The sequence below is a fragment of the Callorhinchus milii genome, unplaced genomic scaffold (assembly GCF_018977255.1).
Source record: "Callorhinchus milii isolate IMCB2004 unplaced genomic scaffold, IMCB_Cmil_1.0 Scaffold8, whole genome shotgun sequence".
NCBI classification, from domain to species: Eukaryota; Metazoa; Chordata; class Chondrichthyes; order Chimaeriformes; family Callorhinchidae; genus Callorhinchus; species Callorhinchus milii.
The window spans coordinates 7,698,258-7,837,423 of NW_024704749.1; the positions used below are offsets into that span (position 1 = coordinate 7,698,258).

General features: G+C 46.7%; 10 protein-coding genes across 16 annotated transcripts in view; 7 read left to right on the forward strand and 3 right to left on the reverse strand.

Moving 5' to 3' along the window:
• setd1ba (SET domain containing 1B, histone lysine methyltransferase a) overlaps positions 1-9,206 on the forward strand; it is a 21,444-nt gene extending 12,238 nt beyond the window's left edge. The window contains exons 8-20 of the mRNA XM_042337357.1: positions 1-788; positions 1,912-2,097; positions 2,510-2,597; positions 3,072-3,301; positions 3,653-3,731; positions 4,055-4,414; positions 4,564-5,009; positions 5,342-6,104; positions 6,757-6,923; positions 7,456-7,593; positions 8,107-8,226; positions 8,452-8,589; positions 8,899-9,206. The exon at positions 1-788 is cut by the window's left edge and continues 76 nt beyond it. Of these exons, the coding sequence (XP_042193291.1) occupies positions 1-788; positions 1,912-2,097; positions 2,510-2,597; positions 3,072-3,301; positions 3,653-3,731; positions 4,055-4,414; positions 4,564-5,009; positions 5,342-6,104; positions 6,757-6,923; positions 7,456-7,593; positions 8,107-8,226; positions 8,452-8,589; positions 8,899-9,072 (3,677 nt within the window). The 3' untranslated portion in view covers positions 9,073-9,206. The remainder of the gene's footprint in view (positions 789-1,911; positions 2,098-2,509; positions 2,598-3,071; positions 3,302-3,652; positions 3,732-4,054; positions 4,415-4,563; positions 5,010-5,341; positions 6,105-6,756; positions 6,924-7,455; positions 7,594-8,106; positions 8,227-8,451; positions 8,590-8,898) is intronic.
• A 4,398-nt stretch (positions 9,207-13,604) lies between these two features.
• Positions 13,605-19,085, forward strand: LOC103184302 (C-factor). Its single transcript, XM_007902227.2, has 7 exons — positions 13,605-13,664; positions 14,071-14,237; positions 14,756-14,807; positions 15,263-15,450; positions 15,917-16,078; positions 17,520-17,630; positions 18,742-19,085. Exons 2-7 carry the CDS (start codon positions 14,091-14,093, stop codon positions 18,850-18,852), a joined length of 771 nt encoding a protein of 256 aa, XP_007900418.2. The 5' UTR covers positions 13,605-13,664; positions 14,071-14,090; the 3' UTR covers positions 18,853-19,085.
• Positions 19,086-20,325: 1,240 nt separating this feature from the next.
• On the forward strand, positions 20,326-25,284 carry psmd9 (proteasome 26S subunit, non-ATPase 9). Its single transcript, XM_007902226.2, has 6 exons — positions 20,326-20,518; positions 21,944-22,046; positions 22,700-22,896; positions 23,119-23,220; positions 23,749-23,837; positions 24,174-25,284. The coding sequence occupies exons 1-6, from the start codon at positions 20,411-20,413 to the stop codon at positions 24,193-24,195; spliced, it is 621 nt and encodes a 206-aa protein (XP_007900417.1). The 5' UTR covers positions 20,326-20,410; the 3' UTR covers positions 24,196-25,284.
• Positions 25,285-27,930: 2,646 nt separating this feature from the next.
• Positions 27,931-45,920, forward strand: cfap251 (cilia and flagella associated protein 251). Its single transcript, XM_042337523.1, has 22 exons — positions 27,931-27,964; positions 28,733-28,797; positions 31,827-32,719; positions 33,215-33,355; positions 33,831-33,940; positions 34,409-34,517; positions 34,917-34,997; positions 35,227-35,304; positions 35,583-35,627; positions 36,656-36,873; positions 37,345-37,539; positions 38,110-38,360; positions 38,578-38,729; positions 38,846-39,019; positions 39,626-39,810; positions 40,241-40,352; positions 40,648-40,811; positions 42,119-42,209; positions 42,845-42,988; positions 43,472-43,700; positions 44,798-44,899; positions 45,628-45,920. Exons 2-22 carry the CDS (start codon positions 28,743-28,745, stop codon positions 45,786-45,788), a joined length of 3,690 nt encoding a protein of 1,229 aa, XP_042193457.1. The 5' UTR covers positions 27,931-27,964; positions 28,733-28,742; the 3' UTR covers positions 45,789-45,920.
• Positions 45,921-48,764: 2,844 nt separating this feature from the next.
• Positions 48,765-59,649, forward strand: bcl7a (BAF chromatin remodeling complex subunit BCL7A). Of its 2 annotated transcripts, none has more exons than XM_007902224.2 (6): positions 48,765-48,918; positions 51,078-51,159; positions 51,513-51,609; positions 52,110-52,277; positions 54,838-54,962; positions 55,706-59,649. In XM_007902224.2, the coding sequence occupies exons 1-6, from the start codon at positions 48,827-48,829 to the stop codon at positions 55,778-55,780; spliced, it is 639 nt and encodes a 212-aa protein (XP_007900415.2). In that variant the 5' UTR covers positions 48,765-48,826; the 3' UTR covers positions 55,781-59,649. The 2 variants fall into 2 exon arrangements, with proteins under 2 accessions (XP_007900415.2, XP_042193495.1); XM_042337561.1 differs by having other exon boundaries at positions 48,812-48,907.
• Positions 59,650-61,484: 1,835 nt separating this feature from the next.
• On the forward strand, positions 61,485-93,850 carry LOC103184297 (MLX interacting protein). 2 transcript variants are annotated; one of them, XM_042337534.1, is made up of 17 exons: positions 61,485-61,924; positions 76,307-76,413; positions 77,530-77,615; positions 78,047-78,136; positions 78,390-78,431; positions 79,464-79,686; positions 80,166-80,255; positions 80,655-80,761; positions 82,288-82,789; positions 84,258-84,358; positions 87,511-87,730; positions 88,302-88,417; positions 88,986-89,102; positions 89,632-89,759; positions 90,661-90,784; positions 92,026-92,155; positions 93,605-93,850. In XM_042337534.1, the coding sequence occupies exons 1-17, from the start codon at positions 61,602-61,604 to the stop codon at positions 93,724-93,726; spliced, it is 2,628 nt and encodes an 875-aa protein (XP_042193468.1). In that variant the 5' UTR covers positions 61,485-61,601; the 3' UTR covers positions 93,727-93,850. The 2 variants fall into 2 exon arrangements, with proteins under 2 accessions (XP_042193468.1, XP_042193469.1); XM_042337535.1 differs by lacking the exon at positions 61,485-61,924 and adding an exon at positions 73,997-74,140.
• An 8,844-nt stretch (positions 93,851-102,694) lies between these two features.
• On the forward strand, positions 102,695-115,655 carry LOC103184295 (leucine-rich repeat-containing protein 43). 4 transcript variants are annotated; one of them, XR_006085270.1, is made up of 15 exons: positions 102,695-102,980; positions 104,216-104,489; positions 107,407-107,679; positions 108,163-108,273; positions 108,511-108,650; positions 109,235-109,473; positions 110,382-110,563; positions 111,144-111,315; positions 112,343-112,387; positions 112,648-112,787; positions 113,195-113,284; positions 113,594-113,803; positions 114,287-114,386; positions 114,579-114,767; positions 115,421-115,443. XR_006085270.1 is itself a non-coding variant. In XM_007902221.2 (15 exons), the coding sequence occupies exons 2-15, from the start codon at positions 104,391-104,393 to the stop codon at positions 115,567-115,569; spliced, it is 2,001 nt and encodes a 666-aa protein (XP_007900412.2). In that variant the 5' UTR covers positions 102,695-102,980; positions 104,216-104,390; the 3' UTR covers positions 115,570-115,655. The 4 variants fall into 4 exon arrangements, 3 of the variants coding, with proteins under 3 accessions (XP_007900412.2, XP_007900409.2, XP_042193582.1); XM_007902221.2 differs by having other exon boundaries at positions 114,717-114,767; positions 115,421-115,655; XM_007902218.2 differs by lacking the exon at positions 115,421-115,443 and having other exon boundaries at positions 114,579-114,781.
• Positions 115,656-116,052: 397 nt separating this feature from the next.
• Positions 116,053-120,244, reverse strand: LOC103184296 (diablo homolog, mitochondrial). The gene is made up of 6 exons (XM_042337649.1): positions 120,176-120,244; positions 119,411-119,519; positions 118,183-118,311; positions 117,554-117,664; positions 117,228-117,324; positions 116,053-116,793 (listed from the first exon to the last, which is right to left on the reverse strand). Exons 1-6 carry the CDS (start codon positions 120,223-120,225, stop codon positions 116,567-116,569), a joined length of 723 nt encoding a protein of 240 aa, XP_042193583.1. The 5' UTR covers positions 120,226-120,244; the 3' UTR covers positions 116,053-116,566.
• A 6,388-nt stretch (positions 120,245-126,632) lies between these two features.
• Positions 126,633-135,930, reverse strand: vps33a (VPS33A core subunit of CORVET and HOPS complexes). Its single transcript, XM_042337667.1, has 13 exons — positions 135,804-135,930; positions 134,820-134,885; positions 134,406-134,533; positions 133,864-134,053; positions 133,654-133,773; positions 132,617-132,791; positions 131,589-131,782; positions 130,425-130,551; positions 129,965-130,032; positions 129,516-129,653; positions 128,783-128,920; positions 128,146-128,314; positions 126,633-127,691 (listed from the first exon to the last, which is right to left on the reverse strand). Exons 1-13 carry the CDS (start codon positions 135,903-135,905, stop codon positions 127,498-127,500), a joined length of 1,809 nt encoding a protein of 602 aa, XP_042193601.1. The 5' UTR covers positions 135,906-135,930; the 3' UTR covers positions 126,633-127,497.
• Positions 135,931-137,425: 1,495 nt separating this feature from the next.
• clip1a (CAP-GLY domain containing linker protein 1a) overlaps positions 137,426-139,166 on the reverse strand; it is a 53,531-nt gene continuing 51,790 nt past the window's right edge. For both annotated transcript variants that reach the window (XM_042337800.1, XM_042337799.1), the window contains one exon: positions 137,426-138,666. In XM_042337800.1, coding sequence (XP_042193734.1) covers positions 138,438-138,666 — 229 coding nt within the window. In that variant the 3' untranslated portion in view covers positions 137,426-138,437. The remainder of the gene's footprint in view (positions 138,667-139,166) is intronic.

Consider the following 139,166-nt stretch of genomic DNA (forward strand, 5'->3'; position numbering starts at 1 on the left):
GCTCCAAAGCCATCGTGGTCAGCGCATCCAACTCCGCGGTCATCCCTCCAGCGATCTCCATCCCACCTCCGGGATTCCCCCCGCTCCCCCCTCAACCCCCGGGCTTCCCTCTGCCCCCTCCCCTCCCCCCTCCGCCCACAGTCACCGTCCCACCCCCACCTCTCCCGGCCCGGCCTGACCTGTGCCCACCAGGCGTGCCCCCTCCTCCGCCCCCTCCCCCACCCCCTCCCCCACCCCCACCTCCCATGCTCCCCCATCTCCCTCCCTTCCCTCCGGGCATGTACCCCATGATCTCCATGGACCTGATGAACTGCATCGGCACCCAGTGGGGGAGCATGCAGATGTCCTTCCAGATGCAGACGCAGATGTTGAGCCGTATGATGCAGGCACAAGGGCCATCCCACTACCCGCCCTTCTTGGCCACTGGAGTCAGTGCCGGGGCAGGGGTGGGGGTGGCGGCCGGGGTAGGCGTGGCGGCCGGGGTGGGCGTGGGGGCGGGGGTGCAGTTCAGTAGTGTGCAGCCCTACCGGCCTTACGTGGTGGGCGCCAACCTCACCCACGGCCAGCAGTGGACGCCGCTGCCCAAGTTCGACCCCACCGTGCCACCGCCGGGCTACGCCGAGCCCAAGAAGGAGGACCCCCACAAGACGACCATCGAGGGCGTGCTGCTGGCTGTCATGAAGGAGCTGAAGAGTATCATGAAGCGGGACCTCATCCGCAAGATGGTGGAGATGGTGGCGTTCAGGACCTTCGACGAGTGGTGGGAGCGGAAGGAACGCAAAGCCAAGGTCAGCCAGGTCAGGTCACCGACAGCTTGCGTTTTACACAGCGCCCACTTTGTGCGCACGCGCACAGACAGACGCGTGCGCGCGCGCACACACACACACACATACGCACACACAGAGGCGCTCACACACATAGTCACATGTACACACACACAGTTGCACGTACACACACACAGACGCACATACATACAAACAGACAACAACAACTTGTATTTATACAGCACCCCTGACACCGGTCAGCATCTCAGATGCAGAGCCGGTGGGGCTGGGGGGGGGGGGGAGGGAGAGAGGAGGTGACCATAACCACCCTCAAAGAGGAAGGTTGGAGTTGAGACAATCTAATGGCAGGACAGGCTCGAGGGGCCTGGGTTCTGGAACCGATTCGAACCCGAGCGTTCTGCTCTTAAACCAGGCACGACTCCCGAGAGCCGGCCGGCCGGCCAGGCGGGGAGAGTAGGTCTGCGTCCATCCGCCACCCCCCGCCCCATACATACGCACACACACACACACATCACATGCATGCACACCCACATACATGCACGCACACTCCTCATACATGCACACACACACACACACACACACACTTCACGTACATGCACGCACACATTCCGCATACATGCACACACACCACATACGTGCACACACACGCACACACACCCCACACACCACATACATGCACACACACGCACACATTCCACATACATGCACACACACACACAGACACATTTCACATACATACACACACATCACACACACGCACCACATACACACACACTCACACACCACATACACCACACACACATCACACGCACACACACACGCGCCACGTGTTGCCGTTTTCATATGAAACTTCACATTATTGATCTGCAACAAAGAAAGATGAGCCCTCACTATCGCCACCCAGTGGCAAAGCCGGGTATCATGTCCATCAGTGAATCCAGATGGAGTCACAGTATCTGTGTGTGTGTGTGTCACCCACAAAACACACAGTCACTACACTTTACAGTGCAGCCTGTGAAGCACTTTGAGACGCTGTGACGTACATGTTAAGGCGCTGTATCGAATTGCAAAGATTGTTATGTATTACTATTTAAAGGTCTCTCTCTCTCTCTCTCTCCCTCCGCAGACCTCGCAAACTCCCATCAAATCAACGGACCTGATCAAGGACGACGAGAGGCCTAAAGCCAAGGAGACCTCGGCTCAGGCTTCCACGTGTTTGCTGGAAAACTGGCATAAAGGGGAGGGGCTGGGGTACGAGGGCATGGGCCTGGGTATGGGCCTGAGGGGAGCCATCCGTCTGCCCTCTTTTAAGGTAGGAGATCGCTCGCTCTCAGTGCTTATGAATACACTCTCTCTTTCTCTCTCTCTTCTCTTGCCTGGGGAGTCAGCAGTGACTGGATTTAAATCCGTCACATTGTGGGGGGAGGTACACTGAGCTCACAGTAATAGCTGAGGCTCCAGCAATCGAGCGCTGGGGAGGAGGGTTCTCTCTCCCCACCCCCCCAATGGTCAAGCGCCGAGTCCTTCAAACCAGACGTTATTAAACCGAGGTCCGCGTCAGTGTCCTGTTAAGGTGGAAGTTAAAGACCCACTGTGTCGCTGTTGGAAAAGAGAAGGGAGTTTCTCTCTCTCTCTCTCTCTCTCCTGGGGAGACCTGCCTTATCTGATTCTCCCTTTCCCCCTCCCCCCCAACCCCCACCACTCTCTCTGCGGTGGGTTCACAGGTGAAGAGGAAGGAGCCCCCAGACCCGGCCTGCGCTGGAGATCAGAAGCGGATCCGACCGTCCACTCCTCTGGACGACGATGACGAAGGTTCGTTTGCATTTTGCTTAACAGCGGGTCTGGTCTGTGCGCTGCTCGGGCAGACAGGAAAGCTCTCCCACAGTGCTATTGGGAAAAGAGAATTGGGATCTCTCTCTCTCCCTTTCTCTATTACGACTGTTTGTGGGACTCTCCTGTACGCAGTTGGCTGCCACGTTTCACCCACAGCATACGCAGTCGATCCACGTTGCGATCTGTGTTCTGTGAAGCGCTTTGAGACGTCTCAACGATGCGATGAGGCTTTTATATCAAATGCAAGGATTATTATTATTATCGAGTCCTTCCTTTTGACCGCGTCGCCATTCACCCTCCGTTGTGTAAATGCAATATGTTGTTATTGTTGTTCTGAGTCACCAACTCTGGCGATGTTGGGCTTGGCCGTTGGAATCGGTTGTGTTTGGTTTTGCCGTGAGGTTGGCTTTGCCGGCCTCTCGGATCTGACTTCTCCCCTGTGGCCTGGCTCAGAGTCGGAGCGAGACCGGGACATGTCGGACGTGGCCAGTCACTCCTCGGAGATGTCCAAGAGAGACCTGGAGTCTGTGAGCGAGCGGCGCAAACCGGCCAAAGCCCTGAAACTGGACAGCGAGGGGGAGGAGGAGGAGGAGACATCCGGCAAGGAGGAGGAAGAGGAAGAGTCCTTCTCGGAGAAAGACGAAGATGAGGACGAGATCTCAGCCAAAGCCTCATCCGAAAAGGTTCAACTTCATTGTCATCTGCTCCCACCCCGGCCTCGCGCCCTCTCCTCCCTCCCCTTCCCAGCCTTGCTCTCCCCAGTGAGAACTCAGCCACTCTTCTCCCCCCGCGACCCCCCCCACACACACACGCACACACACACTCCATCTACAAACCTCCTCAGCATCACTCGCTGCTTTGAAAATCTGTCAAAAGATTTTTGTCTTTGACTGCACCGCATCTCTCCACCCCTCCCCCTCCACCCCCCCATCGAGATTTTCTGATGCTGCCCTGACCAGCGCGTGCGAGAGAGAGAGAGAGACCCTCACGTGCTCTCTCGCTCAGACCCCTCCTCATTGTGCTGGTGCTTCTAGGAGGAGGACGAGGACGATGACGATGATGAAGATGCGGACGCCGAGACCAGTGAGAAGGAGGAGCTGGACTCTGACGAAGGTGAGGCCTTGATCATGTCCCCTGCGCCGCCCCCCCCCCCCCTCCCCCCCCGCCCCTCTGACTCGCAGTGTTTACCTACAGAGCACGCACAGTAACTACACTTCACAGCCAGTGTCATCAAGCGCTTTGAGACGTCTCAACGACGTGATAAGGCGCTATATCAAGGATTATTCTTATTATTGTGGTCGTTGAGGATCTGGGGTTCAGTGTGAGCTCACAATCCTCACAATCCGGCGCACTAAAGCGATTCAGTTAAACGTAACCGACCATTAAACCATCTGGCAACGCCGTGTAACCGCGGCGACACTGTGTGTGCTGCGCAGACGAAGTGACCAGCGCCGCCTCGTCCAAAGCTGAGATCGAGTCGTCGGACGACAGCGACGAGTCCTCGGAATACGAGTCCAGCTCCGAGGAAGAGGAGGAGGAGGAGGAGGATGAGGAAGAACAGGAAGGGGAGGAGGCGGGGGAGAGGGAAGAGGAAGAAGAAGAGGAGGAGAGGGAGAGTCTGCTGTCGGCTGCGGCGGAGGTAGAGCCGGGGCTGGAGGCCGGGGATGCGCAGACGGAGCCGGTGACTGTGTTGGTGATGGATGTCCTGGAGGGGCCGGTGCCGGGGGAAGAGGAGGAGGAGGAGGAGGCGACTACGACGGTGGAGATGGATTTAAAGCGGCCGCCGTCACCACCAGGTAACCGAGGGACGGGCCTTGGGGCAGGAGGTTGGGCCTGGAGCTGGGGAGAGGGGTCTGGGGTGGGGGGGGGTGTGAGGGAGGGTCTGTGAGGGTGTGTGAGGGGCTGTGGTTGGTCTCTGATCTCTGTTCCCGTTTACCTGCCTTAGCCCTGGAGCCAGAGCCGGCGCCGGAAGCCGAGGTCCCGGAGTTGGCAGTGAGCGAGGAAGGGCCCGTCCGGCCGCCCACTCCCATTGGATCGCCGGCCGGAGCGCCGGAGAGCGAGAGCGACATTCCCGGAAAGCAGGATCCAGAGCTGGTGGTTCCCGAGCCGGAGCGAGAGCCGGAGCCAGAACCAGAACCGGCCACGGGGGGTAGAGAGACGCTGACCTCACCGGGAGGCCAGGAGCCGAAGGTGGATGTACCACGGACACCGGGGAGGGAGCTCGTCACACACCCCCTCACCGCGGAGCCCCCCCGGCTCCCCCCCACCCCAACCGAGCGCCCGACCCTGGGCAAGAGCGTGTCTGAGGAGGGCCCACCCCGGACTCCCGGGCGGGACTTCACCCCTGACCCCATGCGGGGGGTCGCGGGGTCGCACGGGCAGGCTGAGCCTGTGCCCCCCACCCCCGGCGCCGAAGCCCCCTCAGCGGCCACAGCCTAACCCCCGGGGGATCCCCCAGCCCTTTCAGCTACCCCTCCCACTCCCCCGGCCTGGCCCCCATTCCACGCACCCCCGGCCGGGACTTCAGCTTCTGCGGAGTTTTCCCGGAGCCCGGAGCGGCGGCGGCTCCACTCTCGGTGTGTAAGAAATCCTCACTGGACTCGGAGTGGGAGCGAGCGTCACCGGTCCTCAGTCTGAACAACCTCATCCCTCCGTCCCTCCCTCTCTCCCTCTCTCTCCCTCTCACTCTCTCTCCCCTGAGCCTGTCCCTCGGCTCCTCTAAGCTTCCCGCTGACTCCCTTCCTGTCCCGCCTGCTCCCGTTCCCATCTGCGTTCCCGTCCCCGTCCCGGTCCCGGCCCCCTCAGCCAAGCTGGCAACCGCGCTGAGCCGGCCGGAGCCTGAGCCGGAGGAGCCGCGGAGCGAGGCCGAGGTGTCCGAACCTTCGGCTCTTTTCCCGACGATCCCTCCCGGTGGCGTTCCTGAACAAAGGTTCGAGCGGGGGGAGGAAGAGGAGCAGGCCGAGGTGAAGGTGTGCGCACGCCCGGAGAGGCCAGGACTTGCTGACACCGACCACAGAGACTTGTCGGAGCCGCGAGAAGCTGCTCCGGCCGGAGCGAAAGACCCGGCGGCCGTCACCCTGGACTTTCGGGAAGAATCGGCGGAGCGGCGGGCAGAGAGCGTTCCCGCCTGGGAGAGCAGGACCGGCGACGACAGAAGCAGGCTGCCGTTACTGCCCGTCAAGTGTGAGGCCGAGAGCGTGGAGGCCCGGAAGGAGCGAGGACGTCCCAGGGACCCGTTGGGCCGGAAGCAGCGGAAGCGGCACGAGCTGGAGTGGTACGAAAGGCTCCCTTCCCCCGAGCCCCCTCCCCCGCGCTCCCTGTTCCGCTCCCGCTCGGAGTTCGAGGAGATGACCATCCTGTACGACATCTGGAACGAGGGGATGGATGAGGAAGATGTCAAGTTCATGAAGCTGACCTACGACAAGCTGCTACAGCAGGACAACTGCATGGACTGTCTCAACGACACCCTCTGGGTCCATCATCCCTATATCCTTTACTCGCGTTCGTTGGAAACACTACTTGCCTGAGCGAGCAGCAAATGTATGGAACCAGAAAGTTTCGATTCTTTCAAAAGTTAATGAGATGGATTTCTCTTAGGAAATAATATCTGGGGATACAGTATATAGCCGGTGGATGGTGGAAGGAGAACTTGATGGTCCTCAGTCTTCTTTCGTCTAGGCTTTCCTGTGTTCTTTTTTTCTCGTGCTGTTTGGAGAATCTAGAACCATGGGTCACAGTCTTAAGATTAAGGGACAGCCCCTTCGAACAGAGTTGAGGAAACACTTCTTCACTCAGAGGGTAGTGAATTTATGGAATTCTCGACCCCAGAGGCTGTAGCTGCTCAGTCCTTGAACATATTCAAGACTGAGATTGATAGATTTCTAAAGGATAGAGGGATTAAGGGATATGGGGATAAGGCGGGCAGATGGAATTGGGTTAGAAGATCAGCCATGATCTTATTGAATGGTGGGGCACAGGCTCGAGGGGCTGAATGGTTCCTAATTCCTATGTTCATATGTCTATTCTGTGAAGCGCACTGAGGGGTGCGAGCGCTAAGCGGACTGGCCCGCTGCGCTCCTCCCCTTCTTGCCCCCCCCACCCCCCCCCCACCCCGAGGATTTTCCTTAACACCTCTCACGCACCAACGTGCCCAAGGTGAAGAGGAAGAAGAAGGAGGACGGGCTGAGGGAGCACGTGACGGGCTGTGCGCGCAGCGAGGGCTACTACAAGATCAGCAAGAAAGACAAAGCCAAATACCTCAACATCAGCGGCACCCCCGTGGATGAGCCCCCAACAGACACACAGGTAAGGGGAGGCGGCGGGCTTCCCATTCCTCACACCCCACCACCCCCCCACCAAGAATAGCTCAGAGAGAGCCGGACTTTCAGCCCTGGGATCTCTGAATGCTCCGTGTGCAAACTGTCAATACACAGAGGCCACAAAGAATTTAATTTTGCCGTTGACAATCCATGTTTACACATGGTTTACACATGGCGAATTCTACCTGTGTTTACACTTGATTTACACAATCTCCTCCTCTCTTTATTTTAAAGATAATTATCTGTGTGTGTGTGTGTGTGTGTGTGTGTGTGTGGTGGGGGGTGTGTGGGGGGAGGTCAGTGAGAATTAAATTGATGTGAAACACAGTGTGGATAGAGCACTCTAGTGGTGCCCTTGGTGTTGATTAAGATATGTGTGGCCAGGCGCATGATTAGGGGGGGGAGTGGGGGGGGGGGCAGGGAGGATGGACATTGCCGTGGTGTTTGTGGGGTGCAGTGGGGGGGGGGGCGGAGAGATTGCTGTGTTGGGGTCTGATGTCCAGCCTATCTCTCCCCAGGGAATGAGCATTCCAGCCCAACCTCACGCCTCCACCCGGGCGGGCTCCGAGAGGCGATCAGAGCAGCGACGCCTCCTGTCCTCCTTCATGGGGGGGCTGCCCGCCGACAGCGACCTCCTCAAGTTCAACCAGCTCAAGGTGTGCAGCCTGACTGCACCCTCACCTCAACTCCGCGCTCGCTCTTCATTGCCTCACTCCTTCAACCTCTCGCTCTTCATTACTTCACTCCTAATCCTCACTCCTGGATCTCCACGCTCGTTCGTTGGCTCCTGCGTTCTCTCGCTCCACACTGTATCGCTTGCTCCTTCACTTCCACGCTCTCTCACTCGCTCCTCACTTCTGTGCTCGCTCCTGCACTTACAGACACCAGAAAGTATTTATTGACACATGAGGGAAGTGAGAGTGGAGGGGAGGGGGATTGCAGCGGAGTTGGAGGCTGCAGGGGGTGGGAGTGGGCACTGTGCCTGAGACACTGGGACTTGCTAGAAGATAGATCTCCACTCTGTAACGGGCGGGTGGCATAAGTGTTGCTGACTGTGGTTGGAGCCTTGGGAACATTTGGTGGCAACCTGGGGCAAGGGGGGAGGGGATGGGGGGGGGGGAGGATTGCCCCAGTGCTGGGGTCTGACTGTTTGCTGACGCCGCCCACAGTTCCGAAGGAAGAAGCTGAGGTTCTCGAAGAGCCACATCCACGAGTGGGGGCTGTTTGCCATGGAGCCCATCGCTGCCGACGAGATGGTCATCGAGTACGTGGGGCAGAACATCCGACAGGTACAAACACACAGAGCCAACTCAACACTCCCCTATACCCCCCCACCCATACACACACAGAGCCAGCTTGATACTCCTCTCCCCCCCCACCCACCCCACCCCCAACATCCGCACAGAGCCAACACAACACTCCCCTACCTCCCCTCCAATACACGCACAGTGCCAACTCAACCCTCCCCTCTTCCCCCCCCCCCCACTCCCTCACACTCTCCCCTCTCCCCCCAGGTGATTGCTGACATGCGGGAGAAACGATACGAGGACGAGGGGATCGGCAGCAGCTACATGTTCCGGGTGGATCACGACTCCATCATCGATGCCACCAAATGCGGCAACTTCGCCCGGTTTATTAACCACAGCTGTAACGTGAGTAGCTCATTCCTCTCTTCTCCCCCTCCCTCCTCTTACTCTCCTCTCTTTCTTTCTCTCTTCTTTCTCTTCCCCCCTCTCTTCCCCCCCACACCCCCGTCCTCTTTCCCTCTCTCTCCTCCCTCTCAATCCTTCCATCCTCCCCCTCTCTCCTCCCTCCCTCTATCTCTCTCTCTCGCTCTCTGTCTCCCTCCTAATCCCAGTCTCAAATCCTGGCTGCAAACAAACAACGCACAAAATCTTTTAATCTTCTAACTCTTCGATTTCCTCTCCTTCCCCACCCCACCCCCCTCCCCCCAAAAACAGCCGAACTGCTACGCCAAAGTCATCACGGTGGAGTCGCAGAAGAAGATCGTGATTTACTCCAAACAGCAGATCAACGTGAACGAGGAGATCACGTACGACTACAAGTTCCCCATCGAAGACGTGAAGATCCCGTGTCTGTGCGGAGCTGAGCATTGCCGCGGGACCCTCAACTGAGGGGGGAGAGGAGGGGCGGGGGGCACGGGCAGGCAGTTTCGGTCAGACCCAGATCCCCAGTGCCTTGGGCTGACAAACTGAGCCAATGTTGGCAGAGTTCCCCCCCCACTCCCGCACCCCCCATTCTGGAGAGACAAGAGAGGGGGGGGGGGCACCCCAAAACACACAGACAGGGGATGGGGTGGCTGTCTGTGTGTGTTTGTCTGTATATGTGCGGGGAAGGGGAAAGAGAGGATGGGGTCAGGACTGCACTTGAAGGTCTGACTGTTCCCCAGTAAAACTGGTGTGAAACTCTCTTGTCTTTCTTGCCCTCCCATCCGTCACATCACGTCATGAAAGAAACTTAAAAGTTCTTCCAAGTCCTGTAGGCCACCAGCCCCCCACACCCTCTCAAACCTTCCTCCCCCCCCCACCACCGAGTCACACCTTCCTCCTTTCACCCCCTTGTGTCAATCGTTCCCTGCCCTGGAGTGTGGGAGGGGGTACAGGGGAGGAGGGAGACCGACCGACCTACATTTTGACCCATTCATAAATGCTGCTACTTTTCCCCTTCCTCCCGAGCGAGTTCCTCTCCTTTATTTTTAACGTGAGATGGAGTTAAACAAAAATGTGAAGAGGCGGGCGGGCGGCCAGTCAGAATACAGTACTTGAAGCCGGGGGACAGGGCAGGTCTTGGTGGCCCCCTTGGGCGGTGCCGAAGCCCCTCCCGTGGGGTGGAGAGGGACGGGGCAGACAGGGGGCAGGGCCCCGGGAGGGGAGGGAGGATTTGCATTTAGTACACGTTTTTGGTGCTTTTTTAAAATGCTTTATTTTCCTGGTTTCCTCTCTCCCCCCCCCCCCCCCGCCCCCCCCCACCACCACCACCCGCCCTCTCTCTTTTTATAAAAATATTTTTTTTCTCTCTTCCTCAAACTGCCGGGCGCCTGACTTTAGCTTTGTGCACTATATTCCCTTTTTATTACACAATTCCACGTTGACAGATTGATCATGAGCTCTGTATAAAAATGTCAGCCCCTCTCTCCCCACCTCTCTGTCCCCCCCTCTCTCCCCCCCCTCCCGATCCAATCAAATATCCACACCCGGGATGGGTAGGAGAGATGTGTATCTGTGTATAATTGTACAGAAATAATTTCTATCTGCATCTGGGCTGAGAGTGACGGAAGTGTACGTGTGTGTGTGTGTGTGTGCATGTGCCTGTGTGTGCACAGGCATTTGTGTGCCTGTGTGTGTGTGCACGCATGTGTGTGTGTATCTGTGTGCACGCATGTGTGCGCGTGTATCTGGGTGCGCACGCGTGCGCGTGTATCTGGGTGCGCACGCGTGCGCGTGTATCTGGGTGCGCACGCGTGCGCGTGTATCTGGGTGCGCACGCGTGCGCGTGCATCTGGGTGCACTTGCATGTCTGTGCGTACGTGCCTGTGTGTGTCTGTGTGCATATGCCTGTCAGCGTACATGCGTGTGTGTGTCCGAATGCGAGAGCCTGTGCAGAGGAAAGAATTCAAAAGTTTTTGTTTAAAAAAAATTGTAACTTCTGAGAAGAATAATTTCAGAACATCTCTCTCCTCTCCCTTCCCGCTCTGTCCCTCTCCCTCTCCCCCCCCCCCTCCACACCCCACTCCCCCCCCCACCCCTACTCCCTGCCATTCATTATTTTTTTCAGGGATCATGTCAAAAAAAAAAGTGTCAACGTTTAAAATAAAAAGAGAGAGGTTTAAAAACAATATGTAAGGGGGAGAGGGAAACGAGACAAAATAAATCAAAGTGCAAACCTCCCCACAATACTTTTACAGAAAAGCAATCCACCCACCGTGTAAATAGCACCTCCAGAACTTTCTCCTCTCTGAAAATTGTTTCTTGTGGAAACATTTTTTTTTCCGAAAAACAAACAAACAGGGAGGGAGGGAGGGAGGGAGTGGGGAAAAGAAAAAGAACGAGAAAGTTTTTGTTCACTGTTTTTTTTTTCCCCGCTCCTCCTCTCCCCCCCTTCTCTCTCTCTCTCTCTCTCCCCCCTCCCTTCCCCGAAAACCGGTTCCTTTGTATTTTTCGGAAGCTTGTAAATAATTTATTATAAAGAGAAGTCACTTTTCTAATTCAGGGCTGTCAAAAAATAAAAAAGGGGATCGGCTCTTAACTAGCGGAGATAAACAGTCCGAATGGAGGAAAGGATGTTTAACAATGGGCTGCCAGTGATTTTTTTTTTTTCTCAGCTTGTGTCAAGCTTAGTATCCTGTAAATTCTGTACAAAATATTACCTCTTATCGATTTAGAAGAAGCATTAAAAAAAAATACAGTCCGGAAAAAAATGCTTTGAAAAAAAAACAATGGTCAGGCTCTCTCTTTTTTTTCTCTCTCTCATTCTCTCTCGCTCTCTCTTCTCTCTCGTCCCTTGACGACTGACTGTGCAAATTGTATTTATTTGGAAGAGAGAAGAAGAGTTTGTACAAAAAAGGGCGAAGCCTGCGGTTGAAATTCAGTCGAAGCGTTGTGTGTGTTTATAGTTGTCCGTATTGATCTCCGCCGCCCGACCCACCACCCGGTGCTTTTTGACTTAAAATTTAAGGTGACGCAGAATAACAACAGCAAATTGCGCCTTTCGCCTTTCGCGTCGCGAGCTATTGCTGAGGGCACTCTCAATCCACGACTGTTTGTGGGACACTGCTGTGCTCAATTAGCTGCCGCGATTCGCCCACAAGATACACAGTCACTCCACATTACAGTATATTCCGTGAAGCGCTTTCAGACGTGAAAAGGCGCTGTATCAAATGCAAGGATTATAATTATTATTTTATCTATCTCGGTGGGTACGGTGGAGGGAGAAAGTGAGTGCGATCTGAGAGCCATGTAAACTGCATTCTGGACACACGAACACACACACCCCTCCTTTATATCCACTGTAATATATATTTTTTCTCAAAAAACAAAAAAACACTGTAAGGGAGACTCAGAACCTAATAAAGGGTTATTATTTAAAAAAAACTTGCTCATTTTGGCTTGTTTTTTTTAAAAAATCCTCATTTACTACACTTTGCTATTTCCGTTCTAACCCTTCCGTTCCCGGTGATTCCCGGCTAAATTACACAACCAGCTCAATCCACTGCTGAGGGAGAAGAAGACCCTCCACTCCCCTCTGCGCCCCCCACCCCCCCCCCCTTCGCCCCCCGAGTGAGCGATCGGTCAGATTTGTCATCTGATGATCGATTTCACATGGATTATTTTCATACAAATCTATATAGTGAAAAATCAGCATCATTTCTTATCCAAACATTGAGTGTAAAATATATATTTATTCACAAATCCTAGGTTTTTTTGGGGGGTGGGGGGGGTGTGTGGGGTGTTTGTTTCTCTTTGCTTACTTGCTTCTCCAACTCTTGCTCAAAGCTATGTCCCCCACCCCTTGAATTAAATTCCTTCTCGTCACTTGCTGCCTGGTAGTGAAAGGGTGAACCCTTGGCGGATACGGGCGGGTTGTTTCTTTTGCGGGAGAGGGTGGGAAGGGGTTGCAGGTTGCGGTGTCCTTGAGGGGTGCTCGTATGTGAGTGAGTGTGTGCGTGCGCGAGCAAGAAAAAAGGCAAGAGAGCGACTTACAGATTTGGAGACGCTCTCGGCTTTGGCAGTGCGGGGGTTAATTATTTTTGTGTCCTCGCGCCTCCCAGACTGATGTGCGGAGAATTTCCTCTGGAGCGTGCAAACAGGAACCACCCGCCGGGGAGTCTCTCTGAAATCGCCGTTGAAAAGTGGAATGTGTTCCGTAGTTGTGTTTCACTTGTAAATTTATCTGTTCATATTTTTTTTGGTGGGGGGGTGGGGGGGGGGGGGGAGGAAGGGGTCAATTCATTTACGATGTAACGTTGTACCATAGAACCTTTTTTATATAAACGATCCATAAATATACTGACCTTTTCTGATAAACTGCATCTTGTTGTTTATTTTGGGGTGAATATATATACATATACACTACACCTCGAAACACTGAACCACTCTCCCTCTGTCCCTCCGCCTTGACCCTCGCCTTCTCCATCTTCAGGTCACGCCTGAAGACCTTCCTCTTCGACTGTGCTTACGGTCGGTCACCTCCCAGCGGCTTGGCATTGTGTTCCGCCACTGGCGAGCGCTCTGGGACACTTCCCTGCGTGAAGGACCCTCAGCTCCGTGGAATTTGTATCCGTGTCTTCTGCTCTTGTTCTGACCACATTTCCCCGAATCTAATTTCCGATCTTATGTTGATAGCTGAACTTTCAGCCACTGTCTCTCTCTCTTCCGCGCCCCCAGCCTCCCCCCACTCCGCTCCCTGAAATACCCTCCCCAGAATCCCTCTATCTCGCACTCTTCCTCGCTCCCTCCCTCGTCCAACAAGAGAGAGAGACTCCTTTCCCTTGTCCACCAGCACGGTGTTTAATCCGGGTATAATTGGCTGATACATTTTGCCCACAAAACATACAGTCACTACACTTTACACTGTATCCTGTGAAGCGCTTTGAGACGTCTTGACGACGTGATAAGGCGCTGCGTCAAATGCAAGGATTATTATTGCTCCATGGGATGTGAATGCAGCATCTGGGGTTGGCTGCAGTGACTGGGTTCCACTTGTCAGTGTGAGTCTGTCAGTGTCACTGAGTCTCGGTCTGTCTGTGTGACCAGAGGAGCCTGGAGCTCTCTGTCTCCCTCCTCTCTGTTCTTTCTCCTTCTCTCTAGCCCCTGTCTCCCGCTCCTCCTCTGCTCCTCCTCCTTCACTCTCCATCTTTCCATCTCACCCCCGCTCCCTCTGCAATTCTCTGTAATTCTCTGCAATTCCTCCCTCCCTTCTTCCTTCTCTCTGCTCTTCCTCTCCCTCTTCCTTCCTTCCTCTCTCTCTCCATCTCTGCTCTTCCTCCTTCCCTCGTTCCACCTCTCCCTCGCTTTTCCTCTTTCACCTCTCTCTTTGCTCTTCCTCCCTCCCTCTCGTTCTCTGCTCCTCCCTCTCTCCCTCCCCTCACTCCCTCTTCCCCTCCCCGTTCCCAGGCAGAAGTCAGTGGGATAGGATGGCTAACATCCTGCTTGGAGCTGCCCTGGTGACTGGAGCGAACCGTGGGATCGGACTGGAGCTGATCCGCCAGCTGGTGGACAGTGAGCGATCACCGCGGGTCCTGTTCGTTGGCTGCAGAGAGCCTGAGGGTCCCAGAGTCAGAGTGAGCGTGTGTCACTGTGTGTGTCTGTGTGCGTGTGTCTGCCTACACAGTGTGTGAATGTGAGAAGGTCTGAGTTCTCAGTGTGTGGATATGTGTCCGTTTTGTCAGTCACTGTGCGTATCAAGTCTATGTATGCGTACGGGAGGATCTGAGCTCTGTGTGTGTGTGTGTATTAGTGTGTGTGAGAGAAAGAGTGTGAGGGTCTGAGCTTTGTGTGTGTGTCTCCCTGTCCTCCCTACCCTCCACCCCTCTTGATCCCAAACCCCAGCTTGGGTGCTAATTCCTGACTGTCCAGTGTCTTGGGATATCCTCCCAACGTGAAAGGCGCAGCGCAAATGTAATTTGTTGTTGTGTTGAGGGGCATAGGTTAGCTCCCGCGATCGCCCCCACCCCCCCCAGAACTCACTCCATTTCCAATGTATCTCCCCCTGGGAAACCCATCGAGACGTTTCTCTGTGTGAAAGGTTTGGGTTGTGTGTGTCCAGTCGGCTGACCATATCCATCTCAATGTCACCTAGGATCTCAAGAACATTGCAGAAAAGCACCCCAACGTGATAGTGGTGAAGCTGGGTGAGTGTTGAATGTCCGTATTCAATTAGTTGTTATTTTAATTTACATCTTTAATCGTCTTTGTCAAATGGCCAAATTTTCTTGGTAGGGATTATTATCCTCAGAAAGCGATCTGCCAATCGACTAACAACCGGGTTCCAACTTATCGCGAGGTAAAACTGAGGCACGTGTGTGGCGTAAGGAAACTCGCCTGAGGTTTCACCCAGCCGGGAATCGAACCCGGGTCCTCTCACTTGTAAAAAAAAAAACACGATTGTTTGTGAGACACTGCTGTGCACAATTGGCTGCCGTGTTTCACCCACGAAATACACACTCAATCCACTTTACAGTATACCCTGTGAAGCGCTTTGAGACATCTCGACGACGTGACAAAGCACTATATCAAATGTGTCCGTTTATTATTATAAAATGCTTTATTGTAATCACGTTTTTTTGGGGGGGGTTTTAAAAAAAAGACGTGACCGACTCTCAGAGTATCGCAGAGTGTGTGGAGCAGGTGGAGAAGGTGCTGGAGAAGGGTGGGCTGAACCTGTTGATTAATGATGCGGGGATAGCCACCTGCGACACACTGGAAACCCTGACTGCCGAAATCATGGAGCAGACGTTCACAACCAATATAGTGGCACCAATAATGATGGCCAAGGTAAGTGAGTCAGGGACATTGGCCAGCACAGAGCGAGAGCCCCTTTGTCCCCTTACAACAACAACAACAACAACAAGATTCCATTTATTGAGCGCCTTTCACGTCGGGAGGACGTCCCAAGGCGCTGTACAGTTGGGTCGGGACCCGAGCATTGGGGGGAAATGGTCAGGGTGAGGGGAGGGAAGGGAGGGAGCGAGGAGGGGTAGAGAGTCGAGAGGAGAGTTGAAGCACCCTTAGTCGTCTTCGGGTATTAATCAGTGCACGTTGACACTCTGCACCCCCCCCCCACCACCCAAAACACACACACACACACACAATAGGTCTATTTCCCTCACCCCCATACACACACACAATCAGTCAGTGTTATACTCACAAACGCACACTCCACCCCATCCCCCCACCACCCACCCACACATTAATCTCATTGTGTGAAGTGTCTTTGAGACGTGATTTTACTTATTTCCAGGCTTTCGTGCCAACTCTGAAGCGAGCGGCTGCGCTGAGCAACTTCAAGGGTCTGAGTTGCAGCAAAGCAGCTGTGATCAACATGTCCTCCATCTTGGGCTCCCTGGAGTTGAACATAGACGTGAAGGGCCCCGATGATGCGTACTCCTACAAGACCAGCAAGGTGAGTGCTTCCCAGCCTAGGGGGATGCATATTACTGTGGCCCAACAACAACAGCAACTTGCATTTATCTAGCGCCCTTCATGCAGGGCAGCATCCCAGTGGCGGAGCACGATGCTGAGCCGGTGGGAGTGGAGGGAGTGGACCATAAATACGATCGAAGAAGAAGGTCTCAGGCGGGACCTGAAGCTGGGGAAAGAGGGAGTAAGGCGGGAGCAAGGCAGAGGGATAGAGGGAGAGGGTTCCAGAGTTTCAGGAGTGGTGGCTGAAGGAGCAGTATTATATCACATCCACATGTATTACTCTAGGGGTCTAGAAGGCAAATGCGATTTCTGTACAAAATGACATAATAATAATAATCCTTGCATTTGATACAGCGCCTTATCACGTCTCAAAGTACTCCACAGAATATACTGTAGAGTGAATTGACTGTGTATTTTGTGGGTGAAACGCGGACCAAATTGCGCACAACAGTGTCCCACAAACAGTTGTGGATCGAGTAACCAAATTATTAGTATTTTTTTGAAGGGATTATTACCCAAGAAAAGCGATCCACCGATCGATCCTACTTATTGCTAAGTAAACAGAGGTGTATGGTGTAAGGAAACTTGCCGAACGTTTTGCCCTGCTTGGGAATCGAACCCAGATCCTCTCGCTTGTGAGGCGAGTGCTCTAACCACTACCCTGCGGGATGGTTGTCCGGGACACCAGGAGAGTGTATCTCCCTCTTGTTTCCTCAGCTGTAGAGGCAGACGGGACCTCAGTTTAACCCCTCATGAAGTAGCCACGTTCCCTGCAGGTCAGTGTCCCGACGAGGGGGCTCTTCTCCTCCACAGGCAAGAGCAGGAATGTTTGGATTGTTTTCACTCAGTTTGATGAGGAAATTGCTGGGGCTACCAATGCTATCGTTTAGAAGAACATTGAACTGGCTGTGTGGTGTAAGTATTCTATTCTGTATCTGTTTTGAACCAACAAAGCAGGGGGTTTAAAAAAATATTACATGTGCTAAGCTGACTACAGGACTCCATAGGATATAGCCCGAAAACTGAGGCAAGTTTCCTTACTCCACACACACACACACCCAGCAGTACTGTATATAGGAACCCAGTTGTTGGTCGATTGGCGATCGCTTTCCAGGAGGAATAAACCTTCCAAAAAAAATCAATCCACAACTGTTTATGACTCATTCTGTGCGCAACTGATTGCCATTTTTTGCCCAAAAATACAGTGTTTGTAAAATATTCTGTGAAGCGCTTTGAGAAGTCTCAACGACGTGGTAAGGCGCTATATCAAATGCAAGGATTATAATTAGTAATATTAGTAGTAGCATTGATTGCCTCCATGGAGGAACAAGGTGCAGTTGCTGGCTTGTATGTACTGAGCTCCATCACTGTGTGTATCACTCTTGTGTAGTGACTGGCTGTTGTGTCTTATATCTCTGCAGGCTGCTGTGAACATGTTCACCCAGTGTCTGGCTAAACAACTGAACCCTGACGGAATCCTTTATGCTGCGCTTCACCCCAGCTGGGTCCAAACGGATATGGGTGGGAATGAGGTAAAAAGGACGGGAAATACATAAAGAACATAAGAGTTGCTGGACAAAAGAAGACCACCAACAATTTGCATTTACACAGCACTCCTCATCCAGGGTAGTGTCCCAGAGGGCTTGACAGTAGCAGAGCACGAACCCAAGCCATGGTGAGTGGGGTGAGGGGACCATAAATATGATTGAAGAGGAAGATCTTCAGGCATGACCTGAGGTTAGGAAGGAGGGGACAAATCTGGGTCCATCCAGTTCGTCTTCCACCATCCTGGCAGTCACACGCACATGCCAAGTCCCAAACTATATACTGTATCCCATGAGAGCATAATGGGATGTGGACCGAGTGTATAACTTACTCTGTGGGTGTCATTCTGCCCGAGGGTCTTTGGGCTGGTGTAAGATTATATTTGTGATGCTTACTGTTTTTAAGGTTTTTAATTAGTCTTTATATATATTTAGAACGTAACCTACCCATAATCCTTTAATAAGGTTGGTTTGATTTAATGACTAGCTTAGCAGGGGTTAAAAATAGTTTTACTGGACTGGTTGAGGTCAGCTTCTGATTACATTTCTTATTTTTAATGGAATATGTTCACTCCTCTGAGATAATGAGCAATCGGGCTAAAGACACCAGAAGGCTGTCTAGAAGTTGTCCATATCTCTCTCTCTCTGCAAAGTAGCCTGCAAAGGTTAGGGGCAATCTCTGTAATATGAGCATGATCACCCAGCGTGAGAGAGAGTTAGGCACACATAAAAGAAAGATGTAACTTTGGAATAGTTGGAATTATTGTAGGAGGAACAGTTGTGAGGCAGTTGGTGCTCAGCGCCTCCCCCGATGGAATCGGGCAATATCGGTTTTGTTGAATCTTATTGCTTTAATGTAATTTAACGATATAATAATTGTATGTGTTAAACCATTAACCTTTGAATTGTATATGATATTAGAAGATCTGTAATTCATACCACCTGTATTGGGTAAAGTCTCTTTCCGGCGAACCTAACATTGAGTTTCTGCCTCCGTGCCAAATAACTCGCATAGTTTGCTGCCATAATCTGCCACCACATGTTCCACACATTCAGTGACCCCTGTTTTACCAACTTGTTGATTGTTTCCTTTCATCAGGCACCGTTATCCGTAGAGGATAGTATCTGTGGCCTCATTCAAGTGATGACAAGTCTTTCGGATAAAAGCGAGCATTTCCTGGACTGGAAAGGAGACCACTTGCCCTGGTGAATGTCATGTAACTGTGGAAGGCAGGTGTTTGTGAAGCACTTATCGTCCACCACCTTGGGACGTCCTCCCGATGTGAAAGGTGCTATAAAAATGTAATTTTTGTTGATGTTCAGGCCCTGGTGCATTCAGACAGAGCACGACCACCCTAATGTTGTCTTGAAATTCCAGGAGGGAAAATAAAAGTTCCAGTGCTGTGAAAATAAAAATAAAACTATAACATTCACCTGACCGTGCGATGGTTTGACTTTGTTCATTGCCCCTCGGTGCAGAGAGGAAGAGAGAGAAAAAAACAAGTTGGATTGAAAAAAAAGTAACTTCTAATCTGCAGATCTCAGATGAGGTTGGGTTGGGCTGAAGTTGACGAATATTGGGAACTAAGGGCATGACACGACTTGATATGAGAAGGGAGTTTCTCCTGCTAACTGGCCAACAATTCCCCAGGTGTGCTGACTGTGTGCTGACTGAAAATTGGCTGCCACGTTTCACCCACAAAACATACAGTCGCTACACCTTACAGTGAACCTTGTGAAGCTCTTTGTCCCTCTGATGTGAAAGGCACTGCCGCGTGAAATACGACGATTGTTACTAGTGGCCAAAGCTTTGTTATTAACAACGGCAAATTGCATTTATGTGGAGCCCTCAAGCGTGGAGTGGCGCCATGGAGCGCTTGACAGTGACCCCGAGCGAGCAGCTCGAAAGAGGTGTCCGGGCACGAAGGGATTTGTAGACGAGCGAGAGGACCTCGAAAGCGGATCCATGCCGTGACCGGGAGCCAGCGGAGCCTGGCGGAGAGGACCGGCCCCGACCGACCGACCGACCGGCCGGCGAGCGGACCGTGACCGCCGGTGACAGCCCGCGGCGCGGTCTGCAGCGCCGAGCGAGGCTGAAAAGGGGGCGGGAAAGGGGGCGCGAGGTGGATGCAAGCCGCAGTCTGTGGAGTCCTGTAGCTCAGTGGTTAGAGCACTCGCTGTGCAAGTGAGAGACCTGAGTTCAATTCCAGGCAGAGGGCGAAACCTTGGGCAAGTTTCCTTACTCCACACACAGAGCCTAATAATAATCCCTCCAAAACCAACAACAATAATAAATTGATCATTTTCAACCCACGACTGTTTGTGGGACATTGCTGTGCGCAATCGGCCGCCGCGTTCGCCCACAAATATACAGTCAATTCACTTTACAGTGTGTTCTGTGAAGCGCTTTGGGACGTCCTCCACGACGTGAAAAGCGCTATATCAAATGCGAGGAATATTATTATTATTATTATTAGTTGCCGGCGACAACTTAACCTTTGCCAAATAAAAAAAAGGACAAACAAACAAACAAACAAACAAACAAATAAACAAACAAACAAATAAACAAATGATCATTGCATTCCAGTGCCTTCAGGTGGATGGGTGACTAACCACGTGATCTCTCGCCAGTATTTCGAGCTGCTGCGGCGACGGCGGCGGTGGTGGTGGTAGTGGCGTCGCGGTCGCGTTTTGAGCGGCGGTGGCCCGGAGCGGGAGAGGTTTGTCCGCCGCGGCCCGCGGTAGGGAGGCCCCCGGGAGCGGGAGCAATGGCGGCGGAGAAGGAGCCGCTGACGGCCGCCGCGGTGCAGCGACTGGTGGAGCGGAAAGACGCGGTGGAGGCGCAGATCAGAGCTTATTACGAGGTGTTGGAGACGGTGAGGAGACGGCGCTGAGCTTCATACACCCCGTTACCCTCCCCCTCCCCCCACGGTGACCCCCCCCCCACCCCCATCACCCCTCCCCCCACACAGTGCCCCCCCCCACCCCGCACCCCTCCCCCACACAGTGCCCCCCCCCACCCCCCCCCCCCCACACAGTGCCCCCCCCCCCCACCCCTCCCCCACCAGCCCCCCCCCACCCTGCACCCCTCCCCCCACACAGTGCCCCCCCCACCCTGCACCCCTCCCCCCACACAGTGCCCCCCCACCCTGGCACCCCTCCCCCCACACAGTGCCCCCCCCCACCCTGCACCCCTCCCCCCACACCCCCTCTCACACCCCCACACAGTGCCCCCCCCACCCTGCACCCCTCCCCCACACAGTGACCCCCCCACCCTGCACCCCTCCCCACCCTGCACCCCCTCTCACACCCCCTCTCACACACCCCCACACAGTGACCTCCCCCACCCTGCACCCCCCCACTTCCCCCACTCACACCCCCTCCACAGTGACCCCCTGCACCCCCCCACACCCCCTCTCACCCCCCCACAGTGACCCCTCCCACCCTGCACCCCCCACTCTCCCTCTCACCCCCCCTCACAATGACCCCCACACTGCACTCCCCCCCACACATACACACTGCCCCCACCACACACACATACATACACACTGCATCCCCCCCCCCACATACATACCGCCACCTCCCCCCCCCGCCCCCCACCCAGTGACAGGGTATTTTTTGTAAAAAGGAAATGTCACTGGGTGGGGACTGAACTCAAAGGGACACTTTTATTCTCCCCTTATCCTCCTTCACAGAATATACTGTAAAGTGAATTGATTGTATGTTTCGCCCCCCAAAAATACACAGTCACTCCACTTTGCAGTATCTTCTGTGAAGCGCTTTGAGACGTGTCAATAGGACATGTATATAATTCACAGCCCAGACGTCCTGCAATGTGCTGACACGCTTTCCACAGCCCGTTTGCATCAACACCACAACTTACGTTGACATAATGTGACGTCGGGAGGCTGTCACAGAGCGTTTAAAAAAAAAGGTTAGCCGTCGACTGAAAGTTTCGTAAGTGGGAGGGGTTTCAGGAGGCAGAAGGTAGTGGAAATCGGGCACTCTCTCCTTAGAAGGCCGTGGATGTTGGATGCATTCACATTGTCCAGACTGAGGTGGATAGATTTTTGTTAGGTCGGGGTATCAAGGATATGGAACAAAGGAACGTAATTGGAGTTGAGGTACAGATCAGCCATGATCTTATAGAATGGCGGAACAGGATTAAGGGGCTGAGTGGCTATTCCAGGTCCTATGGGAGTGTGTGTAATTGGGGGTGGGTGAGGGGTGGTTTGTTGACAGTGAGTTCCCCAGAGCGGGGGACTAGTTAAGTTGTTGTTGATTATGCGACTTGGTTACAGCAAAAGGACGCTGGGATGGAGCAGCCTTTGGTTGATGTGGAGGGATACCCGCGGACTGACATCGATATTTACCAGGTCCGAACGGCGCGACACAACATCATCTGTGAGTCGTATTGTAGAGTGTTGGGAATACGATAATAATAATAATAATCCTTGCATACAGCGCCTTGTCGCATTGCTGAGACGTCTCAAAACGCTTCACAGGACATACTGTAAAGTGGATTAACTGTGTATTTTGTGGATGAAACGCAACAGCCAGTTGTGCACAGCGACGTCCCACAAACAGCCATGGAGTTAGCACCCACTTCTTTATTTGGGGTATCGTTGGCCAGGACATTGGGAGAGAGAAATTCCCTTCTCTTTTCCAATAGTGTCTCGGGATCTCGTAACATTGACCTGAACAGACACAGACAGGACCTCGGTCTGATGTCTCATCTTAAGGATGGCACTTCTGACCATGCCACGCCCCCCACCCCCCCCGCGCTGCATTGGAGCGTCAGCTTACACTGTGTGATTCCAAATCCTAATGGACATGGGGTTTTGAAAGCACAACCTTCTGTCTAAGAGGCAAGAGTAGTGCCGCCAGAGCCAGGCTGACACACGTCTTGGAGGAATGTGTGATCCGTGATGGCTTTCCTCCCCTGATATGTCCCCCCCCCTCAATAAGTTCTTCCTCACATGTGTTCCTCCTCATGTGTTCCTCCCAACATGTTGCCCCTACAACCCATTCCCTCTCGTGTGTTCCCTCTCTGGAAGGCCTGCAGAACGACCACAAGGAGCTGATGACCAGGATCGAGGAGGCGCTACATGGGCTCCACGCACGAGAGCGACAGAAGCGACTGCTGGACGCGACCGATTCACAGATGGAGGCCGTGATGCCGGACGCCAGCCCCCCACTGCGGGCCTTCGCCAAAGTGGACATGGTGGCCCCAGGCTCCCCGGCCAGTGTCGCCGTAGGTATTCCGGGAAAACTGCGTCACAGACGATAGTCTGGCAACAATCAAACCCCCAGCTCCCCTCCCACCCCTAAACTCTTTTCATCCTAACCCCCCTCCTTCCAAACCCTCCCACCCCAACATCCCCTCCCCCGACCCCTCTCCCCCTGCAATACGACCAGGGTGAAGAGACGGGGAGTTTTATTTAACACGTTGAGGAATCCTCATCTCGTTTTCCAGGGTTTGCTACCCGGTGATGAGATTGTTGAATTTGGCACCGTCAACACACAGAACTTCCAAAACCTGCAGAATATCGCCAGTGTCGTGCAGCACAGTGAAACAGTGAGTACGCACAAGCAATGCCGATAACAGCTATTGACAGGGAACTAGGCAAACAGGTTACAGGAAGAATATATATCAGACAATTTCGACATGCAATCCTAGAGAACTCTGAGCATTTGGGGCCCAGGAATCGTTAAGAGTTTCTGTGCCGGTTATCTGATGTGTGCTTGACAGACAGTCAGAAGCTGTTTTGGAGTTTCATAGCATAGGTTAAAGCACTCACCTCGCAACAGAGAGGACCTGGGTTCGTTTCCCGGATGGGGTAAAATCTTAGGAAAATTTCTAGGGGTAATAATCCCCCCCCCCAATAAAATTTGGTCACTCAGTCCACGATGGTTTGTCGGACACTGCTGTGTGCAGTTGGCTGCCGTGTTTCGCCCACAAAATACACAACTAATCCACTTTACAGTATATCCTGTGAATCGCTTTGAAACGTCTCAACCACGTGATAAGGCGCTATATCAAATGCAAGGATTATTATTAATATTATTATCTCGTCTCTTGTTTTATCTGCTATGTTGCTCACAGAGACCGCTGAGTATCACAGTGCTTCGAACAGGAAAGAAGTTGCACCTCGGCCTTACACCTCATCGATGGAGTGGAAGAGGATTGTTGGGGTATGTTCTGATGCATTCAATGTGTGCGTGTTGCATTTAGCTGCAGGCATGTTAATCTGCATTAATGTCGGTTTATTTGTGGGGAAAACCTGTTGCATCAAATGTGGGTTTTTTACAGTAGTTGCGATTATGTTCCACTGCATTCACTGTTAATAATTGAATTGACTGTTTGTTGAAACCACAGAGAAAATGCCAGAGGCAAGCGAACATCAGTCAGGTCCACAACGGGCCCACTGTCTCGTTTGCAGTTTGCAGCATTTCTGTTCTGTTAACACAGAGCTGTTTCATCAATCTACATTTGCAAATATGTTTTCTTTGTAATTTGTCTTTGTCCAGGTGCAATATCATTCCTTTATAGAAGTAGATCTCGAAAACTGTTTCTCGACCACTCGCTCAATCAATCACTCGCTCGATCAATCAGCCACTCGCTTGCTCAGCCGGAGGAAGTTCTCATCTGGCTGCAGATTACTCTCGAGCTGGAGGCACAATAAGGAGCAGCGTTTTCCCCACCAGAGGAACATGGAGTCCTATTTCTACCAACTTCTACCACAGGAGTTGCAGACGTCACAATTAGGATCCGAAATCTCAGTCGTGAAATTGGAAACACAGCGCAGAAGTTTGAACTTGTTTTTTTCCTATTTTAGCTCTTAAAAAAAAAACAACTGTGTCCAGGTTTTTTTTAAAAAAGAATTTTTAGAACTTTCCAAAATTATGCACAATGGTCTTAAGACTTAACACAGTGAGCAATTGTAGGCCTTTCTATTAAAACTTAAGGCAGTTTTTTGGGGGATTTTGTTTTATTGAATCTATTTTTTTAGCACTGAGGATTTTTTTGGTGCAGTTTCTTACTTGTCTTCTTCCTGAACTATTATTTTGTTCCCTTTTCACAGTCTTCCTGCCCCGTGTTTCAGCTCTCGGGGTGTCGAGTGGCAGCCTGCCTCTCTGTGGTGGTGATTTGGCGGGTGAGTGAGTGGGGGAGAGAGAGGAAGTGAGTGAGTTTATCCAATTTGTTGAAAATGGTTGGCGTAAAAGAATGGGTTTGAACTCAGGCTATTCTGGATATACTTTCAATATAATTCAGTGTATCCAAGTCATTGCTGATTTACTGGGAAAGGATGAATTACACAGAGTTCACAAAGTCTACAGTCGTGCGTGAAACACACTCACTTTCTGTAGAATGGTGGAACACTTTTTCTCTCGTAGCACCTGGTACTTCTGTTGCAAAGACCCAGAAGGTTTAACAGATTTACAATCCACACGGATTTCCTTTTGCTCTGTGCCACACTGACTGTTTTGACGTGACTCGTTTGTTGCAGTGCTGAAGTGTGACTGACTTTTTTTCCTTCCAATCTTACACTCTGAAGATAGCCGGGAACGAGATGTGTGTGCATCTGATGTTAAAACTGTTTGGGCTTGAAAAATAAAACAGGAAATTGTGTAACTGCAACGCTGTGTGTGCTCTGCTAGGTCAGCCTAATTGCACATTGCACACGTAATTTGATGAGGATTGAGATGTGATGGTATTGATGATAGAATTTATACTGTGGGGTTGCATCTCGGAGCGCTTAACTGTGCTGGAGCTCGACGCTGAGCCGGAGGGAGGACAGTGGAAGGTGTCCGTAAGCACGCTCGAAGAGGAAGGTCTTCAGGTGCGATCTGAAGATGGGCAAGGAGGAGGCAAGATTGAGGGATGGAGGACATTGCTCCAACCCCATCCTTCGGGTGACAGTCAAAGCATATATAAAGGTGTACTGCAGGCCAAGGCAACACACAGCAGTGGTTACATCAAACAGGCAGCTCAACGATTCAATATAAGAAAGCGACTGCTGCCTGTACTCTTTAACGGGAATGAGCTGCCTGTATTCCCAATAGGGAACATTTCATTTATCATTTCGCTGGGGAGGTTGAGTTCAGACCCGCTGGAGAGAAGATGTTGACGGGAGCCAAGGAGTCTATCTTGCTGACCTTCAGCTGCAGGAAATTTGCGCTCATCCAGGCTTTGATGTCCGTCAAACAAGCAGAGTAATTGAATTGACTGTTTGTTCCTCTGTGTTGTTGAAACCGCAGAGAGAATGCAAGAGGCAAGTGAACATCAGTCAGTTTCACTTCTGATCCACTGGCTCTGCACTTCAGTCAAACCGTCTTATGGGAAGCTTAAGCTTTAGTTTGTAGTGTTTCTGTTCTGTTAACACAGAGCCGTTTCATCAGTCTACATTCACAAATCTGGTGTTTTTTTGTAACTTATCTTTGTCCAGGTACAATATTATTCCTTCATAGAAGTGGATCTCAAAAACTGCTCTCGACCACTTGCTCAATAAATCAATCATTTGCTCAATCAATTAATCACTCAAATCAATCAGCCACTCACTTGCTCAGCTGGAGGAAGTTCTCATCTGGCTGCAGATTACTCTCGAGCTAATAATAATAATAATTATCCTTGCATTTGATATAGCACCTTATATTGAGAGTTTCAAAGCGCTTCACAGAATATATTGTAAAGTGGATTGACTGTGTATTCTGGGCATAATGAGGCAGCCAGTTTGCACACAGCGGTGTCCAACAACCAGTTGTGGAGTATGTGACCAATTTTATTTGGGGGATTGTTGGCCAGGAGGCTCGGTTGATAGTACTCTTAAGTCAGAAGTTTGTGGTTTCAAGACCCTGATCAAGGTTTTGAACTCAGTCTGACGTCATTGAGATGTCTCAAAGCGCTTCACAGAATATATTGTAAGGTGAATTGACTGTGTATTTTGTGGGCAAAACGCGATAGTTAATTGTGCATAAACTGTTGTGGATTGAGTGACCAATTTTTTTTGGTACTGAGAGAGACACAAATGTACCCATGTAACCCCCAGATAGTTACTAGAGTTGGAGGCACAATAAGGAGCAATGTTTTCCCCACGAGAGGAACGCCTATATCTGTCCATTTCTACCACAGGAATTGCAGATGTCACAATCAGGATCTGAAATCTCAGTTGTGAAATTGAAGACAGAGCGCACAAAATTTTAATTCCTCTCTAACTCCTCTTTTTTCCTTATTTTTAGCTCTTAAAAACGAAGAGGCATCCTGTTTTTTTAAAAAAAATATTTCAAGGACTTTCAAAAATGTATGCCCAACCTTATCAACGTTCTCAAGACTTAACAGCGTGAGCAATTGCAGGCCTATCTATTTAAACCTAAAGCAGTTTTTGTGGTGGTGGTTCGGAGGTGGGGGCAGAGAGGGCGGGTTGGTGGGGGAGGAGAGAGAGAGAGAGAGGGGGAAACAGAAAAGGGAGGGGATGAGAGAGTTCATTCAATCTGTTGAAATTGGTGGGTGTCAAAAGGATGGATTTGAACTCAGGCTATTCTGGGACGGGCTTTCAATCTCGTGCAATGTACCCCTTGCATTAAGTACGGGCGAAAACCTTGGGCAAGTTTCCTTACTCCCAACGCAGCCTAATAATAATCCCTCCAAAACAAAAACAATAATAAATTGGTCATTCTCAATCCACTGCTGTGTGTGTAGGGGGGGGACGCCGCTGTGCGCAATTGGCTGCCGCGCGTCGCCCACAACTAGACGGTCAATTCACTTTACGGCGTATCCTGCGAAGCGCTTTGAGACGTCGAGGAGACGCGAAGATCCCCATATCAAATGCAACGATTATTATTATTATTATTATTACTATTGTTATTACCCAAGTCGCCGGCTGGTTTACTGGGGGGGAAAAAAAAGATGAATTACACAAGAGTTCACAAAGGCGACAGTCGTGCGTGAAACGCACTCACTTTCTGCAGAATGGTGAAACGCCATTTTTTTTTCCCCCCCAAACAAAGGTCAGACACTGCAGATTCTCCCCCCAAACCCCCACCTCTCCCCCCAACCCCTCCCCACCAACTCTCCCCCCCCCCCCCCACTGTGCTGGTCATGGACAGCCACTTGAGGAGGTCTGCGCATGCGCCGGGGAGAGGGTGCGAGCCAGCCAATCAGCGGCGGCGGCAGATGGGACCCGCCCACGTCTCCTTGGCAACGCGCTTCGGCGTGACGCCGTCTCTTAGCAACGCAGCCCGGACCCAGAGCGGCGGCGGTCAGTGAGGGTTGGGGGGGGGGGGGGGGGGTGTGGGGCCTGGGATTGGGGCTGGAGCTCAAGGTTGGGGGAAGGGGGGGGTTTGGTCGAGGGTTGGTTGAGGACTGAGGGTTGGGGGTAGTGGGGGGGCCTGGGATTGGGGCTGAGGAATGGGGGTTGGGGAGCTGAGGGTTGGGGGTGGGGGGGGAGGTCTGGGGTTGGGGTTGCAGATTGGGGGGTGGGGTCTGAGGTTGGGGTTGGGGTTGCGGATGGGGGGGTGGGATTGGGGTCAGTGTTTGGGGTTGGGATTGCGGATGTGGGGGGTGGGGTCTGAGGTTGGGGTTGCAAATGGGGGGGTGGGATTGGGGTCAGTGTTTGGGATTGGGGTTGCGGATGTGGGGGTGGGATTGGGGTCAGTGTTTGGGATTGGGGTTGCGGATGTGGGGGTGGGATTGGGGTTGGGGTTGCGGATGTGGGGGGGTGGGGTCTGAGGTTGGGGTTGCAGATGGGGGGGTGGGATTGGGGTCAGTGTTTGGGATTGAGGTTGGGGGCTGAGGCCCAGGGTTGGGTTGGGTTGGGGGCTGGGAGTCCAGCATCGCCGGGCTCACCGACAGGGCATGGAAGGGCTGACCAGTCACTGGGGGCAGGGAATCCTCCCACTCAGCTCCTGTGAACCCCGCAAGCCAAAGCCCTAACGGGTAGGGTGGTCCAGGCTGGACAAGCAGCGGGAAAGCTTGTCAGACGGACACTACTCAATAGGTCACTGGTGGAGCTTCAGTCATTTTTTTTTATATATTAAAAAAGGGGATATTCATTGAAACTAATTTAGTAAAATAATTTTGTTTTGTTCAGTTATTAAAGCATGGCTGATAAAGCAAGAGATGGAGACACGGAAGATTCATCGAAGAAAAGTGAAGGTTTGTTTCCATTCTCTACCTCTCTCGTTGCCAACATGTGCTCAAATACATTCAAAACTCCATAGCCTTCATTCCTACCCTAGTATTAATAATTCGACAGGCCGTGGTAAGAGTATAGTGTTTATTCCACTAATATCAAATATATCTAAGATAAACGGTAAAGTTCAACAATCTGTATTCAAACCATATGATCATATAACAACAACAACAAAATTACATTTTTAGAGCACCTTTTACGTCGGGAGGACGGTCCAAGGCACTGTACAGTCAGGGGTGAGGACCTGAGCATGGGGGAGGGATGGGTGTGGGTGAGGGAAGGCAGAGAGGTGGGAGGGCGACCGAAGGCACGTTCGAATGTGTTTGAGCATTTGTTGGCAAAGATCGAAGCTCGGCCACCGTTGGTAGAGTGGGTCGGGCTGGAGACATGGAGCAGGCCGGAGCCCGCTGAACGGAGGGAGTGGGCAGGTTGGTAAGGAGTCAGCAGATCAGTTCCTCCAGGTCTGGCCTCCTCCTCGTCCCCCGAGTCTTCCGCTCCACCCTTGGCAGCCGTGCCTTCAACCACTATGCCCTGAGGCTCTGGAACTCCCTTCCTCACTCCCTTCCTATTTTCAGGTCTCTGCTGAAGACCTTTCTTTTCGACCGTGCTTTTGGTCACCTTCCTCTCCCTCCCCCGGCTCGGCCCCGGGATCTGTTACTGTGAAGCGCTCTGAGACACCGTCTGACATGGAGGGCGCTATATAAATCCAAGTTGTTGTTGTTGTCAGAAAGGTAGGAGAGGGAAGACCATGGATGGCATTGAAAGTGAGGATGAGGGTAGAAGTGATGGGGTCACGGAGCCTGGTGTGCGAGAATACACAAGCTGCAGAGTTTTGGATGATCTGCAGTTTGTGAAGGGAAGAGTTGGGAAGGCCGATGAGGAGGGAATTTCCATAATCAAGCCTTGAGGTGATGAATACATGGGTAAGGGTTTTGAGGGGTGAGCCAGTGGCGGGGTCTGGCAATGTTGCAGAGGTGGTGGTAGGCACTGCTGGTCACGGAGTGGATGTGGGGGAGAAAGCACAGTTCAGGGACAAGCAAGACACCTAGGTTCCCGACTGGCTTAGTGAGGTTGAATGTGCAGCCGTGGATGCTGATGCTGCCAGCAGCAACACAATAGTCCGCACCATACAACGACACAGATATACAAATCAAATAATTGAGGAACAACAGCGTGCACTCAGGAATTGCTCAGTACTCCAGACAAAACAATAAGCCCGAGAACACATCTCAACATACACAGCAGAGATCAGCCCCGGAAATCCCTCAGGCACAACTGATTCTGTAATACAAAACTGAATAGGAACTGTTGCCCGGTAAACGCTCGGACACAACCAATCCTATAAAAACAATACTTCATCACAGAACTATCACAGAGAGTGGCTGCTGTAAACTCAACAGAAACGATCAGCTTTTAGCCCAGTACCTCACTCGTGCTGCCTAACCTGACTTCTGCGTTTCAAACGGACCAACCACTACTACTGTCATTACTTCTCTGCCTAGCAAACAGAACCGAAAGCATATTACCCACTATTCCTCCTCTTTCACTTTTAATGATCACTTTCTTACTGGAGGTCTCCAATCCGCAGTCCTTCTGTCCATCTTGCGGGTGTCCATCCCACACTCCTTCCATCTCGCCCCCTCCCTCGCCACCTTCAAGACCCACCTCAAGACCCTCCTCTTCAACCGTGCTTTCGATCTCCCTGCTTCTCCACCAGCCCTCTCCTCTCCCCCACCCCGACCCTCAGATCGGTCTGTCCAGCGCCTTGGGACATCGTCCTGACGTGAAAGGGGCGATATAAATGTAATTTTGTTGTTGTAGGTAAATTTTCTCCCCCTGTACATATGCATAGATAAAGTAGAGCCGATATCGATTCCACTGGGAAGTGTGCTGACCCTCTACACAACTCCAACTATTCCAAAGTTACATCTTTCTTTTATGTGTTTCTAACTCCATTTCCCCTTGTCACAGAGATTGCCCCCGCCCTTCGCAGGCTGCTTTGCACAGAGAGAAATATGGACAACTTCTGGACAGCCTTCCACAGCCTGCTTGTTTCTCAGCCGAGATAAGCAGATGTCTGAGGCTCCAGCCTTTTCTTTCTGTGGTCCAATGTTTTTACATCTATGTTCAAGGACCCAATTGTTCATTATCTCAGAGGAGTGAACATCTTCCCAGGAAAATATAAAATGTAATCAGAAGCTAACCTCAGCCCATCCAGCAAAGCTACTTTGAATCATTTAACTATCAAACATTCTGGAACATTTGGTTGCTGTTTGAAATATACCAATGTATCTCGAGGTGATAGTCAATATATTTCAACACTCACCAGGCCCCACACAGCTATCAGACCCATTCTCACAAGGCTCTGTTGACTCACTGTGCCTTAGCAGATCAATTTCACAGCCTACTTCACCTTGCAATCTCCTCCAATATTGCTCTCTTTCTCACTGCCTCTTTTTGGTCATCTGGGTGTCTGCCACACGTGGAAACCCATCACTGTGCTTAAGAGTATCCAAACCAAACTGAGAATTCCATGCATCCCATCTACACATGGAAATCCCAGAGATAGATTGTTGGGATAGAATGCGCACTCTCTCCCTGGAGGGACACATCCTGCTTATCTAATTCTGGAAAGTATTAAGTGCAGATTGGCACGAACCAAGGCTTGAGGAGCCCAGAGTGTGTGTTGGGGTAACAGCTGGAGTCTAACCCGCTAAAACCTCGCTATAAGCCATTTATAGCACCGTCTGGCAAGCTTGTTGAGCTAGGACCATCCTACCCTAAGGCTTTGGGTCGCAGCGTTAACAGGAACTGAGTGGGAGGGTGATTCCCTGCCCACAGTGACTGGTCTGCCCTTCCAAATCCTGTTGATGGACTGGGCTGTCATCAGCAGTGCCCTGAGAATCGTTACCAAGAGTTTATTATAAATGCAAGTTGCCTTTGAAGCCTTGTCAAGTCTCTGAAATCTGTACGTTATATTTCCCCCCACTAGATGGGGAGTCAGGAGGTCGGGAATCCACTGATGGGACAGAGAGGACCCTGTCCCCGCCGGGGTCTGACTTCCTGAAGGCAAATCTGTCCGACAGCGACCGGCGCTCGAGCGAAGACAACAGAGACGAAACCATCGACATAGGCAGAGGGAGAAGCAGGGAAACGAAAAAGAAGCGAGTCAAGGTGCAGTTCAATACCGAGGATGAGGTGCAGCACTTTGAAGTTCAGGGAAAGCCGAAGGTCCGTCTGGAAATTTACTCTGATTCCAAAGAGGCCAGGAGCCAAGATGACAAGAGTTACAGGAGCCAGGATGAGTCCTTATCTGGGGAGTCTGAGGGGACGGTATCCCCGACTTCCTCAAACAAGGGACGGGAGCAGAAGTCGCCGAAGAAAGAGAAGAAAAAGAAACAGTACACTAAGGTGCAATTCAATCAGGACAAGCAAAGTAGAGACAAGATGCATTCCAATGAGGGCAAAAGTGTGGAGGCCAGACTGGTCATCACGCCATGCCCTCTGGAACTGGCTGTGGTCATCGTTAGAGAGCTGCCGGTGCCCGGCTCCATGGAGTACGTCAACGTGGTGGACACCAGCGCGGAGGCTGTCCAGGTACCTGAAACCCTCTTCTTGGGAAGCTTCCCCACCCCCCAGATCTCTGAGAAGGAGTTTTCCATCACGAGCCAAGAGCTGGCGGTGGCTGGGGACGCCCAGGTCACTGCTCGCAGCGAGAGCGAGGAGGAGGAGGAGGTGGTCAAGGAAGCGATAGAGGGCAAGAGAGAGGAGCCGGCCAGTGTGGTGGAACAGCCTCCGGAAGAGCATACCTCCAAGGTGTCCACTGCTATCTGTGACACCATATTTGAGGATAAATACAAGAACTACATGAAACCAAACTCTTTGGTAAGGCTTGTTTTAAAATGTATATCATAATAATAATCCTTGCATTGGAAACAGCGCTTTGAGACTTCTCAATGCCGTGATAAGGTGCTATATCAAATCAACGATTATTATTATTATTATTATATAGCACCTTATCACGTTGTTGAGACGTCTCAAAGTGGTTTGCAGAATATATTGTAAAGTGGAGTGACTGTGTGTCCTGTGGGCGAAACGCAGCAGCCAATTGCGTTCAGCAGTCTACTTACTGCTAGGCGCTCCTTCTGGTGAGGGAAAGTCCTGGAAGAGATCCAGGAGTTGGGAGGGTTCCCGAAATCATGCATTTTTGAATTTCTTAACTGGGAAATACCACAAATTGAGCCTCCCCCATCCTTCCCCACTTGTGGTTTTTGTAATAATTCTGACCAGAACAAGCTGTTATGATGTTGAGTGGACAGAGGCATGATATACAATCAGCAGATAGGAAGCAGAATACTATTTAATTCTTCCATTCCACAGAATTTAGCCTGGGCGTTTGGGATAAACCGAGACATCCCGGTGTATGCTCTGCATCTCGACGTACGCAGAGTCATTCTCTACGTCTCGTCACACACCGCGGTGCTGGCTAACTTTTTCCTTGGTCGCCAGTATCTCTTGCAGGTGAGGAACTTACTTGTGTTTATTGCTATTGTCTCATAGCGCGCATTCCATTCCATTCCAACAATCCATCTCTGGAATTTCCATCTGGAGGTATGGGATGAATTTCCAACTCTTGACTCTTGCTAACCTGCACCTAATACTTTCCGGAATTAGGTAAGCAGGATGTGTCCCTCCAGGGAGAGAGAGAGAGTGTGAATTCCAATCCAACAATCTATCTGGATTTTCCACGCATCAGTGCGATGGATGGAATTTTCAGCTTGGTTTGGAGACTCTCAAACATGGTAATGGGTTTCCGCACGTGTCAGACACACAGCTGACCAAAAAAAAAGTGCCATTGTCTCTAAGGCTGAGAACACTGTGTGGCTTATCATCACCATTCCACCCCCTTGCTAAAATCTCAAATGCCTCAATGTAGATTCTTTGTAATTTAAAAAAAAATGATTACCTATAGCAAAATGTTATTATTCGCTTCCAGGGTCACTGCAGTCCCATATCATGTATTGCTTTGAGTGGGAATAAGAGATGGTTGGCAACAGCAGACATGGGCCCAGAGAGCTTGGTGATAGTCTGGGACATTTTCTCAGGGTAAGCTTGAGTGAATAATAATAATAACCATCCTTGTATTTGATACAGCACTGAGACTTCTCAAAGCGCTTTACAGAATATATTGTAACATGGATTGACTGTATATTTTGTGAGCGAAACATGGCAGCCAATTGCCCACAGCAGTGTCCCACAAATAGTCGTGGATTGAGTGACAATTTTTCTTTTTTGGGGCGGAATTATTACCCCCGGAATGCGATCCACCAATCGACTAACAACCGGGTTCCTACTTACTACTAGATTAAACAGAGTTGTGTTGAGTGAGGAAATTTGCCTATAGTTTCGCCCAGCCTGAGAACTGAACCCAGGTCCTCTCACTTGTGAGCCAATTGCTCTAACCATTACGCTATCTATTCCCCGTTGGAGTACAGGCAGTAGTCGCTTTCTTATATTGAAACGTTGAGCTGACTGTTTGTGTAACCACTGGTTGTGTGTTGCCTTGACCTACAGAATACCCGTACAGACACTCTTTAACTGTCACCCGAAGGATGGGGTTGGAGCCATGGCTATCAGCCACAACGCTAAATACCTGGGAACGATCAGCGCAGGAAAAAATCAGGTGCACTGCGGAGAACTACGCTTCTCAACGGAGAACTATGCTTCTCAACGACCTAATTTCTGTCTGTTGTTGTTGTCGTTGTTGTTATAGGAATAATTGCATTAACAAGAACTTGATCTTGTTTGATGACTCTTTGAGTATTGAATCCTTATGCAGTGTATATTCTGTTTATATGCTTGCACCCTCCCTACCCTCATTCAAGATTCGACTCAACAACTAGTTCTATGACTGTGCTTTCGGTCATCTATACCCCCACCCCCACCCCATGTCGGCTCCCACCCCCAGTCGGCTGCCAAGCCAGGATTGCTAAGCGCATTTGAATGTCCTCTCGACAAGAAAGATGCTGTATAAATGTAAATCTATATTGTATTGTGTCAATGCTGTGATCTCTCTTTTCAGCGAGTCTGTATCTGGGATTGGACCTCAGAAACCAAAGGACCACTGTGTTGTGTGGACCTCAGCCCCGCTTTCTCTCCTCAGGTACATTTTAGATATATTTTACAAACTTGCCTTTCCGAAACCTTGTTTTATCTGAAAGTACAGAATGAGCAATGTGTTAGATAGCTACTTACTTGGGGTGGGGGGAGAGAGAGGGAGAGGCAAAGGGGGAGTTGGGGGTGGGTGTTGACTCTCTACCCCTATCAAGGGTTCAAAACTAAGCAAGCAGTTATTGTATATGTTTGACCGTTTTCACTGTATTTTCTTCCAGCATTTTTTCCTGTTCAATCCCAAAGATGAGACTGAGTTGTTGAGCAACAGTAAGCATGAGATCGTGTTCTACACCTGGGTGAGTGGCATTGAGTGTCAGTGAAGTAAAACTCCTTATCATTGACCTTGGGTTCTCTTTACGTCGGGTTCATTTAACTTTACTCGATGAACAATGTTACAAGAGAAAATAATTGCAAGCGAGCTGTAATTACCCAAACCTGTTCAGGTCTTGCCTTGCGGCTCAAGATTGCACTTTTGAACCCTTAACAATTGTAAAATTGAATGAATCGTGTATTAATGCTGCTGAAATTCTGCTGTGATAATGTTTTGACACCTGTCTGTATTCATTGCCTCTAGAAAGGGAACCAGTTGGATTTTTCTGCCCCAGTTCTCACAGACCAAGTGAGTATTCGGTGATATTTTATCACTCGGAGTATAATACAGTACAGTGAAGCAAAGGATAATGTGCAAACGTACAAATTCCTACACGAAAATTATAAAGTTAGTTGGGAGATGGGGGGATTTGGTCACTCAAACCATGACTGTGTGTGGGACACTGCTATGCGCAATTAGTTGCTGTGTTTCACCCACAATATAACTTGCTAAATATTAAATAAACTTTACATTGATTTCCAGTACAGAAACAGGCCATTTGGCCGAGCTTGTCCATCCTGGTGTTTGTACTCCATGTGCTCTACTTTTCATCCACTCGTTGCTCCCTCCCTTCTATTCCTTTCTTCCTCATAGAAACAGGAGGAGGCCATTCAGCACCTGTTCAGTCTGTTCCGCCATTTTATAAGATCATGGCGGATCTGTATCTAAAGTCCAGTTACCTGTCCTTGCCCTGTATCCCTTAATGCCATGACCTAACAAACTATAAGATTATATTTGTGGTGTTTAATGTTTTTTAAGGCTTTTAATTAATCGTTCTATACGCTTAGAATGTAACCTACCCATAATCCTTTAATAAGGTTTGTTTGATTTAATGACTATCTTAGCAGGGATTAAAAGTAGCTTTGCTGGACTTTGCTGGAAGTTGTCCATATCTCTCCCTCTGCAAAGCAGCCTGTGAAGGTTGGGGGCAATCTCCACATGCCTCCTTATTCCACATGCCTCTGTTTATCTAGCAGTAAGTAGGAACCTGGTTGTTAATCCATTGGTGGATCACTTTTCCGGGGGTAATAATTCCTTAAAAATATAATAATACATTGGTCACTCAATCCATGACTGTTTGTGGGACACTGCTGTGTGCAATTGGCTCCCGTTTCGCCTACAAAATATAGTCAATTCACTTTACAGTATATTCTGTGAAGCGTTTTGAGATGTCTCGAAGATGTGATAAGGCGCTATATCAAATGCAAGGATTGTTATTATTAATAATAACTTGTTTTTAATGATTGAATTTGACCGTCAAGCTTTTGTTTCTGCAGACATTTAACAAGACAGTGGGACTCTTCAGTCAATCGGTTTTCCATCATAATCCTTCACAAGCACTGACTGCCACATCCGCAGGCAACCTGGTGATCTGGGACACAAAGAGCCCGCCCGAAATCTCACTCAACGCTGAGATTAAATCGTACAAGAAGAAAGCTCTCAAACTAGTGCACCTGCAAAATGATGGTATCACAGTGGTCACTTTTTCGGATAGGTAAGGGAGAGAAAAGTTATTGCCAGTAATAATATTAATAATAATCCTTGCATTTTATATAGTACCCTATCACATCATTAAAACGTTTCAAAGCACTTCACAGAATATAATGTGAAGTGGATTGACTGTGTATGTTGTAGGCGAAATGCGGCAGCCAATTGCTCACAGATTGTCCCACAAACAGTTATGGTTTGAGTGAACAATGTTTTTTTGCCTGACACCCAAATTCCTACTTCCTGCTAGGTAAACAGAAGTGTGTGAAGTAAGGAAACTTGGCTAAGGTTTCGCCCTGCCTGGGAATCGAACTGGGGTCCTCTCGTTTGCGAGGCGAGTGCCCTAACCACAACACCACCGGACTAGTGTATTGGGTAGAGCAGTCTAGCACCCGTGTAAATGAACGAGCTTGAAACAGAATTAGAAATATCAGTTGTCTAACACCGTCTTCATCTTCATGTGTCATTGCGTTTTCAGGTATGTCGTGACCGGCGATGTTAAAGGTGTCATTAAGTTTTACAGTGAGGACCTTAACATAATGAATTGGTACAGTAACTTCAACCTGGGACCCATCAATTCCATTTCCTTCTCTAAGAGGCCAGCAGCTCCAGCCAGTGAGAAGACTTCTTATCCATCGGAATCCACCATCAAAGCTCAGCAGTTTGTGGTCAGGTCAGTAATCTTAAGCAAATGAAGCAGAGTATTACAAATTAGAACCCTTTTATTCTCCTTGGGGTGGGGGGGAGGTAAGTATGGTCACCTCAGAACTGAAACTGGCTCCAAGGTGATATGTCTGGCAATGGAAAGCGCGGAATCAGACCAGCCCTCTGTGGTGGTCTCGGTAGTCCTGTTCCTGAGCCATCCATGCCTGCATTATACAAGCACAGTCCAGCCTGGCTCATCGGCAGGACTTGGAAGGGCAGACCAGGCACTGAGGGCAGGGAATCCTGCAAGCCAAAGCCCTAACGGGTAGGGTAGTCCAAGCAAGAAAGCTTATTAATGTAAAGTTTAATTGTTTCATGTTTGTAATTTATTTTGTTGGTCATTGCGAAACCAGCAAAAGTCTTTACAGCAACAACTTGCACTTATATAGCGCCCTCCACACAGGGTAGCGTCTCAGACTGCTTAACGGTGGTGGAGTCTGACTTTAAAGTACTATTGCTGTCTTACATCACACCTTGCAATTTTCACCCCAAACTGCACTTTTAATTGACATTCTCTATGTGTATTTGTGCCACGTAGAAACTTTATTGTGGCCACCACTGATGCTACGGTAGTCCATGTGACTGGAGATGGCTGCAAGCTTGAAATATTACTGCAGGAGCATAATTTCCCCCTGCATGCCATCTGCTGTCACCCCACGTACCCCATCCTCTGTATGGGGAGCTACAGCGGCCTCCTCAAGCTCTGGAACTACGAAGAGAAGAAATACATCTCCAGCAGGATCTTTGGAATGGGGAACTACATCAACTGTGTGGCCTTTGACAACACAGGTAGCCATTTCATTTCATTTAACCAATTATGTTTATTCACCAAAAAGCCTATTTTGTGTGATAAACCATCGTGCTTTTCATGGTGGAAACTTTCCAGGGTTTTGATGGCAATCAGTAGTCAAGCATTAATTATAATAATAATAATCATCCTTGAATGTGCTTACCATACCAAAATGCCTCAGAGTGCTTCACAGAGTTTGACATTGTCCGTTTGTAGGTACGCTGCTGGGTATTGGTGTGACTGACGGAAGCGTTCACATCCTAAACGCCTTCTCTTTGACTGATGAGTGCAAAGAGCCTTTCCAATATGCCAAAGATGCCATCACGCAGATCACCTTCTCTCATGATTCTCAGTATCTGGCAACTGTGGTGAGATATTCCAGTATTTTAATGACAGCCCAGACCAACAGAAAGCAACTTGCTTTGCACCAAGACAAGATTGTGGTTTGTCCTATTGTTAATGTTCATTTCCCTGCTCTGTTCAGGATAGTAAAACCACCGTGACTGTGTTTGTCCTACGCCGAACCTCGGCTGATAAAGTCTGGAAGTATTTGGGCAAGCACACTTCACACTTCAAACCCATCCAAACCCTCACGTTTGGGATTCACCTGGACACCAAAGAACCCAGGCTGTTGTCTCTTGGGGAAGACCGGGTTCTGGTAAGTATAGGTTATTCTGACCAGGTTCTGTATGTCACTAATCCATTCCTTTTCTGTAGCTCAGAACGATGTGGGCAGAATTGTCTCAAAGCCCTTCACAGGATAATATTAATAATAATAATAATAATCCTTGCATTTGATATAGTGCTTTTCACGTCTTCTTGACATCTCAAAGCGCTTCACAGAATACACTGTAAAGTGGATTGGCTGTGTATTTTGTGGGCGAAACTCGGCAGCCAATTACGCACAGCAGCGTCCCACAAACAATCGTAGATTGAGTGACCAAATTGTTATTGTTTTTTTCTTGAGGGATTATTATAAGGCGTGTAGAGTAAGGAAACTTGCCCAAGGTTTCACCCTGCCGGGAATCGAACCCAGGTCTCTCGCTTGCAAGGCTAGTGCTCTAACCACTGAGCTACAGGACTCTGAGCTGCTAGGATATACCGTAAAGTGGATTGTGGGTGAAACACGGCAGCTAGTTGCACACACCATTATCCCACAAACAGCCATGAAATGAGTGACCAATTTTATTTTGGGGATATATTGGCCAGGACACTGGGAAAAACTCACATCTGTTTTCTTTTTTGTTTTGTTTGTGTCCCTCAGGTAGAGTATGACCTGGCCAATAGCACCAAGTATGACCTACGGATATTGAACAGTGAAAGGATTGAGCAGAGTGCGGTACCAATGTGCATGGCTTGGTATCCGCCCATCACTACAGAAAGCTTCATCGTAGTGGCCAATGACCAGTATAAACTGAAGCTTTACAACGCCACCACAAAGATGTGCAGGTTCGTGGAACCTCTTTCGGTCGGTTTGTCAATTCCGTGTCTTTGATCGTAAAAGAGATCAATCGATTCACAGGAATAAAAACAGAAATTGCTGGGCAGGCCAGGCAGCATCTATGGAGAGAGGATGGTGAGTTAATGTTTCAGATAGATACCTTCCATCAGTTCTCACAAAAGATCATTTAAGTGCTCTGAGACGCTACCCTGCGTGGGGGGGCGCTATTTAAATGTAAGTTGTTGTTGTAGGTGTTCCGAGCGATTTCTGTTTTTATTTCAGATTTCCAGTATCTGCAGTATTTTGCCTTTTAATCTATTTGCAGGTCCTGGCTCGGCTCAGTTGGTAGCATTCTTGCCTTTTGGTCAGGAGGTTTTGGATTCAAGCACTGCATCCTGATTTTCAGCTCCAGTAATGTAATTTTTTTTATATTGCCAGGAAAACTGTGTTGGGCCCAAATTTTGGGTCTCCTATTAAGAAGATGGTGATTTTGCCAAACTCAGACATTGAACCTACAGTTGGTTATTTAGCATACATCATAGATGACAAGGTACACAGTCATTATATATATATAAAATGATGCAGTAATCTGCAGATGTTTGTGACTTCAACTTTTGCTATTTTTTGTTACAAGGGAGAATAAGGTGGAATAATGGGATTTCTGTTTGTTTCCTATTGTGTTTATTAAAAAGAAGTTTCCTTAATAATTTAGTGCATTCACTTCCCCGCGTTAAGGGCGCTGTATCATTGCAAGTTGTGGTGGTGATGATGATGTGTGTTTGTTTGTTGTATAAATGGACTTCATAGTCAGCACTAAACATGCTGTCTCACCTCCTGCTATGTAGGTGGGTCTGCAAACTCTGCCGCTGGACGGAAACCCCCACAAGTCCTGCGCGGTTATCTGCCACGGCAAAAACGTCTCCAACATTGCCTGCTCCTACGACGGACACTACGTTTTCACCGCTGGAGGAGATGATTGCACCGTTCACATGTGGGAAATCAACCTGCAGTAAGTGCAGCGCTGGCTACAAGCGGGATGAGTGTTGGGTTGGAAACCCAGGCCCTCGGAGCGCTGTTGATTGGGGTAGGAAAGGCGCCCTCGATGAAACCATCAGGCTGGCAGGGAAGTCGGCTAGCAGAGTAAATTGTATTTTCAGTAAGGAAACGCCTGCATTTCATGGAGCTGACACACCATTACTGCGGGTCCGAGCCTGACAACAAGATTGAGATATTTAGACACTAAATCAAGTGCAAGTGTTATTATTACCTCATAAGAACATAAGAATTGCTAGACCAAAGAAAACCAAGGTCCATCCAGTTTACCTTCCACCATCCTGGCAGTGGCATGCACTTGGCATGTCCCAACTATACACAATATCCTACGATATTATTTCCTAAAAGAAACATATCTTTGTTTCTACATTCCACTGTCTTGGTCATCCCAACCAGAAAACCACCTCAATATTTCCATACTTATGCCACATCAAAAAATCTCCCTCCAAGATCAATTCACAGCAAAAGGTGATTTTTGGTTAACGGTTAAAGGTTTGTGGAGTTGCAGACTTGATTCGCAGGTTATTCATTTACATCCTAATGGAAGCCAGCGATTGTGTGCAGAAGCACACTTTGTTAAGTGTAGCTGTTCTCACTGTTACATTCAGCAAATGTGCAGATAGATCAGTGTGATGTGTCACACTCCTCAGCTTGTATTTGTCACCCTCAGTTTGTTGCATTGGCCAGGCTGCACTTTGCTCTTGCAGGTGTTTTCAAACGGAATATGCTTCCCCCCTACCCCAGGCAGCAAAAAAGCAGTGCATAGCCTTTACAGCGTTAAACTGTTCTAATTTAATCGTCACTGACATTACACACAGTGCAGTTGGTAATTGTAAGGAAACCTGCTAGTAGCCTGGCTTTACAGCAGCCGTTTGCTCTTATTCCCCTTTTAAACTCTGGGGCTGCAGCTAAAATAGTCCAATGTCACCTTGCCAGCTTGTAATGGCCGTAGCATAGTGGTTAGCACGCTCGCCTCGCAAACAAGAGGACCTGGGTTTGATTCCCAGGCAGGACAAAAGCTTAGGTAAGTTTCCTTACTCCACACGCCTCTGTTTACCAGTTAGTAGGAACACGGTTGTTAATTGATTGGCGAATCGCTTTCCGGGGGTAATAATCCCACCCCAAAAATTGGTAGTCTTGGTAGCTGAATGCTTGTCAGTGACGTATTTGCGTATTAATTAATACATCACAGGTAACAAGACCCCCTCTTAAATACAGTAGCTTTTAAAGTCACCATGTGGTCTGTGCTCTGTTCCTCTAAAGGGCCCACGAAGCACTCACTGCCCTGGGAGGCGAGGCGTTGATCCCGTTCTATGGTTTGCTGAGAGGGGGAAGAGAAGGACCACTTTTCAAGGTGATGCCCGTGTTCTGATTTACTTTTTTGACCAATAACATAATTATCTATTTGCTATACACATCTTTTTGTCGTTTCCAATGTTCTATGTCTTGAGCTTCAACTCAATTTGTTATATTAAATACTGCAATTAAATCCTGTGCTCCCAACCTGTTTGGCAACATCCTGCCACAGAGGAGATGGGGAATTCATCCATCTATTTATTGTGCAGAGGTGTCATTTCTGAGTTGTATAAGACAAAATGTCCCAGGAGAAATTCCAGGTGCTCTTAACTACATCATTAATAATGAAAAGGATTACTTTCTAAAATTAAAATCCTCCAGGTTAATTAATTAATCCTTTGCTGTTTCGGGGCAAAATGGCAGCTGTTTTTGTTGATGAAAACAGTCACTACACTGTTTTTTTTCATTTAAGTAATTTCTTCATTCAAGTAATTTCTTCATAAAGTGGGCTGTTTTGGATGTTAGACGATGATCTAAAAATACAAGCTCTTTCTTATTGCAGGTTGGATCTGAGAGTGTTTTAGAAACTCTGCCTTTCTCAATGTAAATTTTTCTCTGTTGCTCTCAGATTATCTTTTGCTTGATTGAGTAACCTTTGTTCTTTTATTCCATCCTCTTGCTGTGCCCACAAAGGAATTGGAAGATTATTTTTACTATTCCCAGCTGCGTCACCAGAGTATCAACACAATTGAGACCAGACAGGTGTCTACTCATATAGCACTGGAGGAAATTCCCTTTGTAATGAATGCAGTTGGCTTCTACCCTACGCAGAAGGAGGTACCTGATTTGTAATCAGAATAACAGTTCTAATTAACGCAGAAAGCCAATTGCCACAAGCACATTTATCATAAACGGCTTGCACATCATATCTCGGCAACCGAGACTCAAAGAAGCTCTGATAAACAATGTGTTTGAGTCTGTGGTTACAAAAAAAAGCTTAATATTTGCACTAATTGGCCCTAAATCAACATCCTGAGAGCTGATAGCAGTCTGTGACATGCAAACATTGCACAGATCCACTACAGATTGTACTCACACTTAGTTTGTAAAAATGCAGACTTATCACTGTGCATGATGAGAATTATATATATGTGTGTGCTATGTATGTATTATGTTTCTATATTATAATATGCATGTCATTTACAATATAATATATGATGTATCTATATATATATATAGGATATCCCTATAGGATACATTTGGAGTTGGTTTGCAATCTGTTTATTGCATTATTGGGTAACTAATTGTTTTTGACTCTAGATTGAAGATATGCTAAATGAAATGAAATTCAGTAAATATGTGGAAACTGGCCAGTTTGTCACCCAAATTGACATCGGTGAATTTGTTAAACTCCTGGTTAATCACCGGCCAATATTTGGCTACTCCGTCGCTGAACTCCAGAAATGCTTCGACATTCTCGGGTATAAAAACGAAAATGGAGAGAGTGCAATTGAACAGGGTCACTTACTGCAGCTATTGCAAACAAGAGGTGAGTCAAAGACAACAGCACTGACAACGTTTTACTTTAAACCCAGAGATGAAGTTGAAGGACGTGAGAAAATACAGAAACGAACGTGCCTGGGACGCAATTAGACTGAGCTTAATTCAGCAGAACAGACCGGTTACCCAACATGGAGATCGAAGTGTGCGTGTTTCACCACAGAAAACATTCTGTGTAATAATTAATAAAATTGCCACTCGCAAGACACATTATAGAGCAGACAAGTGTCATAAGATCAGAGCTTCGAGATATTCAGCCCATGTGAGATGTTGTAGCTGAATTGTAAGGTAAAGTATGGATAGATACAAACAAATTATCAGTAACACATGGGCTGAATATCTCAAAGCTCTGATTGGCAGATGTTATCTGGTGTAAAATAGTCTGTTTTAGGACAGTAATGTTCCGCATCCAGTATTTCCATTAAAGGGAAGGATTTCTCTCGCAGGATTGGGGAGGTAAGGTGAAGAGTGCGTGCACGCTGTGCGAGTTGCTGCGGTGATCCATTAGACGGCGCTGTGCTCACAGACCAGTGTGTAGGCTGCCGGGGATCAGGTTTCTCTGCATCAGTGACACTGGAAGCAGAGAGTATGAGCCACACACCCATTTGGAGAGGAGATGCACGTTTACTTGTTGAGTGTAAAGTAAACAGATGTTTTTCTTGTTTGGGACAATAATAATAATACTTGGATTTGATATAGCCTTATCACGTTGTCGAGACGCCTCAAACCTACATAAAATTATATGTATTATTTATATATTATATACAATTAGTGAACCAAAGCTGCAACTGTGCCCAGCTATGGAAATTGGTAGGAATATCTTAATTATTCATTATTCAACGTTTGACAATTATTGTAATCCTTAAATTCATAATCCTCACCAACAATAATTATTAGCTAATTGAGCTAAATTACAAAAGGTGGAAGGTGCCAATCCATGGAACCTTTACAATGGGATTGTGGTATTGGGGGGAGGGGGAGGGGAATGATGTTGAGGGGACCTTGTTTTTCTCTTAGCAATTACAACGTGAACCCCCAGAACTCGGCTTTCTCTATAAAGCTGACCTCTCTTGTCCTCTCCTCCAGGTGAATGTATGACGGAGGAAGAGGTGAACGAGTATCTCGCCACACTCCTGGGCTTGAATTCAGAGGGAGGAACATCTGAACTGATCACCTTTATTCCCACAGGTGCTGTAAATCCCATGTTTTATGTTATTTACGAAACTCCCAAACCCAGAGGAGAAGTCGGATGAATTCAATCTATTTAAACAAATTGTGTTAGGATTTTTTTTTGGAGGGGATATTGATTATAAGGTTTGTTACTTGATAAAAACCTGTATGCTGAGGTTGTGCTGGTGGAACCATTTCAGATAGCGATGATATATTTTAACCCTGGTCACCGAACAGAGCTATTATATATCCTGACGTAAGGAAGAGACAAAAAAAAAGGTCCTTTGTTGTTAGAAATCGGGATATAAAGGCCCCGATGCCTTCATTTAATTGTGTGACCCAGTTTCATTGCTTGATTGGAGTCTATTGATTGGGGGGGGGGGGGGAAACAAACAGGAACACAAGGAAGGAGCAGGGAATTCCACTGCAAAAGAAACTGAGAAATACGGTGAGGAATGGGTGGGTGATTGTTAGCAGAAAAATTGGGTGAGAGAATGCGAGGAAAGATGCTCTCAGGCCACCCTGGAAAACGTTTGCCTTAGTATTAAGGATTGATGTAGGGAGTTGTCTAATATAACTGAAATGTTTTTTTTCTGGGCCGGGGAGACATTTGCTCCACACATCAAAGGAAAAAGGGTGAAAATGTGATATGATCAAACCGTATGAAATGTTGCATATTTCATTCCAGAGTGTTCTGTTTGATTCTAACCCCCTCTCCCCCGTTGCCTCTTGTTTGGGATATACAGATACAGTAACAATGTTGGAAGAGCAACTTCCAGGTGAGATTACGACTGAATTATTTATGCAGGGAATCCTGGATTTCCCCCTCCTTCTAACTGAAGAAAAATGCATTCCACAGACGCCACCTGAGCCAGAACTGGAATCAACAACATCACCGTCACCATAACCACTGTAAAGGATAAATGGTCCCATGCAGCTTCTGTTTGTATTTATTAAAATAAAGACCATTCTAAACAGTTACTGTCAGCCCAAGTGACTTTCAGTCTAATCATCAAAATACATTTTCTTTACACATAAGCAGGCCAGAGCTGATTTTGTGGCAGCCAGCAAACTTAAATTATTTTTAAATAAAAATATGCAAAATTATTCTATTTGTAGCAGCTTTATTTAAGTATCTATCCATTTCTGGTGCTCTACTTGGTTCTAAGATAGGTGAAAATATAGAGGTAGGATGCATTTATATTAGAAAATATAATTCATAAATGCTACAATTCCCCTCTCTTCCCCAGACTTGGGAGAGGAAAATCAGGGATGGTTCCTGCTATAGTTTGTGCTACAAGAACCTGCATGTGCGCAACTGCCTATATACAGGAGTGGTGAACTGGGAGCAAGAAGTATGAGGAATTTAGAGGTGACAAACACACATTCAAGGAAAGAAGTGTTTGGGAGGTTTTTGAAAGCAGGCGGTAAGTGATCTGTACAAAAGAGACACACAACATAGAATAGCTTTCAGTAACTGTTAAGAGTTCCATTTATTGAGTAAATAATATTTCACCTACACTTGGACTTCCTTTGTCTCCAAAGTAGTCTTCAACAAATATAATAGTTTAATACAATAATGGCTTTTTATTTGTGAATTCATAAATCTTTGCCTTGAATTATTAATGAATTTAAAGTCTGGTGTGAGAAGAGAAATGTTTCCATTTAGTACTGGGAGGAATTGCAACTTGGTCATCATTTGGAGCTCTGACATATCCATTTCAAGGTCAATGACCGTGTTCAGTTGCTCCCTCTTTAGGTGGAGATGAAAAGTCTGATCTTCCTTGCACTGTAGGAAGTATTTTTCTATTTCCTACAGGATGTAGCCATGACAACCCACGTTCTTGCTCCAAAACAACAAAAAATTACATTTGTATAGTGCCTTTCACATCAGGATGATGTCCTAAAACACTTTGCAATGTACCCTGTGAAGGGCTTTGAGAATCTCCAAGACGTGATGAGGTGTTTTATCAAATGCAAGGATTATTATTAATTTTTGAAGTTCAACTTCCATGTAAATTTATATATAAATCTGATGTATCCTGCCCAGTATCCTCACAAATCCAAATTTAACAATACAAAAAATGCAAATGAATTTGCTACTCAGCTCACTGTTGTTTTTGAGATGTGACTGTTACAGATTGGCTGCCCTGTTTGCCTCAGTGAAATATTTGTTAAATGTTAATGAAGACACTGATTAAGTGTGCTCAAAATGACACTATAAGATGGGCTCGAAAATAAAGTCCTACAAAGAACGGTCTAATCAGCTTGCAAGTTATTGTGAAATCTGAGCGAAGAGCAGTCCCCAAAATGGGCTACAAATTTCTACAATGAGAGATGGGAACTCCTTAGTGGATTGCAAACCTCAACAACGTAAGTGTCGTACATCATATGCTATTCTCATTTTGTGGAACATGTCACTGATATGTTGGCTTGTTTCCTATCTCCTCTCTTTAGATGTAATTCTACCCTTCAGTTACTTTTCAATCACCTGAGAGAATTGAAGCATTCAGGTGGCAACTTACTAACACTAAGGAGTAAAGGACTGTGTGGGGTTGTAAAATGGCATTTGTACCGACAACAATGGTAACAGACAGCTTAGAGTTAAAGGTAGAAGACAAAACTGGTAAGTTGTACAAAGACGTTGATAATTATTGCTGCACTCACCGTCCTATCTTGACGTAGGACAGTTTGTTCTAAATGTGATGCGATAAGACAAGATTTAATATTTGTTGGGCGAGAGAAAGCAATGAGCTTTCCCCGCCTAAGAGACAATCAAGTGACTCTCAGAAGGCATTCGGCTCCCACTTAGTGATCCTGCAGTTCTATTGACGAACCCTGGTAAGATGTGATTTCATAGAATGCTTTTGCACAGAACGAGGGCGTTTGGCCCACCAAGTCCACGCTGGCGCTTTCCCCACAAGTTCCCAAATTTAACAACGCTCTCCTCTCCTGGTCGCTCTCGATAATAAAGTTCACTCCCATGGTCAACAGTGCCCTAGATGACTTTTCTGGGGGGGGGGCGGAGGAGATAATAATTCCTTCAAAAAAAATAATATCAGTAACCCGTTTGAGACGTCTCAACCATTTGATCGAGCGCCGAGGGATAATATAATAATAATCCTTGCATTTGATAGGGCGCTTTTCAGGTCGGGAGGACATCCCAAAGCGCTTCACAGAACACACTGTTGAGTGAATTGACTGTGTGTTTGTGGGCGAACGCGGCAGCCGATTGCGCGCAGCAGCCGCGGGATTGAAAATGACCAATTTTTATTATTGTTTTGGTTTTTTTTGGGGGGAGGGGGTTATTATTAGGGCCGTGTGTGTGGTGGAGTAAGGAAACCTGCCCGGGGTTTGGCCCCTGACCGGCCTGGGATGGAACTCTCGCTCGCAAAGCGAGCGCTCTAACCACTGAGCTGCGGGGACTCCTCAATATCAAGCGCGAGGATTATTTTGGGATTATTACCCACAGTAATAATAATCCCTCTGCAGTGAGTGAGTGTGGAGGGGGGGGGAGGGAATGGGGGGGGGGGGAGGGAATGAGAGGAGAAAGACGACATCTCGCGAGAGGTGATGCCTTTGTTCACGCGGCCGGGACCTTCTCCTCGCCCCGCCCCTCGCCCCGCCCCCCGACAAAGCAGCGAGTGCGCAGGCGCGGGGAGTTGGCGGACGGACGGACTGTGAGGCGCGCGGTGTGGGGGAGGGGAAGCGGTGGCGGTTGAGCGGGAGATAGACAGACAGACAGACAGAGAGACTGCTGTGCGCTCGTCATCCGGCGGTCTGAGGCGTTGGGGACTTTTTTTTTAAAAAAATTTTTTTTCTCTCTCTCACACACGAAGCGCTCAGTCAGCCACCCACCCACCTTCCTTTCCTTTTCCTCCCTCCCTCCTTCCCCCTCTCTCTCTCTCTCTCGCTCTCTTTTTTTTTCCTTTCCCTCCGTTCAACATGTCGGGCAGGTCGGTGCGAGCCGAGACCAGGAGCCGGGCCAAGGATGACATCAAGCGGGTTATGGCAGCTATCGAAAAAGTACGGAAATGGTAAGCGAGAAGAAGAAGAAGAAGGAGGGAAGGAAGGAGGGAGGGAGAAAGAGGGGAAATGGAGGAGGAGGAGGAGGTATAAAGAGGTGAAAGGGCGCTCATTCGCTCGCTCGGCCTTCCTGCTGCTCTCCCCTCCCTCCCTCCCCACTCACGGCCATTGTGCGCCGTCCGCTCGCGCTTCCAACCGCCACTCTTCGTCTTCGCGAAGTTTCGGCGCCGTTTAAAGGGGAAGCGCCGCGCGCGTCTGTTTAAAGGACTTTTATTTTGTGTGTGTGTGTGCGGGTGAGAGTGCGGGTGTGTGTGTGTGTATGTACGTACGTACGTACGTGGGGGAGGAGGTTGAGGGGAAAAAAAATGGTATAAAAGACCCAAGAGAGAGCTCAGCGGAGGGGGACACCCAGAATCCAGTTCGATGCGAGTCACATGCGGCCCTGTGGCGGCTTTGTTTGTGTTTTGTGTGCAGATCCGCGGCCGAAGGCTCGGTCCTTGTGGTGGTGGTGGGGTTTTTTTTCTCTGTGGTGGTGGGGAGATTGATTTGGCTTTTGTAGAGGGAGCTAAGAGAGGACAGGCGCTCTCAGGGCCATCCTGGAAAACGTTTGCCTTCGTTTTAAGGATTGCACCGGCTTCCTTCAACTCATTCCCCCCCCCCCCCCACCTCTCCCATTGCACCTGTAACATATCTTCAGTTTGATTATTTTTCACACAAAAAGACCTTGTTTTGCATGAATAACCCCCCCACCACCACCCTCTCCCCCCCCCCCACCACCCTCTCCCCCCCCCACCACCCTCTCCCCCCCCCACCACCCTCTCCCCCCCCCCCACCACCCTCTCTCCCCCACCACCACCACCCTCTCCCCCCCCACCACCCTCTCCCCCCCCCCCCTTCACTCTGCCAGTGTTGATGTACGTCGAGTAAAAAAAAAACATGTTAAGTGTTTGATTTAAGTGCGTTTCGTTTAAATCGTGGGTGTCTCCATTCGGTAGATTTGCTTCGCAGTTTACAGTGGGTGGAAGGAAGCAACGTGACCCGGCGTTGTTTTGATTTTCACTTACTGTAAACATCGTAACCAGAGTCCACGTGTTTTGCCCACACACCGTGGCTGATATCCCGCTGTCTTGACGTGTGTGACCTGTTACCCAGATTTTGAATTGCGTTGCCGTTTACCATCGCAGTCTCCGAAGCTGATGCCACCCCAAGCTTCTCTTGAAGCAGTCTTGCTTCCGAGTCAGACGGTGAGCGGTTGGGGCTTCAGCTCGTAACATAGGCTTCTGTGTGGTTCTCGGGGAGGTGTGAGGTTGTTGCAAGTGCTGTCCCTCAGATGAGTTGTTAAAACCGAGGTTGTTCAAAGGGACATTACTGTGATGCTATTCAAAAAGAATAGTTCTTGCCGATGTCCAGACTGACGAATCTTCCAGGTTAATTGGTCATTCGAGAGACCCTGTTGGAGTTTTGCATGTTTTCACGTTAGGATGATCTGAAATATGTATTGCAAGGTTCCTGAAACTGGTAAGAAAAAAGAAAGAACTTGGATTGTATAACATCTTATGTTGGAACCTCTCAAAGCCCTGTACAGTAATTATATTGAAGTGTAATGAGTGTTAGGTTTCCTGACTTTATACAAGATAACAACCTGGTAATTTGGAATTAAATGTTGATATCCCAATACAATGCCAGATTGAGAAACATGATGTTTCAGTTTGTTTGATCCTGATCAGGGTCACTGAGCACTCACCATCTATATGTTCCTAGCACATAAACTGACAAAAAAAGTTTAATCAGAATATATTAATGTATACACCAGATAGTTATGTTAGGGAAGTAATCTAATCTTGAATTTCTATTTGTGGTTATAAACTACTTCAATTTGATTTTGTGGCTTAGATGTTATTGGAGCATGTTGATTTTCTGCTTCATGTTTATAACCAATAATCGTGACTTTTTGCAGTTTTTCACTTGACTCAAGCTAGGTGCTTGCTAATTTCGGCTACCTTACCTAAGAGTCCATTTTTGACAAGTGAGTGTTGGGTAGATTATTTAACTTGGAGCGTTACAGCTGTGCTCAATCCTGCCTATGCACTCTTTCAAATATGAGTCATTTGATAGTGATCAAACATGGAGCCCCTTTTGTTTAAAAACAATCTTTTTTTCTAAAATGCAGGGAGAAGAAATGGGTTACTGTTGGTGATACATCTCTCAGGATCTACAAGTGGGTACCTGTAACAGAACCCAAAGTTGATGATGTAAGTGAATCGATTACAGGAGAACACGTACTTTGGAGTGACTGACATTTAAATATCGATCCCTACTTCTGTATTCCAATCGAAGACAGATACATGAGGCAGCGATATTTTCAATGGCTGTGTTATTAGATAGATTGAGTAATTATCCAGGTGGTAATAAGTCATTTAAGATAGCCATGGAGTTGAGGTTCAAATACTGATTTTCAGTAACTCCATTTGCAAATACACGAGTATCTGCTGAATATGTCACTTACAATATGCAAAATCTAAATAGGAATAACTGTCCATAGGTATGAAGATTCAGTGCAATTCTCAAAACGTTTTAAAGTTTTTTCCTTTTTTTTAAACCGCAGAAAAATAAGAATAAGAAGAAGGGGAAAGATGATAAGTGTGGTTCTGAACTGACCACCCCTGAAAACAGCTCCTCACCGGGCATGATGGATATGCAAGGTCGGTGAATTTCACCCGTTTGTGTTTGGTCCAATATCAAGTTTTTCATAAAAAATGTTCAGCTTTTTGCCTCTCATTCTCTCTCCGGCTAATCAGCTGAAATCTTAGTAACATTTGGAGAAATCTTGATAGCAAAGGGACACATCACAATTGTAGCAGTGATTTGTAGAAATGGGTAGAGTAATGATCCTAAAGACTGGGGGAGAGAGGTTGAATAGAAACTTAACAATGAAAATAGAAGCTTGATATGTCAGGTGTTTTTGATCCTGACTTTGACTTGCAACATATTTACATTGAAACAGACTTCAATCATTCATATTTTCAACAGGAAGTCAACTTGAAATCTTCAAGTGAAGTCTTAACTTCAGTCGCACACAATGTATTTTCTTTGTTTGCAATATTTAAATGTGAAGGTTCTTTTGCTATAGGTGCACAAGTGGAAAAAATCCAGTCCTCGTGTGTATGCTTGAATCTAATTGAATGTTAATGTTTTTAATTAGATGAGAACAGCAATCAGAGTTCTATAACAGATGCCTCCCCCATGAAACAAGAGAACAGCAGCAACCCAAGTCCCATACCTGAGCAGAACCCAGTAATCCAAGCAGAGGGCACTGAGGCGAGGGCAGAGGAACCCCAGGCCCCCACTAAAGACCAGCCCAGCTCTGAGGGTAAGGCTTCAACTATGTTTATTCAAAGAGTTGTTAGTAGTGAGTTGATGGACTCTAATTTAAATTCAGTTGTTGATTCCAATCAAGATTTTTATCATGGGTCTGGAACCATAAAATTGATAACTGAACATATCTTTAGGTGTGTGAAACTGCTAATTATGGAAAATTTAATTTTATGAGCTAGTGATGTGCATCATTGTGTCAAGGAATGTGATTATTGTATTTTTACAGAATGTTGTGTACAATGATTTAACCGAAACATAAGGGTGAAAAAATGCAGAATATTGCTCAGGGAGGGGAGAGGGGCGAAATGATCCATGTCAAGTGCTCACAAATGTTATGTTAAGCTATGTGTAACTGTAGATGTTCTTTTATATTGACTATAAAAACTGCATGGCTTGGATTTTTACCTGAAGTGAAGACTTGTTAAGCCTGCAAGGCAGTTTTAGAAGTTTTAACTTTCACTTTTATGTACTGTAGAGTACGTGACTGCTGTCACTTGTACTGAACGCCAATCTGCACTGAAGTTGATGAATGAAGAGTCTGATTGGGTGTGCTTTGTTAGCAGGAAGTACTATGGAATGCATTGCTACAATAGATAGGAATAAAATTGTAGAAATTGTGAGTAACCAAAGGCTTGATCAATATAGTCCTTTCTCTCTCTCTCTTGCTTCTTGAGAGGCATTCATTATTACTGCTGCTGGAGATCTCTATATCGCGTTTGTACAGTTCATTTCCTGTTCTTGTCAGTGGTGTGATCTCCAGGATACGATCAGGATGGATTTTGAATTGATAATGCACAAAAGGACCTGTTCTCTGGGGAGGTGAACGGTCTACTCTCTAATTGACAGTACATGGAGTTTGCAAAGTGGCCTCTCTCTGGAAAGGTCCTAACCTCAAATCAGAATATCACGTGGCCTTACAGGTGATCATTCTTTTCAATTATTCAATCATGTTAAACCTTTTTAATGTTCATCTCCTGACTTGAGTATTTTCAACCTGAACGTAATTTTCAGCTAAAACTGCAAATCATCAATGTTCTTCTGCAGTCCCTTATGTACCATCAGGAATACAAGGTACATTAATTTGCTCTTACTTGCAGAATACTGTCAAAGGGTGCTGTGTGGAAGGCAGTATAAGAGGTTTACTGATAGTTCTTGAAACAAACATGTACGCTGCAAAGAATGAAGAGCTTCAATGCTGCAATTTCCTTTATCCAGATGGACTTTATATTTTGTGTAAACTCTTCAGGTTGAACTGATTTCTTGCACAAACTGTTCCTGTGATGTAGGTTAAACAAGAACTGACCATAAGTACATTTTCAACCATACTAGAAATCTGTTTTTGTTATTCAAATCAATCAAACTTACTGATGATTGAAGTTTTTTTTTCTAAAAAGGTGCTGAAGTGAAAAATGCATCAAAGGTGATTAAAGAATTCTGTGATAAATAGACTGCAGCAGTTTACTTATGCATGCCTTGCAAGGAGGTCTGTCTGTAGCCACAGCTATTTAAGCAGTTTACTTATAATGTTTGCTTTTTAGTAATTCAACAAATGCAGTGCAGAATTCTGTAACTGATCATTCAACTTCAGTTCCACATGTTAGTATGGAATCTATTGAAAACATTTAGTGTAAATTTTGAAGAAAGTTATTTGAGTATGTAGGTTCGTGGGGATTGTGAGTAGAAAAATATGGGTGACTGGTGGTTTTAAGCCTGACCCATAGATCAAAGTTGAGAAACACTGCTGTATTGTTTGTACTGCATGGTACTAAAAAACAGAATGCTTACCAAGAGGTCATGGATTGTTTATGTACCTTATATACTACGTTGAACTAAGATTTGTTTGGAATCCTCTATGATGGGTATTGCTTAGAAGCATTGGTGTATATCTGTGTGGACTTTGCTCTCAACAGCTACTGGCTGACTTTAAAACCTCATTACTGCTACTATTTGTACGTTGTATAATGACAGTTTGCTGTCCCATTTAAATTTGGAGCCAGTGATTACAGAAAAATCAGTTTTTTTTCAAATGCACCTTTGTGTATGTCAATATTGCTTTGGAAAAACTGTTGGCTATATCGAAATTAGTTTTTGAGAAATTAAGTTTTATTTTCCCTCTTTCTGTGAGCCCCACCCCATCTTCTAAAGACGTCCTAACTCCTTTTTCTCCGGGGGAATAGTTTCATGCATAAGCCTTGTTGGTGAGTGACAGCAGGCAGTTAGACCAGCTAAGCCCAATCTTGATTTTGCCGACACATGGCTGCTGTATAACAAGCAAGATCAGAAAGCTTGGCTAATCCGTCCTAGGTATTCCTTGACTGAGCAGCTAACAAAGCACAGACTTTTCTATTTATGTCAAGTGTATACTTATTAAATTCAAAGAAAAGAACCAGGGGTCTGCCATTGCCAATTTGAGTTATTTACCACAATTATACCCTCTTCCTATTGTGTGATATTGCAGTGATGTTATAGGAACTCCAGTCTCTTCGTGTGAAATCCAAATGACCTACATGTAAAAGATGAACTTGTTAAATGTATTTCTTCCCTTATGGTTGCAGGCACATCGCCACAAGTGGTGCCCAATTCCCAAACTGCTGCAGAACCATCCCAGAGCGATTCAGAAAAAAATGATGCTCAGCCCTCAGGAGTCAAAGAGGAGAGCATAGAGACCAAAGATACTCAGGTACCAAACAGAGGAGAAAATAACTACAACATAGTGTGCATTTGGGGGGGGGGGACAAAATAAATCACCTATTCGTGATCTTAAGCTACAAGCTGCTGAGACTTGCATTCTAGTGGGATTGAATCAATAGATGATTGTTTGCCCAAGATATAGTACGACATTTATTTCCACCTTCACCAATGCTTTAATGGAGTGAATGCAATGCCAAATTACTGTAAAGCCCACTGAACCTTGCTCATGTTGAGTTATAAAGTGTTATAATCGGCTCTGTTCTGGTTAATGTAAGCAAACCACATTGGCTCCTCATCTTTTATTGCACTGTTGGAGTCCCTCCTCTATTTAGTCTGGTTATTGCTGCTTTATACCGCTTTAATCTCACGAGGGACAAACTCCACACATAAAATATAAAGGAGAAATTTGTTCGTTGGTCTGCTGAAAAATTCAAAGTACAAATATCTGTCAATGGATGCCTTGATTCCTGTGGCAGATATTTGTACTATTCACCAAACTGTTCTCTGGTTGCTGTGTAAACTTTTCATATAGTTAAAGTACACTTCAGCTCATCAGATTTTGACTATGTAGAATAATTGTCATCCTTCTCTGCAATGCTTAGTATATAAACCAACAGTCTTGGTGAGCAATCTTTGTTCTTCAGAATTTGAGGGGGAAATCCATGAATCTGTATATTGTAATGTAAGCTATTGGTCTGCAACAATCCATCCTGACTGTTCCGCTCCTTGTAGGAATCTGAAGACGGGGAATCACTTCCAAAAAAGATGAGAACAGAGAACTCTCAGCAGAGTGCTGAGGAGAGCTAGGCTGTCGAGAAAACTGTGGGGTCACTTTCCACTTCAAGGTACATCAACAGGCTTCCTTTCAGACCAACCTTCACACATTACTGAACACAGAGGAACCACTGACCACAGACGGATGTTAGGTCATGATCCAAGCTAATTTGGGAAGGCTGGACCGATACAATGCTGAAGAATTTCTCCTGTGAAATGCACATTATGGTCATTTATGTATTTAAATTACTTTCACTGTTAAGAGTGGGGCGGATGGAAGAAATGGACTCAGGAGGGTTTACGCACTGGTAGTTTATAAAACTTGTCAAGATCACGTTTTTGCTGCTGTATTTTTCATTTCTTTTATTTATGTTGTAAAATATTTAATGGTACAGGTCAGATTTACTGTGTGTGAAATCCATTGTTCATGCCATTCGGTTCCATTTTGTGCCTCCTTTTTAAAAAGAACTTTTTGCCACTATCTTACTGAAAGTGCCCTCTGTTTGCACAATGCCTTGAATTAGTAAGATTCTGTTTAATCATGTTAGCAAGTGCAACAAACAAGTCTGAATGAGTGGGTCCTTTTCACACTGAGTTTGTAACTTTGAAAGACTCCCTACATATCTGTACTCCAGATTTGCTTGAATGTGGTATGAAGTCAACCCAACCTCCTTTTTTAAAAAAAAAGTAAGAAAGAAAATATCTGGATGAAGTCAATTTCGATGGGGAGTTTTTATTAAGCTGGTTTTAAATTGACCACCCTGTGGAACCATCGGTAAAATTAAAACTTCAAAGTAGTGAATAGTGCTAAGACAGTTTTCGTTTAAAAACAAATGGCTGCCATCTCAACCCCCACCCCCGAAAAAGCAACTCCTTTATACAGCATCATGTCCTGTTTCTATAATATATAAAATCTTTTTAAGATTTCAGTTTAGAAATTATGTAGTTACTGAATATTCTACTTCACTACTGATAATCGTTTTCAAGCATAAGCAGGATTTGGTGGGAAGTACAAATTCATTTTTTTAAATTAAGTAAGTATAGAAAAAGAATATTAGAAGCTGCAAGGATTCTCAAATTACCTAACCTTGTGCATTAACATCAAGGTGAAACTCGCTGCATAAAAGCTTCACAGGCTGCGAGCAATGGAATAACAAGTGAGGGAGGTGTGAATATTTCCACGGGGTTCAATTCAATTTCCAAAAGGTTGGTAGACTGCCACACATCATTCATCGAGTGAAAGTCTTTACTGTTAAATGGTTTTGATTGCTTCTTATGCCTGTGACTTTTATTCCCATCTGGCCACTTATCTAATACCTGAACGATTTGTTGAATGCTTGTATTTGAGATCCATCGTCCCAACTTTATCAAATTTGCATTGAATATGAAGCATTCCAAGGCTGAGGTAATATTCAAGGTATTAAGGTGAAGTGCACATTGTGTTGCACTGACACGTAATGGGTGCTTGCTTTTGAGGGGGCAATGGAAATGCATTGTGCTCAATTACCAGTCTTGCAAGTATCGATTTCCCTGTTGTCACTGTGCCTGACATCAAAGTGTTGTTGATTGAAAGATTTGGAAAGCATAAAATTAAGTGAATATTTATTGATGACCAAATCTTGGAGTTGGGAAGCAAGAGTAGGAGAGAGTTCAAAGTGTATGTAGCATTGCCCTGTATTTATACTTTATTTTCCATGTTCTCCAATGTTTGTTTAGCATTCATAGTAGTTTGTTTCGAGAATCATGTGAGACAGTGAATCAAGCAGGTCTTTTCATTTGGTTAACAAAGTGTACTGTAACTTCCTTTTTAGCAGGGGTGGGGAGAAACTTATTTTTTCCCTTAATTATGTTTTATGGATTTTTGGAAGAAAAAATATTGGGCGTTGTCTGGTGACACGGCTAGTGACTTACTCTGCATGCACGAGTGGTCCTGTCAGGGTAGTGTAGGAAATGCTTTGTGCAACACTAGATTGAGATGTCTCAAGGGGATTGCAAGTGTCTCAGGCCATGTAACCCATTTACAGTCACGTGCCTGCATTATACAGAATTTAGGAGTAAATAGTACTGGAAAATGTCCAACGATTTGGAGATGCCATGATGTGAAATCAATGTTCTAATTAACAACTCCCAATTTGTATTTTTCACATGTAGCATTTCTGTGCCGTTACTTTGGTCACTTGGCACTTTTTTAATTGCATAAGGTTGGATGCTGTGCGTCAGAGGGATGTGGGGAATGTTTGTCTTACTAACCCAAGCTGTGTTTCCTGTGTGCATCAAGCCTCTGTGTTTAAATTAAATTTGGCTGACTAGAAATGGGAACAGATTGCAAGTAGTGCGATCACAGAATCAAGTCAACTGTTCTGCAGATTCCCTTAACAGAAAAAACAGGTTTCAATAGCAGTAGTTAGGAGATACAGGGTGCTTCTTAATTAATTCTCGAAGGATGTACTATTTGAAAAAAATTGCTGTATAAGAACTAACGTAGGTGTCTGAGTCGGTTTGTATTTAGTTTGTGTTTTTCTTAGATGGTAACATTGCAGATAGGAACACGACTTGTGGAAAGGTTCCATTTAATCAAACCCTTCTAGTGTTTTTTTTTGTTGTTGCCAGAAATAATTTATCCTATTTTACCTTCGATTGACTTCAGCTATTCCATGGGATGATGGTTTAGTTCTAATTTACTGTGATACTTTACAAACTACTGGGGACTGGCAACGTTTGTTACTTGTTTTCTTTCCGGCTCGGTTCCGCGGTAATTGCTACTGCTCAGCTCTACCTTCTTGTATTGGTTTTGTACACTTTGAATACATTAACCAAAATAAATTATATTTTAATGGTGCATTGAATAAGTGTGTGATGAGGTGAAGGATAACCCAAACGAGAAATTAATGTGAGTAATTTTGGTAGGGTATTTGTCAGTTTCAGGACAGCTACAGTGAGAAGGGTACAATTCAATACCTTGTGTCCTGAAAGGGATCTCGATGATGTAAACTTTTTAAATGCTTAGCAACACTGATGCATTTTATAGATGTGGTGTTAATTTTTTAAAGCGAAAAGTTGGTTCTAGTCTAGCCTCCAGAACTGAATTTGTTTTTTGCTGATGAAGCTAGCTTCTGTACAACCCTTTGTTAGTGTAATTTGTTTATTGCCGGTATCTGCATTGGACATTTGTACAGTGGTATGTTAAAGCTTCTAGTGGAAGGTGTTTCCACTCCGCTACAACGTAGATTTTTTTTGGATCCATTTAATGCAGTTGTCAAAAAAAGGAAAAAAGACTGACTGCTTCTTGTTTTCCTCTAAAATATATTTGTAATGTTGGAGCTTCTGTTACAGTTTTTGTTCCTCTTATGTTCCCTCCCGCCCCCACCGTGAGAGCGATTTAAACGCATTTCCATATACTGTACAGTATATTGCTGGTGTGCAGTATAAAACCTGAATAAGTGTTTTAAGTCTGTATTTCAGCAATAGTTGTGAGTTTCAAATTTTGCTTATGGAATTTTTTTTGGTGTTGCAAGAAATTAAAAATACCACATTCCAAAATGTTGTAGTCGTAAGTGCAGGCGCTTGTATTTGCTAGCAACCCACAGGACAGGTCACTGTCTTGTGACTGTCGTTCTTAGTTCTTTAATTCCATGCTACTTTTACACCGAACTGTACAGACAGAAAATGTCACGAATACTGTCCAGCTGTCAACCAGAGGCAATGTAGTTAATCAGGACTGCCCATCTTTTTAAAGGCCTGTTATGATTTGTAGAGACCCAAGCTATCATGGNAAAAAAACATTTCCAACTAAAATGCAGTGTTGTACAGCAGTATGATTTATTTTTCTTATTTATTCTCTTACGTATGGTTTGTACCATGTACAATGACTCTGTTTTCATGAATAAAAAATTGTACAGCGATGGCGTGGTACTTTTTATTGCTGTTCGGATTTTTTTCCCTCCATCTTTGTCCCTCAGTCTGACTTGTGGGCAGATCTAGGCTTGTGGGTGTCGGTTGATGTCTGACACTTTCCCCAAGTTATCATTCTTGCACACTTGATAGCCAACTTGCACACAGCAATGTCCCACAAACGGCCATGATGTGGGCTTTTCACTTCATGGGCGGTGGGAAGGAGAGAAGAACAGTTTAAACATAAATGTGATGAACGATGCAGAAAAGGTAAGATTTGAGACGAGGTACTTACGTAGATTGTGCTTTGTCAAGCAAGTTGATTGGTATGTCTTAATAACCTTACATGTCATGGCCGTTTTAGGGCTCATTTTAAAGTGAATTAAAAGCACTGCTGTTAAACAAAGTTGTTAAAGTGAAGTAAAAGGAAGAATTACTTTTGCATTATCTAGTTTTAATGTGACGGGGGCTCCCCCTCACCTGCCATACGCTCACTTTTCAATGCTTCTTTCCGCTGTCTTTAGATAGAAACATGGAATCGTACAGCACAGAAAGAGGCCATTTGAACCATCATGCCCATGCTGGGTCTTAGAACGAACTCTGCGACTAGTCACACTCCCGCTAGCGTGCATAAGGATGCCCTTATTTGACTGGCAAGCAAATTATCCATTTCTGCTTTGACATTGGCTGACTTAGATGGTCTGGACCAGTTCACTGGAACATTTTGAATAGCATGCTAAATCGGACTTTGTAAGGCAGATTGTGATCATCAATATCCCTGTTCTCTTATCTCAATAACTAGCTGGCTATACTTTTTTAATGTATTAGCGTTATCATAAACAAAATTACTATCATCCGACTTAACTCATTGAATGCATTTGGCCGTGGTGTATCAGCCTTTTCTTAAATTGTTCGAAACTATACGCTTTTTAAATGAAAATGCAGTCGTATCAATTTATATACAAACGTAACCATCAACCAGCTAATTACGGTTTAAACTGGTTCTGTGGTTTCAGTAAACATTACCGATGACCCCAGTCTCTTAAAATAGAGAGCGCGGTGACTGGTACGTGTTTGACGGTGCAATATCCAGAGATATGGAATCTCTGCCCAGCGAACAATTGCAGCAAAGTGCATTTTAGTATCTCTAATCTTTTTCAGAATAATAAGGAAGCGTATTACTTTCCATTACCACGGAGTTTAAACGGAACAAACCCAGTGATCAATAATCCACGAAATCTCATTGGATTAAAACCAAATAGCTCGAAAACAACTTTTAATTCAGAAAATTTAGTGTGTAATCGGTGGTAACCAGATCCCTCTTCGCTCTCTTCTCACCCCCACACCACCCACCCACCCACCCACCAAAAAAAAAGTTAAATTCCAAATCAACTGCCCCTTAATTTTAGTCCTTGTTGGGTTAAAGATAGAATTTCGGTGAATGAATGCGTTAATAAACCAAAACTCCTGCACATTTTTTTTCCCTTTCAATTTAGAAATCTCCTTATTTCCCTCCCTCTTGTTTCTTCTCCCCACACCCCCCTGCTTTCTCTCTTTATATCCTTTTTCTCTCTTGTCCCTCCTTTCTCTCCCTCTCCCTCTCCTTCACTTTCGCTGCTGGATGTTTTTTTTCCAGCATTAGTTTGAGGGGGGCGGATCCCTTTAAGAAAGCTGGGCGTTGTGTCGGCGGGGAGATAAAGGCAATAAAAGGGGCGGTGGCGGGGGCGAGCCCCTTTAAGAACGCTGGGCGGAGGACGCTGGCGATTGGACGGCGGGGGGGACGAGTCGGCGGAGAGAAAAGCAAATAAAAGGGGCGGGGGGGGGGGGCGGTCTCGGCGGTGGCGCCGGCTCTCCCATGTCGGCAGCGGTGGTAATGGCTGCGGCCCGAGCAGCCGCCGCTTCCCTCGCTCTCCCGCTTCGCGGTTTGAACTGAGCTGAAGTAACGGCCGCCGCCGCCGCCATCATGGCCAAGGACGTGTTCCTGCTGCGCTCGGCCGGGCCGCCGGGCGACATCAAGCAGGAGCCGGAGGACGACTCGGACGCGGACGAGGAGGCGGAGGAGGCCGAGGCGAGCGTGAGGAAGGCGGGCGAGGCGCAGATCATCCACAGCGGCCACTTCATGGTGTCGTCGCCTCACAGCGAGCACCCGCCCAAGAAGGGCTACGACTTCGACACGGTCAACCGGCAGACGTGCCAGACCTACTGCTTCGGGCCGCTCAGCACCTCGCACCTCTCCATCGACGCCTCCCTCACCAAACTCTTCGAGTGCATGACTCTGGCGTACAGGTGAGGAGGCGAAGGCCCCTCCGGGGGAACTGCCGAGGCCTCGGGCTCGATTTATGTCCGTCCCCCGTTCCCCCCCCCGTCCCCCCTGGGGGGGGGGGGGGGGGGAAGACGCGTACGTGTGAGGGTCGGTGGTCAGTTGGGGTGGGGTGGGTTCGGGGTGGGGTGGGCGAGGAAGTTTTTAGGAAGGCCACTCCCGACTCGTTTCGTCTCCTCTCTCCGCTTTTGGGGGATTTTTAAAAAAAAATAATATATATATACGTTTATGTAATATTTATTTTTTTAAAAAAAATCAAAACTCGTCGGGGGTCACTTAAGGGATGTGTTCGAAAGGCATTCGACTCATTTTATATCCTTCTCTTTCTCTCTCCCCCCCCCCCACCTCCCCCCCCCCCCCACACACACACACACACATCCCACTTTTATTAAACAAAATAATCCAACTGTTGTTGTTATTGTTATGATTATTATTATAATTATTATTATAATTACTTCATTCCGGCTGAGTTCTATCAAGCACGTAGACCACCAAACGTGGGCTCTCTCCCCCCTCCCCCCCACCCCCACCATCATCACGTCTCATCTTCTTCTCATAAGAATAGTTATTATTAAAGCTGCGTTTCCACTTTATTGTTTAGATTTCCCCAACAGTCAGTTGGAATTGCGGTCCCATTTAAACCACGACGTGTGGGAAAAGGGGGGGATTTGGGAGCGAGAAAAAGAACGGGACAGGGACAAAATTAGACCCCCCCCACCACACCCCCACCCAAAAAAAAATGCAGTTGGAGAAGGCAGTGCAGAGACGACAAAAGGGGAGCCACACGTTCAGGAGACGTCCTTTAGATGTGGTCCTTCAGTGCCTCCTATTTCCCCTTTCAATTAATTCTCGTTTTACATTAAAAGTCTCCCTCTCTCTCTCTCCCCCACACCCACCATCATTATATTTTATTTTAGAGAGAGAGAGAGAGGCAGTGCTTCCTTGTGGGGCCCCTGATCCAGTTGCAATAAACAATAACCCTCACCCCCCCCCCCCCCTCCCACCCCCAATCTCTGCACGGTTTTAGTTTGTTTGCTCACAAATGTTTTTTTCTCTCCTCCTCCTCCTCCTCCTCCTCTCCTCTGGGCACAGCGCAGCCCAGCAACCAGTCATTGCAGCATTTTATTTAAAAGCAAACGCATCCGACCCTGCGATAGTTTGACACCCACACGCACTTTTAATGGTTTAAGGCTGATTTTATTTTCTATATCCGCTATATGTGTTTGTCTGTGTGTTATGGGAAGAGAACCCACGTCTGGTGATCTGTGTGACTGGTAGATCTTGGCGAGATAAAGTGCTTTGAACTTGATGTACACGTAAACCTACTGGACTGAGCTGCAGTGTTTTCCATCGAGTCTTGGAAGCATTAGCAATTGTCAGCATTAAAGCTGTTTTTTTTTTCCTTTTGAGAGGAGGGGGAGGTGTGGGGGGTGGGGAGGGGAGAATTAGCCAAGTACAAAGACCTGCCCTTATTTCCACCAAGTTTCACGCTCAATTACTTAATTCAGTGTACTTAATTTTTAAAAATAAAGGATAGGTTTGTGTGTTTTTGCTGCTTGCTGAATTTGATGGAGTTGCATTTTTGTCCGATCGCCACAGGCTGGAGTGGAGCTCCCAAACCCTTTGTTTGATAGTTTGCAAATCGAAAGGGATGAGGTTGTCTTCGTGGCTGTTTTTTTTTAAAAAAAAGGTCTTTAAAGATGTGAGCGATTGGCCCTGTGATTTTGTGGGGGGGGAAGAGGAAGAGAATTTCCAACATCATTCTATAGCTGTAAGATGATATAACCAATTGGCTGTAGAAATAAGACCTATGGAATCACATGGAAGATGCGATTTAGTTGGTTGACTCTAGAGATGTCAGAATGCCTGCTTTGTGTGTTGTTCTCTGATTTCTGAGCCTGCTTGTCAAGAATCTAGGGCAAAACGAGGCTAGAGGCTTGGAAAGCACACAATATGGTTCTGAAACTGACCCACGCTGTTTATTATTATCTTTTACAAATATTACTTGGGGAAGGAACAATGTTTTACAGATATTGTTCAACTTCCTGGATGTTTCCTCGTGGTCTGCTAGAGCTACATTTTAGTAAAACATATCCACACATTTTTGGGAAGTACAGGTGTCTTTGTGGATATCCTGTTAATATACAGTAGTTTATTTTTTATCAGATAGTCTTCCAGATTAGTGTGACTCTGGCCTGATCGTTACAATACTGTATTGTAGTTTGATGGTGTTTTCAATATCTGTTCGTTTTGGTGCGAATCAGGTTACGTTTGTACTGGAGGTATATATTCTAGAAAAGTTGTTTCAGTAGTACAGTGCATTGGCAATTATCTACTGTTATATAATAATAATAATCCTTACATTTGATATAGCAAGACGCCTCAAAGCTCTTCATAGGATAAACTGTAAAGTGAATTGACTGTATTTTGTGGGCGAAATGCGGCAGCCAATTGCACACAGCAGCGTCTCACAAACAGTCGTGGGTTGAAGTGACCAAATTATTATGGTTTTGATGAACCTGCAGAGTGAGTGCTGGGTGGTGGGGGGTGGTCACTGTTTCACTGGAATCCAGATTCTCGTTTCCCTTGTGTAGCCCCAGCGAGAAGGAGATCAGTAATTCTGCCCAGAGAAAGAGCGAGAGAGAGAGGGGTGTCTTAGCCTCAGGCATACGTGTGGTTCATCTATAACATGTGGTTGACCTGATTCCGGTCTCCATGTAATATTCAAAATTGCTGCTGATACCTTATTTCTCTGGGATAGTTTTCCCCACCCGTCATTCCATTTCAGTTGGATGGATCAAAGTTGCAGAGACATTAATACTATTGTACAAAGCCAATTTAAATTTACTTTCAGCATTTAGACATAAGACTTAATCTGAAGGGCAATATTGGATCAGTGGGGATGAATGGTGGTTGGATGGAGTACATATTTTTTGTTTATTCTGAGTAAACCCTAGAAAAAGAAGAATTAAACATTCAAAAAGAAAGCACAAGTAGTTTTGAATCAGTTTTTGCTAAACTCGGACTAGCAAAACTTGCAAAATGTTGGTAGGCATGCTGAAACATACATTCATGGCCCCAAAACAACTATTTGCTTTGAAAGACTTGCTGAATGGTTGAGCCAGTTAGCCCTTGACTGACAATAAACTGACTTTCATTCAGTGTAGGACTTGTCGCAAATTCTCTTTTGAAACAAAAAAATGGCTCGAACGGGAAGTGTTGAGAGCCAAATGCTACAATGCACTTTGACGGTTTCATTTTCTTTTTGATGACGAGTGAGCTGCAAGTTTCAAACACCACAGCCTGGCAGATGCACTGTTTCATTTGAAAGACATTGTTTTTTTAAAACGCCATTACTATTTAAAACTGCCTGCACGCTTACAGTTAAGATTGGTGGAATAGTGTTTAAATGAAGATTGTGGTGAAGCTTGATTACAAGGTGGGCATCACAACCCAGTGTGAAGGACTGTACTTACAAACCCTTGTTTTTTCCTCTCGTCTGCATTAAAATTTTGTTTTGTTTCCCTTTTACTGTTTGGTTTTTGTTTGAATATCTTTGCTCCTTTCCACCTTGTGCCTCATTTTACCCGGTTTGTTCTTCGCTTTAGAACAAATAAGCTAACTCTATTTAGACAGTTTTTCTCATATGGTTGAAGCGAGACTGCAACTATCAACAGTGATGAGTGCTGCAGTTTGTGACCACTGCACTCCGTACATTGGCAATCAAGACTTAATTGCTTCATGTTAAAATAATTGTTTTTTTAGCTTGTTTTAGGAATGTAGTGATAAACAAGGTGTGTCCTTCGCTCTTAAGGGCAAACAGAATGCTTTGGCTCCACCCTGTGCCAAGGTGATTGCTGGGTGGGGAAAAAAGCTCCAGTTTGCCTGGGCTCCAGTTTAAAAGTTTTCCCTTGAAAAGGAAACGGTACGAGTGGTTTATGTGAAACATATTGAAAGCAAATAGCTGCAAATGTTCTGAGTGTTTTGTGGTGGTTAATCCTCACCAGTGGTCTGTATTGGAATGCTGTGTTCAATTAACTTATTAGGGCAAACTGAATAATAGATAGGTGTGCAATTGCTATGAACTTTAAGACTGCATGGGTATACTATCTTCATTTGTGATAATTCACAGATAATATACTTGTATACTTGCAGGGATTATGAGATGGCTTTAAGTGTATAGTAATTGCTTGAATCATCAGCTAATAGAATAATCTTGAGCAAAAATAAAACCTCTCCACTCACCTGTACACATTCCAGTTATTCTTAATACACTAATTGAAGTTAATTCAGACGACCGTTACAAAATTTTTAATAAACATACAGCTTGACCAGCTTGGGATATCTTACCTTTTGGGAGTTTGGGCTCCCCGGGCTGAGGACATGATTATACCTCCTGATCTCAGTAATATTACAGACCATCTGCTCAACATCAACAATGTATTGGATGCCTGCGGACTTGTCTGCCTCCTCATGGCTGGCTCAGATGTATAAATAACCAAATCTGTTCCTTCGTAGGCTGAAGTTGTTTAGTCTCCTTTGTGCTTGTGCAAATTACTCCCACTGCAAGAACTGAAGTTTGGCTTCTTAAAAAATGTGTTTATAACACTCCCACTGACCAAAACCAGCTGTAATGTACAACATTTCTTCAGGGTGGCTTCATTTAGTTTCCTGGTGACACTTTGGTAATTTATGTTTTGCTTATTTTAGATTGCTACACAATTGAAGTCCAAGGTAGCAGCAATAGGCTGTTATCAAACAAATTGACATAGTTTGGATCAGTGGGGGGATTCTGTCAACATCAACAATAACAACACAATTATATTATAGAGTGACTTTCACATCGGGAGGACTTCCCAAAGCGCTGAACAGTCAGCTGTCAGGGCCTGAGCATGGGGGAGGGGTTGTGTAGGGGTGAGGGAGGGAGAGAGGTGGGAGGTAGGAGGGGGCAAGGCCATGGATGGCCTTAAAGGTGAGGACGAGGATCTTGAACTCGATCCTCTGGGGGATGGGGAGCCAGTGGAGTCGGGTGAGGGTGGGACTCATGAGGTCGCGGAGCCTGGTGCGTGAGAGTACACGAGCTGCAGAGCTCGAATAAACATACCTATGTATTCAGTAAAGTTTATAAACTCTTTAATTCTGAAATCTCACATCTTACCAGATACTTTCAGATATACAAAGTTGTTGCACATTTTTGTAGCGCTGTTTATTGAAGCTTGCTCTGTGTTGATTCCGGTGAAGAAAGGCGCTTTGGCCCATTAATGAAGAGTTTCCCCTAAATGTTAGAATTTTGAAAGTACAAAGAACCATTGCATGACTTGTCACAATAACTGGTGTTACAAAGTGTCTCACCAGACAAAGACAAGCCCCTCAGCTAAACATGGCCTTGGCTGTGTTGTAGTTGCAAACTTGATGGATAGATAGCCACAATGATAGATAGCCACAATGACTAGATGGATAGATCCCTTTAGTAAACTGGTCTTTCATATCGTACGTTGTCCTGTGAGCCTCTAGACCTGGGTGTGTTGAAGTTGATTTTTTTTTGCCAGAGACTCTTTTCTGAACATAAATTACAAATTAATTGGTTAGATAATTTTATTTACAATCCAACGGGAGCCTTGTGATAGCTGAAGTAGAGCTTTTTATAAATTTGCTGTGTTAAATGTGATTTTTTGAAATGATTGGGAGCCATTCAGCCTCGAGTCCTGCTAATCTGGTGCAATTGCTCTGGGATACTTTGATTTATTTATTCTTATGAAAGGCAAACTCGATTTGGTCAAATTAGGGCGAAGTTGGGCTACAAAAGTTTTTCAGCTGATCACTTTGGCGTCTGGTTGGGCTGAAGGTTTAACCCAGATCATGACTGAGATTCAGAACCTGAGTGTGTGGGATGAGCTCAGCACCACCATGTACCCATTGACGTCTGTTTGCGCTTGACCAGATGACGCAGATGAGCTGGATGTTTGCGATCTGCTATAAATGCTACCTCAGCCCTCAATCGCAGCTGTTGTTTCTGCGAAGACTGATAGCCCATCGCAAGTCATTGTCAAAGCTGCTGCCATTATCAGTGCAACTGAATGTTGCCCATCAGTAGTTCAAGTGATAAACCAATGTTTGTTTTCCTCTTTTGAGTTGATCCAGCCTCTATTTTCTCCCACAAGTCAGATGGTAGGCAGTAGAAATGGAAAACTGTGGAATATCAAGCTTTCCAGTTCCACGTGGCTGTTTTTAATATTGTTTTTGCCACTCTTGCATCTCAAAGTGTTTTTGTAACAGACCCTGTGTCTTGCCGTTGCTTGTGGTAATGATGGGCATCAAACAATGGGGAAGTTCTCTGAACTGATCATATCGTTGTAGCCACTTTAAATAATTTCTTGTTACTTGGCTGCAACGTCAGCTGTTGTTGTGTAACTCACACATCATATGGACATATTGTGTATTTTCCTTTGGAGCCCATGAGTAATGGAGATGTTGATAAAGCGAGTAATCTTGTTTGTTCCTGAGAGGGGGTGGATCTTAAACATAAAAATAACCATACAGGAGGAGGCTAGGCTATTTGACCCATTGAGCTGGTTCACTGAAGCCATCTACTCTGATCTCATTTCTGTGCCTCTTTGCTCTTCCACATGCTTATCCCATTCGCTCTGAGAGCTTAAGAAGTGTCATCATATGTGTAGAGTGAACAAAATATTGTGATAACTAACCTATTTTCTAAAAAAAAATCATTTGTTTAAGATTTATTAGACATTGTAATGGTGTCACGGCTTTTTGGTCCTCCTGCATAAGATCGTATTGACCACTGCCTGTTGGTATCGTAATCATAGCTATGGGACATACGGTACAGGATCCAGAGAGACAGCAGGGTGATGTTGTGTGTGTCTGAGTCTCACAATGGTCCATTGTTTGTCATTTGCTGTGCTGTGTTCATAAAGAATGTCAATGGATGAACATACTGAAGATTTTCTTCCAGAGCATCTGGTCAGGACGCCACAGCCTGGCAGTGTAGGAGTGGGACACACTGGTGGGTGACGTGATGACAGGAAGGGGATTGAGCCATTTCAGGGTTGAGATAGGGAGGGAGGGCTGCTCTCTATATTTTGGTTCCTTGAAAGATGTGAATGGAGCTTGGGTCTCATTCCGTAGATCTTTCAGGCTACAGATGGCGCTGAATGTGCTGATCTGATCCTTTTCTCACCATCTCGGAACAAAAAGGATGGGTGTGCCTGACTTTTGCTCAACTCTCAGTGATTCTCAGGTCAATAGGCTGTTGGTTTGCGTGCAGGCGGGCAGCTGGTGAGGGATGGACAATTAGCTGGAGACTTGTGAGAAATTGAATGATGCAGTCAGTTATTTGGCAGTCCACTTCTTTACGTTGCTGACTATTGAGTCGCTGCTGGCTTTACTGGGGTAGTGGAGGTTTTAGATCTACAGGTTTATATTGAAAATTAGTTGAAGGTATTGGATGAAGTGTCATCAAAGAGATGTAGGCAGATACCTACCGATTCCAGTGACATACATGACGTCGTAAATGTCAGCAAGTGAAAGGTCATTCACCCCCTTGTGAAGGGTGATCTGATATGGATCAGTGCTCATGTTCCACTGTGTTGCAACGCCAAACGCGACACAAAATCACAAGAACAGAGGATCTGGAATGCTTTGAAACTACACAGATTAAAGTTCGGATTTTTAATCTGAGTCTTGGTTTGGTTTAGGTTTGTGCATTGTGGTTGATGGGCTCGGATGTGGTGCAAAACTGGAAGCAATGCTGTACAGACTTGTGCAGGGCATTGGTGGAAAGCCGATGTTTCAACTGAGAGCTGCTATCGCAATAGGTAGATTTTGAAGCTTGGGCACTTTGTTCTTGGCCCCTTTCCCAATTCCACTACCATTATATGGGTAGCTGAGACTGTATTTCACTGGCAGTTCGGTTGTGAGTGGGTAGATGGGTGTATGGGAAAAAGATATTGCACATGTCCAGAATGTTGGTGGGTGTGATGATCGCTTTGTTGCTGGACACGGAGACAGTGAGAGATCTGAAGAGTCTTCTCTCTCAGTCATTTTGTGGCCAGTGGAACTCAAATGTTTATTCCTGGAAACTGTTGTAATAAAACTGTTGCTATATCAGTACACGAGACAATACGTTTCATGTTGTTATGATGCCTAATTTCTGATACTGAGGTAGTCTGAAGTCGCAAATGTTTGCCACATTACCCGAAAGCTCTTAGGATGTTTTAATAATAATCCTTGCATTTGATTTAGCTCTTTATCACATCGCTGAGACGCCTCAAAACGTTAATAAATGGTGGTCAGAGGACTATGTGTCTTGGTAACTAACTTGATGTTGCTGTTAAAAGATTAGTTGGAGATAATCCTAATTGTCCTCTTGAATCCTGACCCACGTTACTATCAATTTATCTTTGCCAGGGTGTGAATGAGTTACTTGCAGCTCATTTCAAAACTTTAGCAGAATTTGGAGTGTTTGACAGCTTTTGTAAAACAGTGCTGCGATGTATTAACATTTTTCTTTTAAACTTTAAACATTGTGAAATGACTGTTATTGCACAACATTTGGTCCTCCAATGCCAAAATATTTTTCACTCTAGTCCTGGGCTGTTCTGTCAGGGAGCGACTGGAAATTTTCAGAAGAAACTACCTGCAACATTGCAGTATTTCTGGGAGCTCAGTTCTGGTAGCTCTTCAAAAACATTGTTACTGAAAGTGTATTAATTTATACCGCTTCTCGCTTATAATAATAATAATCCTTTCATTTGATATAGCGCCTTATCACATAGTTGAGACGTATCACTGGATATACTGTAAAGTGAATTGGCTATGTGTTGAGGGCAAACCGCGGCAGCCAATTGCACACAGCGGTGTCCCACAAACGGCCAGGAATTGAGTGACTAAATTAGTAATGTTAATAGCAATAGTTTGGTAACTCAAATGCACAATGCAAGCCGAGTTGAGAGGGTGCCATTCACTGCTGTACTATATGAAGTAGGCAGGCTGTCGTCCTGAATTAACTGGGTTCATCATCCAGCCACTTGGCCAAGATCAGAAACTCTGGTAGAGAATTGCAGGAGGGAAAATGTTGACAATTGTGTTCAGATGCAATCTTTTGATTTTTATTTACAGGGCTTGTTGCTGTCCAGTTATTAGTTGCATGATATGGGGAATTGCTGGGGATTTTTGAATAATGTGACGTTGCTTTGTAAAACTAATCAGGCTGCACAAAGAGAAGCTGTATGATTCTAACTTGCCCTTTTGTCAAAGCCAGCATGTAACCTTCATTGCTAGTTGAATTGGTGCCTGCGGCTCAGAGCTTTAGCTGACCTGAACATGCAAAGGAGTTAGAGCAAAAATAGTCCACAGATTGATTTTACCAGACGTACAGTTAACAACGTGCTGGGGAATTCGATTGCTCTTGCCATTTCTAGTGAAAAGCAATCCATCTTTAATGTCTTAAGCATCACGTGTATATACAAGGATTGTCCTGTAGCTCAGTTGTTAGAGCATTTGTCTCGGAAGCGAGAGACCTGGGTTTGATTCCAAGGAGGGCAAAATGTTGGGCAAGTTTCCTTACTCCACATGCCTCTGTTTATCTAGCAATAAGTAGGAACCCGATTGTTAGTCGATTGGCAGATAGCTTTTCCATGGATAATAATTCCTTTTTTAAAAAAATTGGTCACTCAATCCATGACTGTTTGTGGGATACTGCTGTGGATAATTGGTTGCTGCGTTTCGCCCACAAAATATACTATCAATTCACTTGGCAGTATATCCTGTGAAGTGCTTTGAGACATCTTGAAGATGTGATAAAGCGCTATATCAAATGCAAGGAATATTATTACTGTATCACTTTGGTTTATGAGATTGACCTGTTTATGAATTCAGTATCGCAAGCCATTGAAAGTCTCAAACGTTCACTTTTATTTGGTTTTACCCAACTGGTTTTGGATCGCTGGTATAGCCCATCTTGTACAAATACGGCAGGAATCGTCGAGCTACAATGCTACGACTGTGTTTTGCTGTCAAAAAAGACCATTGTTTGTGAATGTAGAAGGGCAGAGGAAAAGGGAGTTTTCCATAATTCAAATACCTTGTTTAGTATCGTAAATAGTTATCGTATTCATCACAAGACGTCTCCTAGCGGAGAGGTTATTTTAATCGCAACTTCAAGTCATTCTCTTTAAAGTATACTGTATAAAATTGCTGTCACACAAGGATGCTGTAAAACTTATAACTATACTTCAGCTGTTCTATATATAGCTGGTGATTTAACGCTCCATTCGGGGGAAAAGCTGAGGGTGGTTTCCGTTGCTGTGGACTATCTTGGCTCCTGGCCGGATCGCAGATCCAAAGCAGAGATCAGAGTTTTAGTGATTGCAGCAGATGTGACTGACTTTTAATGCTCTGGAATGACTTTTTGGCTCTGATGCACACACCAACCATGGAGGTTGGCCAAGAGAAGTTCTTTCCCCATTTTAGTTCCCTATTTTCAGGAGCTCTGAAAGCTGCTTTTTTTTTTGAGTGGCAAAATGTCCCTGGCCAAAGGAAAGAGTAGGTTTGAAGCGGCTGTGATTTGAGTGTGGTCAATGAACGATAGCCTTTTTTTAATATATAATTATTATGAGTGAATAGTCCTTGACCAGGTCCTCCTCTTTTGCTCTTTCTAGCCCACGGCCAATTCTATTAACCATTAACCTCACTCTGGCCTAACTCTGGATCTTGCCACTCCACTAGCTTTCCATTTAGAAATCCTGACTTGGAAAATCAGGGAATGGAGTCAGAAATAAAATTCCCATTGGCTGTTGAGTTCAGCTTGAGGGCTGGAATGAGAGAGCCGATGTGACGAATTCAGCATCATGTTCACGGCATGTTTGTTCAATAGTGTGTCAGGGAGATCAGCCCCTCCACCCGAGGATACAGCTGAGAGTGAAACCTGCAAGAGAAAGATTAATGTGTCAGAATTGCGAGGTAATGCTATCAGCCACTCCCCTTCCCCTCCACTCCCTTCTCCCCCCCCCGACCCCAGCTCGGGTCTGAAATGCTGCACTCTGACCAGCACCTTGGGACGTCCACCCGACGTGAAAGGCGCTATACAAATGTAATCTTGTTGTTGTTGTAATGGCCTCATGCCCAATGAGAGCACTCTTCCTCACCAACTTGGGGTGAGTTGAAACTTCAAAGAGCCCTGGGACAGCTAGCGTTGCGTTCATTGCTAGTCATTTTGGCCATTCGCACTGGTTAAAGCAGAAAAAAATAACAAGGCTGATCCAGCCACAAGTCAGTAGTCACATTCTCATCTGTTTACTTCAACCATCCATTGGACCAGAACCCTGAGTTGGCACCTTTGAGGGAAGAGAGAGAGAGTGTGTGTGTAAAATGTATACACAGGGAAAGTCCTTAGCTCCCTGGCAGCACTCCAGTCGTTTCAAATTACATTCTTTTTGAAACCGCGCTGCCTTTTAGAGTGGTGGAAAAACAGAAAAATCTGTCTCAAGAATCATAGTGTTGCCTTCTATTGCGTCCGGGTTAGTGTCTTGATTCCCATCTCTCTTTGCCATTTTTAAAAAATTTATCTCGTTTTCCCCAGTAGCTGTTCACATGGTGTGGTTTCCAGTAGCGTCTAATTTGAGCCTAGCTTTGTAGTTTAGAATTTCCTGGTGTTAATGACCGACCGGTGGCAGTGCTAACAGCTGAAGCTGAGTCCATGGTTTCTACAAGTAGCAATGACAGGCTGTTCAAACTCAGCACTGGATTTGTTTTTTTGCGGTTGGGTGGAGAGGGAGTGGTGGGGCAGAACTGATGGCAGCCTTTGCTTTTTTTTACTGACCACCATATGTAAAACCAATATGTATAGAAGGAAGTTTGCCTTAATCTCAAAGCACTCTGGGTGTTGCTCTATTGTCTGAATCGGGAGATTGCATTGCACCGTTCCGCAACCAAGCTGTCGCCTCCTATAATATATAGTTTGGGAAACGTCATGTCAAGTGACTGCCAGAATAGTGCAAGATGATCTGGATGCACCTTGGTCTTCTTTCGTCCAGCAAATTCTTATGCTCTTCTTAAACTGCACAATAGAGGATCACATCCATCGCTTGACTGGAAACAGGGTGGCAACTAGTAATGAGATCAAGTACTCTGATAGCACAGCAGTGCTGGAGGGGATCCGGTTGCAGGTAAATTTGGAGTATTCAATGACTTATTTATGTCCCAAACGTTCTTTCACGTGCAGAGTTAATAGTTTGTTCAGCATGCTTGGTGGTGGTAACGGCACAATGTGGGTCAAACCAATTTTGAAAAAACTTTTCTGGTTTCTACTTCAAATCCCTCCGGAACCCGGCCCTTACATCCCTCTCTACCTCTGTAGTCTCCTCCAGCCCCGCTCTCCCTCCCACTCTCTCCATGTCACTTCCCTCTGGCCCTCAACCCCCATTGTCAACAGCTGGATGCACATACACCACGAGCACACGCTCGCTCATTCTCTTCCTGCTTTCCAAAGCCTTTTAAGAACCTACTACTTCAACCAGATCTTCAGTCCCTTCCTCCCCACTTCCACACTTCCTGGCCTGCTCAGATTTCCACACCATCCCTGTAGGAAAAGCACTATAAATACCCGTTTGTTATTCTTCTCTTGTGCTTTTTTTTGCTTGATTTTAAATAGTAAATTCCAGTATGGTTGCATCTGTTCTCTGTTTGTAAGTGAGTTCCCAATTAGACTCTTGCATTGTGGACCTGCCTGGCATTTTGAACTGTCTAGTCAATAGGACAGTGAATAAGACTCGCAATTCCTGAATTGTTTGGCTCAACAGGGATGTTGATGGCAATGGGAATGGGTCGCTCTGACCTTGACTCACTAAGTCATATCCAGGCAGTGAATGCAAACGGCTTGACATTTGTATTTGTTTCAAGATTTTCTTGCAAGCCAATTGACAGCTTTGTCAATTGCGGTGAATTTGGGGGTTGGAGAATATTGGGAGCATTAACCTGAGACTTTCTCTAGTCCTCATTCCCCAGCTGAACTGTTTTGATGTGTGAAAACAGCTGCTGGAAGACCTGTCCACTTTTCCAGCCCAGGCACAGCATTTGGCGTTTGAGTTCCAAACACTGTGTTTGGGTGTGCCTCTTCTTAACCGCTGGTGGGCGTGCCTTTTCCTGATCTTCGATGATTGTGCCAACTAATAGGAGCAGCATCGTTTACCTTAAACTTCACAGGTGGACAGCAATCTGCAGCGGCTTGGGAGAACACGACTGTCGCTGCAACTCTGCCTGTGAAGCGTTCTTGAGGGGTTTTGACAAGTTACTATAAAAATGCAAGTTTTCTAAAAATAATGTACAGTTTCGGGATTGCACTCGGTTTATTGGCAAAGCACGTGGCTGATGAGCAGGTAGCAAATGCCCAGCCATTTTAGGGGAAAATGAATGTATTGTAACAACAACGACAACAAAATCACACTTGTATAACGCCTTTCACGTCAGGAGGACATGCCAAGGCGCATTATAGGATTGCTAGGACAAGCGGGACGTTTTGCTGGGCAGGGTGTTCTTTATTGAATTAACCTCAGAGGTTCGAAGGACTCTTTTGAGACTGTGTATGTATGTGTGTTGGCGAGGAATGTGGAAAATTCTGCTTCAAATACAGTGAGGGTTCACCTAAATGTCAGCGAATTGTTTCTTGTTTTTTTAAAGAAAACATAAACTGCCATGCTGAGACTTTTAAAAGAGGGGAGACTAGCAGACGTTCCAAGCTTTTATATGAGAGCTCAAACGTCCAAGTCAATGCAAGTCTTGTTTTAATCTGTCCACTAAACACATCCACGAGACTGGTTTTGTTAATTAAAGGCTGGAAGTGATCCAACCTTATTCTCACCCTCCCAGAGAAGGATTTTGTGGAATTTGCCCTTCCCGCTGGTTCCTTGCAGTGACTGAGAGCTTGAATCCCACCGGCTCATGTGTGTAACTCTGGGGTAATTGCTATTACACAGGAATCTGTGTGTCAGGCCAGCTGGGATGCACACAGACAGGGTACGGGTTGGGTGTTGGACCCTACTTGTCTTTTCTCCTTTCACCCTGATAAGCTTTTATAATACTGAATGCCTTTGATATTGCACCTGTGGTCTTGTCATTTACAAGACACACTGAACTGTGTGCTGTGCATGTATGACTGGTGAAAATCTGGACCAATTTAATGCTGCTTTATTGAACCCTCTTGTTGTGTCGTGGATTATTTACTATTATATTCTCAGCACAATTGGATCACTTCCCCATGACTAACAAATTAGTCTAGAGCAAGGCGTGCGGTTTGGAAGAGTCGTGTGCTAATGATTACATTCTTTTGCTTTCAGTGGGAAGTTAGTTTCGCCTAAGTGGAAGAATTTTAAAGGATTGAAACTTCTGTGGAGAGACAAAATCCGACTCAACAATGCTATATGGCGAGCGTGGTACATGCAATGTAAGTAAAGCCACTTCCCTTTTTCCTCTCAACATCGCAGTTGAGCCCGGCTCTGTTCTTGGCTGATGTCAACACGTACGCTTTCTCTCTCGGCCCTGATCTGGAGCGAGGCCAGATCTATATCTGTTTGTGAAGACTCTGTACATTTCTGGTTTTGATGCCCCGTCATTCAACAATAAATTGTGAGCGTTGTCATCACGTTGTTGTTTCCAAAGAGGCCTCTAAAGAAGCGTAACAACTAGTAAATGCGGTTGGTTTGTGAACTTCTGTAGCTTAGTGGTTAGAGAGCTCGCCTCGCACGCTAGAGCACATGGGTTCAATTCCCAGGTGGGGCGAAACCTGCGGCAAGTTCCTTATGGCTCTGTTCACCAACGGTAATGAGGAACCCGATTGTTAGTTGATTAGAGGGTCGCTTTTCCGGGGGTAATAACCCATCAAAAATAATAATAGTAATTTGTTTTCTCAATCCGCTGCTGTTTGTCAGACACTGCGGTGCGTAATTGGCTGTCGTGTTTTGCCCGACAAAATATACAGTCAATAAACTTTACAGTATATTCTGTGAAGCGCTTTGAGATGGTCTTGAAAACGTGATAAGGTGCTCTATTAAATGCAAGGATACCAGGGTTATTATTGTTTTGACTGTGTAAAGATTACTTGAATTGTGTATTTGTTGGGTAGGTGCATGGGGGTGGGAGGGGGGAGATTTCTTTTAACAAACAAAAGCGCTATTAAATATAAAATCCACTAAAAACAGTCAACCTCCAGCAATGTGCAGACCACTCTCAAAGGTGTAGTGTGCTGCTTAGAACCAGGGAGCCCACATTGGATCCTGTTTGACCACTTCTGGATTCGCTCCTCCCTTTACGTGTTGCCTGCCCTGCCGTAGGGCAGTTTCAGGGAGCCAGTAACTGTCACTGTGCCCGCATAAGCTTGTGCTTGCGGAGTTGTTTTTCCTGTGAAATCAAAACTTGTGTTTTTCCATAGTTGTTGGGCAAAGCCGGAGACATTGGTGTAGATGCACTGTTCAGAGGAGTTCTGCAGGCCCAGCGTTGCGTTGAGAATCATGCAGTCGAATATTTTTTCCCTATTTGTAACGAGAGATTTCTTTTCTCGTAGATGTAGAAAAACGAGACAATCCTGTCTGTCACTTTGTTACTCCATTAGATGGAACTATTGAGTTTGAGGAGCCTCGTAGACCTGAAGTAAGTAGTTCGTGCCCGGGACAAAAACAATTCGAGCATCAAATTCAGGCTGTTCGTTCTCTCTCTCATTTTACAGCTTTGCATACAAACTCATGATCCCACCTTCACATACAAGCACTGATTGTTGCTGACTTTCTCAATACTCCACATGTTTGCCCAGAACTCCCTGGTCACGGCTAAAGCTGCATTCAATGAGAAATAAAATGTTTGAATCCCTTAATTGGTAGCCATACTCCAAACAGCACATTTCCATTTGATATTGCCATCCATGTTTTCATAGCCGCTCACACTGCACTCACAATAACTATCAGTGGGAGTGACGAAAGGAACATCGCTGTGTCTTGTCTAATTGTGATCGCTCCCGTCACCCACGGCCATAAACTGCAGAGAGCAGCGGACTGTTGTCTAAACGATTCTGTTCTTTTTCGAAGGCGACTGCAACGGAGGGAAAGTTCTGGAAGCGAAGGATTGAGATTGTGATCAGAGAGTATCACAAGTGGCGCACATATTTCAAAAAACGAGTACGTTGAGTATCAAATTCACCCTGTTCTCTTTCTTGCCTTTACTATTGTAGTTTTAGTTGGGGTATTTAACCCCCTGGAAATATCTATATGGTATATCTCTGCCATGTGTTAAAATATCTCTGCCATATGTTAAAAGGTCTGTTCAAGTGTACAGTTGAATTTAATGCTGGTATTCTGGGGCTTTGTACAGTGGGAGTTTTGAAACGTTCTTTCTCTTATTTTTTCCTTTTGTCTTTTTTTCTGTCTCCAGTTACAGAAACACAAAGACGAAGACCTTTCAAGTTTAATTAAAGTAAGTTTGGTTTGGGGCACGCTGATTTGGCTGCAAAATATTACGATTTCATTAAAATCAATATTTACTAGTCTTATTGGTGATAGAGCAGCCGTGTTGGATGACAGTTTTATACTGATGGCTTGCAATTGAATTCAACTGTGTGTTCAGTGGTTGTGGGAGCTTGAGGCTATGTCGTCTCTGCCTTCTGAGTAAGCATTGGTACAGATGAACAACAGCTTATTTCAGCAGGGTTCCTATTGAGAGCTTTTCGCTGTTGGCTGGGCATCTTTGAGCTGGTGCAATGGGGAGCACGTGGGAGAAGGTGACACGGATGAAAAGAGAGACTGTAAAGAGGCTAAAGAAATCGGGGGTGGGGGGTGGGGTGAGGTACATAAAAGTTGCAATGATGTCCGTGCCCCAATATTATGTAAAAAGTTAATGATTTAAAAAGAAAACCCAAGAGCTTCTGTCCTTGCACATAGTCATCATGTTTTCAAGCAAAGGTTTCCTCTGCACACCAGTATTTTGCCTCTACCCAGCATAGTCTTGAGGCGCTCACTGTCCCCATTTCACATTCACGAACTAGGAATTATCTGCAAGTTATCCAGCACTCTGCTATGTTAAGACAAAATGTGAACATTGCCATCTGCCGGAGGAAAGATTAAATTATTTTTCCAAGCTCTGCCTGTCTGCAAGAGAGGAAAACAACTTTTGATGTGTGCTCTTTGAGGGTGGTTATTTGTGTACTCACCGCACAGTCCTCTGCTTCACCATCAGTGCTTTCATTTACTATACCCTAAAATTCTGGAATACTCCCTCAATCCCGCCGCCTCATCCCTACTTCCCCATCTTCAGATTGCGCCTGAACACCTTCCTCTTCGACCGTGCTTATGGTCACCTCTCCACGGCTCGGCATCGTGCTCCGCCACTGCCGAGCGCTCTGAGACGCTATCCTGCGCAAGGTGTGCTATTTAAACGTAAGTCGTCGTTGTAAGCCTTGTACAGAGTTGAATTAGCTCTCCATTCTGACACGCTGGGTGCCGGGCACAGCTGCCTGGCTTCGACGATGGCTGCCCCGAAGCCTGTTGCCCTTCTTTCCAGGATGAGGACTTGGTGGCCTGGAGGGCGAAGCGCAAAGGAAATGAAACGCCGGTTCCCATGGAGCAGGACCAGCTCCTGGACATGGACATGCTGATGTCTGAGTTCTCGGACACGCTTTTCTCAACCCTCTCCTCGCATCATCCTGTCGCCTGGCCGAACCCCAGGGAGATTGGTGAGCAAGCGATTTTGTTTCTCTGCTCCGATGTTTTGAATGTTGTGAATTATGTTGGCTTTTTCGTGGTGGGGGTGGCGGTGGGGGGGAAAGCATATCAATTAACTTTGTTTGGTTGCCTGGTTTGTCAGTTTGCTGATTCGAGCCCCATGACAGGATTTCAGTCGAGGCTGACACAGCAGTGTATTGTATTCTTCAGAGAGGCTAGGACGACCATTCAGCTGTATGTTAAAGGTCTGGTGCAGTGAGCCAATGTGCAGGAAGTTTTGATTCTGTGCACATGTTCAGTGTGTGTGTGTGGTGGGGTGCTGTTGAGTGTGTTTGTGTGTGGGAGGGGTGCATGAGGAATATTATTCAGAATAAGTATCTTAGACCTCGGCACCCCAGACAAATGAAACACAATTTTTCGGAGACGCAACCCTTTCATCCTTAATTCTAACCATTTTCTTTGTTTCTGTCCCCTCCGATCTCTCCACTAGCACATGCAGGAAATGCAGACATGATTCAGCCCGGGCTGATCCCTCTTCAGCCCAACCTTGACTTCATGGACACCTTTGAGCCTTTCCAGGGTAAGAATTGCGTGAATATCTTGCGTTTCAATGGTGACCAGCGATGAGCCACAGCTGCTGTGCCAAGTCCACTTCCTCAATTAAATACATGGAAATTCGCCAGCCCGAAACTCTTCACGTTCTTACCATTTTCTAACGGTTTACGATGGTCTGGAATTTTGGAAAAGGTCTTAAATAGTCCTGGCTTGGAAACTTTCTCCCAGTTCTTTGGGAGATGATGGTAGAGGCTTGATGGGTGTATTTATTCCGGTATTCTGCAAAAACTTATCTGTTTTGTACTGTTTGCAAATGCTGTGTGTGAAAACATTGTGTTGTCCGCAGCTGAACTCTTCTCATAAGACAGCTGTTGAGTATAGAGTGCTCCAAATCAATTCTTCTGCTCTTTTTATTGAATTTCAGATTTCTTCCCCATGGCCCGCTTCCCGTCTCTGGTTGGCAGCATCTTCTCGTCTCCCACCTCTTCCGTCCCTCCCATTACGCTAGGCACTAGCAGCTCACCGCCACAGGTAACTGGTCACAGAGAGAGGGGATGGTGTTCTGTAAGATGGGGTGTTTTATGAGGACTTTTCTGAGTATTTGTGCTTTGCGTGATCTTCAGATTAAAGGATTTAATGATTTCTGGCCGGGTGAGGTTCCTGAACAACACGGCACGTCACCTGGTCGGTCCTCAAAATGAACAAACAACTTCAGTACCAGCTTGTTACCACAGGGTAGAGCTGTAACTAACTGTAATAGAACATTGCCTTATTATAGCGGTAGATTCCAGCTGCTTGGTTACACCGCACAAGCCGAGAGTGGCTAAAAATATTGGTCCATCGCGGCAAAGTGGCTCATTAAATCAACAGCTCCCCCAGTGGCAGACCTCATCTGAGTAGATGTCTTTAATAACTCCTGTGAATCGCAGGGAGAACAATGATGAGAAATGCACAGAACCACTGAACGAAAGCGTTCTGGGACTCTACCCTGCGTGAACGGCGCTGTATAAATACAAGTTGTTGTTGCTGCTCATTTCTAAAATGTGTTTGGAGACCAGAGTGGTGCCATGAGCTGCCTGCAGCACTCCAGTCCCATCCCTGATCCATGTGCTTGGGATGAACTGAACTCCCACTAATTTGCTCCCTTTATTACATGGGTATAGACAAGAGGAGAATCAGGGACTCAGGAAAACTACAGTATACAACTATGATGTACATGAATGTCTAGTTTAGGAATACTGGATCTTGCATCATAGGCAGTGGAACATTTTGACCTCTGCTGGGTATTTTTATGGATTCTGGCTAGCTTCCCTCACTTCTCTTTCTGCAGTTGCCTCTTATAGCTTGCTATTTGGCAGCTTTACCAATAATGTGGCGGGAGAGGATAAACTTCTGTGGACCAAGGCTCCTGCTAGCAGTTATCTAACTTTTATTAACACATGAGTTAGAAGATGGATGATTTGCTTCATAAAATCTGACTTGTGCAAAGAAATCTTAGGAAACTGAATGGGACGCGGGTGCATTGTCAACTTGGGCAATCGTATGATTTATAAAGAGAAGAATTAGTTTTACTGTACTTCACAACACAGCTTGAGGTTGACTGCTGAAGATCTGAACTCGTTTGGTTTGGCAATATAGCCCAGCATTCCGTTTGCCTAAAATCACATTGAATTTGTTGTGCAAGTACAGCTGAGCATCTGATAAAGATGTGAACTGAATAATAATAATAATAATCCTTACATTTGATATAGTATCTTATCAAGTCTTTGTGACATCTCAAAACGCTTCACAGAAAATATTTTGTGGGTGAAACCCATGTCCAGTAATCGTGTTTTTTTAATCCCTCCTCCTTCCTCCACCCCCCCGCATCCCCCCATCACCATTATTAGGAAAGCATCTTGCCAGCCAGCAATCTGACCAACACAATTTCTTCGATTAAGATCGAGGGGGAGTTGATTTCATCCCCGGGTCCTTCTTCAACAATAACGGGCCGGCCAAGCACCAGCAGCAATAACAACAGTAGCAGCTCAAAGTTTGCACCTTTTGTTCCACACCAGGGCTTTCGACCACAGGCTTCGCTTACCAGCCAACAGACGTTTTTGCCCCTGTTTTCACCTGCCGTGCCGTCTCCTCAGACTCCCTCCACCCAGCCGCCGGCACAGGCTACCCAGCCCACGATACCTCACAGCCCCCCTCTGATCACCCAGTCCTCATTCGCCAGCCCAGCGAGCCGCAAGTTTGGCTTCACCCCCTCCCCGTCGCCACAGGCACCGGCCGCCAGCCAAGCCGCGGCCACCACCTTCACCCAGAAACCCAAAGTCCTCGCCACGGGCAAGCAGCAGGGGGCGCCGTGCAGCTTGGCTATGCAGCCACCGAAAAAACTCATGCCCTTTGCTGTACCAAAGGCTGCTCCCCATGTAGGCTCCAGCAGTCGGACCCCGAAACAGCTGCAGAAGATCGTGCCCGCGTTAAAGTCCGAGCTCGTCCCCATCGCTTCTGTTGCTTCTCCAGCCACCGTCCAGTCACCGAATGCCTTCTTAGCACAGTTTTTAGCAGCAGGTAAGGAATCGTTTGATCTCGACTACCTATAGCCACCTACCGATTTTATACATGTTCTTGTTTTCGTTCGCCCATAAAACGCACGCCGTCACTAAACCTGAAACTGTGAAGTGCTTTTAGACGCCCTCCCAACATGAAATGCACTATCAAATAAGGATTATTATTCTGCTCCGTCTAACCTTAATAGTAATAATAATAATCCTTGCATTTGATTCATGTCAAAGCGCTTCACAGACTACTGTAAATTGGATTGACTGCATTTTGTGGGCGAAACTTGCTTCATACATACACTCATAAATTTTCACAGCGGCTTCTAATGCACAAGTAATGTGAAGTTCTCACAGGCCATCATTTGGTATTCATAGATTATGTTAACTTTACAAAGCTGTTTACTCATTTCATTTTTTGTAGGTCGTGATATAAATCGATCTTCCCCGCGATTTGATTTTTGACGAAAACTTATCACAATCTCATCCGCTAAGCCTGCCAAATGCACAGATAGGCCATGGCGGGGACAATATAGTAAGAGTTCACACTTGCATAATATGGGAAACCAAGCAGTGCCACAGGGCTGTTTAGCCCCTGCATAGGGATCAGCTAGATTAGACACTGATCAGCTTAGCACAAAAGCTCTCTCCGATGACCCTGCTTTAACTGTGAGTGAAAGCTATTTCTCCACCACGCTAGTGCTCAGATGGGGAGAAGGTGTGCGGAAGGCTGCTGTACTCTTTACTGTTGGAGCTGTAATCCTCAAGGGATTAAAGATCCCCCGTATATTTTTTAATTTTGCCAGTTTGCTTTATCCGCTAGAAGACCCGGCAGTGGTTCAGAACAGTAATCTGTACCCTGGCTGCTTGGTGTTGTCTGAGAAGCCACATAATCTGCCTTGAGGCTTGTCTTCGCAAACTGGGAGTCTTGAGCAGAGATGCCAGATGGAAAGATATCTGCAAGTTTTTCCGTCATCAGCGGGTGCCATTCTACTGGGACCCACTGTGTACAGCTGGGCGAGTAGATCTCTTAGGGTTCACGCGATCCTCTTCTCCAGGCTAGATTTCTCACTTGCCAAGCCATGTGTGCAGAAGCCCAGACTCTTGTGTGTACACGGAGGAGGGGGAGGTCGAAGCCTCCAGCACCCTCTCACTGAGCTGCCAAGTCCCGTTTATGTAATGGCACAGGAGCGAGGTTGTCGACTGTGTTTGCTGCAGTCAGTCACTTAGAAGCAGTAAAACAGATCCCCTGCCTCCACCTGTTGCTGCTGTCATCTCAAAGCTGCAGATGTACATATACAGGGGAAAGTGGCATACCCTCCACTCTTCCTGATTCCAACCCCGCTCAGGTCCAAATCCCTGATTGTCCAGCGCCTTGGGACATCCTCCCGATGTGAAAGGCCCTATACAGGTGTAATTGTGTATTGCATTGTACAGAAGGGAGTGTAACCAGGCTGAACCGTTTTTTTGTGTCTCTTCAGGTTCCGGTGCTGTGCTTGTAACATCCTCACCATTAAAACCTGAGCTCGCCTCTGCTGTTACCCAGCCCAGTGTTGTCATCACACCAGCTGGCATCGCCACGGTAAGCGGTCCTGCGTTCCCTTGTACCCCCAGGGTGCGGAGGGGACAAGGTGTGTGTGTGTTTGGCAGATACTCCAGTATCCCTCTCCATTTCCCAACAAAGTTTATATTAAAATAAACCATGTATGATTCATTTTCTGAATCATTTTGTGTCACCCCTCGTTCTGGCCTTTGTTCTCCCCAATCTTTCTTCCTTCCTGATAGGTTTTCATTGATTAGCTGAAACTCTTACTGTGGTAATTGGCTTCTCTTATCTTTCTTCATTTCCTGGAATGTCTTTGAAGCTTATTTTCCTCACAGAGAAACTCACAGACCATTACACCGTGTTAGCTGACTAGGTGGCGACATCTCTATCTAGCCTGTTGTTTGTGCAGTGGGAACACGAGGCCAGGGGATTTAGTTTGCTATGAAAGTAGGTCATGAAGACACACTGAAGATTTACACCTTTGCGAGGGTTGCACAACTTTCACTTTCCCCGAAATCTGACACTAAAATACTGTCATAGATGACCCCCACCCTTTAACTTTCAATATGACAGTAACCAGGGGAATTCTATATCTAAAAAAAACCAACCAGGTGAACTTATTTTTGATGTGTGTGTGTGTAAATAACATAAAAAAACAAGTTGTGATTGAATAAGTTGTCTGTCCGTCGTCTGCAATACTCAAAAGGATGTGTGGAGTGGAAATTATGGTTGTTGAGCTATAGTCCATTGCCGTTAATCAATGGAACATTTGATCAAAACTTGACTTGGTTTTGAGTTGCAGTGCATCTGCGGTAATGCTCTTGCTCTCGATTCTCCCAAATATTTTTTTGTGGTTACTATATTTCTTTAAATAAAAACCCCTTCATAACCAATTTTTTTTTCACCTTAAAGTGGTTTTTTTATGCGCACACACTTACATGCGCACACTGTTAGAAAATAATAATAAGAGACACTCGCTCGAATGGATTATATTGGTTCTTTAATACTCAGAATCCCAATGGGTTAATACACTCGGTTAATTGCCTGCAGGCACGGCCATCGTCCCAACTATCTACTAGTTACGATCGTACCGGACTCATAAACACGTCAACTGCCGAGTGTATTAATTCAGAGTATCCTGCCGAATCCCAAATTGTTAGAAAATAAAATCAGCCAAATCTGTAAGGAAATAACGCTAATTCCTTTAACCAGATATCTGACTGTTTTATTATTATTCGTTCGTTATTCCCTAATATCCCGATGGGTCAGACCAAAGGCCGATACAATCAACAGATCTTATAACAGAACAATACCACTGTAGATATCTCGAGTTCAACACTGTGTCTTTACAGCACACAAGCTTGATTCTTCATGCTTTCATTCTTCTTGCTTACAGCTTTCAATCTTCCATCTGATATCCTCAGTCTTAGTGTTTCTAGCTCTCAATCTTCCATCTCCCGTACCCTTGTCTCCGCAGCCCGGGATGGCCCCGTCTCCCGTACCCTTGTCACCGCAGCCCGGGATGGCCCCGTCTCCCGTACCCCCCGTCTCCCGTACCCTTGTCACCGCAGCCCGGGATGGCCCCGTCTCCCGTACCCCCCGTCTCCCGTACCCTTGTCACCGCAGCCTGGGATGGCCCCGTCTCCCGTACCCTTGTCTCCGCACCCCGGGACGGTCCCGTTCACAAAGTTATCGGAACTCTTATACCGATGTTCATCCAATCATGGTGCGGACATTAGATCACCTGTCGAAATCATGCTGGGTTCACGTGAACACCTCATGGGGTGTACGTGCCTCAGCACACATACACATTGTCCTTAAGACCCCTGTTATCTGCTGCTTGTTATTTTGTAAGGTGGGATCATTAGTACATTCCTTTTAAGTGACTGGTTATTTCTTATCAGTATCCCGGGATGGTACCAAGGTCCTCTAGTTTAAGCAACTTGCTAGTTAGCTGCTATTCTTGAGGGTTGCCTTCTGTCGCTTGGCAGGCCCCTATCAGAATCTCGCGACTTATTGCTAAGTCGAGATCCTGTGTCGACCCGGTACCTTGGACCGTTATCTTTGTGGGCGTGTTGTCATTTACTGATAAGAGGTGACCCCCTGCCCTTTTCCAAAGCTGTCCTGTTATTCTTTCAAAAACAGAGAAAACCAGATGTATCCTATCCCATGACTGTCAGTCCAGTTGCCCCCCACAATTTAACTTAAAAGTTAACCCGTTCACAACATCTATTATGATTCTAACATTATACAAAAAGTGTAAATTCTTACACGCGCACATGTACGCGGACACACATGTACACACACACAGTTTGTGTTATGGAGAATGGCCTCTATGTGTGTGTGCGTGTGTGTGTATTTTAATCTTGCCTTGGTTTGCAGTGGGGTGACTTTGGTGTCAGTGCCTGGGCAAATGCAACACGTTTGTCTTCCTTTCCCCATCCCCCCAATACAACCTCAAATGCCCCCTGCCACCCTACCCCGCATGCTCATTTCAGAAACCCAACTTCTGTCGCTGCTGGTGAACAGGTGGTTAACCTTGTTCTGCTTTCACTGAATCGTGGCTATTACTGTGTTATTGCACCTTCTTCAGCTTTGCACACTGTGACGTTAATAAAAGGGCCCCTTATAAAATGTTGAGCAAAGCTTAGCATTGTGGTACAGTAAATCTCACAAGTCATATCAGTTGGGACCATACATTTAATATGACTTAACCAAAGTATGAGATCAGTCACTTGCATAGAATATAATAAACTCTTGAATAGGACTTGGGCAGATGTACGATTTATACAGATCAGACTTGTGTGAGTTTTACTGTATTAACCCAAACTAGTGAAATAAACCCAGACAAAGCTTTCTAATAAAACCTTTTCGGAACCCTTTACCTGTACTTGCCCTATCACACCCTCTCCATCAGTTTATTTACTTTTTATTCGCATTTATTTCGTTTACTTCTCTCTTTCACCCACTCCCCCAATTCTACCATATTTCTACCTTTTTACAATCTCATAGTTACTTTACTTTATAAAAGTCATAATCAATGTTATTTTCACTGACCAGACCAAGCTTTTGTTGATACATGTGGCAAACATCCCATTCAGCATTTCCAAAGACTCGTGAAACTTTGCAAAGACTCGCGAAGCTGAGCTGTTTATCATTGTATAACTATTTATGCCTTGTTGTTGCAGGCTACCGGTGTGACTGATTTCCATGGCAGTATTTTAGTTGGCCCAGCCCAACAATCTGGTGTCATAACCGCCTCCTCCCAAACCTCCCAGTCCGCAAAATCCACTATCTCGCAACTCTTTGCTTCGAACCCAATCCCCAGCGCAGTCCAGATCCAGTCCAAAGCTGAACAAGTCGCACCTCAGACCTCAAATGAGCACGTTTCCTCTGCAACAGCGAGACGTAAGCATGCGCCGCCTCAGGCTGAATGTTAAACGATTTGCGTGTTCATTAGATAACTCAAGACACTAGGTCAGCAGTTACGTTTGCTGTTCATTGACAGAATTTACATTTTTAAGATATAAAAATCTCTATAGCATTTTCTAGTAATTACTGTTAAGCGTAGTGACTGTACTGTAGGCAAACGCAACAGCTATTTTGCACATAACAAGTTCCTGAGGTGAAAGAGTAATTTAATCTGGAGTATTGGAAGAGGAGAAAATTTACTTTTTCTTCCCAATGTTGCGGAACCTTTTAACAGCTTGTGTTTATATAGCGCCCTCCACGCTGTGCACGAGTGTGATGCCGCGTTTGCTTACAAATACACAGTCACTCCATTTCACAGTAAATCCTGTGAAGCGCTTTGAGATGTCCTTCGGCTTGATAAGGCGCTATATCAAGTGCAAGATTATTATTAACTGATTCAAGTGAATAGCCTCTTGAACTCCTGAGTGTTATCATAGCAGGACATCTCTCATAATCTGGCTAAATATTGAAGGGAGCTGATAGCTTGTTTTTAACTGTTGCTCCTCAGCCCGGGAACGCCAGGCTTCCGGTCAGGGATCGCCGGCAGTGTCAGAGCGGATCCCCAGCCCACAGTCTCCCACCAATAACTCTACAAACCCCAAAACTGAAGTGGTGGTATATAAGGTAATTATTAGCTGGTTTTCAGGGCTGTGTTCAGAGTGTCATGTTTTTGGGAGGGTTGTACTCTTTATTCCCCTTCCCTTGCGCCCCAAAAAGTTTATCCACAGCACCCACTGCATTGCTAGAGACCTGCTTCTGAGTCTCTCCCAGTGCCACCGCTGATGAAAGCAGTCCAGGGGATGTGAACCTACAATTCCTCTCTCTTTCCTCCCACCCGGCAACCTGTTGACTGATGCTCAGCATCTCTCCACAATCATCTCTTTCCCAACACTGGAAGTTGTTCAGCTGTGGTGGGGTAAGCAAGACCGACCACCATTCATTTTTCTAGGAGCAGCTTGCCGCTGTGATGGAGGGGCATGAGATCAGATGGGCCGAAGGATGGTCGTCATCCAAACCGGTCTTGTGATCTCGTGCCTCCAGAGGGTACTGCAGTGATTGTTGTAGCTGTGTTGATGTATAGTTGCTAGACTAGCACACTATGCACTGATGTATATGAGATATTCCAATTTAGATTACACTAAAGACAGTTTTCTGGTACTATAGTTCACGTGTTTTGTATCTCTCACCGCAGAGTCTAAGAATGACGCACATTTCAGCAGAACAGAAGAGGCGGTTTAACATCAAAATGGCTTTTGATACTCTTCACAGTCTGGTAGCCACTTTGAAATCTCAGTCAAACGCAAAGCCGGTAAGTTGGTCTGCTGCAGTGTGTCACCTTCTCGCCTCCGCGTCAGGACTTCGAATCACACAATCTTAGCTGACACTTCAAAGCAGCCCCGAGGGTCTGGTGCATTGGCGGATGTGCCGCCTTCGGATGAGATGTTAAACCGTTGTCCCATCTGCCTGTTCAGGTGGATGTTAAAGGTTCTAAAAAGGGAAGGGAGTTTCTCTCTCCCGATGTCCTGGCGGCCAATACCCCAAATAAAATTGGTCACTCATTCCATAGTTGTTTGTGGGACACTGCTGTGAGTAAACTGGTTGCCATGTTTTGCCCACAAAATACAGTCAATCCACTTTACAGTAAATCCTGTGAAGCACTTTGAGACGTCTCAGCAATGTGGTGAGATTCTGTTTCAAATGCAAGGATTGTTATTATTATTATAAGATGCCTGGGTTATGTTTGTGCGTGCCAGAGAGAACTCTGGTTCCATGTTTGGTCACAGGTTTCAGTAATTAACCTAACGTGCCGAGACTTGGTTTGTAAACTGTTTCCACAGATCAGCAATGCGGTCACACTACAGAAGACTGTGGAATACATAGCAAAGCTCCAGCAGGAGAGGACACAGATGCAAGAGGAAGCCAAACGTCTCAGGGAAGAAATTGAAGAGCTCAATGCATCCATCAAGTGGGTAATTGATTGATTGCCGTGAGCTGTTTTGGGGGCTGGTAAAATTCCCTCAGTGGGTTAGGTTAAGTTCACCAAAACCGGGCATTATTTTTTTTGCTCGCATGTCTTGCGTGTTCTCAAGTGGGTTTGAAAGTAACCAAAGTGGCAGCAGTTAGCATTGGCTCTGTGCCAGTTGCCCACTTGCTCACTGTCGTGTCACCAGGTGGCGTATGACACAGGGACACTGGGGACCTGGGGTATTGTCAGAACGTAAACCTTGTGCGCACTCTCGCTCTCGGAGCCTTTCCATCCTCCAGTAATGAGTGGTGTATTTTTGGGAAACACTTGCCAGTTACAGTAAATATTTCAGCCCAGGAATGGAAATTTCTATTTCATTGATAACTGAATCAACAGGTTACTAATCACATTTCTCATTACAGTATTCTCGCTCTCGGGTTAAATGTCATTCAACTACCTTTCCTTAGTTGCTGGGAATAGCCTGTGCTTGTCTTGTTAAACCACTGATGATCTGGTAACATCCCTCATGTTAAAATTCCCCCTTTGTTTTTGCTTGCCCTGTTTAATCATAGAATCACAGAATCTTACAGCACAGAAAAGGCCATTCGGCCTTTGAAAGAGCTATCCAACGAGTCCCATTTCCCCACTCATACCCACCCCATTGCTTTACAAATCTTTCCTTTTCAAGTACCATTGTAATGCATTGTACTAGTTCTCAAATTGAATGTGGGATTTATACACTGCTCTGTTCAAAGGGAATTATTTTGGGTTTATCCTTTCCATTGACACATGACAGTGGAACTGCTGTGTTTTAGTAGTTGACGGTGTTTGTTTGTGCCAGTGGTCTATTGTGCTCCGTTGGTAATGTGTGTGCATCTCTCTCTCTCTCTCTCTATTTCAGTACCTGCCAACAACAGCTTCCTGCGACTGGCGTTCCTATAACGCGGCAAAGGTTTCATCACACGCAGGAAATGTTTGATGAGTACGTCAAATCGAGAACGCTTCAGAACTGGAAGTTCTGGATTGTATCCTTTACCATTGGCCTACATTTTGTACAGGGCTGGGTGATGGGAATTTTCTCTCTGTCTCTCTTAATCTGTGTGTTGGCCCTGTCTAAATGGATGTTTTTTCAATCAGTTTTATTACAATACCTTGTAGTAATAATAATAATAATCCTTGCATTTGATATAGCACCTTATCTACAATGTTACCCCGTGTGACGGGCGCTCTATAAATTTAAGCTGTTATCACGTTGTTGTGATGCCTCAAAGCACTTCACAGAATAGACTGTAAACTCCGTCGCCTCCATAGGCATTAGCGCAGGGGGAACATTGCCACGAATCCATCCTTCAGATGAGACATTAAACCGAGGTTCCATCTGCCTGTCCATTAAAGATGGCCGTTAAAGATCCCACGGCACTATTCGAAAAGAGAAGGGAGTTTCCCTCTCCAGATGTCCTGGCCAACAATCCACCAAATAAAGTTGGTCACACACCATGGCTGATTGTGGGCCATTGCTGTGCGAGTCCAACTTGACAGACTTGCTATCTTCAAGGATCGAATTGCTTGCTCTCTAATCTGATGGGGAGAAAGCATGTGGCATGTGGATTTTAATCTTTCACAAAATGTTTCCTGAATCATAAGGTGAAGCTTCATCCGGAAATAATTAGCAGTCACCAATGGTGAGCTTGGTTATACAATGACAGCTATGTTTTTTCCAGCCACTCATCAGTTTGATAAAGGGAGACATGACCTAATTAGGGGAAAAATGTTTGCTCCCTCTAACCTTCTCCGCTCTCACCATCGGGCTCCATAACTTGCCAAACTCAACACTTTCTGTATTTTCACACTAGATATTTTAGAATATTTTTGTGCCTCTTTAAAATCAATGATGTTAGTGGCGTGTGGGGAGGAGATTAAAAAAAAAATTGCTGTGTGCAATTGGTAGCCATGTTTTGTCCACAAATAGTCAATCCACTTTACAATATATTCTGTGAAGCGCTTTGAGACGTCTCGACGACGTGATAAGGTGTTATATCAAATGCAAGGAATAATATTATTATTATAAGCAACCTAGCTGGCCAGTCAATGAGACTGGGTGAGCATGACTGAGCAGCTTGTCATTTGCACAGTCAGTTATGGTTATCATGTGGTCATACATAACCAGCGCCTTGGGACATCCTCTGGACGTGAAAGGCGCTATACAAATGCAATTTTGTCGTTGCTGTTAAAGTTATGCTCGTGGTCCTTGACTCTCCACCACCAGTTCAGCATAATCATCAAGCCATTGTTTGAATCTTTCAATAACATGGTCTCCACCTCCAGCCTGGAAGACTTGGGCACTACCACAATGTCCTGGTTGGATCAGCATTGCTCCCTCCTAGTTCTTAGACCAAGTAAGTCAGCGCTTGTGAGATGTACTCCTGGCGTGAAAGGCACTTGTTGTACATCAGCCCTGTGAGTCGTGCGAAGATGAAGCAGCCCATCTTAAAGCTTGTGCTTATTTTTCCATGTTTAAGAGAGCGCTGAGTTGCCGCTTTTTATTTAAACTTTTTTTTAAAAAAAAAACAACCTGTTAGGTGGAAGGAAGGGTTGGGAGGTTTTTTGCATTTTAAAGTGGGCTGAGGAGGTTGAGAGGACAGATCAAAGGCTGTGATAAAGTAAACTAGTAATGGATAATTTGCACTGCTTTTTCTTTATTTGAGTAGAGCACAAATTTAAGGTGAGAATTGAAGGGGAAGTTTGTGGGAGGCGCAGGAGGTAAAAGGTACTCAGAATACGTGGAATAATAAATGGGTTTGGTGTTAGCATTTGGAATGTGGAGTTGTCAGCCGCAAACCATTTGCAGGGCAAAGTCACCAAGAGCAGGAGTTTGGGGTTAGATTGGGTGGTTTTCATACGCAGTTTTTGTCTCGTCTGTCTCCATGCTGAAGCAGGAATTGGATCAGAGCATCTTTAAGCCTGCCCCTATCTTATCTGATCTGATCTGATCTATGTCTGAGCGCAAAATTGCTAAAGAAAACGTTTACTAAAAAAATCGTCACCACATTAAAAGCCTGTGATGAGAAATGTAAATCGCTGAACTGACTTTTCAGTAGAATCCAGTCTGAAATGTAGTGTGTTTGGGATTTTCCCAGGAAAATGAGCCCTATACCACAAGCTTTCACCCAATACTCACTTGTCCCAGTAAGCGATAGTGCTCTCGATAGATAATGTGGCAATAAACCTCTGGGAATGGTGTGGGCAGAAAATTATGCATTTTCTCTTTGTTTCCCCTGCTCCAACCTATAGTTTATTTTGGGGAATCTTTCAGTCCCTGATGTTGCTCAGTGATTCCATTAATTTGTGAGACACTCATCTTTGTGAAAGTCCCGAGTTGTATCACATTGCACAGCTCACCTTGACGAGTGTTTTTTTTTATATAGCCTGTGTTTTCTTTTTACACAGTCACTCCACTTTACAGTGTATACTTTGAGGCACTTTGAGACATCTCAACAATGTCGTAAGGCGCTGTATCAAATGCAAGGCTTATGATTATTATTATTATATGCTTATTTTTCACAAAGATAAGCATCTCGCAGTGCTATTCCTACAATCCTAGATTGTCGCAGCATCGAAACAGACAGAAATACTGCACGTGAAGGCACCTCGTCTAATCCCAATCTCCTGCTCGCTTCCCAATATTGTTTAACGTTCATATGTGTGTATGCAAGCGCTCTGAGACGCTACTCTGCATGAGGGGCACTATATCAATGCATGTTGTTGTGTACTTTTGGGCAACTTGCTGAAAATGTAGCCTATTTGAGCTAACCAGTGTGTTCGTTGTGTATCTGCTCGTTTCCCAGTGGTGCTCAACACACTTCGGCAACTCTCTACCACCACATCCATCCTGTCCGACCCCTCGCTCATGCCGGAACAAGCCACGCAAGCCGTAAGCCAGATCAGCAAGAACAGCGGCAACTCGTAACCGGCTGCCATGGCAACTTTGCCCCTACCCCCGCCATGTGTGAGCATGTGACGGTCGGTCAGACATTGATTGCCCTTTGGTGGAAAATCACCTGCGCTTTCTCTCTTCTTCCCCCCCCCCCCCCCACCCCACCTGCCTCCCCGTCTCCCAAATTTTCTCTTTTTCTCTCTTCCTCTCTCTTTCTCCGCCCCCGCCCCCCACTTCCCCACCCCTCTTTTCCCTCCACCCCATCCCCCAAGTTCTCTCTCGCTCTCTCTTGATGTGAACTTTTGCACTTTAAAAAGATATTGAGCTAAGCTGTGATCCGGGGGTGAGTGGGGCCACTTATAAAGTGAGCTCACGGGTCTTCAAAGGCTTGCTTTTCCACCGATTTCAATCTCTTGCCAAGTGCTCCCCTCTGAGGCTGACAATGCTGGTGATTAATGACCGAATCCTGCTCAGGTACACAGAAGCTGCAAGCCACCACACCCCCCCCCACCTCTCACCCGAGCGAGGCAGCTGGCCGGGCCTTATATACTGTGGTTTACGGAAGCCTCTCACCACCATTTTGTGCATCTAATGAATTTTGTATGGTCCTAACAAAAGGCGATGATGTAGCGAGCATGTGTGCGCGTATAAGAGGCATTGACTCAAGGGAAATAGTAAGTTGGATACGTTTAATGTTTTGAATCTGTCCAAAAAGACATGATTTCTTTTTCTTGATTTTTTTCCCCCCCCCCCTTTCCCCCGCCTCTTCTCCTCTGACCCCCGCCCGCCCGAAACATCCTGAAAAAGTGCAGTCTGTATGGGGGATACCAAAGACTCGCTTATTTTTAAACTGATGTAAAAAGTGTTTCTTGGGGTGGGGGGGGGGGAGGGATCTGATTGCATAATTCCAAGTAACTGCAGGCATAAAATACTGCCGTCTCAAACATTCGTTTTGAAGCTGAACTCGATTTTAAAAAGCCACAGCAATAGAAAATCTTAGGAAAACGTACCGGGCGGGCAGGGCTGTATGAAGTCAGATCATTAGTGACATCTTTTTTCAGCTAGATTTTGTATTCAATTTGTCCAAAATCCAAGAGCTAATTGGTGTACATATTTTTTACGAATCCAGTCCTATTTACACTTTCATATTTCTATTTCGAACCATGATGTATTAAAGGCTTCATTTATTTTATTAAATAAAGCTGAAAGCCACATAAATAAAGGAAAATGGACAACGTAATATTGCCTTCTTGCCCTCGCTTCTGTGCTCGCCTGCTTGTGTCCACGTAGATCTGCCCTTGGTATCTGGCTGCTTAAATAATAAATAACGACGTCATCTGAACTTGTGTGACTGTCACATGAACTAAATGGGGCTTTGTCCAAAGCTCTTAACCATCAGCGTTAGCAAAGGCATGGTTTGTGCGATCTTGCCTGTGTTTCCAGTCATTCTTGTGTGTGCTGCGAAACCCAGCGCTGGATTTACCGGCTGCACCAGGCGGAAGAAGGGAGCTGTGTCTCCCCTTCCCCCCAACCTGCGTGTGAATTTCACATGTTCTCGACGGCCCTTTTCCTTTCCGTCATGTTGGCAGTTTTGGAGAGGGAGTAAGTCCTCAGAAATTATGTGTTATTACAGAAATAAGCTGTTTGCGGGGGATGTAGGGGGGAGTTTAATGCTTGTCCGTGGCATTGCTCGTCTCTCGTGCTCTACGATCAGTCGTCGTGTTTTCACTCACTACGGCCTCGTACTCTGGAACACACTCCCTCAATCCCTCCGCCTTGCCCCCTCATTCACCATCTTCGGGTTGTGCCTGAAGACCTTCCTCTTTGACCGTGCTTACAGTGACCTCCCCCCGGCTCTGCGTCATGCTCTGCCACTGTCGAGCGCTCTGGGACACTTCCCTGCTTGACGGAAGCGATATAAATGCAAGTTGCTATTGTTTAATCCTCGCAGACTATCATATTGGTTACAGACTGTTTTACCTTTTGTGATGTTGATGCCCATTTTCCATTGCAGGTGTGAGAAAGTGACAGTATTCTTGAGTTGAATCAGGAATATTTCAATCTGGTGGATTTCCTGTCCTGTATGCCACCTGTGTTACTAATTCCAGCTAACTTCCTGTGCTGTGAACGTAAGGCCATCCTTTCCCGTCAGCGCAAATGCAAAGGTGCCTTGGGCAGAACTGAAATCACATGCTTTTGAAAGGAAATATTGCACTTTTTCAAACCACCTGTAGATCTACCGATCTTTGTCCGTGGACGTGGCCCCTGTAGATATGAGTGCAAAAGCCCTGCCAGCCCTGTTACTTACTCAGTAGGTCTAGTTAGGACAGCTCAAAATCTAAGGCCAACAGGCCTGGCAGTCCTTTGGGGAAATGAGAAGGAAGTAATGGAATTCGGTTCAACGACAACATCAACAAATTACATTTGTATAGTGCCTTTCACGTTGGGAGGACGTCCCAAGGTTCAGGGTTTCACTGGCACGCAGTTGGATTTTTTTTTGTCCCTCCTGTGTGTGTGGGTGCGAGGATTATTACTACAGTAAAACTCACGCAAGACTGGTCTGTATCAATCGTATAATTGTCTTAAATCGGGCATTTGCTTCCACCACCCTTTCAGGCAGGACGTTCCTTTCAGCTACAACAGGACCCTTTTCCTCTCTCCCCCAGACTCTCCCCAAATCCTTCTGCTGCCCCCGTTCCCCCACCTCTGCTTTGTCGAAAGACATACCTCTTTACACCCTGACGTGTCAAATGCCTCTTATTTCCTACCTTGCCCAGTTTTCTCCATCTCTGAAGCACGTCTTACGTGATGAGCCCTGTTTAAATGCGAATTGTTGTTCAGTACAGAATGATAGGGGGGAGGGGGAAGGAATTGGCCCATCTTTATTTTAAAACAACAATTTACATTTGTATAGCGCCCTTCACGCAGGTGCTGTGTACTGACATATGAGTTATGTATAAAACTGATGATGATGTATAAACTGATGTGTGCTGAATTTCTCGATTAGTGGATGTTCCAGGGAGTTGTGCATTAGAGCGTGATAAGCAGCAATAACTTTTTTTAAACGAAAATTGTACAGTGATTAAACTCGAGCCGGTGTACCAGGCCGACTCCCTGGGATACAGGGCAAGGGCGAGTAATTGGAGTTGAGGTACAGATCAACCATGATCTAATAGAATGGCAGAACAGGCTCGAGGGGCTGAATGGCCTCCTCCTGTTCCTACGTGTCTCTCGCCACGGTTCTCCTTTACTTGATCCTTTTCCCTCCTTAAGCAAAGAACATCCAATGGATGCATGTGTGTGTGTGTGTGTGTGTTTCATGACCTGCTTCTGAATGAGGCTTTTTAAAGACTGAACTTTGATTCCCATGGAATAGAAGTTACTTTGTGATGTTCTCTCACCTGCAGTGGGAGGGGGAACCTTTTTCTGTGTATGTGTGCGTGTGTGTGTGTGTGTGTGTTCACTGACCTTACATTGCTGCTGTAATCACCAAATCTTTTATATCCAGAGAGGCGGGTCATCTTACGATCTTGTAGGCGAGGGAGGGGCGTTTAGCACTTAGAAGTTTCTAACAAGGATACATTTTGCTCTCTTGCTGCTGTGCAATTTCAGCCAAAACAGCTCGGAGTTTGACAAAGTGGCAAACAAGCCTCAAGTGGTCTGGTTCAACAGTACTGAATGTATATTGTCCGTCAATGCAATGTGCATTTTTTGGTTAATTGTATATTGGTGCCTGTTTGGGGCGCAAATCTTTGTGACTGTGAATCATAGGTGTTTCTTACTCTCCACTGATGTTTTTTAAACCCTTTTCTTAAAGGAAGCCAGTGAGCAAGGTGCTACCTAGCAGCTCGATTTCTCTTGAAAGCAATGTTTTTTTTTTGCGATCGCATTTTCTTGTGACGACTTAAGAATATTCTGGTGAATATTCCTAATGCTGTATTTTGTTTGGGGGGGTGGGTGGGGGGGGTTTGTTGGTGGGGGGGGGGAACGTAACTCGAGGCAAAATGTTCTCTCCGTGTTTTCAATGATAATCAATAAAGCTATTTTCATTTCTTTTAAGATTTCTACGTTTCGTTTTTCTGATCGGTTTTGGCAGGGCTGAGGTTACGTGCTTTCGGCTGGACGCAGACGCAGTGACAACATCTGTCCTCTGGGATGTGTAATGTTTACAGGGCCAGTGATTTTCTTTTGCTCATTAACATGTTTAATTAACGGGGTAATAATCGCTTCAAATAATAACGATAATTTGGTGACTTAATCCATGACTTTTTCTGGGAACACTGCTGTGAGCAACTGGCTGCCCCGTCGATCAGTCAATCCACTTTAACGGTATGTTCTGTGAAGCCCTTTGAGACGCCTCGACGACATCATACGATGCTGTATCAAATGCAAGGACTATTTTTATGGTTCAGGTTAATGAAACAGGTTGTTGGCAAGCACAATGGATGGGAAGTGAGGCACTCACTTTAAGACTATAAAATGTGTGCGTGTGTATATTGGGGCGAGGGCAGTCACGTCTGACCAGAAGCGTTTTTACCTGTGATTAACAAACGCTCAACTTGAAAATGAATCTTCTGTCAAGCCTATTTCAGTCGCTCGCACACTCGACTCCGGGCCAAAAGGTTGTCGGTTCAAGCTTTTCACTTTGGGCTTTCGCAGATCAGGCTGACCCTCCAGTCTAGCCCTGGGTTGGGGATGGGGTAGCGGGGAGCGCGACAATATGTGAAGTACCGTCCTTCGGATGAGATGTGAAAACTGAGGTCAAACCTGTACCTCTCCAAAAATTGGAGAGGGTGAAAGGGAGGGAGTGAGAAAGTGTCTGTTCATATTGGTGCCTGTGAATGGGATTCGTCATGGCATGTACCCATTCTGGATTGAGAGAGAACGGGTAGGTGTTAGGCACAGCGTTACTGCCTCACTGAGCCACACAGTCGTGTCTGACCAGTTTCCTCCCGCGACGCTCAGCACATTCCCCAGCCCCCAGCACAGGCCTCGTTATCTGCTTTTAACCATCTGCAGCAGCCAACACCACAGCGAAGATCACGAGGGGCTCTGATCTTCCGGGGGTGAGAGGGGGCTTCCACAATCCCCTTTGTGATAAGTGCTATATCAAATGAAAGGATTATTGTTAGAATTTGAAAACTGGTTTAAAAACTGTGTAACACAGCCTTCAAATGTGGATTCTTTCTGAAAGGCTAACAGCGCAGAGGACCCTGCTGTTAATCTGTGGCGAGTTTGGTTTTATCTTTCCTCATCATGCACACAACAACTACAAATTACATTTACACAGCGTCTTTCACGTTGGGAGGAAGTCCCGAGGCGCTAGACTGTCAGGGATTTGGACCCGAGCTGGGGGTTGGGATCAGGAGGAGTGGAAGGGCAGGAGGGTGACCGGAGGCGCGGTCGAAACGATGTGGTCTTGAGACGTGCCTTGAAGTAGGCAATGGAGGGAGCAAGGCGAAAGGGACTGTGGAATGGAGTTTCAAAGGGTGAGGTCAGGGATGCTGAAGGCTTGACCACCGATGGTGAGGCAAGCCGGGCGGGGGAACGTGGAGCAGACCAGAGCTCGCTGAATGGAGGGACCGGGCAGATCGATATGGACGGGAACACACACACACACACTCAAATCAACAAATCTATCCATTCTTACATTTACTCAGAATCTGAAAGGTTATTTTTTTTAAAAATCCCCACTGAAATGAGTTGTGACAGCTCTTCCCCCCCCCCCCCCACCTATATAATGCACACGGAGACTGTTTACTCTCTCCTTATCGATAGTTGCGCCTGTATAAAATGTTAAAAAGTGATCTCTTCTCAGGAATTTGCTGTCGAGTGTCGTTCGTGATTGTGTGTGTGTGTGTTTGTGGACAATATGTGGATGGTTTGTTGGCTGGGGTAGGGATAGGAGGGTGAAGAAGAAAGTTGGATGGTTTGTTGGCCAGGATATTGGGAGAAACTCCCTTCTCTCTCTCTTTCACTTGGGAAGGGGGGAAAACCCTTCGAGTTTGGGGGCCCTACCTAACGTTGACCTTACAATACTGTTTCCATTTCTTGACTGCCGCGTCATCAGGATAAATGTCACAATCTCGCACTCTCTTTCTCTCTTCCCCATTCCACAATCTATTTTGGGGCCTGTGCTCAGTACATGATGATAATATCCGAATCAGCCACACCGCCAACTACAGTGGAAACTAGTCATAGCCACACATCACATCCTTGTCGTTTCACTGTTCGTTCACAGCTCATTCATTCCAGATAGGCTTGTAAGATCCTCCCATGTAGCTGTTTGGAGGAGCAGCAGAGAGATTCCCCCAGTGACTCTGCCCATGTGCCTCCCTCATCCAAATATACACACACAAGAGATTTCAAGATCCTCACCCTTGTGTTCAAGTCCCTGCACTCCTCTGCACCCCCATACCTCTCTAACCTCTCTGACCTCTCTCCTCAAAACAGCACCCGTTACCTTCGTTCCTCCGGGTCTGGCCTCCTCCTCGTCCCCCGAGTCCTCCGATTCAGCCACTATGCCCCGAGGCTCTGGAACTCCCTTCGTCACCCCCTTCGCCTCGCTCCCTCCTTTCCTATTTTCGGGTCTCTGCTGAAGACCTTTATTTTCGACTGCGCCTTTGGTCACCTTCCTCCCCCTCCCCCTGGCCCCCCTTGGCCCCTCCCTCTGGCTGCTCCCCCTCCCCCCGGCTCGGCCCCGGGATCCGTTACTGTGAAGCGCTCTGAGACGCCGTCCGGCGTGGAGGACGCTATATGAATCCAAGTTGTTGTTAAATTGGATAAACACCAAACGCATTGTTCTCAGTGCTGTTGGGGTCTATGTGTGTTCTTGTACCAGTGGTCACCATCCTCTAATTAACGTCAAAGTAACTCATTGTCTGAATTGCTGTCAGGCATTTGACTGGTACGAGGTCTTCCGGGCAAAACGTTAGGCAAGTTTCCTGGCTCCTCATGTACGCCTCTGTTTACCTTGCAGTCAGTAGGTTCCGGGTTGTTAGTCGATTGGTGGATCACTTTCCGTGGGGTAATAATCCCTTTAAAAAATTGGTTACTCAATCCACGACTGTTTGTGGGACACTGCTGTGCGCAATTGGCTGCCGCGTTTCGCCACAAAGTATAGTCAATTCACTTTACAGTATGTTCTGTGAAGCACTTTGAGACATCTCAACAATGTGATAAGGCACTATATCAAGCGAAAGGATTGTTATTATTAAAAGTTAATAGCACTTTTGTCCCCTGACTTGAACCCATAACCATCGGACCCAGAGGTGAGTGACTATCAAGGCTTAAATGAATCTAATCAGTGAAAACGAAGGTACAACACTTTGGTCAGTTCTTGAATCAACAAGTTTAATTTTCCTGGTACAAAAATATAAAAATGCCTTTCACGTTACACTTTACACGATCTGGATTGGACAAATAGTTTAGATGTTGTAATAAATAATAATTATAAATAATCTCCATAAAATATCCATGGCATATAAATTACGGGAATGCAGCATTTTAAAGGTCCGAGTTTAATAACTCGGGCAGAGAGAATTTGGTTGTTTGGCTGAGATCTTGCTATCCGTTTGTATTTTCCTGTCTGTGTTTGGTGGAAGTGGATTCCTCACTTTATCCAGCAGATGTGGGACATGAGATTAGCTTATTCTCCTGATTGTACTAAACATGTTTTCGGTCCATTTCTGAGTAGATATCTAAAAGGTACAAGTCTGGTCAAGCTTGGTAGGAAATATTTTAGAGTGAAAAGCATCTTTGTAGAAATCATTTTATCATTTGGAGATATATTGGCCCAATAGAGCACTCGCTTTGCAAGCGAAAGACCTGAGTTCAATTCCAGGCAGAGGGCGAAACCTTGGGCACGTTTCCTTACTCCACACAGAGCCTAATAATAATCCCTCCAAAAAAAACCAAAAACAATAATGAATTGGTCATTTTCAATCCATGACTGTTTGTGGGACACTGCTGTGCGCAATTGGCTGCCGCGTTTGCTTAAGACCGTTCAAACTCAACTGAGAATTCCATGCATCCATTCCACCATGGAGACTCTGGAGATAGATTGTTGGCATGCGATGCGGAATATAATTTAGAATGAGATGGGGGAGGCAGGGGTGAAAAGGGTCTTTCTATCTCTCCACCTCTCCCTCCGCTGTAAACATTGTAAAGTTTCTAAGAAGACATACGCACACATCCTCAGATCAAAGTATTTCTACCTTCACACCACCTGGGCAAAATGTCACGTTGAGAGATTCTAACCACAGTGTGTACAGTGCGAGCACCTTGTAACCCAGTAGCTTTTTAGCGAAGGTAGACAGTGGTGAGGTGCTGAGCAGGGGCGCTGTAGGCACCTCGGACGTTGGGGGGACGGAGACGGACGTCATGTCATCAAGGATCACTTCCATCTGAAGCTGGTGGTAGATGAGTTCTTGGGAGAGAGGGGAGCCAAGGGTTAGCGTCTCCAGATCTCTCGCAATCTCCCCAAAGTACAATCTGAAGGCTTCCAAGGTGCTCCTGAACAGGGCCAGACTTTCAGACTCACTCACTGAGGTCAGGTCAGTGTCAGGTGGTGAGATCCCATCCACACTCAGCTTGACATTCTCTAGGTTGGTGCTGTACAGGCCTTGGAGATCGATCTGTTGGAGAAACCCAGAGAACAAAGGTCATTATTTTTTTAGAATAAAGTGGATTTTTTCTTCCCCTCTCTCCCAACACTCCCCACTGATGCGGAGACCAGAGGAAAAAATTGATCCCAGGTTCTCTCCCAGTCTTGTGAGGCTCAGCCGCAAGTCAGATAAACTGACAGATAACTGCCTCGGTGGCGGAGAGAGACTGGGGAGAGGAGGGGGAGCCAACGGATACGTACTTGAAAAGAAAAAACTTTGCAGGGCTATGGGGAAAGAGCAGGGTAGTGGGACTAATTGGTAGCTCTTTCAAAGAGCCATCACAGGAATGATGGGCTGAATGGCCTCCTCCTGTGCCGTATGATTCTATGAACGCGATTGCAAATAAACCACTTCCTCATCTTGTTAAAATGTACGAAATTCAACGCACTGTTATCTGATGACAAAAGGACAAGAGACAGAGAGAGAGAGCAGTGGTTCTTGGTGCACAGTAAACCTACATATTCTTTTGAAAAGCTGCTTGCTTGCGGTAGAAGTTCCTTCATCAGCTCACACGTGTTTCTGAAGCGAGGCAGTGGAGAACAACATGCTGACACGCAGAGCAGTAAAACACAGCAAAGTTTCCAGATTCCTGCGACCAAGACATGAGAGATAAGTAAATAAGTAAGTAAAAAAAAAAACACCAACAATGTAACTTTTCATCAAAAACATCGGGGAAATCTTATATTTAGTATTTAAACAAATATATATATGTATATAAATATATAATATATTACAAATGGCGTTTTCTTACCTGATCTCAAATCCATTTTTAAATTCCGAGTTTTTATCGATAGCCTTGTGTGGGTTTTTTTTGCCAAGGCGCATAGATCGATAAACCGACTTGCAGTGAGCTGATGTATGAAGTTTTCAGTGGCATTGTGGCATATTTATATCTCAATCAGGGAATTACCGTGGTCGNTTTTTTCTCTTCCCCACCCACACTATCCTCCATCGTATCCCAAAACTCCACCTTTTATCTCAGATGATCTTTTATTAATGATCTTTTACTAAAAATTAATATTTAGTAACTTTTGTATAATATTCATGTATATCTATGTATAGTAATAATAATCCTTGCAGTTGATAGATAGCGCCTTATCACGTATTCTAGACGTTTCAAAGTGCTTCACAGAAAATTCTGTGAAGTGAATTGACCGTATATATTTTGTGGCGAAATGTAAAATATATAGTAGAATATATAATATCCCGTTATCAAGATCTGAACTTTTAAATAATTCCTAGTTTTGTCTTCAGTAAAGTTGTTGAAGTTTACTTTAGTTTTTTAAAAAAAAGTAACTTTTTGGGGAGAGTGGACTTGCTTCTTTGCGGGGAGGCTGATTTTGATATCAAGAGTAGTGACTGTGTATATTGTGGGTGAAATGGGGCGGTCAATGTCTCACAAATGACCATGAAGCAAATGATCAATTTTGTAATAATAATAATTTAATAGATACAGCGCCTTATTACGTCGTTGAGACGTCTTCAAGCGCTTCACAAGCTATACTGTGAAGTGGATTGACTGTACTTTGTGGGCGAAATGCGGCAGATAATTGCGCACAGCAGTGTCCCACACCCAATCGTGAATTGAGTGACCAATTTATTATTATTTTATTATTTTTTCAAGGGATTATTATCCCTACAAAGCGATCCGCCAATCGACTTACAGCCGGGTTCCTCCTTATAGCATGGTGATGGGTGTCCGCATGTGTCAGACGCCCGGCTGACCCCAAAACATATATTTATTAAAAAAATATCTAATGTAAATCTCGCTGCTCAAAATCTGGGTGACGTTGTGGGTCAGGACACCGGGAGAGAGAGAAAGAGAGAGGTAGAAACTCCCTTCTCTTTTCCAACAGCGCCGCGAAGAGATCTTTAAGGTCCACCTGATGGAAGCTTGGTTTAACGTCTCATCCTGCAATGTAGCCGAGCAATGGGAGATCGGAATCCAGTTGATCCCTGGTGACGATCTCGGAAGAACGGTTCCTGAGCCAGGCGTGTCAGTTACCCCCCACTTTCCACCCACTTTTGACGATGGATTGGCCAGCCTGGCTTGTTAGTTATTCTACTCAATCGGCTCAGGTTAACTCTACAAGCCAAAGCCCCGATGGAAACTTGCCAGTGGTTGCAGTGGTAAGCTGTGTTGTTTTAACTGGTTAAACTCCAGCAGTTTATTACCCCCCACTCTGGGTGCCCCCCACCCTCCACCCCCCCCCCCCAAAAATAAATTGCTGGCTCTTGCCAGTCTGCACCTAATTGTTTCCAGGATTTAGCTGGAAGGGTGCATGTCTTAAAGAGACAATGGTGTCTCATTCACACACAAATGCCTTCCCACACAGGTGGAAATTTCCACACTGATGCAATGTGGAGCCCTCCGCAGTTTGGTTTGGAGACTCTTACACACGCACAGTGGTGGGTTTCCCTGTGTGTCATCTGGGTGGGGTGCCCTGACCTAGACCAAAGTATGATGTCTGCGTTCCATCTCTCTTTCGCAACCGCTGTCAATTCCATTCAGGAATTTCAGAACATAGGAACAGGAAGAGGCCATTCAGCCCCTCAAGCCTGTTCCGTTATTCTATTAGATCACGGCGGATCTGTGCCTCAACTCCATTTACCTGCCTTTGCCACATATCCCTTGATACCCTGACCTAACAAATATCTGATACCGTGTCTCGTCACGTCAGGAGGACATCCCAAAGTGCTTCACATGGTTTGCTGTAAAGTGCAGTGACTGTTTTGTGGGCAAATAATCCTTTCTCTCACACACACACACACACACAAACACACAACAACAACAAGATACATTTGTATAGCGCCTTTCACGTCGAGAGGACGTCCCAAGGCGCTGAAACACACACACAGAAGCGCACACACTCATGGACCTTTAAAAAAAGGTGCTTAACTGTCTATAGTTACTCTCAGAGCTGAGGGTGTGGGTCTTTGGGAGTTAATAACATGAGGTCTAAAAATATGGGTCATTTGTAATCTACGGCTTGACACCAGTGACGTCACTGTTCTGCGGTGCTGACGCCTGAATCAGTCAATCTACGTGTTTTTGGTTGCGGTTTCATCTTTCCTGAGAGTCAGGAGTGGAGATTCCTGATGATAGAGTTGGTGGCTGGTGGGTGTATGACCAGACAGAATCCTCCCACTCAGTTCCTGTTCACTCTGCCCTAACGGGTAGGGTTGTCCTCGCCGGACAAGCAGCAAGGAAATATGAGAGACAGCGCTCTCAACGGCAAACTATGTGGGATTAGCTGATTAGAATCCAGCGGTTACCGCTCAATGCACACTCTGGGGTCCCAACAACAACAACAGCAACAACAATAACATTACTTTTGTATAGCGCCTTAAGCCTTTCACGTCGGGAGCACGTCCCAAGGTCTTGGCTTGTGCCATCCTGCGCCTAATACTTTCCGGAATTAGGTAAGCAGGGTGTGTCCCTCAAGGGAGAGAGAGAGAGAGAGAGAGAGATAGGGCGCATTCCGTTCGAACGATCTATCTCTGGGATTTCCAGGTGTGGGTGGGGATACGTGGAATTCTCAGATTGGCTTAGAGACTCTGACTAACATTATAATAATAGTATTAATAATAATAATAATAATCCTTGCATTTGATATAGCGCTTTTCACGTCTCAAAGCGCTTCACGGAATATGCCGTAAAGTGAATTGACCGCATATTTGTTTAAACACATAACCGTTGACGGGTTTCCGCACAGCACGTGTCGGGCCACAAACAAACCCCCACCCGCCCCCCCCACCCCCCACCCCAGTGATTTGCACGGGGCCGGAGCCACGAGGCCTGTCCTTTTAAATCCGCACCGGACGACTCCATCGAAAGGACTGAAGCTATTTCTCGTTGCTGAGTAACCAAAAGGTGTAGCCGCGGCAACAAGTAACAAAAGGCCCGTCCTCAGACCCTGACTGCGTTGGGAAAGCGCTGCTCTGTCCGGAGAGGCCAAACCCCTGTGTGCGCGCGGCGACGACGGGGAGACTTGGGCGGTCGGGTTGTCTCTCCTCTCCTCTCCCAGCGTTAAATACGGTCCCACGTTCCTCACGGCAGTGGCGGTTTCCCCTCGGGAGCACGTGGCGGGCGAGAGAGTGAGAGCTCCTCACGTGCGATGGCCTCCATCACTGCCTTCTCGGCCTTCCAGCAGAGCGTGAAGTCCCTGTGTCTGACCGACTTTCCGTGTGGGATCGGGAGCTGGGTAAGCGGTCCCTGCTGTGAGAGGCAGCAGAGCAGGCGCTTAATAATAATACTCATAATAATCCGAATAATCATAATTGATAAGGATTAATCGTCCTTCCATCCCACGCCTGTAACATCGAAGTGTAATTGCCGCGGAGCTGCGAGTCTGGCGGAGAGAACGAGGCGTCCGATTTGCGCACGGCCAGTGAGCGAGCGATTTATTATAATAATAATAATAATAATAATAATCCTCGCGTTTGATTTCAGCGCCGTATCATGTCGTTGAGATTTATCGGGGGCGCAGTCGGCCTGCCCGCTGGTGTCGCTCATTTTAAGGGGGAAATATTTAAAATGACTTTAAGGTGCATAAGTCACCTCCAACACACACACACGCACACACACACAGACACAGTGCAAGGCATCAGGTTGAATTTCCAGACAAAGTGAAAGCATTACATAAGCACTGTGTGCGTGGCGTGTGCGCGCGAAGGACCCGCATTGCCATGACAAGCGCGTCCTCTGGTGGACAACACGAACATTCACCACAATCCCATCACCAACCCGTGCTCTCGCGTCGGGAGGACGTCTGAAAGCGCTTCACGGGATTTACGAGAAAGTTTGGTTAGTATCGGAGTTCTGCTCAGTTGCGGGCGAACGCGGCAGCCGTTCTCCTGCCTTTCTCCTATGCAACAATCAATAATAATCTCTGCTTTGTTGTTGCTGTTGCTGTTGCATGTGATACACCTCCCACTTCGAAACGATCCCAGGCTTTCGCAGGGAAACATTATCGAGTGTAGTGACTGTGTATTTCTAAGGCAGACCGTTTTAACTTATGTGTGTGTGTGTGCGGATTAATTACAGAACTATTCAAAGTGCGTCGTGAAGGATCCCAAAAACTACAAGTTGTTTAAGTACCATTCGGAGCGAGAGGAGGAAGAGGAGAGAGACGTGAACGAGGAAGATTTTGACTCCCTCAAGCAGTATTTGACGGACGAGTTTTCCCCCTGGAGCACGGTGGGAAGCCTGACCGAGGAGGCCAAGCACCTGAAGGAGCTAGCAATCGTCTCGCCCTTCCTCTTAGACCAACAATTTGTCTGTTTGAACTTAAAGTCGTTAAGGATTGTCAATAAGCACGTGAGTGAAGCACTGTCAACGAACAACGCCAGCGTTAGTCAGTAAGCCCGGCGCTGGTCTCTCGCCTGCTCTCGCCTGTGTCCCCAGGTCGTGGATTTGTGACTCCACGTTGGGAATATTGAGCTCCGAGTCTAGGCAGAGTCCAGGCTGACTCCCCAGCACAGGGAGAGGCACTGTCCTTTGGATGAGAAGTCAAACGAGCCCTCTCTCCTGCTTATGGTCGTTCAGGCTAACATTAAAAGATCCCGCAATACTATTCTACAAGAAGAAGGGAGTTTTTTTCTCTCTCTCTCTCTCTCTCCCTCCTGATGTCTCGGCCAACAATCCCCCAGATTAATTGGTCGTTCATTTCGTTTCAATCTCCAGTGGCTGAGCGAGCACCAGGGCGGAGGAGTGGAGGAGCTGGGATTAGACCGAGAGCAGCAGTGGGGAGCCGGGTCAGGTTAGGTCAGTCACCCTCTGTATCTCAATCTCCCTCTCCAGGTCGGGGAGGTGGACAAACAAATGATGAACTTCCGGAAACTTCAGGAACTGAATTTAAGCGTAAACAACATTACCACTGTAAACTCTGCCCACCTGCCCAAGACTTTAAAGGTAATAATAATATTAATAATAGCAATAACACTCCTTGCATTTGATATAGGGCCTGATCACGCCATTGCAACGTTTCAAAGGGCTTCCGGGATATACCTTAAAGTGGATTGACTGTGTACTGTGGGCGAAATGTGGCAGCAGTGTCCCACAAACAGTGATGGAATGAGTGACCAGATTTGTGACCGGAGTTTGTAACATGCACGCGCTGGCGTGCTTGTGTTTCTCCTGTTGTTGTAGGTTCTGGAGCTGTGTGTGAACGAGATCTCAAGCCTGAAAGAGCTGTGCTCCAGCCCCTTGCCTGACCTTCAGCACCTAGGACTCGCTTACAACAAGCTCGCTCGCTCCTCCCTGTCCGAATATCTCACCGCAGCCTTCTGGTAAATAACCATGAGAATAACCGCAAATAAGTCTTGCTTTTCACACCACGCTGTATCAAGTCATTGAGGAACTTCACAGAATAGACTGTAACCATGGGTTGACTGTGTATTTTGTGTGGCTGCAGCAGTTCACTGTGAAACGCTTTGAGACGTCTCGAAGACGTGTTAAGACAAGTGCACGGATTATTTTTATTTGGTGGGCAAAACATGGCAGCCAATTACACACAGCAACTCCATGACAAATAGTCATGGATTGAGCAACTAAATTGTTATTATTTATTTATGTTGGAGGAATTATTACCCCTGGAAAGCGATCCACCAATTGGCTAACAACTGAGTTCCTACTTACTGCTAGGTAAACAGAGGCGTGTGCGTGGAGTACGGATACCTGCCCAAGGTTTCACCCTGAGCTGCCCGTAAATCGAACCCAGATCCTCTCGCTTGCGAGGCGATCACACTAACCGCTACAGGCTTCTGTGTTGGACCAGTGCTGCAAGACGCTAGCCCATCCTGCGTGAAGTGCGCTGTGTAAATGCAAGTTGTTTTCGTCGTCGTTGCTGCGGTCACTCTTGTTGTTGTTCTAGGCCTCAGCTGGTGTCCCTGGATCTGAGCTTTAACAACCTGCTGGGGTTGCAGGAGTTGGTGACACAGCTCCGCAGGCTTCCCAACCTCCGCAACCTCATCCTCCAGGGAAACCCGCTCAACTTCCTGCCCCAGTACCGGGGCTACCTCATCGATAGCCTCCCCCAGCTCTACACCCTGGACGATGTCTGGATCTCTCCCAGTGAGCGGCACCAATTCACAGGCCTGAGCAACAACGCACGTACGTCCTCCCACTCGGCAGTGCTCCCTCCCTCTCTCCCCCTTTCTCTCCCGGTGTGAGGGGGTGAGTGGGTGACAATGCATCAGCCTTATCCGATGTTATCACATTTTCCTGGTGATCAGCTCAAATATTGGCCAGCTGAATGATGATAAGACAGTACAGTACAATACAAAATTACATTTGTAAAGCACCTTTCACGTCGGGAGAACGTCCCAAGGCTCTGAACAGTGAGGGATGAGGACCCAGGCAGGGTCCTAATAATCCTTGCATTTGATATAGCACCTTATCACGTCGTTGAGACGTCTCAAAGTGCTTCACAGGATATACTGCAAAGTGTGGTCACAGTATTTTGTGGCAGCCAATTGCGCACAGAATGATGCTTTTGAACACGTGCATTGAGCAAGTTGCTTGGAAGCACGACTCCACAGTTGTGTGAGCGTGTGTGTGAGTGTGAGCGTACTGGGGGGGGGGGGGGGGGACACGTGAGGGATGTTTGTGAGGGAATTTTAACTTGATGTTAATGGTTGTGTTTTTGGGGGCTCTTTATGTTTGTGGTTTGGATTTTCAGTTTTCTCAGGACTTTCCCGAAAACCACAAACGTTTAAAACCAAACAATCTCCCACCCCCCCCCACAACCCTCTCACCCCTCCACCCCCCACTCTCCTCTCCCTCCTTCCCATTATAACACAGACATTGTGAGTCCAATATCTCAGAGGTTCCCTTGTAACAAAGCGCTCAAAAAGAAGGTGCAGGAAGTGACATCGCTATTGGACGTTCCCCCACGTGAAAGGGGCGCAGTGTAAATGCAAGTTGTTGTTGATGATGTTCCTCTGGTCCCCCGCCCCCCGCACTTCCTCTCCCCACCCTCCCACCCCATCGCTTCTACCGCCATTTGTCTTCTCTCTCAGAGCTGCTTGTGAATGCGGTTCAGGTGACGGTGAGCATCGGAAACGTTACTGGGATCTTGAACCCCGTCGCCCCCCTGGAGTCAAACCCAAATCCACACCTGCTCGAGGAGACGATCATCGAGTACAAATACTTTGTGACGTATGAGTTTCTGACAGACGAGCAGGCAAAACCAGGGGACAATGTGAGTTTTGTTGCTTACAGCGCTGGGGCCTGGCGGTGGGATCGGTGGGGTATCGAGGGGGTGGGGGGGGGTGGGGGGGAGAGAGGTACGTCAATGGGTCAGTTTCATTTCCGGCTCTCTCTCTCTCACACACCAAACCCACACTTCCCTCAATGCACTCTCAGCCTGCCTCTCACCCTCGACTCTGGGTCAGGATGTGGTGGGTTTAAGCCAGGCTGAAACGCGGGGCGAGGGGGAGGGTGGGGGAAACATCGGTTGGGGGTGGGGGCGGGGGATTATGTTGTTGAGACGTCTCAATTCACAGAATATATTGTAAGGTGAGGTGACTGTATTTCGTGGATGAAAAGTCACGGATTGAGTGACCAAATTTTATTTATTTACTTATTGGAAGGATTATTACTGCTGGGTAAACAAACCCTATGGAGTAACTCGCCTCAGGTCCTGAGATGGGTCTTGAAGGAGGCAAGGGAGGGGATGAGGTGGAGGGACTGTGGGATAGAGTTCCCAAGGATGGGGGGGGATGAGAGGCTGAAGACCCAACCGCTACAGATATTAATTGAGTGTCTTTTTTTTTTGGTAGGAGGGGAAATCCTCACAGATCAAAATCAGCTCCCCGATAATTCAGAAACAAAACTCTTCCCAATTGGAGAGAAACAAGCACCTGGCGACAGACCCAGGCACTCCCCGCAGTTCGCCCGTCCTCGAGATCCCGGCTTTCAGCGGCCTCTCCGCCAACAGACAACTGATCCCCGGTAAAACCAGTCTCTACATTACAACGGACATCCTCACATTTGCAATCCATTACAATGTCACGTCTGTCTCCGAGACGCCGTCTGGCGTGAAAGGCATTATACAAATGCAGGTTGTTTTTGTTGTAATCATCCTCACATTTGGTATAGGGCTTTGGGACATCTTCCTGACATGAAAGGCGCTGTACAAATGGAATTTGTTGCTATTATCATATCGCTGAAGCGTTTCAAAGCGCTTCACAGGATATACTGTAAAGCGAATTGACTGTGTAAAGTGTAGGCAGGTAATTGGAGTTGAGGTACAGATCAGCCATGATCCAATAGAATGGCGGAACAGGCTCGAGGGGCTGAATGGCTTACTGCTGTTCCTTTGTTGTGGGCGAAACACGACAGCCAATTGCACACAACAGTGTCCCTCAAACAGTCGTGGATTGAAGTGACCAATTTACTATTATTGGAGAGATTTCTTCCCCAAAAGGCTGTGGATGCTGGATCTGTTCACATTTTCAAGATGGAGGTAGATAGATGTTTAGGCAGAGATGGCTTCCTCCTGTTTTGATATTACAATGAGGAAGGGAATAGAAGGGAGGGAGTAAGGAGTGGATGAAAAGTAGAGCACATGGAGTACAAACACCAGGATGGACAAGCTGGGCCAAATAACCTGCTTCCATGCTGGAAATCAATACAAAATTCATATTTTATAAATTCTAGGAAGGAAATAAACCTTCTGTCTGATATAGCATGTTGAGAAGTCTCAAAGCACTTCACAGAATATGCTGTAAAGTGAATTGACTATATTTTGTTGGTGAAACACTGCAGCCAATTGCGCACAGCAGCGTCCCATAAACAGTCATGGATTGAATGACCAAATTATTATTAAATTTTTTTGAAGGTTTTTTACCCCTGGAAAGCAATCGGCCGATTGACTAACAATTGGATTCCTACTTACTGCTAGTTACTTACTGTACCTTGGCTCCCACCCTATCTCTGACACTCACTCCCTCTCTCTTGTTTTATCTCGAACACACAGAGCTGATGGTCCAGGCAGGCGCAATAGCCATTCCGTCTTCTGATGGTGAGTTACACTCTGTAACACAGAGACCGAACCAAGAGAGGGCTGGGGGTTGGGGCTGGGGGTTGGGGCTTGGGGTTGGGGGCTGGGAGTTGGGGCTGGGGATTGGGGGTTGGGGCTGGGAGTTGGAGATGGTGGTTGAGGCTGGGGATTGGGGGTTGGGGATTGGGGCTGGGATTGGGGCTCAGGTTGGGGTTGGAAGTGGGGCTGAGCCAATGTGCTCTGAGGTGGAATTAGACCTTCACAAGTCCCTTTGGTTGCAGTGGTTCATCACAAGACCCAGGGCATCCCATGGGCAGAGCCCATTGTGGCCAACTACAGTAAATCTTTCTCGGTGACCGATTTACTGGGCCTGAAGTGGCTGCTGTTGAGAGGCATTATGGTGGCGGTAATGGAGGAGAAGGTAACAACACGGAACAGCTACAGTCATAATCCTGTACACAACAATAGAGAATAAATTACATAATACAGTAAAATTCATATCAGTTGGGACCGTACATATTCCAGAGGTAATAGTCCCTCAAAATAAAAAAAGTAATAATTTGCTCACCCAATTATTTGTGGGACACTACTGGCTATAAATGCACAGTCACTCCATTCCCCAGGAAATCCTGTACTACACTTTGAGATGTCCTTCTGACATGATAAGGCGTGATACCAAATGCAAGGATAATTATTATTATTATAACATGGTGGGTTCTCTGCCGTCCAACTCATCCCAAAATCACTGTAAGCGTTGCGATCAGTCAGTTTGTACCACAGGTGTGCTCCCAGCCTGGTTTCAAATGAGTATCTTGTGTTTCCCCAAAGGTCCTCTTCCATCCCATCCACACTTTCGAGCCGGAGGCAGATAACTCTGGGAAGAAAGGGAAGAAGAAAAATAAAGAGCCGGCCAAGGCGGTAGGCGGATGGGAATGGGTGGCTGGAGCGAGTCTGGATGTGCGGGGCCTACAGAGACGAAGGCAGGGCTTGGGAAATCGGGTGGGGGGGCGGGAGGTTGGAGAAGATGGGGTGAGTGGAAGATGGTGGGGACAATGGGTGGGTGGGGGGAGAGGATGGGGGGGGAGGTGGTGGAGGATGGGGGGTGTGGATGGGGGAGGATGGGGAGAGGGGGGAGGAGAGTGGGTGGAAGGGAGAACCTGATGGTCAGGTGTCTTCAAGTCAACAACCCGTGAGTTAGCTTAAAAGGTGGGTGTTTCTCTCTCCCAGGCCCGAGGGCAGACGGGGAAAGGCAAGGAGAAGAAAAAGAAGAAGAAATTATCTTCGGACTTTCTGAAGGACCCACCAATCCTCAGGACCCTGGGCAGCATGCAGCTGGAGCTGGAAACGTTGGTGGGCGGTGGGCACAGCGTGGAGACCCTGTGTGACTTGGGGACCCCCTATCCTGAGGTGGAGGAGATTCCGATGGTGAAGAAAGAGGTGAGGGCTCACGTCATAGAAATGGTCGTACTTCATAATGATCATCAATAAAAATAATCCTCGCATTTGATGTAGTGCCTTATCACGTTGTTGAGACGTCTCGAAGCGCTTCACAGAATGTACTGTAAAATATAGTGGCTGCGTATTTTGTGGGCAAAACGCGGCAGCCAATTGTGCACAGCATGTGTCCAATTTTTTTTGAAGGGATTATTACCCCCGAAAAGCAATCCCCCAATTGACTAACAACCGGGTTCCTACTTACTGCTCGTTAAACAGAGGCGTGTGGATTAAGAAAACTTGCCTCCGAGACGAGTGCTCTAACCACTACCCTACGGGACTTCTAATGAATAATGCGTAACAATAGTTATCATTAATATTATTTTTTAATAATGATGGGTGATGATAGGGAAGCAGTTTCCCCCGGTGTCCCAGCCAACAACAACAACAAACTGCTGGATGATTCCCACTTTTCCCTGTTTCCAGGACGGGAAAAAAAGTGGGAGGAAAAGGGAGGAACACGGGTCTGTCCAACTGGGCAGATTGAGCATCAAAAGCCCCCTCCCGAAAGAGAAACAGGACAAGAGTGAGTGAGAGGGGGAGCGCTGGGGGGTGTGGGGCTGTCAGTGTGTGGGTGTGCATGTACATATGAGCGCGTCTGTATGTGTGAGCTTGTGTGTTTGTGAGCGGGTAGGAGTCTGTGCGCGCGGAAACGTGTGTGAGTGTTTGTATGTGGGTGATCGTGTGTATGTGAACATGTGTGTGTGTGTGCTTGCAGGTGTATGTATGCAGGAGGTGTGGTTGTGTATGTGAGCGGGCGTCTCCGGTCGGTGCTGGAATAGTGACAAGTTCGTGTGATATTGTCATACATGTTCCGTCCGTGTCCATGTCCGTTCCATGTCGAAACACGTTAAAGGGAAGCTCAGCTCGGCGAAGACTCCAGTCCGCCAAGGAAACAAGTTGGTCGGTGAGTACACAGCGAATCAATGCCGCCTATCAAAACTGGAGCCAGAGTCACGAGTCTGTTTATTGTGCTGCGGTGACGGTGGGGGCTGTGAATTATCCTACATTTGATATAGCGCCTTATCACGTCATTGAGACATCTCAAAGCGCTTCACAGAATAAGTTGTAAAGAGGATTGACTGTATTTTATGTGGGCCAAATGCAGGGGCCAATTGTGCACAGCAGTGTCCCACAAACAGTCGTGGATTAAGTGAATTATTTTTCTTTCTGAGCAATTATTACCTCTGGAAAGTGATCCGCCAATCGACTAACAATCGGGTTCCTTCTTGCTGCGAGGTAAACAGAGGTGTGTCTGTGTGTGCGGAGTAAGGAAACTTGCCTAAGGTCTCGCCCTGCCCGGGATTCAAACTCTGGTCCTCTCGCTTGCGAGGCGAGTGCGCTAACCATTGCGTTATGGGACTCCAGTTCCTCCATCCCAAACATGGGGTTGAGGAGGAGGGACTCTGGAAGGATGAGATCCAATGAGCCAAAGGCTGGTTGGTCACTCTCTGGCGATGATGATGTAGTTATTATAATTGTTATTAACACAGAGTGACGGTGTTGAGAGCAGCCTGTGACAGCCGGTGTGTGTGTGTGTGTGTGTGTGTGACCTCTCAGCAGGGAAAGGCAAGGACCAGTCTGAGGTGGAGGTTCTGGAAGATTCCATCGTGCCTGAGCCCGAGCACCTGAAGGTACAGTTTAAGGTAGCCATGCAGCACTGGCCAAGCATGGAGGAGGCACTGAGAGACACGGGGGCTGATGAATAAACACAGCTCCCCCTCCACCCCCAAAGCGTCTCACAAACTCCCAAGGGACATGAGTTGCTCTCCCCCATTTCCCCCCCCAAATTTTATGTTCCAGATTTATTAACAATAAATATTGTGATTTTCACTTCAAAGCCTCCCTCTGCTCTCTCTCTCTTAACAGTGACTGACAGGCTCTGATCTGCCTTTTGTTAAACCACAACTGAAGACTGATCTCTTCAACTGTGCCTACGGTCAACTCCCCCTTCCCCTCCCCTTCGCTCGAAATCCAGCCCCTCCACCACTCAGCTCCGAGACATTGTGTAATAATAATAATACTAATCCTTGCATTTGGCATAGCACCTCATCACGTCATCGTGACATCTCAAATCTATCCACGGGGTTTTCCTGTGGGGTGTAGTGTAGTGACTGTGCTTTTGCTGGGAGTTTAAATGTGGGTGAAGGATGGACAGTGTTTTGCCCGATCAAATCAAATGCTGTCTGTAATCAAAGAAAACGACATTGTATTTTCACAGTGAACTTTAACAGCTCGAAACATCGCCACCATCTTTCCCGTGACCAATAATAATACAGTAAAACTCGCACAAGTCTGCTCTGTATAAATCGTATAATTGCCCAAGTCATACACCTGCCCAAGCCCCGTTCAAGATATTTATATTCTATGCAAGTTTGACATACAATTATTAATTATATGGTCCCAACTGATACAGCTTACGAGAGGTTTACTGTAATAAGAATAAGAATCTTTGCATTTGATGCAGTACCTTATCACATTGATAATTCATCATCGTATAAGTGGTGATTATATAACTATTAATAATAATGATTGTTAATTGCTGTGCTTGAATGGCTGCCGCGTTTTGCCCATAAAATACACAGTCACTTCACTATACAGTGTATTCTGTGAAGCGCATTGAGACGTCTCAACGATGTGATGAGGCGCTGTATCAAATGCGAGGGTTATTATTATTACCGACGCGTCGCAAAGCATTTCACAGCCTCAGTCTTCCCTCAGGTACTGCTCTGGAATCTCCTCCTCTGGGGCGGGGGCTGCAGCGGGTGTCGGGGTCTCTCTCCCTGGCTCCGCTTGTCGCTGCCGGCGAATGTCCTCTGCCTGGATCTGAGCCAGGTTGCCTTCGGCTCTTACTGCCTGCTCCCTCAGCTCCTCCACACGCCCCTGGCACAGCTCCAGCTGTGTGCGGGCCGTCACTGAGGCCTGGTCAGCTCCTGGGAGGTGGGGGAGAGTCAGTATCCATCCCATAATACAATAGCCAGGCAAGGTGGGGGGGAGAGAACTTGCAACATAGACTCTATGACATGGGAGTCTTATGGGGGGGTCGGAGCACCTGAGCTTGTGTGTGGGCGTGGGGTGGGGTGGGGGGAGGGTGGTGGAAAGAGACCCGTGCGGGGATGGAGGGGGGAGGGAGCCGGATGGGAGGGTAAGAGCCAGTTTCCATCCCATAATGTAACAGTCAGAAAAGTGGTAGCCATGGAGGGGAACCGGTAACGCAGCCTGGACTCTGATGCTGCGTCTTATGGGGGTTTGAGGCAGGAGTGGGAGAAAGACCTATGCTTATGGGAGGGAGATGGGGGAAAATACACGTGGGGGTGCGGGGCGGGGGTGCGGGCAGCCCGTTCGTGCTGGAGGCTTGGCTCAGCACCTGCTTGATATGCTGCCTCAGCTGCCATCTCAGACAACTTCACCGCTGTCAGCCACTTGGCCTCGAACTGCAGACATGCCTCCTGCTGCTCCTTTATCTGTAAAGATACAGCCATGGAGTCAACGGATCAATCAATCAATCAATCAATCAATCAATCTATTGATCCACTTAAAAAAAATGTCTGGACCTGAACGTGGCAAGCTCCTCCCTCCCCCCCCCCCACCACCCACCCGTTACCCCACCCCTCGGGTCTCAAGCTCCCCCCACCACACAGGTGGGGCTTGAAGCGACTGAGCCACAGGTTGAAGGAAAAGGCCTCACTCTACCTTGACTCGAGCTCCAACGATAACCTGCCACACAGCATCCTCCTCACTGCCTGTGATGCGGGGAGCCAGCTCAGTGTACCGCTGCTGGAGAGAGACCAGGGTATACACAGCCTGCAACCAGGGGAGTCCAAGGTTAGTTAGTTACCTACTTACTCTGTTTGTTATTCGGGAACTTAACTCAAACAAATGTTTACATTAAAATATCATGAACAGTTCTCCCAGCGGTTGTCCCAGAAAATAATAATAATCCTTGCATTTGATACAGCGCCTTATCACGTCGTCGACGTCTCAAAGCGCTTCACAGTAAAATGTAGTGACTGTATTCTGTGGGCAAAATGCGGCAGCCAATTGCGCACAGCAGACCCACAAACAGTTGTCAATTGAGCCACCACATTTTTCAAAAAAAGGGATTATTAACCCCGGAAAGCAATCCGGCAATTGACTAACAACTGGGTTCCTATTTATTTACTGTGAGGCAAACAGAGGCTTGTGCGTGGAGTAAGGAAACGTAAGGTTTCACCCTGACCCGCCTGGGAATCGAACCCGGGACCTCTCGCTTGCGAGGCGAGTGCTCTAACCACTGTGCTACGGGGGTTTCGGGTACCAGAGGGAAGCACAAACAAACACACCTTGTTGTATCGTGTCAGAGCTTCGGCGAACGCTAGAGTGGTCTGTGACAGGAAGGTGTTGGCTCCGTCGGTTGCTAACGACGCCGCTCGCTTGATTAAATCTTCGTGTGAGAGAGAGAGCAACGGGCTCTGCAGCAGAGAGAGAAACACAGACATTAGGTAGGTAGGTAGGTAGGTAGGTAGGTAGGTGTGGAGGTGGAACCGGGCAGGAAGAGGCAGCATAGCACATGGTTAACTTTCCAGCTCTTTCCCAATCTTCTGACACATTCAGCCCAACTTGTCCAAGCTTCACCCCCCTCCCTCAGGTAAGCACAACCTCAATTGGCTTCAATGCCTCTCCGCCAACCTCTCCTCCTCCTCAACCCCCATCCTCTGCTGTCATTCGCAGTCAAGGCTCGATAATAATAATCCTTGCATTTGATACAGCCCCTTATCACGTCTTCGAGACGAGTCAAAGTGCTTCACAGAATATGCTGTCAAGTGCAGTGACTGTGCATTTTGTGGGCGAAACGCGGCAGCCGATTGCACACAGCAGCGTCCCACAAACAGTCGTGGATTGAGTGACCAAGTTATTATTATTTTGTGGGGGAGGGATTATTGAAACAACCGCACCTCCCGGAAGTAAAGGGAGAGAGAGATTCAAACCAATCTGTGAGGGAGAAACTGTCTTGTGAAGAAACTGAACCCAGGAAACAAACAACTGTGCGTTTTCATAGTGCCTCCTCTTGAGATCAAAATTAGCCATTCCTTTCTTTTCACACTTGTGAGCAAGTTAAACCCGAAAGTGAAAGTTACTGCGTGTTTTAACCTTTAGAACCGCAGGATCGTCCCCAAGTCAGAAACTGTTCACAAGTCCATGACTCTTAATAATACATAATAATTAATAATACCATCAATAAAAATAATTTCACTTTACAGTATATTCTGTGAAGCGCTGCGAGACATCTCGTTGACACGATAAGGCGTTACATCGAATTTATTGCAATGGTTTACATGTGTATTAAGGATTATAATCATTTTCCTTTGCATTTGATACCGTGCCTCGTCACGAGTGTATCATTAATTATTCTAAATCAGAAAAGCTAATTAGCTAATTATCAGCTTAAACTTGTCATTGCTGTTTTTTTGGGGGTTTGGGCGGGGGGGGGGGGTGTGGGGGGGTACAATACACGAGAAACAGCTGAACCCGACACGTCTGTCTGCGGCTTTCGCAGCGGATGGGACGAACCTGTGGAGCCACGGGCACAGCGGCCAGGGCAGCCGCCACCCCCACCTGCACCCGCCGCCACCCCCGGGGAGTCGGGGTCTGTGTCCGGGGCAGAGTCGGGGGGAGGAGCCTTTTTAATGGGGGAGAAAAAAAAGAGAATCAGAGGGAAAGAGAACAAACAGCAACTCGGTCAGTCCCGGAGCAGCCGCGGCCTCGACACCCGGCGCTGCGGAGACGCGGTGCAGAGCGGATACACTGTACCCAACGCGGTCACGTGGACACAGTGTATCCAACGGTAGAAAGTGGATACATCGTATCCAACTCTGTGAAGTGGATACATTGTGCCCAACTCCGGCAGTGTACAAAGTGGATACATTGTATCCCCGTCTGTCCCATTGTCCCCTTCTCCCCCCACCGCCCCCCACACCCACACACATCCACACACACCCCCCCACCCACACACCCCCCCCCACCCCCCCCCCCACACACACACCCCCCCCACACACCCCCCCACACACACCCCCCCACACACACACCCCCACACACACACCCCCACCCACCCACACACCCCCACACACCCCCCCACCCCCCCACCCCACCCCCACCCCCCCCCACCCCACCCCCACCCCCCCCACACCCCCCCCCACACACCCCCCCACCCCCCCCCCTCACAGCTCCAGCGCGCGCCGCCTCTCGCGCTAATTCGTGTTCAACTTTGTTTTTAAATCGTATTTGCGTTTTTTTCTTTAAAAAAAAACCCCCAAACTCTGTCACTGTGTCTCTTACCTCGACCCTCGGCCCCACTTGCAGAGCGCGCGCCGCAGAGCTGCGGCCATGACACCAGCGGGTGGGCGGTGGCCTCCTGCCGTCCGCTGTCAGTCAGGCCGAGCACGTGACGCCGCCATCTTGGCAAAGGGGCCGGGACGCGACGCCGCCATCTTGGCAAAGGGGCAAGACGCGACGCCGCCATCTTGGCAAAGGGCCGGGACGCGACGCCGCCATCTTGGCAAAGGGGCAAGGACGCGACGCCGCCATCTTGGCAAAGGGCCGGGACGCGACGCCGCCATCTTGGCAAAGGGGCAAGGACGCGACGCCGCCATCTTGGCAAAGGGCCGGGACGCGACGCCGCCATCTTGGCAAAGGGGCACCACGTGACGCCGCCATCTTGGTAAAGGAGAGCAGGTGAGCCAGTCCCATGCGACGTTTGAAGAGGGTGTGTGTGTTTTTTACACACACACACGCGCTTCGTGGAATCTACAGGTTTTTGTTGTTTTTCGTGGCTCTGAGGCTTTACAATCGGCCTCTCAGCGACTTGTATATCAGCATTTAGAGCGCTCTGGGATTCTGACTCTGCGCCTCAATGTGACTGTGTCCATGTGATGTCAATGTCAATGTGAGTTGTTGTATTTCGGGGATTTCGGACGCGTTCACTTCAGCAGTTGGTGTTGTTGTGTCTCTCGGAGCCGCCGAGAGTGTGTAACCCGGAAACCCGGGGACTGAGGTGGGACAGGAGTTCAGCACTGACGGGGGAGTGGGGGAGTGTCCAACACCTTCCCGACCCGAAAGGCTCTGTGTAAACGTCATCTGTTGTTGTTGTTTGTTGCTTTGCTCGGGTTGGGGGGGGGGGTCGGGGGTCGGGGGTGGGGTGGGGGTGAGGTGGGGGTCGGGGTTGGGGGGGGTTTGGGGGTCGGGGTGGGGGTGGGGGGGGATTACAAGTCTTTGCTCTGTTCTAAACTACAGGTCTTGGATTAAGAAAAGAGAACCAATAGACTGGTCAGAGATCACAGTTTATTTCGTTAAAATTAAAAATTCCATTTGAGTATTGATCCAAACCACAGCTGTTACCACACGGAGGGAACCTGACCCCTCGCGGCACGAGGCGCCAACTGATGAGAGCAAAAGGAAATGGACAACTTCAAAGTTATTGAATCTAATGGCAAAATGAGCCGTTCTCTTTGGGATCTTGTCTTTACTATAGGGGTCACATAACCAGCGCAGTGCCACACTGCACTGCCAGCCCGGGCTTCACTGCTGCTGGTCTAACCCTTGCCAGGAAGGCATCTGGGCATCATTGCTGGACACAGACGATATAGGAGACCTTACACACAGGTATATTCATTCACAAGATTCATGACAGTATGAATAATAATAATTTCGATAGACGCCACAAAGTGAATTAGACGGGCCAGAAATCTGCAGAATATACATGAACTACAAGAACTGGCTTAAAGTGCAGGCGAAAGGTTTAAATACAAGACAGAACTTCCCAAGGCAATTAAATATGACCTTTGGTGTGTTAACTTAATAGCGTTGCATAATAATCTGATTGGACGCGATTTCCTCTTGTGGTTCAGAGACCAATCACTTGACCACCAGGAGGTAGGTTGTCCATCCGGCCACCACCAAAGCCCCCAGGAGTATGGTGTAGCTGAAGAGAACAAAGGCTAAAAGCTCCTTCAGGACTCGGAGATAATGGACAGTGAAGAGTTGGTGGGGCAATCTCCTCCCAGCCATCGCCTCTCAGTTGGCAGACTGTGGAAGCCTCCCTCAAAAGTAACTGTGATTCTGAGGAAAAGGAGCCAGCCAGTCGCTCCCCTCTTATTCCTGCTTTGATCAAAATTCCCCTTTTTTTAAAAAAGGAAAAAAAACACGGGCACAGATTACAACAGCAACAACAAGAACAACAAATTAAATTGGCATTGGCTTTCACACTGGGAGGACATCCCAAGGCACTGGACAGTCTGAGATTTGCACCCGAGCTGGTGGTCGGGATCAGGAGGGGTGGTGGGCAGGGAGGGTGGGGGTAGGAGGGTGCCCGAAGGCGCTGTCAAAGAGGAAGGTCTTGAGACAGGCCGTGAAGGAGGCGAGGTGGCCCACCAGTATATTTAGATCTTGGCAGATCTTTCCATCCCAATGCCCCGCCCTTTGGCTCCTAAATACCTTTAATTCCTTCCTTCAAATCCAGCAGTAAAACCATGTCCATCCGGACGTTTTATGGGCTGATGTGGATGCCAGGAATGTTTTTAACATTAATATTTAATACTTTCAAATGCTTTCTTCCCTCTCTTTAGATTGATTGACTAGGATTTGGGGGGACGTGAGGTTATTAGGAGTTGTGTAAGATAAGAAGAAGGAAAGCGAAGGGTCTGAGACAGCAGGGAGAGTGGGAGTTTGGTTTGTAGTTAATTTCCAATACTTGGTACTTCAATATATATTTATGTATATTTTATATAATAGTTTCACACCAATTCAATTGTGTGCTGAGTGAAGCGTACTCTCTGATCAGAGGCCAGGGGACTGAATTTGCACACTTCCTTGAATTGTATAATTACCACAAGGTGTTATGAAACGTCACAAATTTATACACCACATATCACGTTCAGTACTAAAATTCCACATCAGTTTTAATCTTTAAATATTTTAAGTTAACAATTATTATTTTTTCTTTTTAAAAAAATCAAAACCTAAGATTGAGACAAAGAAAATAAAAATGAACTGAAGGTTTTCAAGATTTCTGGTTAAATTATTGTGAATTTATTATGAATTATTATGAATTTTACAGTCTGCTTCATTTATTAGTAAGATATCACCCTTGCATATCAGTAGATATTACATTTAAAATATAAATATACAACCAGGGAGAACTAACATGGCTCTTTAAAGATTAGAGATTATAAAAGATATTTCATACAGTCCTACTCATTATTTTTGAATAGGCAAATCTGGGACAAGTGAGTATAACTGAGATTTAAGTTTCAGCGACTTATGTTGTTGAGATGTCTCAAAGCACTTCATAGAATAAACTGTAAAGTGGAATGACTATTTTGTGGGCAAAAACTCAGCAAAAAATTGCGCTGTGGATTGAGTGACCAAATTATTATTTGTTTTTTTTTTTGTATGGATTATGACCCCCAGAAAAACGATCTGCCAATCGACTAACAACCGGGTTCCTACTTACCGCTCGGTAAGCAGAGGCGTGTGGAGTAAGGAAACTTGCCCAACATTTTGCCCTGCTCCCGGGAATTAAACCCGGGTCCTCTCGCTTGCGAGGCGAGTGCTCTAACCGCTAAACTAAAAACAATCCATGCATTTGATATAACGCCTTATCACGTCATTGAGACGTCTCAAAAAGCTTCACATGATATACTATAAAGTGGATTGACTGTATATTTTGTGGACGAATGTTCAGTTCCCTGAACTTATTTGGTGTCAAAGTAATTTTCAAATACAATTAGTTACAAAAAATAAGGATTTATTAACTTAGCCCCAAAAAATAACAATGACAAATTATAAACCACCCACAGGTGAGGGTCTGAGCACTTTAGTGATCTTAACAGTAAATCTGCACACCAAAACACTGTTATTTATACACAATCCTCATGTCTAGTGTTTGCTCCTCTTCCCCAAATTAAGTACAAGTTTCCCGTTAGCTTCGAGGAGTCTCTGGAGATACAGAACTCCATTGGCAACATTGAGACAAACGATAAACAAAACTAAAAAGTTTAATTTTCTCACAGACGCGAAAATGCCAGGTTCCCCCCACCGAGTGTGTGTTTATTTATCTCAGTTAATATCCCAGTTCTTTTACAGCCTTACCTTGTGCAGCTGAGGAAACGAAAGTTGCTGATAATTTCTCCTGCTGGCAGACGGAACAGCTGAGTGAGTGATGAGCAGCACTTCCTTATGATAATGATACAAATCAGCTTTCTCCTCTGTGTCTGTGTGTTCACCAAATCCACTGGTAATTGGTTGTGTGCAGCGCAAAAGGAGTTAGGTGTGGTCAGGAACCTAATGAAGTGATTGTGGAATAAAACCCTGGAGAGGTCTGCCCATTGGCGAGGAAAACGTTCCATTTTGTGCTGTTGTTTTTGTTTGTCTTCCCTTCAAACCCCCAAACCCCCTCTACCCTCCACCCCCCTTCCCTCCCTCCTTAAAATCTCCCTCTTTTACTAAACCTTTCTTTCCAAACACTGCAGGTCCTTGTTCTAAAATCTGCGTTTGATAAAGGTGACCTAAGAAAAAAAGATCTGCCGACTTCCCAGTTTGGGCGTAAAGGTTAGTAACCTGATGTTCTCTGAGTGATTATGGTTTTGTTGGGAAACGTACTTTGAACACAAGTGGAAACTGTCAATTTGAGGTGTAATAGTTAAATAATAGTTAACATTAAACTGGACTAACAACTGGGAATATGGTGAATGGGAAAATCGCCTTTTCTTGTTGTTGAGACGTCTCAAAGCGCTTCACAGAATATACTGTAAAGTAGATTGATGGTGTCAAACGCGACAGCCAATTGGGCACAGCAGTCGTGGATTGAGTACTTGAAAGATGCTTATGTGACTGCATGTCATTGGTCATTAAACAAACGATAGCACAAATACAACAACTTGTACTTATACGGCGGCCATCATGTGGGCAGTGTCTTGGAGGGCTTAAATATACAGTAGCTTTGAATTGTTAAAACAAAATAATTGCAATTAAAAATTGATCACGACGTGAATAATTTGCCTTCCTGCCTGGCCCAAACCAGCAGCTGAACTAATAGTGACAGTGAACTTTTAATGCGTTTCAAACACATTAAAATCAGTAATTTTACAGTAAATGGTAAAACAAATCTCCGTTTATAACTGAATTATCCACCACCTGGGTTAACAAGCACTACCTGTGTGAGATGTGCTATAAAAATATATATGTATGCTATATAATAATAATCCCTCCAAAAAAACCAAAAAACAATAATAAAAAAAATTGGGTCATTTTCAATCTACGACTGTTTGTGGGACATTGCTGTGCGCAATTGGCTGCCGCGTTCGCCCACAAATATACAGTCAATTCACTTTACAGTGTGTTCTGTGAAGCGCTTTGGGACGTCCTCCCGACGTGAAAAGCGCTATATCAAATGCAAGGATTATTAAGGATTATTATTATATAAATGCAAGTTGTTGTTGGGTTACATTACATCAAGACTGCCCCCCACCCGCCCCACCCCCCAAACAGAAACACAAGCCAACCTATAGGTGAGGCCCACGGCTTTGCTCCATCAATCAGATATCAAAACTCCTCTGACATTAAGCACATTATCCCTTGCCAACCAAGAGAAAATGGGCCTCTTAATTCAATCACCGTTGCCTGCTATCGAATCGCTGCCGTCCTCAGACGGAAATAGAGCACTAACGAGCTGATCAACAAAGCTTTTAGCGGTAATTGCTTGTCTGGAGACCAAATGCACTCTGGCTTTGCTGCTCTCTCTCTCTCTCTCTCTCTCTCACTGTTTTAGTAAAAACATGTTAAGATTTGTGGTGGAAGCGATTCCTGCAGAAGACGGGAAACCGATCAGCACTGAAATAGCCTTTTATTGAAAACTGAAAACTCCGCCAAGTTGCGCTTGCTGGAAATTCAGTCACTTGCTGTGAAGTGCTCAGATGTTTCGATGTATAAGGTGCTGTAAAAATACAAGTCTGACTGTTGGGAAGGTGAGACGGGCAATGTGGTGCTGTATTCTATTTATTCAGCATCGTGTACATCAGTCCGTATTTAACAGGATACATTGAGCCTGTCAAGCCTGTTCCCCTAATTCAGTAGATCTCATAGGTGCTTTTCTCTGTACCCAATTTATCTCTTAATCCTGCCAACACTGTGCTTGCGTTGCTACCAGGACATAGGTGTTGTGTTCAGGAAAAAGACATGAAATAATAATCCTTGCATTTGATATAGCCCCTTTATCACATCGTTACGACATCTCAGTGCTTTATAGAAATAGCCAACAAGCAACAACAACAAAATTACATTTGTATTGCGCCTTTCACGTCGGGAGGACGTCCCAAGGCGCTGTAAATATACCGGAAAGTGAGTTGACTATGTTTTTGTGGGCGAACTGCAGCAGCCAATTGCGCACAAACAGTCGTGGATTGAGTAACCAATTTTTTTTTGAGGGATTATTACTCCTGCAAGCGATCTGCCAGTCGACCAACAACCGGGTTCCTATTTACTGCTAAACAGAGGCGGGTGGAGTAAGGAAACTTGCTTAAGGTAAAACAGCCCTCGCCCTCAGGAATGGAGCCCAGGTCCTCTCACTTGCGTGGCCGAAAACACTAACCCCTGCGCTATAGGAAAAAGAGACCTGGAATTGACCGATTAGGGAAATCAGAACCCTTTCGTGTCAAGCTTCTGTACAAAGAATAACCAGGTCAGTTCAGTGCAATGACATTTCACCCTCACATTCCAAGTAAATCCACTCCAGCCTTTATTCCAATATCACATTTATTTTTCACGCTGTACAGTACTGCCCGCGGAATGGCTTCTCACGCACACAATTTCCATAACATATTTATTTGAAGCTGTGCAAATATTTGTTGTAAACAAATGGGAAGGACATTACATCAAAATAATAAAAGCTTAAAGAGGCGGTGCTTGTTTTTAAACCGCACCGGATCAAGACTTGGTTTCGATCTGGGGCAGAGGAAAGTACAATGTGTCCACAAAGCCCACTTACTTCTCGCACGTTTCAGCCGTTGGGTCAGTGCACTGTAGGGGGAGAGAAAAATACGCGGGGTTAACAGGACTTTGTGGACATCCTGTGCAAGTCAGAAGAGAAGCTTTAAGGTGCAACTGTGAACCTTCCCAGGATAAGCAGGCACAACATTCTGTGCGTGACAAGTGCCTTACCCATCGCAGCCTCCAGTTTGCTATGAGATGCCAAACACAACAGTTCTTGTCCAGGTTTTGCCTCACCCGGAGTTTCAGCTGTAATCAACAGTGGGCGCAGTCTGCTCCGCCCCACAGTTAGTAACTACTGAGAGACCAGGGCTGTGCCTGCAGACTGGATTCTCAATGGGATTTTCAGCACATGATTGGATCCTTGCCTTGTGTTGGCTCCCAATTCGTGGCTTGAAGCGGGTCTCACGCTGGTCTCTCGGTCACTTTCCCTCGTCCTGTGGTGGGGCGCAGTGGTGCCCTCACACCCACCTGCACTCACATGTGGCAAAGTCTTTGAGATTCATGTTCTATGCACTCACCAATGTGCTGTTTTTAAGCTTTACCAACGCCACCTCTGTCAAACGCTCGCTCGCTCGCTCTCCTTTTCCAAACCATTTGTGTTCAGAATTGTCTCTTCAGAACAGTTTTGGCTCCAGTTTGTCCATCAGAGACTGAACCCAGCTGTTCCCGTTGATGAGCTTTGTAGTGGCGATGACGTACTCGATGCCTCCTTCCTCCATCTGTGACAGGAACCTGAGGGCCGCGATCTCAGCGTATGTGACTCCCCCCAGGAAAAAGACCAGAGTCACCCGGCTCTCCCCCTGTTGGCCTGTGCGGGGGAAGTGGGGGGGTGGGGGGAGGGGGGAGAAGAAAAAAGGCACAGCTTTCATGCAGGTCTCAGTGAGATAGAAAACTACCAGCAGCAGAGTCAGGCCGTTATGTCTGGGCCAAGTTTTTCTAAAATTAACCCCCACCCCCAAATGCTTTAATTGCTCAGGTATTTGAATGAAGGAGATTGAAACTTTGACCTGTGTTAATAATTATAATCCTTGGATTTGATATAGAGCCTCAACACAGTCATTGAGAGAATATACTGTCGAGTGAATTGACTATTTGTGGGTGAAACGCGGCAGCCAATTGCGCACAGCAGCGTCCCACAAACAGTCATGGATTGAGGCGTTGTCCACAAGTTTAAACTCTATGCGAAGGGACTCCATACTACAGTATTGTGTAATGGCTATTGACGCCCTCCCCGTTCTCGCTCGCTCCCTGCAGTCACTCACGTTTCTTGTGTAAACCGGAGGGTAACTGCTGTCTCTCCTCGAAGTGAGGCCCTGGCAGCATCTTGAGCACCTCCTCGATGCTGCGCCAGCCCGGGCGAGCCAGGAGCTGTGTCAAGCGCACACTCAGGGGAGCATAGCCACTGTACACGTAGGAGATATCATTGGGATTCTGCAACAGGAAACACACCTCGAATCACCAACACACACAGGAATAAAGCAATTCAATCTCTGTCGCTCCACCTTAATACACAAAACACAACAGTCAATTCACTTTACAGTGTATCCCGCGAAGCGCTTTGATACGTCTCAAAGACGTGATCAGGCGCTATATCAAATGCAAGGATTAGTATAAAAATAATAATCCATGCATTTGCTATAGGACTTCATCACATCACTGAAATGTCTCAAAGCGTTTCACAGGTGGTACTGTAAAGTGAATTGACTGTATGTTTTGTGGGCGAAACGCTCGCCACTGTTAATCTGTCACTCTGATTTGGTTAGTATGACTGAGGTAAAGATTGTCATTATTCAGACAGACATGAAAAAAGGCCTTTCTCTCACTGTGCAGTAAACAGGGCCCCTCCCTGCGAGTGTGGCGTGATGGCTGGTGTAAACGGCGGCTGCACCAATACAATACCTGCTCGTTGATATCGTCCATCCAGAGGCGCAGGGTTTTCCTGATGGTGGGATAGTTGTTTCGGGTCCCGGTCTGTGCTTTCAGTAAGCCGGCTTTCTCTAAGTTACTTAGTGTTAAAATGTGCTCATAACCGTACGTCTGAAACACACAATAAGAATAATAATCCTTGCATTTGATATAGCACCTTATTACGTCTTTGATACGTCTCAAAGAGCTTCATATAGGCCATTCAGCCCCTTGAGCCAGTTCTTGTACAGTGGCTACAAGATCATAGCTGATCTGTATTTCAACACCAATTACCCACCTTTGCCCCATATCCCTTGATAATCTGACCTAATGGAAATCCATCCACCTCAGTCTTGAAAATTTGAATGGATCCAGAATCCACAGCATTTTGGGGGAGGGCGAGAGTTCCAGATTTCCACTACACTTTGTGTGAATAAATGCTTCTTGATTTCACTTCGAAATAACCTGGTTCTAATTTTAAGACAATAACCTGTTGTTCTGGATTCCCCACCAGAGGAAACATCAGGCTCCTCATGCAAGGAACAACAACTCACATTTACACAGCAGCCTTCACGAAGGACAGTCTCAGAGAGCTTATCAGTGGCTGAGCCTGACGCCGAGCCGGGGGTGTGGGGTGGGGGAAGGGATAGCGAAGACAGCCTAGGTCTTAAAAGTAAGACGAGCTTCCATTCGAGCACGGGAATAAGAGATCGGCATAGGGTCTTACCTGTAAAATCTCCCGCTTGTAATAATCCAACACCTTCTGCTTCAGCCCATTGTTGCACACCGACTGCATGCAAACCAGTCGTAAGATTTTGATTAAGGGTTCCTTCTGTGCAATGGAGTCTTCAATGTAACTGTTGACCTGGCCGGGTGGGACGACGACGACAGAGAGATGTTACAATAATAATAATAATACTTGCATTTGATATTGTGCCTTATCACGTCTTCGAGACGTATCAAAGCGCTTCACAGAATATATTATAAAACGAATTGAAGCGCAGAGTAAGGAAACTTGCCAAAAGTGTCGCCCCGCCCGGGAATCGAACCCAGATCCTCTCACTTGCGAGGCGAGCGCTCTAACCACACTACAGGGCTCCACAGTAGGAGACCCACGTTTCCAAGCAGAAAAGTTCTATATCTTATAGGAAGTCCACGCTGTGGTTTCAGGGTTACCTTGTCAGTGTCGATGCCAGACATAAATTCTTGCTCTACTGTCAAGTTGTCAAAGAACTTTTCTGAAGCTAACAGAGAAAACAACTACAGTCAGTAAAGTGCTGGGATTCAGTCAGATTGATTCAATAATAATAATCCTTGCATTTGATACAGCGCCTTATCACATCGTTGAGACGTCTCAAAACGCTTCACAGAATATACTGTAAAATGGATTGACTGTGCATTTTGTGGGCGAAACATGGCAGCCAGTTGTGCACAGCAACATCTCACAAACAGTCGTGGATTTAACGCAAGTTACGTGACCAGACAATCACAGACAGAAACCTCACCTTTTCACACAGCTCCTCGGCACATCACAATGTAAAGTGATTCCCAGGGAACTGCAGTGTTCTGGTTAGCGCCGGCACACGGCTTTTACCAGTTGTAGCCTCACTGTATTCCCAGTGAGTCGACCTCTCACCTGTAATGTCTTTGATGAGCTCCGCGATGGAGGTGTGGTTGGCTAGGGAGGTCCTCGCTGCTTGCATGTGCGGAAGTTGCGAGACAAACTGTTTGATTTCACCCACTGTCTTTGCGTTGTGTCTGCCCTGCAGGACAGCACAAGCTGGTCAGCCAACAGTTTCTTATGACTCTATTCTCTTCCCCGCCCCTCCCCGCACACCCCCACCCTAAACAGGTCAGAAAAGCATTTGTTACTGCTTAATAAATATTAATAATAACCCTTGCATTTGATATAGCGCTTTTCACGTCTTCTAGACGTCTCAAAGCGCTTCACAGAATATACTGTAAAGTGAATTGACTGTATATTTGTGGTCGAAATGCAGCAGCCAATTGTGCACAGCAGTGTCCCACAAACAGTCATGGATTGAGTGACCAAATTATTTTTTTTTTCTTGGGGGATTATTATCAGGCGTGTGGAGTAAGACATGCCCAAGGTTTCGCCCTGCTGGGAATCGAACTCAGGTCTCTCGCTTGCGAGGCGAGTGCTCCAACTACTGAACTACAGGACTCCGCTTTGTGCTGACAGCAACCATGAGAAACGACAACAATCCACAGTACAGCCGTGATGTCGCTCAGTGAGTGACAGGACCAATTCCACATCAAGTCAAAGAGTCAGGGGCAGAGAATCAGCTACTTTACATTTTAATCCAACAAAGCCCGGGGTGTAAATCAGACGAGATATACATGGTGGCTGCTTACACAATCGAAACACTAAATCGGGCAAGTCTGGGCAGGAGGAGCAGTGAGGAGAGGTGTAACTCCTGACATTATAACTAAACATATTCATTACATTTCCTAAATACCCACATTGTGTGTCTCTGGCTCTCTCTCGAAAAAGAGAGAACACACGGACACTCAGCAAGCGACAAAAATCCACTTCTCCCATCCCCACACGGCAACAAGAACAACTTGCATTTTACATAGCGGCCTTTCACGCTGGGGAGCGTCTCAGAGCGATTAACAGGTGCGCCCAGCAGCGTTCACACCTAATAAACCCTGAGTCCCGTCACTACCAGGAAACCATTTTGAAACGGCAGAACTTTGATCAGTAACTGTTGTAACTGTTGTTTTCTATCATTGCTCACTGCCCGCCCCCACCCCCTCCCCGGGAGCTACGCTTTACCTCAAACGCAGCGGAGATGAACTTGGCCTTTTTGCTCAGGACGCTGCCCACAGCATTGAAGTTTTTGTCCCTGATCTCAGCGTACAACTCCTCGCCAGAGTTCAGCTGCAGCTTCTTGGCTTCAGTTGGAAGGTCCCGCCCGCTCTCATTCTGCTTCTTGGAGGCAAATTTCTCTGGAGGAAGCTTTACATAGGCTGCGGAATACAAATGGTCAGATATCAATCTGTTAACAGTGTCACAATAAGGAGGATCTCCTGTTGGGGGAAGAGCACATGGAGCGAGCATAAACAGAACAGACACCAAAAGACGCCACTGAGCTGTTCTCCTGAATTTATTGAACATGGGAAGTTAGAGATAGAAGGTAGTCATTTGGCCCGTCAAGCCCATTCCAACATGTCATTCTTGCCATTCACCCCTCCCCCCCCATCCCACACTGTACTAATATAATAATCATCCTTGAATTTGATATAGTGTCTTAATGCGTCGTTGAGACAACTCAAAGGGCTTCACAAAATATACTGTAAAGTGAATATGAATAGCTCCCAGGCTGATTTACCCAGGGTGTGGTTCTGTTGTTGGGATCTGGTGCTCGAGATAGAGAGCAGCACTAGTCAGGAGAGCTGATAGCATTCGCACTGGCATTTAGCAACTTACATAAACACATCAGATATTAATAAACCTGTGAAGAATCTCAGGCATGAGCGAGCTTGTACAGCAACAGATTGTGAAGCCCCTGGTGGCTTGCTCTGCACCCACCCGAATCTCCGTCACAGTCTCTCTCCACAAGTTACACTGAAGTTCTGGTTACATTCACAATTGTTTGTGGGGCACTGCTGTGCACAATTGACTGCCACGTTTTGCCCACAAAATACCCAGTCAATCCACTTTGCAATAGACCCCGTGCAGCACTTTGAGACGTCTTGGCAGTGTGATAAGGCCCTATATCAAATACAAGGATTATTATTATTCCTCAGGAAAACCAGCATTGCAGATTTCATTAGTTACAAAATAAGGTTTCCAGCACTTACTGTTTTGAATCCCATACATTTCGTCAATGAGCCCCTCGTAGGTGAGCTGTGATCCCAGGGGAGTTAACAGGTCAACGTTACGGTCAAGTAAGAGGAGCTTATCAAAGTTGGGCAAAATCTGGTTCTGACTCCCAGCGAATTCTCGCTTCATTCTTAGCATCATGTTGGCCACGTGCTGCAAAGGAAAAACTCAGGGTTAACATTCTGAGCAGGTGAGAGGCAAACAGCACATCCACGAAGAGCCCGAACCACCTGCTTCTGAGCTGGAAGCCTTGGCTCTTGCCCACCCGCGCCTGCTGAATACTTTCCGGAATTGGGAAAACAGGTGGATGCGTCCCTCCGCGGCGAGAGAGAGAGAGAGAGAGAGAGAGGGAGGGGGCACATTCTATTCCAACAGTCTATCTCTGGGATTTCCACGTGGAGACGGGATGCATGGAATTCTCAAGCTTGGTTTGGAGACTCTTATGTGCGGTGATGGGTTTGTGCGCGTGCCAGACACCCGGCTGACCAAACAAAACACCAACTAAATAAATAAATACACACACACAAATGGCTGTAAATATCTATGGTTCTAACCAGTTGGGACTGAATTTGATCAAAATCTCAAGACAGCTCCCTCCGGTGGCTACAGGTACAAATGACATGATGGGGTGAGCAGCAGTGGGAGCTTGAACATTAGGCAAAGGATTACCTGGGGTTTGAGGAGGAAGGAAGGAAAAGGATAGGGATCCACACTGCACAAAAGCCCCTGTGGATGTCAGGCCAGGGCAGGAACAGGTCAGAGTTAGAGACTAGAATTACAGCCCCTCATTTTAACAAATAATTAAGTTGTTATATCTACAATAATAATAAGTAATAATAAATAATTGACAATTTAATTAACAATTAAATAGTTAAACCCTCAAGCTTCAACTGTCTCCGAACACTGGTCCTGTTTGTACCCATGCATCCACTCCGTCAGGCTCGTTCAAAGCCTTGAATATTTTGTACGCTTTTTAAGTCAAAGTTGTAACAAACGGTACACTATATAGTGGAACGTACCCGGCACATTCCCCTTTCCCGAAGATCTGAGGGATGGTCCCGTACAGAGCCTGCAACGTCATCAGGCCCTTAGCCACGTGGAACAAGACGGTTTGGTCATTCTCCAGATAGCACTCCTGTGTGAAAGACACCACATCACAAATATAGCTCCACACTGTCATGAGACGAGACTCTTTAATACAAAACATCAATGTGATAAGAGTTACCCTGAATGCGCTTTCTGCTTCCATGGACATCAAATCGCTATCAAACGGAATGAGGTCCAGACTGTATTGTTCTAGGTTGATGATAGAACCCAGAACCCCTTGTTCCTTCAGTCTCTGCTCACACAGGAGGCTTCGACGTGGCAGAAAGAGAATATGGAAATCTCTGTGAGCAGTCCGGAGTTTGTCCTCACTAAAAAAAAGTCAATGTATTCAGAGTTAACTCCTCGGAGTTCAACTGTCCTCAAGTAGGAACCCGGTTGTTAGTCGATTGGCGGATCGCTTACCCATTGTAATAATCCCTTAAAAAAAAAGTGTTTACTCAATCACCGACTGTTTGCGAGACACTGCTATGCGCAAATGGCTGCCGCGTTTTGCCCACAAAGCACACAGTCACTACACTTTACAGTATATCCTGTGAAGCGCTTTGAGACGATTCAATGACATGATAAAGCGCTATATCAAATACAAGTATTGTTATTATAACTGAACCTTCACAACAGATTATTATTACAGGAAAGCATTTAAAGCTGAGACATGCTAACCTACGAATGTTATCAGCAATGATGTCCATCAGCTCCAGTCTGGGCCTCACAAAGAATATGATACTTTTCACGTCAGCTGAAGGCAAACGACCTTCTTTGAGGGTGAACATTTTATCCACTTCATGCTCCTGCAGTGAAATATTTCCATTATTAGCCCCGAGCCAACAATCCCAATGTTCCCAATTTCTTGGAAACTTTGGAATACAACTAGGTGGTTGTTCTACAGTATATCTATTTAGTCTATTATTTACCTGACATGTCTATTATTAAATATCTGAGTCTATTAAAAATCTGGAACTGAAAATGGTTTTCGTGGTAGACTTGTTTAAACATTCAGGCCACCAAACCCTGAGGTAAAAACACAGCCTTAGCATGTGGCGAATCCGAACCGTTTTACTCAAGAAAGCTACAAACCTTTAGAAGAGAGTACTGTGCAATTAATCCAAATGGTCCGGTGAGGTACTCATCCCAAACGATCGCCTGCACAGGAAAAACAAGTTAGTTTAGGCAGTAAACTTTGTTTCCCCCCCAATCACACCAGTTGTGGCCAGACTGCACTGGTTCCCTATCACCGAACGGATCGATTTCAAGATCCTCACGTTCATCACTGTGGAGTCCTGTGGCTCAGTGGTTAGAGCACTCGCTTTGCAAGTGAGAGACCTGAGTTCAATTCCCGGCAGGTCAGGGCCAAACCTTGGGCAAGTTTCCTTACTCCACACACAGCCCTAATAATAATCCCTCCAAAACAATAATAAATTGGTCATTTTCAATCTACGACTGTTTGTGGGACATTGCTGTGCGCAATTGGCTGCCGCGTTCACCCACAAATATACAGTCAATTCACTTTACAGTGTGTTCTGTGAAGCGCTTTGGGACGTCCTCCCGACGTGAAAAGCGCTATATCAAATGCAAGGATTATTATTATTATTATTATTATTATCTACGCATTCCTTCGTGCCCCGGCACGGCCGCACCTCTCTGACCTGCTTACTCCCCACACCACCACCCGCTGTCCCCGCTCAACTGGCTCTGACCTCCCGCTCGTCCCTCGTTTGCCCTCCGTTCCGTCATCGGTGGCCGCGCTTTCAGGCACTGCGCCCCCCAAACCCCCTCCGCCTCCCCCCTCCCCCTTCCTTCCCGGTCTTCACGTCACGCCCCGAAGACCTTCCTTACGGACTCCCCCCCACCCACCCCCACCCCACCCGCCGCCCCCCCACAGCTCGGTGTCGCGCTCCGCCACTGTCCAGCGCTTTGAGTCGCTGAACCCCTGCGAGTTACTCGAGCCCGAGGCTCAGGGGCAATGACTAGGCCGCACCCCGACCATCCCCCCCTCCCCCCTCCCCCCCGGGGGCCGTGTGTGGGGGGAGTGTGGGAGGGGCCGCGCTGTCAGCCGCTCACCTTAGAGCCCTCGCACTTGTCCAGGAACTCGCGCAGCTCTTTGCGCGCCGCCTCCCGCAGGAGGTTCAGGTTCACCCGCCCGTAGCTGAGGTGAGCCGCCATCTTTGCGCCGCCCGCCTCACGTGACCGGCCCGAGCCGCCAACTGCGCGCGCAGCTCCGTGTCTCAGGGGCTGTTTGAACAGGAGCCGCTCTACACCTACACCCCCTCCCCACCCCCTACACCCTCCACCCCCCACACCCCCTCCTCCTCCACCCCCTCCTACCCCTCCACCTCCTACACCTCCTCCACCCCCTCCTCCTACACCTCCTCCACCCTCACCCCCCTCCTACACCCCCTCCCCTCTACACCCCCTCCACCCCCCCTCTACACCCCCTCCACCCCTCCCCCTCTACACCCCTCCACCCCCTCCCCTCTACACCCTCCACCCCTCCTACACCCCCCTCCCTACACCCCCTCCTCCCTCCCCCCCCCTCCTACACCCCCTCCCCTCCACCCCCTCCTCCTCCACCCCCCCTCCTACACCCTCACCCCTCCTACACCCCTCCTCCTACACCCTCCACCCCCTCTACACCCACCCCCTCCTACACACCCCCCCTCCCTACACCCTCCCCCCCTCCTTACATCCCCTCTACACCCACCCCCTCCTACCACCCTCCACCCCCACCCCCTCCTCCACCCCCTCGTACACCCTCCTTACACCCCCTCCTCCCTACACCCTCCTACACCACCCCCCCTACACCCCCCTCCCCTCTAACCCCTCCACCCCCCCTCTCCCTCCCCCCACCTCCTACACCCCACCCCCGACACCCCCTACTCCCCTCTACACCTCCCTCCCCCCTACACCCCCCCTTCCCTCTACACCCACCCCCTCCTCTACCCCCCATACACGCACACACACACACTCAACCCCATTTACCCTCCATGTAATAATCATCATCCTTGCATTTGATACAGCGCCTGATCGGGACGTCCCACAGCACTTCACAGGATACCCTGTAAAGCGAATCGACTGTATAACCGCATACAATAACCCCCTCCATGACCCTCACCTGAAATAAACCTCCATCCACGTACCACACATTCCTGCTATTCCCCCACAATCAACCTACCCCCCACCCACCACCGCACACCTCAAACTCTCCCCCCCCCCGCCCCCCACCCAACACACATCACATACCACAACCCCGACCACACCCAACCAGCCCCTCCCCCATATACACCCCCCTCCCCACGACCTCATTCCCCATACCAAAATGATGTGCAAAGTGTTGATGAGAAACACTGGCACTTGAAGGCAGAAACTCAGGAATACAATCCCATTGCTTCAAATATCCCAGGCCCAGGCCATTTAAACTGACCAACCCCCTAGTGATCCCACCTGCTCGGGTCCTGACCCAACTGTCCAGCGCCTTGGGACGTCCTCCCGACGTGAAAGGCTCTCTATAAATTAAATCTTCTTGTTGTTTTCCCAATCATGTCACTACTCTAATCCGATTCCCCAGCTCACTATTTCACTCCCCCTTATTATTTCCCCTGAAGTAGACCATCAGTCTCTGAGTTGGGTTCTGCCAGGTGAATGCTGCAGGCAAGTCAGTGAATCATTTTACACAGAGAAAAAAATCATTTGTGAATGAGTTTTATTTAGAGTCGTACAGGAAACAGCATGAGAACCTGCAGGTGAGGGAAAACAACAAGAAGGGGACTTACAAGAGAGAAGGGAAATCATAAATGTGCAAGTTCTCAATTGGGCACATTTAGATTTTACAAAACGCACAAAGAAGCTTTCATTTCAGACCTTACAATCGCAACACCTTCTTCCCCTCCTTCACTTTGATTATTCATAGGAAAGTCAATTGAATTCTTAAATAATTGGGGGAAGAGGAGCTAAAATAATGCAGAGAATGCAAGACACTGAAAATCAACCAAGAATTAAAATGACAGAAAGCTGCCAAACCATTATATCATATTGTACATCATATATTATATATCGGTATATTATATCATATACAGGTCCAGACAGTCAACAGCCGCAGATAATAACTTATTAACGTTGGTACAGTACAAAGTGCTGGAGTTAATACTGTCTTTACAGGTGCCTTTTCTCCCCTGCAACACATGTACGGTGATTCTATACATTCATTTCAAATCCAAACTTAGAAACGGTGGAAAGAAAAAATATTCAGCATGTTCATATTGCTGACTTCTGAGTAAATTGGCTTTTGGGCAAAATAAACCGAAGGTATTTATATATACACAAACAGGTTGATAAAGCCTAATTTTCCCACATATATATTTTACAAAGAACAACAGGAGAGTGTTCCCATGTCATTTTATACATAGACTGAAGTATCCGACATTCACCGAGAAGTAGGTGCATTTCAAAATGCTGCAGAGATTGGTTTTCTTTGTACAATACCCAGGATCACACAAGAGTTTTGCTTTAATAAAAAAAATGATATTTGATACTGGAAGATTGCAGGATGTTCTGTGGATATTCTGGAAAGGAGGGTGGGTGGGTGGGGGGGGGATAGAGAGAGAGAGAGAGGAAATAAAAGGCCGTTGTTTCAGCAAAATAAACAACTTTGCGGAGACAGGACGGACCTAACACGGACGGAACAGAGGACGACTGCATTCAGAACGTTTCGTCGTCGTTGCAACTGTCCGTCCAATGCCCGAACACCTCGCAGGTCTCGCAGTACGGCCGCTCGTTGCTCCGGCTGCCATGGTAGGCAGTGTGTGGCGGGGACTCTGACATCTGCTGAGCCTGCGTGGGGCAGTCCTCCGTGTCGTGGCGGTCAAAACAGTCACAGATGTCACAGAACAGGCGGGGAGGCAGCTGCTTCTTCCCTGACTCACCCAAACTGTGGACAAGAAAACAGTCACCCAGTGTGTGTGTGCGCACGCGTGTGAAACAGAGAATGTGTGAGAGTGTGTGCACGCGTGTGTAGGTGACACACAGAGAGAGAGAGAGAGAGATGTGTGAGAGAGTGTGTGGGAAGAACAACATTTATACAGTACCCTTAACCAAGTCTAGTCTCAGTCCCGACCAAAGCAACATCAGAAAATGGGGGGGAGAAGAAATCAGATATTCAACGCAATCAATCAAGGGGATAGGGAGAGCGGTGCAACAACTTGAATCTATACAACAATGTACTTTTATAATAATAATAATCCTTGCATTTGATATAGCGCTTTTCACGTGGGGAGGACGTCCCAAAGCGCTTCACAGAATATACTGTAAAGTGAATTGACTGTACATTTGTGGGCGAACGCGGCAGCCAATTGCGCACAGCAATGTCCCACAAACAGTCGTAGATTGAAAATGACCAATTTATTATTGTTTTTGATTTTTGGAGGGATT

What these genes read in the sequence shown, in the direction of transcription:
- LOC103184297 (XM_042337534.1), top strand. Translation starts at nt 61,602, where the DNA reads ATGGCCAAGGACGTGTTCCTGCTGCGCTCGGCCGGGCCGCCGGGCGAC. An exon ending in CTCAGTCAAACGCAAAGCCG is followed by an intron (nt 89,103 to 89,631) that starts GTAAGTTGGTCT and finishes CTGTTTCCACAG; the next exon opens with ATCAGCAATGCGGTCACACT. An exon ending in CCTCCTAGTTCTTAGACCAA is followed by an intron (nt 92,156 to 93,604) that starts GTAAGTCAGCGC and finishes CTCGTTTCCCAG; the next exon opens with TGGTGCTCAACACACTTCGG.
- LOC103184302 (XM_007902227.2), top strand. Translation starts at nt 14,091, where the DNA reads ATGGCTAACATCCTGCTTGGAGCTGCCCTGGTGACTGGAGCGAACCGT. An exon ending in CGTGATAGTGGTGAAGCTGG is followed by an intron (nt 14,808 to 15,262) that starts GTGAGTGTTGAA and finishes TTTAAAAAAAAG; the next exon opens with ACGTGACCGACTCTCAGAGT. An exon ending in CGGATATGGGTGGGAATGAG is followed by an intron (nt 17,631 to 18,741) that starts GTAAAAAGGACG and finishes TCCTTTCATCAG; the next exon opens with GCACCGTTATCCGTAGAGGA.
- psmd9 (XM_007902226.2), top strand. Translation starts at nt 20,411, where the DNA reads ATGGCGGCGGAGAAGGAGCCGCTGACGGCCGCCGCGGTGCAGCGACTG. An exon ending in ATTACGAGGTGTTGGAGACG is followed by an intron (nt 20,519 to 21,943) that starts GTGAGGAGACGG and finishes ACTTGGTTACAG; the next exon opens with CAAAAGGACGCTGGGATGGA. An exon ending in GGCGCGACACAACATCATCT is followed by an intron (nt 22,047 to 22,699) that starts GTGAGTCGTATT and finishes CCTCTCTGGAAG; the next exon opens with GCCTGCAGAACGACCACAAG.
- bcl7a (XM_007902224.2), top strand. Translation starts at nt 48,827, where the DNA reads ATGTCGGGCAGGTCGGTGCGAGCCGAGACCAGGAGCCGGGCCAAGGAT. An exon ending in CAGAACCCAAAGTTGATGAT is followed by an intron (nt 51,160 to 51,512) that starts GTAAGTGAATCG and finishes TTTAAACCGCAG; the next exon opens with AAAAATAAGAATAAGAAGAA. An exon ending in AGACCAGCCCAGCTCTGAGG is followed by an intron (nt 52,278 to 54,837) that starts GTAAGGCTTCAA and finishes TTATGGTTGCAG; the next exon opens with GCACATCGCCACAAGTGGTG.
- vps33a (XM_042337667.1), bottom strand. Translation starts at nt 135,905, where the DNA reads ATGGCGGCTCACCTCAGCTACGGGCGGGTGAACCTGAACCTCCTGCGG. An exon ending in ACAAGCGGGAGATTTTACAG is followed by an intron (nt 128,921 to 129,515) that starts GTAAGACCCTAT and finishes TGTGTGTTTCAG; the next exon opens with ACGTACGGTTATGAGCACAT. An exon ending in CTCCGGTTTACACAAGAAAC is followed by an intron (nt 127,692 to 128,145) that starts GTGAGTGACTGC and finishes TCCCCCGCACAG; the next exon opens with GCCAACAGGGGGAGAGCCGG.
- cfap251 (XM_042337523.1), top strand. Translation starts at nt 28,743, where the DNA reads ATGGCTGATAAAGCAAGAGATGGAGACACGGAAGATTCATCGAAGAAA. An exon ending in GTCGCCAGTATCTCTTGCAG is followed by an intron (nt 33,356 to 33,830) that starts GTGAGGAACTTA and finishes ATTCGCTTCCAG; the next exon opens with GGTCACTGCAGTCCCATATC. An exon ending in AGATCGTGTTCTACACCTGG is followed by an intron (nt 35,305 to 35,582) that starts GTGAGTGGCATT and finishes CATTGCCTCTAG; the next exon opens with AAAGGGAACCAGTTGGATTT.
- LOC103184296 (XM_042337649.1), bottom strand. Translation starts at nt 120,225, where the DNA reads ATGGCCGCAGCTCTGCGGCGCGCGCTCTGCAAGTGGGGCCGAGGGTCG. An exon ending in AAGTGGGGCCGAGGGTCGAG is followed by an intron (nt 119,520 to 120,175) that starts GTAAGAGACACA and finishes CCCATTAAAAAG; the next exon opens with GCTCCTCCCCCCGACTCTGC. An exon ending in TCGTTGGAGCTCGAGTCAAG is followed by an intron (nt 117,325 to 117,553) that starts GTAGAGTGAGGC and finishes GTATCTTTACAG; the next exon opens with ATAAAGGAGCAGCAGGAGGC.
- LOC103184295 (XM_007902221.2), top strand. Translation starts at nt 104,391, where the DNA reads ATGGATTGGCCAGCCTGGCTTGTTAGTTATTCTACTCAATCGGCTCAG. An exon ending in AGGCCTGAGCAACAACGCAC is followed by an intron (nt 109,474 to 110,381) that starts GTACGTCCTCCC and finishes CTTCTCTCTCAG; the next exon opens with AGCTGCTTGTGAATGCGGTT. An exon ending in CCAAGGAAACAAGTTGGTCG is followed by an intron (nt 114,768 to 115,420) that starts GTGAGTACACAG and finishes GTGACCTCTCAG; the next exon opens with CAGGGAAAGGCAAGGACCAG.